We start from the raw sequence: 142052 nt of genomic DNA on the forward strand, positions 1-142052 counted from the left end.
TATGAAAGGGTGTAGCTTGCCAAAACCACTGCTACACTGATGTATCTCAGCAGAGAAGACTCCACTGCAGCACCTCCCTCCACACAGGACTGAAGCTCTCCCAGCCCCTTGAATGAAAGCACATGTGAGCATGTGACTGCCTCGTGCAGCATGCATGTGTCCCGTGAAGAGACCACAACTCCCTTTAAGTTACTTGCTCAGCCTTCCCTGTTCTGTGCCTTGGCACAAGTCTCCCTTTTCCTGCATGGCATCCTCAGTTGTCAGATTAAGAAACCTGATGCTATGAGTGGTAGTGTATTACTACCAGCCAGTCCCCACACCCAAGATAGTAAGACTAGAACCACACAGTGGATACTGCAGTTTTACATTTATAGTTGGACTTTTATAATATTCAAGATTAGCACAAGATTCATAACCATAAATTATACATTGTTATCTAAGTACATAAAACGTTAATGATACATGTATTTGAAGTGGCACAAAGTAGTAATACATCCCTGTTGGCATTCTCAAAGGAAGAGGTGGGTGATGGACACGCTGTTGATCCTACTGCAGCATAGCAGAACTGAGTCAGTGCACCCTGTTCACTCAGGTGGTGCTGACTCTGCCCACCAGACAGGGTCAGAACATGGTGTGGCAGGAAGCCCATGCCAGAATCAGTTAAAGGTGCAAATAAAAAGTCAGGATTATGGCCCTCCCTAATGCCTCCATATGGCAGCAGTGTGTCCCCCTTCCCAACCCTGATGCTGTGCTCTTGCTTCTCCAGTGCTTTGGCAGCCCATGCACACTCCTATGTTCGCTTGCCACACACAGCTGAGGTTTGTTTTAGTACCATTTAACGTCATAAGTCAATAAGTAACATGCTCTCTTCTTGTTAAACAAAAAGGATCTGGGAAGTGTTTGCTCTCTGGCATGAGAAGATTTATTTTCTTCAAGTCTCAGATATACTCCAGAAAACAGAGAACAGACTCCAACAGTATTGAACCCCAACAGTATTGAACTCCAACAGCATTATTGTCCAGAAAAGGAAACTTCCCAATACTCCTCTAAACATTCAGAGCACAAATATTAGAAAAGCCCATTTTCTTTTGCACATAAGAATGCAAATAAAATGGGGTGGTCAGATGATACAAGCTTTCAACAATTCATTATTAACAAGATGTTTCATTGAATTGTTAACAACCCTGCTACTTCAGTAGCTTCAGCTAAAGCTTTAACAACTTGGTGCCAGGTAATTTCCCAGCTGCCTTCAATGGGCTTTTCAAAAGAAAGAAAATTATGCTCTCTTCCCCCTGGCCTCAAGTAGTTATTGCTATATGAGTTAGTGAAATAGTGCCTTAACTTCAGACAAGAGTCTCACAATGTCATTAACAAAAGCTGCCTTTCAGAGGTTGAAATGTAACCAGACAATAATCAATAAATAACAGTAACAGGCATCCTGCTGAAGCCTCCTCACTGAGCCAGGCAGCAAGTGTGTTCAGCCAACAGAAGGCCATCTGTGCCTTGTACACTTCTTGGAGAAGTTAAAAAGGGATGGGAAGGAAGAGAACAGAGACAGTGAAGGTCTGTCAGAGAGCTAGTTACATATTGAAACCATAAACAGGTGGCTGGGTGAATCCTGGTGCTGTGTATCCATATGGGAAGTTTGCCTGGGGAGGTACTGCACTGGGGCCTGCTGTTAACATCAACTGCTGGCCTAGAAAAGCATGAGACAAAAAGAAAGTTAGTTTAAGATCCCAAGCTTCCCTAATGCTAGCTGTACTGTGTGACAGGATTATTAGGCTTTAGCTAAAATCAGCCCCTGTGCAAGCACACACCAGCAAGTCACACTATTCCCCAACACGTGCCATGGACTGGGCACCCATGCCATCTGCTCTTGCTGTCAGAAAGCTACAAAAGCAAGGCAGGACTCAGAAGGAAGATGAACATCAATTGATCTTGAGGTCACGATAAATGTGGCTTGTTTTGAAGAGACCATACTGAAAGCCAAACTGGTATTATTTAACCCATGCATGGTCAGATCTAAAGAATAAAGCAATTCAAGCAAATAGTTAGGTCTATTAGGTCTCACAGTCTGGAGGGTGCTGCAAAAGGTCTGAACACACCTTGACAAGTTTGTTTTCATCACCAGGACCACACATGCCTCATGCATCTGTTAAATTCAGGTTAACATTTACATCAGACAGTGAACCAGTCACATCCTTCCCTTACCAGCCACTTCTAGGTGCTTGTTAGCAGAATGCCTCTTCAGAAAGGCTTCTAAAATAGCATCACACTTGAGGACAGCCATGGTGTTTTGGCTGCACATGTCTTAAAATGCGTGAGCTAGAAAGCCAGTCTGCCTTTCTACTTGGAAGAGCAGAAAGCAGACATTCCTCAGACATGAATAATAAGAAGAGGAATTTTCATGCTCTTGTAAGTTATTCCTGGGGTTGGCAACACCCTGGTATCCCCTGTCCTATTACCATACTGAAACACGATTCCTAAGGCAGAGCTCTGAGCCATGTAAGAGGAGCAATACTTTAATCTGAAGAGCAGTACTGTAAGAGTGCGATGTCACTTCAACAACTTACGCAGTTCATCGAGCAGAGACAACCATTTCAATTACTATCTAGCTGAAACCAGTTTTCTTGGATACAATGTAATCATGTAAGCTGCCTCCACAAAGAGAGACCAGAGTGACAACAGGTAATCAATTAAAACCTACCAAATACTATTGGAGTGGGTTCAGTTACTTGTTCCTCTTCTTTTCTTAGGCTTTCAGAAGCATCAAGTTTATCCACCTACATTGAAGTGAACAGGAGATTTATGAAGGCCTCATTGAGCAATTGCACCATTGTGTGAAGTTTTTCATGCCTGGTACCTCAGCTATCAAGTGCTCCTTTTTAGTCCAAGTTGGAGACTACTGAAGTCTGCCTATTCCCAGCAAGCCTTGTTGTAAAACTGACTTCCCAATTCTTTTAGGTGTACTGCAATAAGCAGCAACTCTCAGATGAGGTACTCATTACCTTCAAAGGAAGCACTTTCTGGGGCCCTATTCTAGTCACTGCTAACTATGACCCAGAACTCAAACCCATCAGACCGACCATCATCTCACATGGGCCTAATCTACACTTACCTATTAACCTGCAATTCCTCTCCCTTTCAATGACAGCTCACAGATATTTGCTATTCCAGGCCTGTGACATTTGATCTCATCTAGGACTACAGCCTAACCTGGCTACAAGGTACCGGTTTAACCGTATTGTTATTCACAGAGACTTCCTCCAGGGGAAACTCTAGAACCATCATGTAACGTGGTCTAGTAGTATCAGCTTTATACAGATCTCAGTGCTGTGCCTGAAGCACATAAAGTTCTGTTCATGCTAAACAAATTTGTGGAAGCGCTACAGTAGTGCAGGAGCCCTGAACACAACTTTAGATTGTGGGTCTGGAGAGCAATCTGAAGAGCAACAGTACCATCCTTCTCAGGTTTAACAAGTTTTATCTTCCAGAAGAGAACTACTGAGACTGAAGGCTAGAAGGCATAAAAGTCACACGGCTTCACATCCTGGTACAGGCAGTACTACCGTCCTGGGCAAACCTACATTTAGCCTAATGCTGCATTTCAGCTGTTCCTCACCCTCCTTTCCCACTGCAAGCATCGTATCTGGCCTGAGAACTGCTTCAAGAGGGGTCTCTATCACACTTCAAAGATGTTATCCAGATATGTTGTTTAACAGTTTCCTCAATTTTTTGGAGATTGCAACTCAAATTGACAACTTGAGTGGCAGCAGGTCTTTTACTGGTTCATTTATAGCTGTCACCCTAACAGCTCTCCAGCATAACACTAAATATTGGTGATACAAATACTACCCAAATTACTATGGATCAAAGCAACTGACAGCTACCCATTTCCAGCTACTGGTCCTGCTCTATTTATCCCCGACTCGGCTCTCTCGGGTTTGCCTTTCCCTGGCGCCATCCTACACTGACTCTGGCCAGCAGCGCAGTCCTGCCCTCAGCTGGGCAAACAGCAGGAATGCCGAGAGCAGCCACCCCCAGCAAGGGATGAGCAGCTCCGGGAAAGCCGGAACACATCTGCTCTGCTGCCGAGAACTGGTTCAAAAGGTTTCCAGGTGAGTGTCATTATACTCCGTGTGCCTGTCCCCTTCTGGGACAGAGGATATTCAGTGCTTTAACATTTTTTTATGCAGAAAAGACAGGTAAGTTCGGGAAGATGTACACACCCCACTGAAACTAGTCTATTCTTTTGTGCTTTTGAAGTTAGTTACATGACAATTTTACACATACCACATTTATAAAGCCCATTCTCCAATTCCATGTTTTGCAGTTAATTCAACAGACTAAATTAGTTTCACTGTAAACCACTTTCACCATGCAGATTTTCCTTCTGGCAAGTTATCCCATATTTAGTACACATGATTACTTGTAAATCCAACCAGCAGTTTAAAATAAATTATTTTAGACCTAAACCTCACATGGAAGAGTTCAGGTAAACTTGTGTGGCACGTTTCTTCTGAGTGAAATATGAAGAGTAGGAGATTTTTAAGATCTGTGCAAATACTTTCATCATGCCAACAGGCAAGAAGTTCACAGAAGCTTCCTGGCACTAGTCAAACTCACCACCATGCCTGAATTATTGCACACTTTGGTAATTTACAGAGTAAAAAGCAATTTGCCCTTGGAACACATCCCATTACATGGCAAGTGCTTTTTTTTTGTTTAGGAACAGCATCCTCCCTGCCACAAGATATCTAAGACAGTGAAAAGGAGCCCAAACTAAAGCCCTCCTCAAGCACTTGTTTTTGTTTCCCATGAACAGGAGAAGAGTCTGGTTGGATTTTCAAGTTGCTTGTGAATAGTTATCCTTTTAGCATTAGAAAGTGAACAGGAAATGAGTTAGAGCTAAATTACACTGCTCTTCTGGCAGAAGCTACAGCTAGATTCCTGTAAAAGAAACCTAGGATATTGAGGGACACAAATGAACACAGAGAGTTTGAAATCAGAGTGTCACCTTATAGAATAGTCCATCAACCTGCAAGAAAATTCAGAGGGGAATACTTAACATGATTTATTAGAAGCAACCTGAAGCAGTCACTTTTATATTGCTCATTTTAATGAAATTCTTTACTGTGATGTCCTATGCAATCCTACAGCCTTCCAAGGCAGGATGTTAGCTTAGTATCCTAGAGCTGTTTGAGACAAGCATTTCAGGACCACACATGATCAGAATCTCTCTTCTCTGAGTTGAGGACCAGCTCTTGGTATCAGTACTGTAGAACCAGGCTATGCGTCTATGGTTACGTTTTCGATTTAAAAAAACCAAACACCTTCAGCAGTCTGCTCTTATGGCTGATATAGGAATAATGTGCACTATTAGTTACTCAAAAGCCCTATGCTCTTTTTACTCTAGGAAATAAGAGTGCTTTACTTTCGTAGTTACACAAAGACAAAAGTGACATATGTGTTGTCCTCACCAAGTTTTCAGTTCATCAGCTATGGAGCTGCTGTGAGAAGCACAGTTGCTTAAGTCTACTGCTAAAAGCAGAAGTCTAACTAGACCTCTTCAACTGCCAAGGCATCTATTTATAAATTTTGCTAGCTAGCCTGGAGTGATGAAACCCACAGAACTTGAAGAAAACTTAGTCTATGAGGAATGGTAATATTCCAAACATACGCAAAGAGCTCTGGTTTACACAAGGCTAATCATACAGCAGACTAAAGTGTTAGCTTCCTAGCCTATGCAATACTCACTTTGGTAAGGTACTCTCTCATCACTTGGATGAAATAAGGCATTGCAAAGTCCATGATGTTATGTCTCCATGCCAACTCAAGGACTACATCTGGGTGCAGCAAGTCATAGCAGGTGAAAAGGCAGGCTGCAAAGCACTCCTGCTTGCCTTCTTCCAAGAACCACTGGAGCAGCTTCTCAGCCAGCTCTGCATCTTTGGACTCTGCAGCATACTGCATAGCATCCTACAGAAAAGATCAACAGTTAAGCTCTGGGGCAAGCCAGATACTTTATTAACATTATTCAACAGGTTTCCTACAGACTATGCACAAACTGGCCTGTGTGAACTCACTACAGGCTTGAAGAGCATACCAGCATAATTGCATTTCATGTGTACCCTTACATGAGCCTATGACTTGAGCTCTATGGAGAATGTTCCATACTGATACAGGTAACTGTACAGATGCCACTGACCGACAGAGACAGATCCCCAGATACAGGACAACATTATGAAACTGGATTTAAGATGTGCATTTGAAACTACAACCACTTCTGCTTTAAGAGTCTTTCCTTCAAGTGAAGGACCACTAATTAGAACTCCAGATTTGAAACTAACAAACATTCAGTACCCAGGAGATTTATGCTTCATAGCCCAGACTTCTCAGCCAGTGTCATTAACTCACCTTATACAGACGGTCTTTCTTGCACAGCTCCACGCTCTGCTTCCAGCGGTTGTTACCCTTGTACAAGTATGCTGCAATACGCCTAAATTCAATTAGTTCATGCTTTTCCAGACGCTGAGCCAACGTTATGTTATCAAAGTTGTCATAGGCATCAATGGAAGCTCTCAAACCCTGTTTGAGAGAGAGTTGTTACACGTGCTTCCAGATGGCAGTAGGTGAGAACTACAGTAGAGAAGAATCTAATCATGGTGCACAAGTATTTCGCTTCTGCCAGCTGGATGTTGATACTATGGCTACAACTTCTTTACCTAAGTGTTTCACGCACCTCTCCAAAGGGTATTTTCTAACAAAGAAAGATGTTAACTTGGTCATACTGACTCCAGACAGAAGAGCTATTTATATTTAAAACATAAAGCATGTCTTCAAATAGTAGCCAATGGGGCCAAGAAGCAAATTTATTTACAGAAGTGCTGCTCACTGAGTACACACCTGATACTGACCTTTGTGAGGTCTGTTCTGAGAAAAACATCTGTGGCACCTGTTTTTTTGCAAATCATTGATGTCTCCTGCATGCAAAGGGCCTAACTGCACACCCTCTCCCTGTTGCATTGGAGAAGTGTTACCTCCCACTCAAGGACATTACTATGTCAGCAGCTTTTTTGTCAGAGGACCATCCCTCGGGCTTAACAATCTGGTTTTTTGGGCCTCACCTGGAAATCTTCCTCTTCTGTTAAAAGGTTGTTTAGAGCTTCGTTAACTCCTTTGTTGTTGTGGTTCTGGACTGAACGTAGATAAGGCTTTACTAGAAGTAGCTGATTAACCTGGAAAGATGATGTTTCCAATACAAGATTAATTATAGCAATCCTGACACTGCATTCTCCTGAAACAGGTTCCCATTTGTTATTACAAGAGTTTGTGTTTATTGTTCAAACCCTTCAGACACAGTATCTTGTACTGCCATAAGTAAAATAAAACAGTCTCCAAGACCAGTTATGCAAATCTTCCTGCATTTCCCATATCAAGCCAGGACTGGGGTGCTTCTCAGTCCTTTATACTGGAGGCAAAGCTACCCAACAGATGTCAACTCTGTTTTCCAGCCAGAGCCCGGAGTATCTTAACTTGAGCAAGAGGATTTTTTGTTGATCTACCATCTTCCAAACTCACCTTTGAGAAAAAATTGACTGTCCTGGTGTGATCCAGTCGTGGAGATAATACAAGCAGGAGGTCATTGATCAGCAGAGGTTTGTAGTCTAAGTAGAACTGCAAGGCTTTGTAGTACAGCTCCACATTGGCCACCTGCATGATTAGACATTAGTTAGTACTTCAAACAAAAGTAATCCTAAGGTGCTTAGTTCAGACCACTTAACTCAGCACAAAGTTTAAGTGTGTCCTACTAAACAACAGCTTAAGTTTTCTTCTAGAGGTCAGAAGTTTTACACTTATGCAGAATTCTTGTTCAATCTTATGACTGCTTCTTCTACCATCTGCTTCCAGACAGTGAAATCACAGGCTACCAGGAGCATTACAAAACAATTCTAATCCATCCACTGAAGAGCTCCGGGCACAGGCAGCCCACTACAGTTAATATGACCATTTGTCGACTCCTGAAGCCATTGAAGACTGTAGCCTTAAGGTCTTTAAATTGTTTCCTTGAAACCCCCAAGACCAGTAAGAATGTACTCCGTTTCAAATCTTGTTTAAACTATTCCTTGAGTCACTATTCTCTGCTGTACTCATGGGATTGCCCACCCCATTTCTCACACTGAAACAGCTGGAAACATATGCAGAAATCTTCCAAGAACAGTTACAGCCTCAGACTAAGACAGCAGTCAGCTCAAAGGTAGTAAGGAGGTTAGGCCTCTTGCTTGTGACCTGTGATCCTGAGCAGCCTCTGAGAACATTCTGTATAGCTGTTGCCACTCAACACAATGTGCTGCACAGCAGAAAAGAAACAGTGTAAGATCAGATTAATTTTTTGTGCTAAACTGATTGGAAATTGTTTTAAGTACAGCGGAAAAACTGAGTAGTAGCTTAAGCAAACTATTTTCTAAACAGCAGTTCTGTTGTGCATTTTTGCCTCATCCTGAAAGAAGCTTTCAGCACTTTGCTTCAGTTAACTAGTTACTTACCTTGGCAATTATGTCTTTAAACTGGCCTTCTTTCCAGGCATCAGTGGGATGATTCATCATAGTAATTATTGCATTGTCATACTCCTCGTACTTGTCATAGAGGAATACAAGTTCTGCCCAGAGATGAGCCTGTTCTGCAGCTCTGAGCACCTAATAAAACAAAAAAAATGCACCAGGTTTGATTCACTGGCAGCTTCCCACCTTCACTTGCAGCTACCTTACTGCATACCTTTGGAATATTAACTCTAGACCAGAAAAGCTCCAGATGTTCCCTCATTTTCTGAGGCTTGAATTTGGAGTATAAGATGGCAAGTTCAGTAAACATCCCCATGTGAGCACGCTCTAGGCCCAAGGCAGCTTCCAAAAGGGCAATCAGTTCTTCAAAGTAGCCACGATCCTGGATGTTAGGAAAATAAGGATTAATAAAGCTTGCTAAAATGCATATTTACTTAAATTCAACACGCTTTGATTTTTCTCTCCAATTGGAAGTGCTTAGATTTTAAGACATGATTTCAATGAGGCAAGAGAATTATAAAAGAAGGGCCAGCGAAAACTATTACCACTCCATTTACTACAGAAAAAAATGCATGTCGCCACTAGGAAATGAAGACAGAGGAAAAATTAATTTAAATATTAGCCCCCAGGGTATCATTTTTTTTTTCTGTGACCACTTTATTAGCAGATACAAGTATGCTGTATGAGTCTTTTAGAATATTAACAGTGACTGACCTGATAGTAACTGATCAGCTCCTCAAGTTCATCAGCATGGATGACTATGTGTAAACCACAGATCTGTGCCAAGCGGAATTCTTTTCCATCCACACAGGCAAAGCAGACCTGTAATGACAGTCAGCAAATAACAGGACAAAGCTTTACCAAATTTAAGGTTTACCAACAGTTCCAAATAGCTATTTCCGTAACACTTGTTCTAGAATTAAAAGCTACTACTAAAACCCACAAGTTTAAGTTACCTCCTTCCAAGTCCTCGTGCTGTTGGCTTTGCGGCCACTGTCCACTGCTGCCTGATATTCCCCAAGGTGCACCAAGGTAGAAGCCAGGCGAGCAAAGTTGGATACGTTGTTATAGAGAAGTTTTGCCGCTTCATACATCCCCTCTTCGTAACAGCGATCACCGACCTGAATTAGGAGTCCAAGGTAAACAAGGGTACCAGCAAGAATGAGGGGTCAGCTAAGCAGCAAGTCACACTTGGGAACTGTGGATCAAGACATACCTGCTGTATATGGGCATTATTGGGGCCACTAATAAACTCTTCCAGTTCTGACAGACGATTAGTTTTTGCCAAAGCAAAAATAAGTTCTGTCTCTACATAAGACTCTCTAGCCTTCTTCCTGGCCATCTGTAAGAACTTGACTAGGTCCTCCCAGTTATCTGGAAGAGAGCAGAGATAGTTAAGGTCCAGTGTTTAGTCATCCTGTATTGTTTACCTTGCCCACCTTAGGGACAGTTTTCACTAGCAGGCTCAAGGCTCTCCTCTACCATGACAGTAAGCCATCTGCACTTGAGTTATGGAATTCCCTGTCAACACCAAGTCACCTTCAGGTAAGGCTGGACTTCTTGCTACTGTTCTGCAATCCAACTGGCAAGCAATTCTGCCACACACAGCTAAATAAATACGTTATACTTAGTGATATTTTAGATAACAGTACAAATTATCTCCCACAGAGACATCTATGTTTGGTGTAGCAAGACAGACAACCTTGTTGACAGGAATCTCACTTAACATTGACTCATCAATTCCATGTACTGACTGTTCCCATTTCCTCTGAAACAGAATTCGTAAGTCTCAATAGTCCCTGCTGCTCAATATAAATGCAATAAACTAGCTCATATCCAAGCAATCTGAAGTTGAAGATGCTTTGCCTTACCATTTCTATTAGCTGCCTGAACAACTTCCATGTAGGCAGATGGATCATCTGCCTTTATATAGGAGTCAATGGCTTCCTTCACCAAATCCTTCTGGAGCTGTGCTCTAGCCAGCTGGCTCCACACTGCTGGTTCATTACATCTCTCTGCAAATTCATAAGCACGGTCTAAGTTGCCAATGTGCTCAATCAGCACCTGTTTGAAATTGAAGTTGCAAGTTAAAAATCAAAGTTCTATAACACTGTCCTTTCTAACAGAACTCTTTCTTCAAGTGCATACGCTGCTCTGTGTAAGCAATAATGAAGCTAACTGCTCTTAGAACAGCCATTTCTGTCCAGGGAAGCATTCTATATTATCATGCAGGAACCACACCTCACCTGAATTGCTGAAGTATTGACATCAAATTTTCTGAATATAGCAAAGGCTTCCTCATATAGCTCATTACTGATGGCAATGTTTGCAATATCTGGGGCATCATAGTTATCCAGCCGATTGATGTATTCCATCACTCGGGTGCGGTCAGCCTTAATGGCAGTCAGGATCAGCAGATTCTGGAGATTCCTTTGGTTAACAGAAGGCATAGGCTATAAGCAGTGCACAGCAACACCTGCTTAAGTGACATGGACTGTACATGTGAAAAAACAAACCCACTTATTGTCACTAGCAACAACCTTTCGTCCCCAGATTGAGAACCACTGACATTTGCCTTCAAAAAGAAATTGCTTACCAGTATTAGTGTTCTCTGTTCTCAACACATCACTGCAAATTGCATAGTGTGAACTAGCTCTGTTCTTCAAGCACAAAGCACTCTAAATTCTAGCTTTTCACCTGATCATAAACACTGAAGAGCGCTTAGGTCTTGCAACTGAGAGACCCATGACAACCTGGATCATTCACAACTTAAACAAAGGCACTGAATAGGCTAAACTTTAGGACAAAGCTCTCCTCTTACCTGTGTTCACTGAATACAGAATTATCCAAGACAATTTTTTCCAATAACTCAATCAGTTCATTTGGCAGATCAGCAGTCATGAAAGCTTTCACAGTTACGGAAACTTCCTCTGGATCCTGTGTTTCTGATAAAGCTGTTTGGACAACCTAGATTCAAAGGCAGGAAACTATTGTTTTCCCCAAATTAAATACTTGTCAATTTGTCAAGTTATTTGTCCAGTGAACTACAAATTAAAGCTTCAGAACTTTGAAAGTATTTTGATAAAAGACAGCAAGAAACAGCTATTAGCTGTATCTAATATAGAAGTAAAGTCACATCTTACGTCTGTATGGGAAATAAATTTACTGGAGGGAGGTCATTCTCCAGGACAGAAAAAATATTCTACTGGTAGCTAAATCTTCTGACCATGAAGGTCAGAATTAATACCTGCCACTCCAACTCTTATAAACTCTTATAAATGGTTGAGATGGGGCCTTAAGGGACTTTGTGGGGGAAGAGTGCTACTTTAACGCTCCATGTTTCTGAGACATCCTGAGGTCTCCACATAATGGAGTTTAGCCTTTTTGCTGTACCTGGTCAATAAGCTGCCGCCTGAATGGGTTGTTTTCTTCCAATACATTTGCCCAGAGCTCAGGGTCCTTCCTGCGCACCAGATAGCGAGCCTCACTCTTAAACAGGGAGTTCTCATTGCACACCTGAAAGAGAAGTTACAATTATTTGCATTATTGTTAAGGGTCAGTACCACAAAACAGGTTTAGCTAGCTATAAACCAGACAGTCTAGAAGACTGACCAGAACTAATTTCTGAGCAATGCTAAATGCCACAGACAAGTTCTTACCCAACCTCTGATCTGGAAGGCTTATGAAGAAGGTCTCCAGCAGAATTTCTATAGCTTCTCTTGGTTTTGCCCAACACACAAATATTGTGACAGTGGCTTCACAGTAACTATTTGCTTCTGTTTGAAGTGAAGACCTGCAGAAGCCTGAAGAACTTAAGTTTTAAATCTAGAAAGGGGAGCCACTTGCCTGGGCAGTGTTAAGTAGTGAACTGAGGAACAGTGCAGGTGTTTAAAGGTAGAAGTAGGTTATGTATTTGGTGTCTATTAGCTTTACACGTGTTTACAAGCGTTCAGAACAGCAAGTGGCTTGGATTCTCTTGTTAAGGTGCTAAGAGTACAGAATAAATGTGAAATTCCTTATAGAAGTGCAGCATGGAAGAGTTACAAGTCATGATCCTATTAGTACCACGAGCTTCAATTTCCAGCTAGAAGACAAGAAACCTGAAGGCCTAAGTCATCTTATACCAACAGCTCACATTGCTAGTATACAAATAAGCCTGTGGAATCTCAATTACTGTGCTGTAAACAAATCAGTACTGGCACAAATTTGCTTTATGCTTTACATTTATCATTTGCAGGAATTGACACTTCTTCTAGAAGACAACAATGTCTCAAAAATAATTCTTATAGGAAGATGATCTTTTCTCCATAACCAGAAACACCTTCTCAGAACATCAGTTCAGGGAAAAAACTGGTACAGACAGGCTTTTATGGTTAACCAGAATGGTACAGTTTATCCGCAGTCTCCTAGCAAACAACAACTCAAAGCCACCTTCATATCCTGAAATAAAGAAGACAAATGTAGCCAGCTCTTTTTTAACAGCTACAGTGGAACAGTTACTTCAGAATTAACAGCCTCAGGCTGGAAAGTCATCCACTTTCAGTAACAAGCCTGGATTATACTACCATTCTAATGCTCCCAGCTGACATTCTCTGCATATACCAGTACGGAAGTGCAGGTAGGAGGAGAATGTTTTTCTCAGCAGCCACACACACTACTGTCTTAATCTGGCATTAAGCTCTGGTGTTCTCATTGAGACTAGAAAGTGTCTGAGAACCCTGAGAATTTCACTTGCCCTTGAAATTCTGAGGGATGTTCTAAGAACAACAAGGTTAAAGATAGGAGAGGAATGCTGTAGGAGTTAAGTCCTTGTAGTTAGACTGTCAACATTTATTTTCCTCATTTCTCATTAAGTATTGGAGCAACTCTATGGGTCAATCACAAGAAAGGAAAATTACAAGCCCTGTTTTAGTTTCAGGGAAACTTTTCTTTTGCTGTAGAATCAGGCTAGATGACAGCCTGCTCCTTCTGTTGAGCCTTCAAGGCTCAAAAAAAAATCATATTAATGAAGTTTTAATGCTAGGCATATTCATTACCTGGGCCAAATAAATTAATTTGAAGCAGAATCAGTGGATGAAAGACATGGATGGTACTTCAAAGTTGCAGTTATACAATTTCAGTTTGGAAATACAGTGTAAGTTCTTCTCATCAGCATAAAAATTATTGCCTCTATATAGAAGAATCCCACCTGCCTCAAACTCTTGAGTGAGACTGCAAGACAGGATTCTGCAAGTGTTAGACTAATAGCCAGACAGGCTTCCACTTCAGGCAGCAAGTAGCTCTTTTAAGCATGTTTATAAATGCATTTTGCTAACCTTTATGAGTTCCAGATCACACTGCCCCCTCTCATAAGCAACGCAGGCCAGATGAGGGTCCCTCTTTTCACAATATTTGCCAACTACACGGCTGTCATAGTAAGGATTCTCACGAAGGAAGCGCTCTGGATTATTATTACTGTCAATGTAGATTTTGGCCAAAGCATTATGAGTCGCGGGTTCTTCACAGCCTTCATGAATCCTTGATTCAAGCCATGGCAACAGCAACTTAAGCCTTTGAAGAAGCAAACATTTTAGGTTTATAAGTCAGACTAAGGTACATTTGACAGCTACCACTCAGTACCTGGCCTTCCCTTCAAGCAAGTCTGCTGGTCAAACTTAAAAGGAAACACAGACCAGCCAATTATTTTTTAATGAGTCTTAAATGAGTGGAGGCCAGATCTGCAGTTTAACATCAGGGAAGGTTACAGATACCCCTAGTTTTACAGTTTCTCAACTCCTGTTGTATTAGCTGGCAGTTCACACTCAAAGCCATTTGTTCATTTCACAGGTAGCTAGAAACTGATTACAGAAGCTGCTGTGTGCCTACAGCTAGACTGTCAAGACAGTTTGATCCAAATTTACTCCAAAGGCACATCCCATGGCTGGCTGTACAGGAGTGTTCAAAAGCCATGTTATACATCATGCAGTGCTGTCAGGCATTCTTACGTGACCCAAACAATCAAAAGACTGACTAGCAAATTTGAACTGCTTTTCTATAAAGGAAGACAAAACAATATTAGTACTGTATCATTTAACAAAATTGCATCCAATTCAATTTGTGTATAGCAGGATCAGGGAACCCAAACACTGGTGCCGACAGATGCATTTTCATTACCGATTTCTTTTTTCCACTTCAGCCACCAGCTCATCTGTGGAGAACTGCCCTCTCACCACCATGATCAAGTTTTTGATGACATCTTCAGAACAATCTACATCAAGAAGCCCTCCAACCACTGCTGGTATACGGCTAGGATTCACCTAGAATAAGCCACCATCATTAGTTATTAGCATTTCTAATAATGCACCCCTAGTCTTCCACACGGGGAAGTTCAAGATAACAATTTCAATTATGCTTCAGAGCAGAGAACTTTGAGTAACTGACATTTGTATATACATTCCAGGAATAATGTTTTTGTGATAGACAAAAGGCTTATTGAAGAGCCTTTGCACTGGGAGAGAGAGCAAATAAAGACAGCAGATTATGCTGTAGTCTACTAACTAAGTTCCTTAAAATGAAGTAAAGAGCAAGTCCTTACCTTCTGTACATAGATCTCGATGTACTTCTGCAGGTTATTGCGATATAAATAGAGCACCAGGTCATGAACAAAGTCAAACCGATCACAGACAATGATCAGAGGAAGCTGATCTGTAAGCTTTGCCTCCTGTATTTTGTGTGAAAGAGAAAAAAGTGACAAAAGATTATTCACAGCCATGCCAACTAAACCCTCTTGGTATTTCCCTCCATTAGAAAGCTGTAGTTCTGCTGCTAAGCAAACTATACAGAAGACCCTTCAATCACCTATGGCAGAGTATTTACCTTCAGAAAATTCTTCACTCGTTCTGGGTTATAGCAGTTACTTTCACGGCAGATTCTTTCCACTTCCTTTATCTGACCAGTCTTGCAAGCTGCCTGGATGTACTTGAAGTGAACATCTGGATCCTGGCTAAAGTTTACAATGGAACCCAAGAAATAGAACAGTCCTGGAAAGAGTCACATGTGTTTTAACAATGTTAGAAGTGAAGCAAGTGAAGGCTGTATGGGCTTCAGTTTGTGACTTAGTTCAGCCTTGCTGAGAGAGTAGCTTCCAGTCAACTGCAGGGAATATCAAAAGGATTCTTTTCCCTTCTTTCAGGTTTCATTTTTCTTTCTGATCTTTGCTTAAGAGAGTTAAGAAACTATCTACTACAAAACTACCCCTAGAACTCACTGTGATGAGCTCACTTTGATAAATGTACCCTAAGATCCAGCCATGTGACAAGTACCTCTCCCATAAAACCCACAATCCTAACTATTAGCTTCAATCAGTCAGTGCTTCCAAGTAAGCTGCTTCCCCCTAATACTGTACCTTCATAGCTTTTGAAAGATTCAAAAAGCTCCACAAGAGACTGGGTGCCAAGCTGTTCATGGTATTTAGAAGCAACTTGCACACAGAGCTGTAGGTTTTGCCTAATGTTGGCTGATAGCATGGCACGCAAACACTCCACAGAGTCTTCAACTGAGAGAGAGCCAAAGAAGTTCACAAGCCACTGCAAAGACACAGAAATTTTACTCAGTAACTCATACAGGATTTGACTAATTTCTAAGATGTGCCACCTAGACAGTTTCCACCCCAGCTACTAGAGATAAGTCTTCCATGCACTAAGACCGAAGACATAAAAAGACATACTCACTGTATTTACAACTACAAAAGTGCAGTTTGGAAATAATATTTGAAATGCCCACCTGGGAAACTGAGGTCAGATTTAAGCCACTGAAAGTACAAATTACAGTTTAATTGTTAACTGGACAAATGTTCTTGAATCACAGCTACCTGTGCTAATTCGGTACTTACAACCCATCTTACAGCAGCTGCAGAAGTGCTAAAGACTGTTCACATAACTTTCTTACTCTGTATAACACTTACCTCAGGATTCAAGAGGTGAGTATGAACAACTGCACGTTTAATATCATAGAGATCTGTGTAGTGTTCCAAAGCTCGCTGGAGCAAGCCTGCCTTTTCACACAGCTGGGCAACATGAGCACGATCATAGTGTGTAAACATTTGGTTTCCGAGAATGGCATCTGCAACCTAGGAGATTACATTTCATATTCAGACTGTCAAAAGAATCACAGCAGCTTAGCCTACAAGTTGTTGAGAAGTTACAGCAGTGACTTAGTAGTCTTTCATGTTACTAAACGACTTAAATATAACAGTATCAGACATCCTATTCTTGTGCAAGTCTAGTACTGTCTCTCCCTTTTCAGAGGAACTGGGTCGTACCTGCGGGGCATGAATCAAATTCATTTCCAAGAGACGGGTCTGAAGGTGGCCCTCTGCAGGGCGGTTGTTTTTCAGGGCATCCAACAAAAAGGATGTGCACTGCTGCAGAAGACTGTGCTCCATGAATACATCCACAATCTGTTGAGATTGGTCAAGTTAGAGAAGAGGGCGTCTATACGGACACATGTATATTTTTCTGTGTATACAAAAGGCCTGGCTAGACAGACTATCACAGCACCCAGCATGCTGCATTCTCTGTTTTCATACTATTACTACCATGGTAATAGAGAGACAAGTTTCACATGTTTCCTTTTTCGCTAGAATGGAGGAAATGCATTACTCTGAGCTATTATGCCAGACTTAGCCACCCACTCCTACTTAGTTCTACGCAAAGTTCATCCCTTCTCTCTTCTTGGGATAGTTGCTGGAAGAAGTCTTGGCTTTTCTTCTAAGTAGCTTCAGTTATTCAAAAATGCAAAATGTTCCCTTATTTCTCTGTCCATTTAACAAGAAATGGCCAGTGGCAGCCAGAACTGAACTTAGGTTTATTTGTTCATATTCCTGTAAATTCTCTGCATGGGGACATGTATGCTCCATTAAAGCCAACAGTAGGACAGCAACACTATCGCTTAGAGTAAGATCGTGGCAGGTTTACTATCAATAAACCAGAAAGCTTCCACAAGAATTTGAAAACACACTTGCCTCTAAAGGCTCGATGATAACCAAACTTGACTATTTAGTCACTTCTCTAATCGAAATGACGAGAGATCTGAACCAGCCTTACCAGTCCCCAGAATGGTACTACGCTATTACCTCTGTCTAGAAAGAGACCAGCACTCTTGTTGTAGGCATCACCTGGTTAATGTTAGCCAATGGCTCCTCATCCTGTACCAGCATCTGAGAGAACTGCAGGCCTTGTTCTGGACTGACTCTCATCACACTTCTCAGTAGAAAGATCCAGTCTGGGGTATAGCCAACCTAGAGATTTCAGAAACAGTCATGCTTATCTAGGAAGCTTCACACTTCTGTTAAGCCTTCAGATTCTTTAGCATAGGGACTACCAACTGCTGTGAGCTTGCTGTGCCCACCCTCCATCTGCCAGGAATTCTCAGACAAAAGCATTTCTTGTCTGTTGACACAGAAATTCAGTATTCACCTACTTAGTAACTGATCTTGTGCCAGGGCAATTCTCTGGCTAGGTAAGAAAACTGCCTGGAACAAATTTTTCAACAGTCCTAAAGCACTACTTATCAAATCCTAAACTTAAAAGTGGATGTTAGGCAATTTTTCTTTTTTTATGGATTACAAAACATCTGAGGAATTCAGGAAGAATCTTATCTTTATTCTGTAAAATAAGATTAAACCAGTCCATTAATTTGATACTTCATAAAATTCTGGGTATTTTGAAGTTTATTTTTTGCGGTCTCTTTAGCCCGTAGTAATACACTATGATTTGCACAATGTACATGTTAAATGTATGTCAGAGCCTGCAGTTCGTGATAAACTATTTACCTTCTTAGCATACAGCACTATTTTCTGGAATTGACCAGTTTCAGCAAAGCACTGAATCACTTTGTTTGGCACATTAGCTCGAAGGTAGACGCTGAGTGCAAGGGTTGGGTCAGCCGTCTTCACCAAGTCTCCCAGCTCCTCTGAGCACTCCAGCTGAAGTCAGAAGCGGTAGTTTGTCAAGCAGAAGAATTCAGAGAGGTAGCATCAACAAAAGTATTGTACACACTCAACTGTTACAAGGTAACAGAAGTTATGATGTAGCCTACCTTGTCTTCCTTCAGCCACTTCTCCAGAAGCTGTTTGCGGCCCTGCTGCAAGACGGGGCGACAGAGCTCCAGAGATTCAAACTTGTTCAGCTGTCCCTGATCAAGCAATATTCCAAAGTACTGGAGCAGGGGAGAGGCCTGCCCAGGCTGAGCTGGTACACTCTGGAATTTCCTAATTGTATCACTGGTACGTAGAATTCCCTGAACAGGCACAAGATAGAGAGAAGCAGTGTTTAATTAGTGAAGACCGAATAGCATTAGCTAAAAAAGCAGGTTTTAAGCTATAAACTGAAGTATCTATTGTTAAACCTTCAGGATAAAGACCATCAAACCAATGACTTTCTAGCAAGAAGTAAGTGGCCACAGAAAGTCCAGTCTGGTTAGAAATAAATAGCAGATGCTCCTTTATGGGATACACAGGAATGTATTAGTCAGAACCACTACCAGACTGCATAAAACTAACACTGCATTTATGTTTTGAATATCAAGTTATAAAATGCAAGTGAGCTAAGAAATCCACTAAGCTGACGTAAATTTCCATGATTTCTTAGCTTTACCTTTGGAGTTATTTACCTTTGGTGCAGATGCAGCTACTTTAGCAGCATCTGCATAGTTTCCTTGAGCAAACAGTGTGTTAAACTTCCGGGCAAATAATTCCTCTGCCCCAGCTAGGTTGCTACGTATAGCCATTCGCAGTCCCAAGTCAGGATTCTGGAGAACATTTGTAGCATAGTTCACTATGTTGTCTTCCTCAACACATACAGAAAGCACCTGGAAAGGACAAGAGGCATATTGAGGAGTACTGTCCTTTCCACAACTACTGTGAAATACAACAACAAAATGGCTATGCAGCCCATCAGTGAAGGAGTAGATTATTAAAAAAACAAGTTCCTCTCCAAGTAGTTCTGTACTAGGAGTGATTAAAAACTGATTAATCGAATAGTCACTCGCTCTCTTCCATGACATTTGTTGCATCAAGTCACTCATTACATTTGTTACATTTCATCTGAACTTTAGAAGGCTCAGAAACAGAATGGTGGATTTGTTACCTGTCCTTTTTTGTTCACGCCAATGATGCCTGAGGTAGGTTCATGGGGAGCTGTGACAAAGATAGTATCAGCACTAATACGGTTCATGTAGATGCACACTCCAGACTCTAAGTCATACATGTGGATATATCCATACTTCGTGATCAGGTAAATAACACCATGCTTAATTCCAATCTGCCAAAAGACAGGTTTTTATTAGTCAAAACTAGTAAGACTGTAACACTTACGACAGCTGCCTTTAGCCTAGTCACAAGAAAGTACTGCAGTGAAATGCCTTTGTACTGACACTAAGAACAAATACAGCTTCGGGCTTCTTCCTTTCAGACTCAAAAGCAATGAACAGCTTTGCTGGCCATTTGCAGGCATAGCTGCAGTGAACAGAGAGGTTGAAGGGAAATTAAAATTCAGCTGCAGCAAAGGACATACTCCTCATCCTAATAAGCTAAGCTGAGGAAAAAAGTTTGGGCATAATTAGCATTCTAGTCTAGATATGTCAGTACCAGTTTCTGTTCAGAAATACTAATGAGATAATCCCATTCTCTTCCAACAAAGCCTACCCAAAATACCAGCAGAATCTAAGCTCATCTTACTGAGTACTCCAGTTTATCTGTCAAGTCACTGAAACTGGGGAGGTTTTTGAGCCAAAATGGTCTTCAGACAAGGAAAGTACTCTCTCCTTGGAATAAGTCTTTGGATGTTTTGTTAATTAAGCCTTAAGCTGTAGTATGGAGCCACATGAATCCTGTCATGCACACACCTTAGTTTAAGGCATCTCTTGATCTATTTATGAAGCTGGTCTACTAGACTTGTCAGCAGTTTTATGCTCTGAGATAGTCTGCTTTTATGACACAATTTCTAGTCCTGCAGACATGCTAAGTGAAATTTCATCTGTGATAGCAACCAGCTATGTTCCTTCCCAAAGGACCTCCCACTAATGTCCCAAATTGCCTTTTCTGGGCTGCTATTACAGGAGGTATGCTAATATTCTTATCTGGAACTTGGAACATTAGTAGGAAGCTGAATAGCCAAAGTGATGTTGGATACGTTCTCCCTGAAGACACTGTCAAGGTTTTTTTTTTGGGATCTGTTTCATTGGTTTGGGGTTGGGGTTTTTTTCATAGGAGTTTTATTGGGGCTTTTTGTTTGCTTTATTATTTTTAAAAATACAACCTCAAGTTGATAGCTAGACAAATACAGGAACAGTCTATACATTTAAGTTACTGTTTTAATGTCCACACTACGTCCCACAAACCTATTAACACCCCTCCCAGAACTAGGAAGAATGACAGCAAAGCACTAGAGAAAGCATTCTTTACAACAGATGTCAGCTCCTTGCCAGGTTACAATGCTCATTCTTTGGAGGGGTCAAACATTTACCTGCATTGCCACAGGGAAGTCTGTTTGTGCCTCAGGTGGGAAAAACACATCAACAGCTTTCTTAACAAATGGCTGATTTCCAGTAGCTGGCTGACCTACTTCGATTATGTGCAGCTAGGAAGAAAAGAGTTCATGTCACAAGATTGCCTGCAAGTACAGCCACATGGAAGAAGTTCCTTTTCTCAGATATGCTACTGAAGTCATCTGCCACATTTGGCCAACACAGTCTGGGGAGCTGTGCTCCACATATTCAGAATGTTAAGTTTTCTGGAACCTGATAAATTTAAAGCTGGAAGAAGAATAAAAACCCCAAAACAACCATGCTTTCCATGAAAGCGGACTATTCCTATTTAAGACAACCCGTTCAAGACGTTTTGAGCTAGACTTGTCAATTCATCAATTTTGCAGCACAAGACTAGAAAGGCCAAGACATTTACCATGGTGTTACCTCAGCCCTGCACAGATTGCTCAGCAGTTGCAGCATATTCAGTGCTACTCAATTCCACATTCAGTTTGATGCGAACAACCTACCTAAGGCACTATAGGAACACAGTTGCAAACTTTACCTTGCCTCCTGCAGGACTCCTCACAGCAAAACAGAAGAGGGTAGAAGGTTTGGCATTTCCCTCTACTTTGAATTCTGCAAAAGCTGCTGCATGGCCTTCTATAGGTTGAGAGACTTTTCTATCAACCGAGTACAGCTGCATTGCACCAACCACACGATTTTGCTAAAGAAAAGAAAGGCCAGCTTTTAGAGATAAGATTTCAAATGTTTTTAGCAAGACCCTTGGGAAAATAAACTAAAAAGCAGCAAATGCCTCTCATCCCCTCCTCCAACACTCGAACTGAACTAAAAGTCAGGCTGTTCCTACACAAAAGACAGTTTTGAATTTTTTATTTACAGAAACCAAAGTTAAACTACAGCAGCTATTAAGTGAAGTGGGGCCAAGACTCTCCCAATTATCTTCATAACATGCTGCTTCCAGGGAACTTACCTGTGCTGAAATTCCTATCAGCAGCAGCCACTTCTGGTGTTCATCTGTTCTGTAATTGATGATTTGGCAGCCTGCAAGACTAGCATGTCTATCAAACATCTTTTGGGGTTGTGATTCTCCCTCCATGCTCCAGTGGTACACTGCTGTCTCTGTCACCAAGGCAACTGTATTCACAGATATCCATTTCCAGAAGATCACTTCCTCTGCCATTGTGTGGGCTTTCATTTTACTTTTCATCTCAATGTTAAAGATCTGAAGTGTTTTCCCAGCTAGTATGACAAAATCCAATAAACATCACAGATCAATTACCACAATGGCCATCCTGCAGTTTTCCTATTTACAAGCACCCAGTTTAACCCACTATTCCAGTGGTGTCACAGACAGGGTTAGTGTCCTGTCACATCTGAGTTTCCTTCAATACTTGACTCTTAACAGAATCCCCTTTCCACCCCCAACACCTGTACCATCCCAAAACCAAAAAAATTCTCTTCTTATGGACACTCACACAGACATTCCAACAACTGACAAGCACGGACACTTTAATTAACTATAAGCTGTAGAAAAAAGACAGTCTAAGCTACAGAGCTTGTGTAAACTCTTGTTTGGTTGGCAGCACTGGTATGCCAAGTTACAGATGTCTAGTAGATGTCATTCAGCATAATTAATAGAAAGAATGGCTCCAGTTCGTGTCAGTTTAATAGCTGCTGTAGATGACCTGGACTAAGTCAAACAGCACAAGACTTAAAACAGCTTGAGACAGCCAAAGATCACAGCTCCCATTTTATTTTTCTGTAGGATGAACTGCATACTGAACTAGATGGGCTCTGCACAACAAGGAAAAAGAGTAATACCTCTTCTGTACTGAAGAGGACAGTCAAAAGTTCAGAAAGACTATAGGAAGGTTTGGAGCTTTAGTTCCAGTTAAGACTACTTCTTCATGATTTAGGAAGCTAGACTGCAAGTTTAGTCTTGATTTTAGTAGTCCTTCTAATTACCAGAAGCCCTACCCTACTAAGTAGGCTTAAAACCAACATTAACTGAAGAAAACTATAAAGAATAAGGGAATTTATTCCTTTCACAAAGTCAAACTGATGTTTTAATTTACTGCAGATCAGACAACTCAGCTCCAGGAATATTCTTTTCTGTTCACAAGCCACCCACTCAGACTGCTGGAGTATTGGCTTGTAATGCCATTATTTCTAACCCCATTTCAGAAGCGTTTCCTGTTAGTAACACTTGTGACTGTCAAACTGGGAGATGTTCGCTGATAGATAAAGGCTGCTGGCCCCTGAGAAATCGTATTCAAGAGTTACTAATCCCAAGATACTATGTATCTCAAACTGCTCTACAGCATAATTTATACATAAATTGATCATGTTAGTTTAATGCAGTGCCAAGAGATAACGCAAGACTTCAGAGCTATCACATGCAGCATTTGCTGCCTGGCTTAACTGCATTGAGAGCTGTCAACCTGATCAACTACATCCTTGGAGAGCTTGTTACCTTTCCTGGGACCAAAAGCAGCCTGCTAATGAACACTTTGCTCTGCACATGCACTTACTGTATTAGACAGATGCAGTAAGCCCAGGCCTGTAAGCTAATAGCTGGAAAGAGCATATTTACTGTACTGGATAACAATTTATCTAGCAATGGCCTGGTGCTATCAAGGGACGGATTTTGAACTCCCAAACTGTGCAGCCTCACATGCAGCCAGGAGACAAGTAGTTCTGGAAGGGCTCTGGTCACCATTTAAACAACAATCCCAGTATGTGCATACAGAAATTGCTCTTAAGGACAGTCTCCCCAAAGAGGAAGCAGGATGTCTTCCCTAGTTTTAAGAATACAGGAGAAGCCGACAAACAGCTAAAAGCTCATGGTTGTCCCTTTTCTAGACTAAATTTGACTGCTGTGTCACAGTGGAAATGGCTCTACAAGATTCACTAGGCAGTTTAGCCCTAGATGCTGGGAGCTGCAGAAACCACAGCTTTAAAATTTCTAAGTGTGGCAACATAAATTTAAACTTCACAACCCTAAACTGTAATTAAACTGCAAAAAAATTCTGTTATTTGGATTAAGCAGGACCTGCTATATAGTCATAGTGAGGGCATGTGTGTATTTGAGTCATGTCTACTTGAACACTTTATTAGGCCAAGATTCGAGATAAAAAGACTTGAGGTTTTTCTGATCAAACTACCAAACTGGTGAGTCTAAACAGACTATACAGGCATAATCAAGTAAGCAGACTACTCGTTTTTTGAACATCAGCACAAGAATTTACATTTCAGTTCACGGGAGCATGAAGTTTCTCCATTCCACAAAGAACGGAAGCACCCTCAAATGCTGCATTCTCCACTTACACCCACTGCTGAGTACTCCCAGTACAGAGCAGTGCAAGAGGACCAAGAACACAAGGACAATGCATAAATCTTGGTACACCAGGAGAATGCCACATGCAATCCAGAAATGAAATTGTGCATACTGTACTTCAGTTTAAATCAAGAACCATTTCATTTCTTTTTCTGAGGGTAGGTTTCTCCATGTATTGCTCAATAATCCTGGGATTACGAGCAACTCCCCATCATGGCACGCTGAGTCACAATATGTAACCACTTTGACTATTGAAGCCTCATCGAATCAGCAGGGAAAAGTCTGGAGTGACAGACTGACTTAAACCATGCCTTCAGGTTATCATGGATAACATATTGGTTAGGTAGGTCTATTAACTCTCTTTTCTACCCAACCCTCTGATCACTAGATTATTTAGAGAAGAGATCATCAAGTTTGCAACACTTGACAATGCAACTGTGCATGTCAACATGACATCATTAACTCAACCTTGTCAGTTCAGAGGACAGATTTATTCACTCTGAATGGACAGAACAATACTCCTTTTGAGCAAGTCTTAACTGGCAAGAATAAAGCTATATTCTTGGAAGCTGATGGTAATCCATTTAGTTAGTATATTAGTTTTAAAACCAGATTACATAGTTTCCTTTTAAGAGGCAGACGAAGCTCTGCTAGTGTAGAGAAGGCACTTTCCTTGCCAATACAGTTTATTTAAAGGGGTCCAAGACAAAGGACAGTAAACTCTTAACAGATATGATTTTTTTTTTCATTGTTACCTTTACCCATACCCAGGGTAAGGCAGTCCTTTGCAAGACTATCTCAGCTGAATCACAGATTCAGCTGAAGTCAAACATCCACTTTAGTTCTCACCTGATGTCAGTATAAGCCTGAGATCAAAGAAAAGAAGTTAGAGGTTTTGTGCCAATTCTGAGGACAGTTATTTCTTGGACCCCTAAGTAATTTCACCATGATTTTTCACAATAAAAAACACACTTAGGCAGAAATGAATAGCACACAGGCCATGCTAGCGGAGGTCTCTCATAAAAATATTGCAACTTCATTTTGTCTATCAACTGTACTTCCATCACATATACATACACACAAACATTAAAAGCACACCCTCCTCCTTCACTTGGTACAGTCAATAGTCAAAACAGCCAAATGGTTAGAAACGAGCCAATGGAGAACATGATCACTGTAATGCCAGTTGAGGATTAAGATTCCCCCACCTGGCCATGAAGTGAACTGTCAAATGGCTACCTTAAAGTTCAAGACTTTTTATGAGATTGGACCATTCTGTACTACCAAACATACAATGGCAGGACAAAGTTCACTCACCATCTGTTTAGATAAGATGCAGGAAGAAAAGTACATAGTCAGTAACAGTTATTGAGATTAAATACCAGATGTTGGTCATTTGAGAAAAGAGCCAGAGATGTATTAAAATTACTTCTTTGAGCTCTGAGTGCTATTTAAAGACAGTAACAACATCACAGGTAGCAGTAAACAGAGGTCTTCTAGCTGCAAGACCGTGTGATTGTCAAACTTAACATGCTTGCTATGTTCAGACTTTTACACTTGCTGGCCATCCTTATGACATTTTTGTCACTATCTAGTGAAACCTTCAGCTACAAGAAAGGGCCAGGATATGGCAGAAAACATGGCTTTACACCCCTATTCATCTACACAAGTGTCCATTATGTTTACAATACCTGTTCAAAGGGAAAGTATACCAGATGCTGACCTGGTCCTCAGTAAGGATAGGAGGCTGCAGTGCCAGGTCCAAGCATCTCACACCCACTTGGAGGAAAATCATCCAAAGATTACTGAAAGATCTACTGCCAAAAATACAGCATGCAAGTTCAGGCAAGAATTCTTATCCTCATATACATTCTTCTTAGAAAGTTTACATAAAGTTTAAAAGCATTAATAAGCAGTAATACAGCTAAACAGTTTTCATACTGCAATCATAAAGGGTTACTCACCTTTTAGTGCTATTACTTTAGAAGCTGGATTCATGATGGCACTTTCTGCAGAAATTGGACGTCTGATGGGTGTTGTTGGATCGCTCATGTCAATTATTACTACTTGCGCCTGCTCTCCTACTTTCTCCCTTATGCAGATGAACTTGTCAGATTCCATTGTTAGGGTGCTGAAACCAATGTTTGCTGGATTAATGCCCAAATTTTGGAGCTAGAAAGACAAAAAAGGCGTGCTTAATTATCCTTCCCTTGCTGAAGATCTAACTCAAGCCTCTACATCTAAAATTTCCTCCAGAAGGAAATGTAAGCCTGACAAGTTTCTCTGACTAGAGTGCACACCATTGAACTATGATTTATCTTCTGATTCTCTTTGTTCCATAGGCAAAGAACTATACAGTTGTCAGTACTCAGGTCCTAAAGACATTCCAAAGTTGTATTACTGATGCAAACTAAAAGGAGTTTTAACTTACGCATTTATTGCTTAACCCAGTTCTAGTAACATGGTAAGACTACACCAGCAGTAGCATCACTATTCTAGTTTTAGAAAGGCTGGTAAATTTTATGTTCAAAACTTAAGTGGCAGAACTGCAATGTTCAGCATCAGTGGGTAGTACAGAAAGAGTCAATTACTCTTATGCAACCCACTCCTAGCAACAGTGTGGAATGAAGTCTACACAGCAGGTCTCAATTAGCCTACAAGTGGACTTGTTCATCTTACTTCACCTAATTCTTACCAGTGAAAAGTAAGAAAGATATGTTAAAATAAATAGTCATTTCACCTCTCCTTGCCCAAGACGTCATGCCATTAGGCTCAACAACAAAGGTAGGGATTGTAATGCAGGCCCCTTCCAGCCATATGCCCACCTCTAAAAACATAACTTATGCTCAACCATACAACAGTAAAAACAAAGTAGTTACTCTAAATGTAACCTGGAGTCATTTTGTGCTGCCAAATAGACTACCCTATAAGATGGCAATATCTCATTTTCATCCTTTTGTATTAACTTTGTTTCCATTCACTCTCCATTTCAGTTAACAGGAGGAGGTGGCAGTGAACAAACATCACTGTTTCACTGGTCCACAGTAAATCGCATTTACCTATGCAGCACACCCCGGCTTGGTATGTCTGCAAGCTGCATTTTATATAACAGTAACTGTGACAAGCCTGAGCACCTGCTTTATGCCCCAAAGCGATGCTTTTCAAGCACAGGAACTGTATCAGCTTCACTGAAGCTTCTCAAAGGATTAACCTATACTGCTTTTCAGTGCATTGCAAGTGAAAAATTACTGCCCTCAAGGAGACAGGAATCTACCACCAGCATCACTGAGTCATTACACTCCTTTGACACATACCACCAGGACCTTCACACAATAGACTAAATCCCTTGGGCAAGAAGTACCATGATGGTGCCACAAACACTGTTTTAGTGTGTTTGAGCCAGCTGATCATGGTTTGTTACAGCTTCAGTAATGCTACTCTCTAAATCGTAAATTGGGTATGTAACAGAGATACCTTTAAGCGTGGTGTGTCAGGACTGTGCCCAAGAATGCCTCAGGAATTGTTTTCTGTTGAGCTAACTAATGAAGAGCTATTCAGCTCAGTAACTGCCAATCTCAACAGACTCAAGTCTCAGTAACATAATGTAAGCCAAATGTACGCACGTGTAAAAAGACATTTATTCATTCCCGTAAGTGTCTCTCAGCAGAATTGAGAGCCATTCAACTAAAACCTCACTTCAGGGGTAAATACTTAATACACAGTGGTAAACTTCAGCAGGTGCCATTCATTCCAAAAGAGAATCAAAGTTTAGGTACAAGGTCATCAGAACATGCTTGCACCTAGAGTTTTGAAAACAAATCTACCAGGCAGGTGGCTATTACAGCCTTCTGTGTCAGTAAGGAAAAGTTTTCATACCAATACAACTTGTGCACCTTTCACATGTAACACAGAACGTTTTAGTACCCAATAAACATGCAAGTTGTAGCTCCATCAACTTCTGTGACCTTGAACCATACAGGAATAAACGATAGGCTCTTAATTCCACTGCTCTTGCTCACTTGCTCTACACCAGACAATATCCACATATTGTCACAAATGACACGTTCACGCAGCAGACACTTAAGCACTTTGATATTGAGCACATTCTGAGTCCGTCTGCCAACAGAGTACAGTCCATTGTAAGAGACTGATTAAGTATCACAAGAGTAGTCAAGAGATTTAATTGCAGCACAGCTAAGTTCCTAACTTGATTTAATTAATCTAAATCCAGATGTGTTTCCAAAGTATTGAAGCAGAAACACAGCTTTTTCAAGGTCTCTTCTCAATTAGTGTGCTTCAGTTTGACCTACTCTTCAAGAGATAGACCCTGGCCACTCATTTTGCAGAGTGAGAACCTTGAAGCATTTCCTACTTGAAGTTCAGCTTTAAACCCACCACTATTCACTCCAAAGTCTGGTCCCTGTTGAAGAAAACATTTTGGGTATCTTCACTAAAACAAGTATGATTTTGCATCACGCTCTGGTATTAAAATTTCGTGCTTTAAACTATACAAAATTTAGCAAAGGCTTCAGAAAATGTAATGCTAAATTCTGCTTTAGTATCACTGCCACCCTTATTATTAGGGAAACCCATCATATCTTTTAAAGGCTAAATGCCAGTACTGCCTAAAGGATGGTCATGTAAATACTGCAAGCCTCAGTCAATGATGACAACACTTCACAGTTTAGCAGTCTGAAAACACTGAAGACTGTTCCTACCATTAGGGGAGTGGTACATACCCTCTTGAGATATGTAAGGCAGTGTAAGAGGCATAATCCTTACTGACAGAAGAATAGGAGCAGAATCCCTCTACCATCAAATAAAGGAGCATCAGCCAGCACCACTTTTACCCTGGATGGGACAAATCTTCTACGATGATTTGAACAATGTTGTTCTAAAGCACCTTCCTACCCTTCCTCAAGCAGAAAATTAGTAGAACTTTATTACAGGAGGTAGCAAGCACTCAGCTATGTATCTTAAAAGGCCTCAGGAAAAGATGCTACAGGTCATTACCAAGGTTTGTATATATTAACTGTGATTTTCCAGTTTATTTTCACAAAGGAGTGAACAACAGGCCTCTCAACTACTACTAAATTTTCATTTTTTATTATGCTCCTTAGGCAAGCAGTACCCTCTCTCAAACTAAGGTTGTTTTCTTCTGAAAAGGAAGATTCAACACTACACAGTCATTCCAGAGGTATTTACTATGATTTCCATGATTCCATTTACCATTGTTTCCATGATTTCATCCACACTTTACTTTTGGGTAATCCAGTTAAACCCTACCAAGCACCCCCATGTAGGTTACAGCAAGCCTTGCTGTAGGGGAAAGGGTAACATTCTGTTCTACAAGTAACAGCCTAATGCCCCTCCTGCCATAACACCCATTAGCTACACACACACCATAGAACCATTTTCACCATCAGGCTGAATGAACCAGGTAACAAAGATTTTTGCTTCATAGATATCTAGTACTACTACAGGCTGCATTAGATACCATAAGACTTTAAAGCATCTTACAGATACTGAGAACTTACTGACATGGTTTGATTCTCAACATGAATGAAGACACAAAGACATTCAGGATGAAAGACCATTATTAATCTGACATTTAGTCTTTCCCCATTCTTTACCAGCATTGTACCATTTGCTAAGAAATGAAGCCAAGATGCCTTTTACACAAGAGCTCTACTAAATAGTGAGCTTTCTAATGATTTTCCCTTACTATGGAGTGCAGTGATCCAGACTGAGCCAGCATAGACCAACTCAGATACTGATACCTCTGGTCTTCAAACTAAGTCCGTTTCTCTAACGGGAAATAATTAAGCCTAACTTACAGTCTAATACTGACACTCCAGTAATTGGGACCTACCATCAGTTAAACACTGGAGTCAGAACTCTGTGAATTTAGTATCTCTCCAGAGTTCAGTAAGTATCCCGTTTCAGCTTTATGCCACGTAATTCTAGTATAAATGCTTGTTAGAGGTGATCAACTACTGTTTTTAAGGCCATTAGAAAAGACTAAGGCTCGGACAGAGGCTGCACATACCCAAATAAAAACTGCCTGCTAAAAGCATGTGTCTTTTTAAACACAACACAAACCAAGAATGCAGTAATAGTTTCCTGTAAGTATTACTCGTGACTACATAAAGTTCTAATCATCCCCCATAAGGATGGGCATGTAACTGTTGGATATCCCTGCTCAACTGCTCACCCTCACCTCATCTCCTGCTATAGTTCCCATTTTGACAGCTGAGGGACACCAAACAACTATGTAAGACCCAAAACATGCAAGACCACTGCTCTTCGCTGCAGTTGCGATTAGACTTTCATCTTAAGTGACAGTTACTCCCTACACAAAAATCTATTTCTGTATGTCTGTGATGAGGACTGGATCATCTATTGAATAAGTATCACTACCATGTGCAGGGCACTTTTGAATCCAACAAGCAAATGTGGGCTCTTCATCACTGAATAACAGAATCACGTCATAATATTTAGCCCTACCTTTTGAATACAAATCTGAAAAGTCACTTAGAGCTTGCAAATATCCTGAGTGCTTCTTAAAGTCCATATGTCCCAGCAAAGCAAACTTACGAACACCATCCAGCTCAGTCATGCCTATTGCACAACAGATAGTTATTCTGTTATTCTTAGTAAGACAAGCCAGACTATCCAAAGTGGGTTTGTCTTGAAAATGATGGAAGTCAATCTACATCCTTTATGCTTAAAACCAGGATACTTTAGCTTGTCAGCGCTGTACCAAGATGTGCAGAACCTATGTATCGAGAGTATGTCACGCACACAAGTTTTCTCACAGTAGTTGGCTGTGCTCAAGAGCCTGTATCAGTTACTGAACAGAAAGGAGGACAGTCTGTCTGTGCATTGAAGGGACGACGGCCCCAATCCTGGAACCTGAGACATTGCTTAAACGACAGTTTTCCCCATAGACAAGCAAAGATTTTTGCTAATGAAAAGCTAAAGAAAAGCTCAAAGAGGCACAAAGAGATGCTTTTAACACAAAAGCAATGACTAAGTGAAGGAAAAGTTTAATTTTAGATCAGGAACACTTTGTACACTGGATTCCAGTAGTATCGCTTCCAGTCTATGTACCAGTATATTTGGTCTTTTACTTCACTTCCATTGTAAACTACAATCCCCTTGGAAGAGGAGTTCAATTCGGTAAATAATTTATAATTCACTACTCCAACAGAAGCAGTGGAGTTAAGAACCTGATTAAATCACATTAGCTTAAGTAGCATGCACAAGTAATTCACTGCAGCAGGACTTGGCATAGTTTGCACTGCTGCAGCTGGGCAGTCACCAGACAGATAAAAACTAAGTCCTTGTTTTATTCCCCTCCCTTGCTATGAGACTTAAACGATAATATCCTCTGGGGGAAAAACGAGCAAGACGCAAGTTCTTCATGAATTTGTGAAGACTCTTAGTGACAAGAGTTCAAAACTAAAAATAACTGTTCAACTGCATTAAATAACAAACAGACTGAGTTCCTTCTACCATACCAAGCCATAGGTATCTTTTTTTCACTGCAGCTATTCTCCATCCTTCAGCTCACACAGGACTTGACCATACGAGCTGTAGCAACTCAAATTTAACATGCCCTGCGACTGGCAGTCACTCCTCCTGCACTGCTCAGTCAGAAGGATGATCAACATAAGGCAAAATGAGCTGCACAAAGAATGTAAAGTAAACAGTCTGCTGATCCCTAGCTCTACATGGACCAAGATCACTGTTTCACTTCACACTACCATTTATCCACTTCCAGCGAGAGAGAGTGGGAGAGGAGTTCAGTATTTAGCACTGCAACTTATGTTTAGCTTCTCTGGAGAGCACCTTCTGCATGGTTTAGTTCTTCTTTTAGTAAAGTACATACAACTACCTCAGGAAGACTCTGAACTTAAGGGAAATGTTTCACCAGCAACAGGCTGAACTTGGAATTAATTACAGCACTAACTGATATTCTAATCACTTAAAGCTGTATTAATTAAAAAGGCTATAGGTAGAAACAGCACACAGATTGAACGAAGGCACAGAAAGATTTAACTTAGAATCACTGAAACACAACAATTACATGGAATTGTAACTTTTTTGGCTTTATCATAAAGCAGCATAGTAGATTTGCTATACTAATTTTAAATATGATAATTTAACCATAGTAAAGACAATTTCTTGGAAGTAATGTGGGGGGGAAAAAGAGAGATTAATCTGATAGGGCTAAATACGTGTGACAGTGTAGCATTATGAATAGAAGGCCTAACGTTTTCACAAATTCTCTACCAGTCAACAACAAGCACCACGTAACATTACTTTATGACTCTAGATTCTAGTTTACAACATACAATAAGTTAGAGCTGATACAATTGTACTGCAGATATCCAGCCAGAGCAAACACTATGAGTTCCTACATTCCTTCCATTTTCCCTCCCCATTTATCCCACCATGTAGGGACAACTGCAGAAGCAGCATGAGGAGGCTACTGCATGCCTACTCCCAGCTACTACTGATCTCAATCTCTCTTTAGCAGAGTACTGCTTTAGAGCTTCTGCACTCAGCCTGGGGGAGAAGCAGGAGTGAATGCTGAAGAAGTTTGTTCCCACATGTTAGCAACGGATATCCCAGGGTTTTCTCTGCTCCTCCATGTAGCTTTCTTGCTGAGGAGAAGTGACTCAAGCACAGGATTAGCCTTTTCAATAAGATCAAACTGTTTAAGAGCAAAAGCAGGTGGTAGCAAAAAATAGAGTATGACTTCAGTACAAATCCCTCGAAAAGCAGGTGGGCAGCCCCCCACCCAAACCTGAGGTACCATAATGCTGATATTGGCAGTGTTGCAAGATGCTCAACACTGGTAATCAAAGAAACAGTCATTTAACATGCAAAGCAGCACAGGACACCTCTTGCATATTAAGTGTGATGTCCTCGCATCGCTATTGTATCGATCAAATGCAATTAGCAGGACTGGTTATACTTGCTAGTTTTAAATGGTAAGAACTATATGCTCTCTAAGGAGAGTCTGACATCAAAACCACTTTGATCCCAAGTTTCTTACTGAGACAGCTGTTCTGCAGCTCTTATGAACCTATTTGAGATTACTATAATCACTGCTATAGTGGACACTGGCAAGGAGGATGTGGAGTAGAATTCTTCACCATGTTAAACTTTCCTAACCCATGAAAACTCAGAGAACACAGGTGTGTCTCCTCCCCTGGACAGAGAGATTAGATATTTCTGGAATTCACTCCAATTACTGTTTTTTTCAAGATAGAGCTCCTTCTAGGGTCACCGGGACAGTTCTTCCAGTTAAGCAAAAACATACTTCCCAAAGGGAGCTGGAAGCGGCTGTAACCATTTCCCAAGCTGAAATGCCCAAAGTGGCATGAAGTACACACTGGGAGATGATACCCAGTTCGTATTTTGAAATGGATGCCTGATTTGACAGAAAGGGGCGGTACAGCGACAGAAGGATGACTTGCCAAGTCCACTTCCTGTTCTCTCATTCATTTAGTAAATTCCTTTAATTCCTGCTGCAAACTGCACGTTCAGAGACTGCTGTTCTCTCACTCCATTTACAACCCTCCCTCACCACCAGGTCACAAGGAAACAGATCAACCGGTTTGTCTGTGCTGCATTCCATTAGCCATGGATCTTTTCCAATGCTGGCATTACGGTTTTCACAGGATATTAAGAACAGAACCATGTCATTTTGGGGGAGGATTTTTTTAATATTGTTATGTTTGGAAGGAGAGACAGAGGCTGTGCAGCTTCCAAGTCCAAATGGTTTCTTACACCTCATCTCACCAATTCCCTCACAGCTGCACAAAAAGAGGTTCCCAGGAACCTTCGCGATCCAGGGGCTGATAGTTGTGTAGGTAAAAGGAAAAAACCAAGATCCGCCTGGAAGACTGCGGCGTCCACCCAAGCTGAGGCGGGGGAGCGCCCGCGGTGCCCGGGGCGAGCAGCACGGCTCCGGCGCGGCGCCTCCCCCTCCACGGAGCGGGAGGTCCCTCAGGCGACGAGTGACTCTGCACAAATCGCGGCCGCTCCGCACGCCGCGGGGACGCAGCTCCAGGGATAGAAGGATGGACGGACGGATGGACGAAGAGAAGCGGCAGCCCAGAGTCCGCACCGGGGGCGGGCTCGGTCCCGCGCGCCTTCCCGCGGCGCCCAGCGGGACGGCGGCGGCACTCCGGAGGGGAGGAAGGAGGGGACGGAGCGGGTCCCCTCGCGGCCTGGCCCCCTCTCCCCGCCCTCAGCGTGCCCTCGACACCCCCTCTCTGAGAGACGGTGCAAGGCAGAAGAGGGGGACCCCGACCCCACGCCTTCTCCGCTGCCCCCCCCTGCGCTCACCTGGAAGTGCTCCTGGAAGCGAATAGGCAGTATCTGGGCCATGGCTGGGGGCGAGCTCCCCAGGGCAGGGGCGCGGGGCAGGGACAGGCGGTGAAGCGGGGCGGCCGCCGGTACTCCCCTCACGGCGGCGGGAGCGGCGCAGGCGCGGAGCCCTCGCTGGGATGGCGCCCGGCACGCCCGCCACCCTCCTCGGCCTCGGCGCGGGGCCGCTCACTCGCTGGGATCACTCCGCACCTCACCAGCCTGCCAGGGTCTCCTCAAATAGTCCCTCCCCGCCGCCCTTCTTCCCCCGCCCATCGCCGCCGCCTCTCGCCCGCCATCACCCTCCCGCTTTCCTCTGCCCCTCTATCCCTCACTCCCGCTGAGGGCACGGGCTGGGAACGGGGTTCTGAGGAGCGGGTGGTCCCTGCCGCAGCTACGGCCAGCGGAGAGGGGCGGGAGGGCTTGTCAGAGTGCAGATATCCTTCCGCTGCTGCCACACACGCTCACGTGACCCGGCCCCCTCCCCGGCTCCCTCCGGCGCTGCCCCCGGCCCACCCTCACCGCGACCCCCGGGCCTGCCCCAGACCCACCCTCACACCGACCCTCGGGACTCCTCCTGACCCACCCTCATACCGACCCCGGGGTCCCTCCCGGCCCAGCCTCACACGGACCCCTGGCGCTGCCCCCCGGCCAGTCCTCACACGGACCCCCAGCGCTGTCCCCGGCCCACCCTCACACCGACCCTCGGGGCTTCTCCCTCCCCTTCCCCACAGCCGCGCGACCGCGCCGGGGCGATGCTCCCCTCAGCGCCCCGTGACTCCCGCTAGAGGTGAGGAGTAAGACAAGGAACACCCAGGAGCTGCCTGGTGGGCTCTGGAAGCCAGGAGCCGCCTGCCTGGCACCTGCCGTCGTGGCTGACTGTGCCAAAGTGCGACCCTTCTTCTCCTCCTTCTCGTCCTTCTCCTCCTTCTCCTTGGCAGCCCCAGAACGCCCAAAGGCACTGGGGTCTGGCTGGGTCAGACGGTTGCTCTTGGCTCACCACCCACCGACTTAGCCCTAGCACCATGTGGGCTTTGCTACCTGCAGTCATGGCTGAAGGTAGGCGATGGGGTTTATGACATGTTACCAGCTATGAAAACCATCCAACTGTTCTGCCCTGTTCAATTTTGAAATAGAAATAGGGCTCCTTCCCCAAGAGTTGACATTGTGAGTCGGAAGCTATTGAATAACCAAGAAGCAAAGGGTCCAACATACAAGAGATACATCAACACCTTTTTTTTTTACCCTCACTCCTAGGCATCCCATTAGCATTAGATGAGGGAGGTGAAGGTAACGTTAGTGCTATTTCTCCTAAATTACAGTAATCCTTTGAGGTGGAAATGGCTGCAGTAGTGCTAGCTCCAGCAGTTTTATCCAGAGTATTGTGTTGTTCACATTTTCCCAGAGAGCTCAGCTCTGGGAAACACAAGATTATAGGAGAATCTCTAATACAAAGCTGAACAAGGGACCCCTGAAGACTCAAAACCAGAAGGCAGATTAAAACAAGTTCAAATACATTACAATTTAAAACCTCATTATTTTCGTTTAACCTCATTCATTTTTAGTACATGGAGTTGGGAATTACCAAAACTGGGTTAAGTTTCCAAAGGAATCATAGGTGTGGCTCGCTGAGACACCTGGGTTCCTACTGGCACACACGGTTCCAGACTGCAGCCATGGGGATCCCTTGGTCACGAATGGGAGACTGAAGGTCTACAGCTGGACTGAGGAAACCCTGAACAGCCCATTGAACAGGTGGCTGAGAATGAGATGCTGCTAAAGCCCCATCCCTGCAGAGCTCTGGGATCTGTAGCTCTCCCCAGAGGACTCAGGATTGGGGTTACACACCAAGGTCTGGTCCCTCAAAAAAACAAAGCAAAAACTGGAGCTAAGGTGGAGACAACTTTTCTTTATGTGGTCCAAAGGGGTTTGAGTAGCATCTGCTCTGTAGGTTTGTTAGTTGCAGTTTAATTATGGTGGGTTATGAGTTTCTAAATGCGGGCAAGTCAGCAGTGCTGCAGAGAGAGACCACCAGTGGGACATCAGGACATATCTGTCACCAGCCCATTTTGGTGTAGTGAGCTTGTTCTGTCAACTTCCCTCCCACACATTCACTTTATGGATGCTAATTAATTATATCCAGAGCTCCTATTTTTGCTAATTTATTTCTATTTCTTAAAAAAACCAAGCCACATACTTTCATCACTTATTGTACAAATTAAGTAGTACCTCTTGTGTAGTGTACACAGTTATATATATTTTTATATCATTAATATTTTAAAGAAAATTGTGACAAAGGAGCAACAGATTTTCCTCTGAGATATTTTTATTATTAAGAATTACAAATGCACAGAAGTCACTGTGTACTGTGTGCAATCTTAATAGTCTGGCACTAAGCTGCTGCCATGAACTAGCGAGATCACTGGCTAAGGAAACCAAGGCTCTTTTAAAGTATAATTAAAATTAAAGGTCTGTTATATTTCTTCACTCCAATTTTAATAATATAATCCTTCATGCCCACTCCCAGCTGGCCAAATCCTAATTACAACATCCCATAATTTCTGTAGTAAAAAAAGTATCTCACTTTATGTAAAAGTGCTTTGCCACACTTCTGTCTGCTGATGTCTTTCTCATTTGTATCTTCTTTGCGCTGCTCTGTGTTTAAATATCTGTCCTTTCTAAGACCTGGCTTTGCTGATCCCAAGGGTTGGATTCTTTGCAAGTGTGATCAGCTCTGAAGAGTGAGCTGAGAATGTTGGACATTTTTGCACAAATCAAAAAAATGGGAAAAGTATTTTGCCATCTTTTCTCCACTTTGCGGCCTGCTGAGCTTCCACAGCTAAAGAAACTGACCTCTGTACTGTCAGCTGTGTGCATGGATGTTTTAAATATATTTGTTTTCTATATTTAGTTTGGGGTCTCTCAATGAAAAGGCACTACTGGCCTTATTTGAGGTATTTTTCCTACAGTCTGTAGTCTGTTAAAAGGGAATGTAAAAGGTCCCTAATGGTTTGCTGTGTTAATGTCCCTGTGATTAGCTGACTGCTCTCCTGCTCCTTTATACAAGGCAGAGCCACCACACTCAGTAGCTGAGAAGGGTGTAATCCCTAGCAATCCTTTAACAATGCAAATGAAAAAGCTCCTGGTAAATGTTTCTCTGTTTTTTTCAGAGGTTGCTCTCATCCAAATATTTGGGTTTCTGGCTCATCCTATGGATGGCAGCCTGATGCTCTTTTTCCAGTGTTTGAGAGGAGCCCTGAGAACAGCTGCATTTTTGTCTTGGAGGGGCTGTTATTTACACGGAAAAATGTTGTATGTATGGAAAAATGTTGTATGTATGTTCCCAGTCTTCTTCCCACAGAATCAGCCAAGGAAGTCTCACTGAAAAAATAATGTGCGCTTCTCTTAAATGTTTCTCTCAGGTTCTTGCTCAACAACATCCGTTCAAATCACTGGTTAACTACACAAGTGTTCAATTTCCAAATGTTTGGCCACTTTACTGTTTTGATACAAGAAGGTAAAAAAAGTCACTGGCACGTCTTCTGGCCTGTATGAGAAAGCATCCACTACAGGAGACCTGCCTGAGTGGGAACACTCAAACACTTGGGAGTGTTCATCAAAGTGCAGATCCAAGGAACAAGGAGTCTGTGAGTTGGACTTGCACATCCTTGTGCATGATCACTGCAAACTGCTGGGGAGCTGCTGCATGTGGCAAAGCACTAAATGCAGGATGTTGATCCACATCTGTTCCCAGCTGAATGCTGCCTGGCACTGTCACTGTTTTGCCTAACAGATAAATGCAAACCGTAGGAACGCTGGATCAGCAGTCACAGCACAAAGATGTTTTGGTGCAGCAACGACAGAGTGTCACAACAACTCCCAAAGTTCTGATTCCATCTCTCGTGGAGAAAATTTGCATTTCATGCATCTCAAGGCCCTCGCTGACTGCCCTGTTTGCTTCAGAATCCAGTTTGAAATTGTACTCCTTGTTTTTCAAACCACACCCTTGCTCCTTGGACTTCTTTCCAGCTTGTCTCTTGGAGACAGTGGCGTCGGCCCCTTTCCTCCTCTCTGTCTCTTCTCTCTCCTTCCAACAAACTCCTTGCTGCTGAGTCAAGAACTGTCTTCTGTCACTGTCTCCCATCCAGAACTGATTCTTTGTACGTGTCCTGCAATCCTTCACTTCACTGCAAAGTTCCATTCAAATAATGCTCTCTTTGCCTGGAATTCAATTATCCTTTTCCATCTGTTCTTACTGAATGCATAACTCTGGGTCATACAAAGCGCTCTGAGGCTCTGGATGAGTTTCTTCTGTTTTTTTTAAGTTATTGCGCAAGCTCCTGAGAGCAGGCTGGTAAAAATTGTAATGTGTCTGAAGAAGTTATTTGAAATGTAAAGATTATGTTGCGGAGTTGTTTAATACGTAATTGTTTAATGTCTAATTCATTCTTTGACAGGAGAATGGTGTTGTACACACTTAGCACTTAAAGAGAGTCCTGTTATGGTGGATTTTACTCTTGACATATTCTTGATAAAGGTCACTTTAGGAATTTAGTTCAGTATGTGAAGCCCCATTCTGTATTCCCTGCACATGAAAGCTCTGCTGGAGATTATCATCTCCATCTCTTCATCATCTCCATCAGCAGATTCTGATAGCATTTAATGTCAAAATGAACAGGAGTGTCTAGAGGCAGTAGCAGTGCAGGCTGGAGGTCTTAGGGTTCCCCACAGAGAATGCCACAGTGACACACAATTTACCTGTAACATGCAAACAATATGCCTGTTTTGCCTCCCAAGAGCATTTCCATCTGAAGGAGCCATTTCTGTCCATGAGCAGGACGCCGATATCAATGCTCTCTGTGCATTTGTAGAGTTGTTTACTCCTTCCCTGGACACTGGTGCTCTTCAGGCTTTGCAGCAGGTGCTGAATTCCTTGCATGGCAGTTTCTTAGCTGAAATTGCAACTCCTCCAGCCCAGCCTTGTAAAAACAGGGGTGTAGTGGTCAGTGACGCCAAGCCAGATAAAGGGCAGGGGAGTCAACGTCTGTCTTCAAAATCCTGACAGATGCATCAGGGCTGCATCCTACATCAACCCTTTTAGAAGCTGAATTCCTCCAGAGTGTTTTCTCTGGCAGCTCATTCATCAAGCAGGTAGAGAGTGAATGTGTTCTTTGAAAATCCGAGCAATGGCAAGAGATGAGGTAGCTCATATAAATCCAGTGTGCATCTCTTGCTAATTTCACTAGGTTTAGAATGACAGAAACCAAGCTATGTTTATATATAAACCAAGTAAAATTTTAGCCGAAATGGTCTGATCCTTAATTACCATTTAGGAGCATAACTAGTCAGTGTGCAGAAATAGGGAATGAGAAAGGGCTGGAAAGGACCTGGAGGGGTCTGCTGGTTATCACGGGTGTCCTATAGCAAGGCCAATGTTGTCCAGTTGCAGATTAATAGGGTGATTCGAGAAATGCTGAATTAGGGCCTTTTAGCTATTTCCTCAAGAGGGAAATCCTCAGTGTTCATTTTTTTAACATTATTATATTGTCAGGAAAGAGAATGAAGCCAAGAAAAGCAGAAACCAAGTTACATTTTAGAATGTAGTGGTAAACCACAGAGATGGTAAACAGACTTTTTATTTTCTAAAGGATATTTAGAATATATTTCCCCTTCCCCTACTCCTGGAAAGAAGTACTCAAAATTCATAAGCTATGAATTCCCCCATCCTCAGAAGGAAACAAGTCTTTATGACTGTGCTTTCCCTATGTTTGCCTGCTTCCTTTTCCCCACCACAGACTGTTTTGAGACCATTGGCCAACTTCAACCATATGTGATGGAGAGGAATAAGCCCAAAGATACTGGATTCCGGCAAGTTTCATGAAGACAGGCGGCCAGAGAATAGAGAGACTTTTATTTAGAAGGAATGGCTGAAGTGGGAGTTCAGCTTTTATTGGCAAATCTATGAAGCAGTCAGTGCAAATCATGAAAAAAAAAAAAAAAATCTTTGACCAAGGTCCGTACCTTCTTGAATTAGTTTTATTGTTCATGAAATACTTTTGTTCCCTTTCCTTATGCCCAAATTCCTGCTTTAATATGAATCTGTACCTTTGTCTGCATTAACTTTAAATATAGGTTCAGAAATCCTCTCCTGACAACACCATTATTTTCTGAACTGTGTTCTCCCCTTCAAAAACAGGTTTTTGTTAGACTCTGTAATGCTGTTTTATGTATCACAAAGGCCCTAGGTTTTTTTCTATCAGCTTATAGGACTTCAGGAAGCTGAAGATAAAAGTCACTCTCATTTTCTTACTCACTCCTGGCTTTCTGTCTGGAGTTGTTTGTGGAACAGGTTTTAATGGACATTCTCTGCATTTCTTGTTTCTTAATGACATATACAACCTGAATGCGACAGACTGGCTTTTCTGGATTTTTTTTTTTTTTTTTTTTTTTTTTTTTTTTTTTTTTTTTTTTTTTTTAGAATTTTCAAGATACAAACACAAGACAGAGATGTTTCCCAGAGAGGTTCAACATTCATACATTTACTACCTTTTAGATTATTGACAACAAGCAAGATGGCTGAGCTGGAATAAAATGTAGGCAAGCACAGGCTTACAAGCTGAAAGTCCTCATAATAAAATGTCTACCTAAAAAAAAATTCCTGTTAGTGCTCAGTGCCTACTAGGCAGAAGCAATATGTAAGCACTTTGCAACCCTGTCACTAGAATGAATTTAGATGACACAAGATGAAAACAGCCATGCCCCTTTATGCCAGAGCTTTCAGTGTAACTGATGCTACTTGTATGAGGGATGTTGAAAAAAGGGAGAAAAACTGTGCAGAGGCCTTAACAAGCACCAGAGGGAATTTACAGTGCTGTCTTTTTAGAGTATAATTAATCTTTTTAGAAAGCTCTTCCTGAATTTAAAGAGTATTTGGTACTTTCTACTTTTCTAAAGGCCTGAGGGATGCCCTGAAACATAAAAAATTACATCACACTTTTGGCAAACTGCTGTTCCAGATATGTAGTGTATCTTTAGCAAACACAAAAAAATGAAAGGGGAAGCATACAAAGGGCTAGTTAAACCATTTATTTAGCATTTTATTGCCATGTTTCTTTGCAGATTTTTGGTCCTTATCATGGAAAAAATGTGATCTAATAAAGTACTAATTTCAAAAAGAGTATATGGAGGTTGTTATGGAGTAGCTTTTAGTTGCCTCCTTCTTTCTTCACCTAGCCATACTGCATCCAGGAATAAAAGGGATGATTTCTAACCCCAGTGTCAGAATTTTCCCTCTTTCATCTTAGCTCTCCACAAGTCATTTGTTCCAACTCAGCCAGAGTCTAGTGTTTAAAATTCTGGATGGAGTAAGGCTCTAGCTACAGCACACCAAAAGTGAGTCATCTTTATGTGTTTCTACCCATTTTGTGAAGACTGAAACATGTTAATAATAAGCAGCTCTTCTTTTGTTTCTTTTGTTTCTTTGGTTATGCTGGAAGAGGCAAACTAAAGAATTAAAAGAAACAAGTTTAGTGTTAAGAAATAAGCACTTTCATGGACCCCCTCAAGATCTTTAAATATCTACATATTTCTCTTCTAGCTCAGAATGTGAGTGAGACAGCACATGATGTGTTGCCTGATGCAAGAACTATGTTCAGTTAATGCATATTGCCAAGCTCGTGTCTGCAAACAGGAGCTTGATTTGCTATATCTGGGCTGTGACTGGTCATAGTCTTTCACAAAGGCAGCAAAATAGCAGAATAAATGGTAGAATACAGGGAACTCTTGAGCATTTTGATCAATTATTCCAAAACAAGGGTAGTGAAATCTAGGCCATAGGATTAAAATGTGGTCTGAATCCACTCTAATTTGTAATATAAAGTTAAACATTTTGGAATGGTCTGTCCTTTCCCAGTCCACCCACTCATGTCGAAAAATGATGCAGTTGGATTTGCTGGTGATGCCAAGGTCGTGGCAAGCTGTGAGCATGGTCTCTGGTTAGGCAGGGCTTCCTGATGCATTCACTGGTGTGTTATCTCCTCAGCTGCTGGGTTACGAAACAACAAGGCAGCATCTATTACACTGCTGATCTCAGATATCACTTCCTCTGTCATCTCCATTCATAGTTACATATGACATGCAAAATTATTTTCAGCTCTATTTGGCTTGCATGTAGCCCAACTTTGCAGCTCCCCCCTGGACTCTGTAAATATAACAGCAGGAAGAAGCCACCTTTTGTCCCTTTGGGCCAGGAGGATATGCCAAACATCAACATGGATGTGTTCCTGAAGACGAAACTGCTTTCTGTAAATCTGCTCACAGATTTCACAATCCATCTGTTTTCTGTAAAATGCAGTTATTTACAGCAAAGTTCACTTCACAGTACAGTAGCTGCTGTTTATGTTGCTATTTCTGTTGAGGCTCAATATTGTCTATTTTTCATTATATCTCAATGCTGCCTTTAATTGCCTCTTTCCAGCAGATTTACGCATTATCCCTCCTGGCTGTTCACACACAGACTTCCCTTTACTTGGCAATCTTCCAGTCACTCCATACTACAGAGAGAGGTACTAAAACAGCAGAGCAATTGATGAGAGTTAAAATAAAACATGATCTACATGACCTACAGATGACTGAGCAATTGGACAACAGAGCATCTGAGACTCAGCAGAAGTTCTATTCCTTCTCTTGACTGTTCATTTTATACTTTTGGGCAGGTACAAAAAAAAGATGATAGAGGCTTAACAAATGTATTTTGAAATGTTATCTAATGCCTTTATTTATCACTGCTCCAGGGAAGAGTATGTTGGAATTAATGATTCTCTCAAATAACAAAAATTGTTCTCACAGGAATCAGCTTCATAAAACCCTGACACTTGAGACACGTGGGGAAGCAGAGACATTCCCTAGAGATCTGCTGGGGTCATTAACACAGCTAGGCTGACTCAGCAGTACATCTACTTGTGCCTAACTGCAAAGATATAAGGACGCTTAATGGTTCTAATGTGGTGCTCAACATAAATACACACCTATTTCCTAAATAAGTACATTCTTAATTTAAGGCTCCAGCATCTTGCTGTTTAATGCCCCAGACCTCACTGCTCTGTCATTGGCAGTAGCTGCTGGTGTCCAGTAATACACAGAAACCAGCAATGTGGGGCTGTGTCCCACAGAAGAGCTACTTTGGTTGTGCTCTTCATCCTACCTCACTTGGGCACAGGTGAAACCCTCAGGCTCCTGGCAGGCTGCCACTGTAAACCCAGCACAGCTGGCTTGAGTGGAAAGCAAGGCCTCAATATTGCATTTCAAACACTGATTAGTAAAGCAGGTGATTGAAAAAAAGGTGTTTGTTTAGCTTATGGAGATTGTGGAAAAGAAAACAGCTCCAGAAATCCAAAGCTAGAAATACTACAGCAATCAGGTACGTCAGATTCCTGTGAATGAGGTTCCCTCCCTCCACTTTCAGCTGCAAGGATGAAGGTCTTTCTCAGACAAGCACTGGACAAGCAGTTGAAATCCAGCTCGACAGAAAGCCATTCAAAAGGGTCAAGAGCAAGGATTCAGGCAGTAAAATAAATACCTGGAGATGGAAAAATCCTTATCCATTTTTCCTCCCTGGCACAATAATTCCATTTTGGAATTATTGTGCCAGGAAATTATTAAATCACACAAGTTTCAGTAATGAATGTATTACTTGGATGGCATGGGAAATTGCTGGGGGTTATAGCTAAGGAAAATAACTTTCCAAAGTCAGCAATGAAAGATCAGATAGATGAGCAGGATGACAACTTATATGGACGTCTAAAAATAGTGCTGGTATGGGAGGGTATTCTTCAAAGTAATACAAGTAAGCATTAAGAGGAGACGTGTGCATAAAAAGCAGAGGGGTCTTTGTTCAGCATTTTCTGCTGTCATTCAGCAGAAAGGTTCCCAGTGATATTTTGGTTTATCTGGGAAGACTCTGACACCTAATTAGGAGAGGGACAAATCAGATCTGCACTTCTGTATCTAAAAGGCCGTGTTTAAGCCTTGAGAACAAGGCTACATTACAAATGCCAGTTCAGGGCATGCCAGAGTTGTTCTGTGGCTCGATAAGGTTGGTGCCTTCATAAGAGGCCCCTCAGGAGCTTGTTTTCTCACCTGCTTAATGTTGCAATTCAGTTTCAGGTCATTCAACAAAAATTAACCCGTGACTGAACTATTGCAACTATGTCATTTAGGAAAGAACACCCTTCTCTCCATGTGCTGATGAATATTTTCTACCTGGCTCAGTCACACCTGCACAGGGAGCATGTGGAGAAGAGGTGGGAGGTGGCAGTGGCAGTTTGGGTATAGCAAAGTGGGCTCTGCATTGTCGCTAACTGCGCCTGCCTTGCATTCTGAGCACATGTGGGGAGGATCCCAAAAGCACCCACAAACCCTCCTAGCTCCTATCCATGCTGTATGAATGTGTGGAGCTTTAGGAACAAGATAAATGCCAGAAATGTCAACAGCTTTAACAACAATGTGCAATGAAGCAGATAAAATGACTCAGGTCTCCTCTGCAGTGCTGTTAGCAGCCTATACATTATTTTCAGGGCAGAAGGCTGCAGAACTTTGAATCTGGAATTGTCTGAGTCTCCATCAAAATCCTGCCTTTTAAGAGTTCTTGGCTTTCCACAAAAGTCAAATTACAAGTAGTAAGTCCTTGGGCATTCAGTCCTGGTCATCCTGCTTGCATTATTCCAGGAAGAAAAATACAAGCTGATGTCCTTCCTCACAAACCTTTCTCCATGGGTAGATGCAATCAGGTTTCAACCTTTGCTTTGTTACATGACCTATTTATATTGAACTGCTGGATTTCTTGGCTGCCTCTCTACCCAGTCTTCACTCAAAGAGGAAAGGAACATCCTGTCATCATCATCCAAGAGGATCAGTGGGCAGAGATGTAAACAGGTTGGCCAATCCAGGCACAAGGAAATGATGAAAATAGGGCCATAAAGTTAAGACTTTCAAGACCTGAGGTTGGGAGCAGTGGTATGCAGTAACCCAGCACCGACATTACTGTGGATCTTACTGGGAGCCAAGAGCCGACTGCACCACCACCCTTTGCAGTTGCTTCACACAAGGCAATTCCTGCAGGAATTTTTCTTCAAAGGCACCCAGTTGACAAACATTACATGCAAAGAAAGAGCACAGAAATTCTAAGAGAAATCTGGGGCTCAAATTTTAGGGCAAGCAGGTCAGGTTTTACAACCTACATAATTCGAACTCAATTAGAGCTGGCAAAAACCAGTCAACCGATGAGGGCATACTGAAGGAAAACTCTTCTCTTAGCTATTTCTTTCCCATAGGAGGAGACTGGGTGAATTTTGTGAAGTAAAATCAATGAAGAAATTTTTTGGAGTAAAATCAAAGGAAGATTAACTGTGTAATTCTTCCCAACTGCCCTAACATGGTAGATCTGAAATTATAAACTCCTTTGGGCAGTGGCTCCTACTCTAGGGCTGTCAGCACCTGACATACCCTTTCCTAACTATCATCTTTCTGCACTGGAGGGTTAACGCCCAAAGCGTGGCCTTGGTGGCACACTCCATACTCTTGCTGCCCTCGCTGGCGCTGTGAGGCTGTGAGACACCCCAGGGCTGGCCAAAGGTTTGTTCTTTCAAGTGACAGAAATTCAGCAGCTCTTCAGAGTGCTGGCCTGGGGTAGAGCTCAGCGCTGGCCAGTGACTGCTGTCCATTAACAGAGAGAGCAGATTTACAGTTAATGTGGAGGGAAAAGGAGAGTCATCTTGAATTGAGAGGCCCACTGTTCTCCACAAAATACCCACAGCTAGAGCTGGAAGTCCATTTTGTAGAAGGTTCTGCCTCACCAACAGCAAAGTCACAGTCCATCTAGACTTTTTATAGTGGAGGCAGGGCTGCACAGTCACTGTATTTAGTAAACCCTGCCTGGCATTCAGGGATCCTCCCAATTTGGCAGCCTGCTTATTCTGGAGGCACCACCCTGCTTGCTTTCAACTGAGCTCTACCAACCCCTCGGTTCTAGCCCCAGTGGGGTTGTGCTTCATATTTTCCCAGTCTGGGAATTTGTAATAAATTTATTTGGAAGCAAACCAACCAACCAAAAAGAAATTAAAATCGTAGAACTCCCTCTTAAAGCCAAATCTCTTTTCAGAAGCAGGGAGAGGGGCAGGCAGAACCATGGAGTCCTTCATTCCAACAGCCCCTGCTCTGCCTGGTGTTAAGTACTTGGATGAGCATCCTTTACCTCCCCTTCCCCTCACTCATTCCCCAGGAAGGCAGGGACTGCACTGTAAGCAAGGAAGTCCTTGAGAATACACAAAGGGTTGAAATGCCTGACCAGCCATAAAAAACCAGCTGTCTGAGAAATACCCTGAAGAGTCTGAAACTGATTCTCATGCCAGCAGAGCAAGCAAACTATTAATATTCCTAGCAGAGATCCAGAATCGACTGCACTGCTCCGTTCTCTATCATCTCCCACTGTGCTCTTTGTACTATTTTGATTTTTCTATATGCAACAATCACGTGCAGAGACAGAAGGGCTCTCAATTCCCATTTGTTGAAGAACTCTCAGCAAAAAGGCAGCAAACCAAAGTTATCTGAATTTTTTAAAAATCTGTCAGTCTCTCTATTAACTTTCCCTTTTCAGAGCTTTTGTAATAAATAGCACTTCTGAATCTCTGCTTTACAGGATCAAACAAAATTAAACTCTACTGCAAAAAAAAAAATTCAGAAGCCAAGTTCCTCCCTTCATTTTCTTACAGTAAGAACCTACCTGAAGGTCAAGACATTCAAAGATTTTTCTACCATCACCCAATTTGGGACCACACAAATATCACAAGAAGGTTTTCAAGATGGTTTGTATCTTTTTTTGCCTTACACCTGTTTCACCTGCCTTGTTCATGCATACATCCAGTTATTGATATTCCTGATAATACCAAGCACTATGGCAAGGTTACTTTTTAAGCAACATCTGGAATTATTTTATCATCAAAAATAATTTTTTTGCAAAAATAAATGCTGGTTTACATTCCTCTCTCAGGATCTAAGAGGATCTGCTCAAGAATAACATAGAAATGTCATACCCTCTTTTTATTCTTAGAAAACAAAACCCACCAGCTGCAAACTTACGTCCATGCTAGCACAAACCTGATAGAGTAGGTCCTGCATTTTAACAGATATTATGAAGGAAAAATATCAACGAAGTTGTAATAAAAAAATAAATGCAACAACTCTTTATTAACAACAAACACCTTTTATTTACTGTCTTACCATTCAACACTCATTCCATTCAATCTCTTAAATTGCTGAACTACAGTTCAGTTTAGCATTTAAATAAAAGAGAATGCAATTTGACTTGTACAAAAAGTGTTATACCTGGGTGGCACAGAATTAAAAGTTCTATTTTAAAAAGCCATAGACACAAATAATTTTAAATCACACCTGTGATTTAAAAATTAAGTCCTATGTATTTCAAAGTAAAAATTAACACATATCCTCCATATGTTGTTATGCTTGTAAAAATGCCTACAAAAATCTGTTTGTTCAGAAGGCAGAGTGGTTGGAAAGTATCTTCTATTTCACCATTTAACAAAAGACATCACAAAAACTACTAGGCAGCAAAATACTTCAGGTGAATTTCACACATTAAAAGAACCCCTGACACCATTGTGTCCCAACAATTTCAGTAGGGCCAATACAGCCAGCACAGCAACAGAATCTGTGTAGTATGGACTAACATTCAGCACATATCATTTGTTACAAGATTTAATTCAATGCTCAGGAAATTTAAAATTCAAATACACCTAGGAGTCTAGTCATCAGATACTGGTTATTCCCATTTTTTTCCCTTGCTGCTTTTAGAATTTTTTGTCTGTGTTATGAAGGGTATATACTACTTCCCCAGTGTTTAAAATCTCTTCAAAATTGATTAGCAAACTTTTTGAGAAACTGACAAATTGCCTTTTATAAAGAATACTTAAAATATTTTTTTGCCATCTTCTTCTGACCTTATTAAACTTCTACCCAAGCCAATAAAATTAACCAGAGCTGTTTTGCTGCAAGAACACCAGCTTATATGCCAACATGAATATGTAGGCAAAATAATTTATTTTACTACATAAGTGCAAATTAAACTTCTTCTGAAAGTCCTGGACTCTACACAGTTTAAGTTTTTCAACAGTATCCAAGAAGAAATAAAATGCCATCTCAGGAAACACTAAGTAAAGCTACTGAAGTAAATCCTTCATTACACATGCAAACTGGCATTTCCTGGAAAAGCAAAAATCATGTGGTTATTTTTCTTTAAATTTCGTTTTCCTGTAGGATGGAAAATTATTCCAAGAGAAAAAAAAATCATCACTATTACAAAATAGTGGTGTCTCCTCATGTCAGTTATGTTTGTTATCAGCAAAAATCAGTGTGAAAGCAGACACAAGCAATTCAGTTTGTAGCAGAAATTCTTTTATATCCATGCACCATCTTTTTCCCCCTGCAAAAGAAATCCAGTGTGGGAAATGATCCTTTAAAACAAGGCCATTAAAACAAAACAAAAGTAATAAAGAGAGCAGGAAAACCTAAGCAAAGGCAGGCATACATTACTGAGGCAGTGAATGGGATTGTTAGAAGACATGAGAAGTTAGACCTCTGTATAAATTCCACATGGCTGAAATCCTGGGTTTCTACTCTGCTTGGATCAGGGCATTCTCAAAGCACAAACAGGGATTTATTTTTTATTCCCAAAGCAGAAATAGGGATTTATTTTTTTATTCCCCTTCCCTGCCCATGTTTTTAAAGGCACCAAAGATATCCAGGATGCAGTGAACATTTCATAAAACCAATACAACTACACATTTGCTCAAAAACTTGAAGTTATTTTGTGAAATAATTTAGACTAAAAAGGGAATAGCTTACATCAGAAAGGCAGTACGCTTCACCCTTAAGTCAACGATTTTTGCTTGGATTCAAGCTCCAGACTTCTTGCTACACATAACACAACTGGGTCCTCCAGTGACATTTTTCCTCCATTTGCCACACCTTACTCAAGAAAATCTCAGTGTCCATCCTTGTTATCAGAGTCTTACCTTAGCAGTAAAACACTGAGTTGTGACAGTTGCTTACAGGTGAAGGCAGACTTCACACTAAAAGGAGTGTTATTAAAACAAGTAAGAAACAAAACCAGGTATAATAAAAATTTCAATCTTCCTTCACTGAGGTACTTAACATATGAATACTAACAATTGCATAATTTACTAAGTAAATGTATCAACTGTCTTGAGACATCAAATCATATAATTAACAAATATTCTAACAGAGTAAGAGAATTAATCAGGGTATAAACTCAGACAGTAAAATGATACATTAATATTAATAGGCTATTTATAGTTCTAAATGAGCATAAATGATACACACTGAAAAATTAAAAAGCAATTAAAGGTACTTAATAGCTCTTAAAGTTTTATGTCCCTGCAAAACAGATTTTTTGGGGAGGGATTGAAATCAATGCCATCAGTAACAAAGGAAACAAAGGCTCACCTAAAATCTAATTCACAACTCAACCCTGCTAGCAATGCCAGGAATAGTATTTTTTCCACAATACTATGTCCATTAAGTGTAGTGGTTTTAGTGATTTCTTTTTCTACAAGTGAACTTTCAGGAGACAAAGTAAAAGAAGAAAGTCTCAAGTTCTCTTATCTCCTTAACAATTGGATGCACCTTGTGGCAAGTGAGCTCAAGGTAACAAATCCCTTGAAAAAGGAACAAGGGGGGTGTGAATGGGACATCTGTGAAGGGGACAAGTTTGATAGCACAGAACACCAAGGTCTTTAATTCATAAGGCAATGTGGCATTTTCAAAAGTAACAATCTCTTCCTAGCCACACACTGTCACTTGTGATGTTCCAACACTGACACAGGTCCCCTGGCCTCTCCAAACAGGAGCAACTTGCTTGTTTTCAAGACAGACAGCAAGTTCTCACTTGTCTCACTGTCATGTCTTCAGGCTGGAGCAGAATTTTGATTATTTTGTTCTACAGTGACCCTTACAAAAGAACAAAACAAAGTGAAAGGCCCAAATTCTAGCTGGAAGACTCAAAAATGGTTTTGGGCTTTTCCTCATTTGCAGGAATTTTTCATACCTGCTAAGCCAGTGCAGATGTATGTGAACCACAATGGGGTTTCTTAACAGTCACATTACTTAGCAAAACACAGCATCTGCTCCATCCCTAATCAGATCTGAAATAAATGCTAAAGAACAATCTTCTACAATCTGTTTGTGCACTATCAGATCAACTCTCCATTTCTAAAATGGAAGCTATTTTTTCAAATAACCACCTAAATGAATAAGCTGAGAAACAGCAGAAAATTAAAAACAGATGGTGACCATTTCTGCAGAAGAATCTTCAAGAGCACATACATTTAAGTCCTGATTTTGTTACCCAAACTTTTTGGGTCACTGTCAATGAACATTTCTTGCAGACCATAAGATACCCTTAGAGATCTTTACTGACAAGACTGTTAAGGCAATAGTATTTAGTTACCCAAACATAAAAACCACAATTTGTGGATGCACCATTTGGGCAAAGTCATCTTAGGAAAGGGAACGCACACAGGATATTACCATAACTGCATGACACCCTTGATATTTTACAACGTCCACAGAACAGCTTTCCTTAAGCTCCAGAAATGCCACAGAACAGTCACTTAAAAATATTTTTACAGCTGGAAATCAGCCTTTTTTCAGAATTTAACATATCTGTAGGTAAACAGAATTAGCAACATTTGCTCCGAACAAAGCAGCACATTCTGTTCCCCCTGCCCGTTCCCCAAAACAGAGGCAAAAATGCAGTTCTTTTTCTCATCCCAGGCCAAGGACACCGCAGCTCTGTGGAGTGCGAATTCCTCTGCGCACATGACGCAGTTACACAACTGAGCAGGGCATCCTGACCCAATGCTGAGATTTTACTCCACATGCCCTTTTCCTGTGTAGACTAAGAGGAAATGTAAATTATTGTGCTGACTTAAAACTACGTAATTTTAATGACAACAAAACCAGTAACACAGCAGAAAAAAAAGAGAAACAGACACCACCCAAGATTTTTTAAGAGATCGGTTGAGATGAGGCGTTCAGGATGAACCAACACTGGACAAAAGAAATTCTAAAAATCCTTTAAAGTTGTCGGACTTTCCTATCAGTGTTTTTGATGTTGACATCCAGTGTCTCTACTTTCTTTGTAAGCCGATCCAACATATCATCCTGCTCTTCTATTTCAGTCTGCAGGCCAAGAGCAAGGCTCTTCAGGCGACTCAGCCCAGAAGACATCTCATCTGTCAGGGTAGAGAGGGACCATAAGGAATCAAAGTACTATAACACATACTGTTTAAATGGACACTATCAGGATTCCTTCTTCTCCAAACCCCTGGGTTAGAAAACATTAAGATACAATTCCTCAAGTCTTGAGCGTTCCTCTGAAATAGAGGAAGGATGGATATATTCATACTTGTACTGTTACTACCAGAAATGGTAACTTCCTTCTTTCTTACATTATAACGGCAAATGCTTAACACCAAATTGGATCTTTATCAAATGACATACCCTGTAATGTAGTTTTTACCTTTTTTTTTAATGTATCTCATAGAAAATTTGGTACATATTTTCCCTGCTCAGCATACACACAGTATGCTCACTAGCTCAATTGTTTTTCTTTAAACTTCATGCAGAGATGATATCAATGTGCTGGAAATCTAAGCAGTTATTTATCATAGATGAAAAACTCCCATTTCCAGATTTCCTAATTGACCAAAAGGTGATTATTTCATTGCATGATTGAATGGTATAAATGCTTCTCGAGGTTAGTAAGTTTTCCACAGCTTGTGAATAGAACAAATGGGCTTCCACTAGATCTTATGACTGACTATTTCTCTTTGATTTATTCCTTTCTGATTTTTTTTCAATCTCTTCTTTCTAGGTCAGCTACACAGTGACACATGTAAGCAAACAGGCACTTTGTCTATATGCTACAGAACAAAGGAAGGCAAACTCAGCTGAATGGTTTTGAGAAGTAATAAAAGAAGTGCAGCAAATCCACAAATTAAATATTCAGTGCCTTTCAATTCTTCTATTTTTGGCAAAACATGTTTATTTCAAAAGCTGTGCATAGCTTTAAATTATTTTGGTTCAAACTGATGTACCATGTGGATAGTTTTGAAATGCAAATACAAGCAAATTTTTTTTAAATTATCATCAAATTTTGCATGTTAACTAAACAAAAAAGTGTTGGCAATATATCACTTAGTAATTTTATCTGGTTTAGGAGTCAAAAATTCACAATTGTATGACATTAGCTTCACTTTCTTCACTCACCTAAGTTGTTATCAATCTTCTGGTGGTAAGCTCGCAATTGTTGGTTCTTTGGGTAGGCATCCCTTTGCACTGAAGAAACTAAATCTACTTTGTTGAAATCATTGTCTGTTAAGAGTACAGAATATTATATAATGAAAAAGCTTGTGAGAAGAGGCTTTGAACTTTTAGAACGACTGTTAAAAATTAGTTTGAACACAGCTGCCAGGTAAACACATAACCAGAGTACCAGGAGTAGTCCAGCACCACTGTCTATAGGCCAGCTTTCAAGATGAACACTTAAGCTACAATTATTCTCTTTTGGGCTGCCACTTGTAGTTCTAGTAGGGAGTTGAGAGAGAAAAGCAAACCCAGCCCGCCCGCGAACGTCCAGGGGGGACAAAGGGGAGGGACGGTCACCGGGACCCGCAGGGAGCCGCCCCAGCTGAGGCCGCCGGAGCCGCTCTGGCCTCTGCTGGACAGACCTCGGCACTACATGGAGTGGGATGGGGATCGAAGTCCCCGAAGCCTTCCTTACTCACACAACATCATCGATATCCTGCTGCTTTCCCACTCTTACTGTGTTAAATAACCGAGGCTCACTTCATAAAGAAACAGTTATTTGGTATGAAAAAGCCCTCACAGAAGTTAACGGATTGAGAGAAGGAGGAACAAGGCCAAACTCCATACACCACCTTCTGAGAATCAAGAAATGACTTCAGTATGAAGGGTTAGAATCCATGTTTGAAATAACAAGGAAAATGTATCTGAAAACTACGACAAATGATGGTTAAAAGGAGGACCTCTGAACTTGTAACATTATGGCAAACCTGGGGAAACCCTGTCTGCACACTGTGTACACTCTCAATGCAAATATAAGCACTGGATGTGTTTAGACTTTAGTAGTATAACATCTTCACTATGGATATAAAGAGTTTAATAGAAACAATTCCCTAGAATTCAAAGCATGAAGGCTGGGATACAAATCTCAAGATATTAGGCAGCAATGTAAGTCAGCAGCTGGGCAGGCTGAAGAGTCTCTGCCTTCTGCAAGTTTGCCCCACATGAATGACAGGCGTTGAGTGTAAAATAAAGTTAACAAACCTGAATTATCTAGCTTCCTTAAATTTGGATGGCTTTCCTGGTATTTTGACTCTTGTTCTTTACTAGACGTCATTGCTTCTTTTAACCTAGTAAAAAAAAAAAAAAAGAAAGCATTGCTATTGACCTTGGCATTGAAGAAATACGGTAGATAGACCATCTCAGGAGTTCACAGGAATTTGAAAGAATCAATAGATGTTTTATATTCTGATTTTCTGGTGACATTTCAGAGATGCTGTGGGAGACAAGTCCCAGATAAAAAGTTTATGTTACTTGCCTGCTGTTAGCATAATATTCAGGGGCTCCATTCTGCTCTGGCTTGCTCTCTGGAGGTTTGGCTTTGAAGTAGTTTACCAAGCCCCCCCAAACACTCTTGATGCTGTTTATGTGCCTTTGACTCGTCTTCAAGTCCTGGTCCATTTTATCCACCATCTGCTCCGTGCGCTTCAGTGCCTCTCCCTGACGGATGAGCTCCTAAGAGGCATTGACAGAGAAAAGCAGATCATAAAGCCAGGATAAACTGAGACATCAAAGAATTAACAGATACCCTAAAGAAAAAATAACAATGTTCCTTCATCTGTGCAGACTGTTTCTGAGGGCAAACAGCTTCTTCTTTCAGTCCTCTTCCTCCAGGACATTTCAGTCAAGAATTGCTTGTCAGCCACAGCATTAACCAGCTGTAAAATCCTCATCTCTGCGACGTGCCAGCTTCCTGGCACCTACCACAAACAGCATCCAGGAGTTTTCTGCACTGGCCTTTTGTCAGGCTGACATTTGCATCTATGGCTGATCACCACATGGGTGATGAGGAAATGCACAGGTTTATGGCAGGGGAATGAGCAAGCAGGACAATTTCTAGTTACGAACAGCACCTTCATTGGGAAGGGATTCTATTTTCACCTTACTGGGATGTCTCTGATAATTTACAAACAGAATAACCAAACGAAATAAACACAAACGTAATTTCTTCAGGCTTCAGGAATATTTCAGTTAATTCTAACACTGCAGGATTTAGGAATTTTTATAAGTACAAGTACATTATTTTCTAATTCAGCAGCACAAACACTATTCCAAAGTAATCCAAAGATTAATGCTGGAAGGAAAGTTGCCTGCAGCTACCACCAGTGCAAAACAAAGAACTTGTGTTCATATTCTTGCTAAACTCTGCGAAGTTTTAGCTGAATTTTCTTCTTTTCTCCCTCTCTCAATAAAGCAGCAAACACACAGACTTCAAGTTTTACCATAGGCCCTGTGTCAAGCCTGAATTCTTGATTCCTCACTTGTGATTTCCTGGACAAACAAATCACGAGTCTGAAAATTCACAGAAGTCCCACCAAGAACCCTCTGAGCCTAAGGACTGGCTGCATCTTGGGGATGCTCTGGGGTTAATTTAGGCAACCACATCACCCAAGGACCATCCCATGAGCAGGTGACACAATAGACAAATGCTGAAACAGGGCCTGAGGAATGAAGGAAATGATTAATCACGGTGAACCGAAGCACATCACAAACAACTAACAAGGCAGGCCCTTCATCTAACCAAGAGGACTGCTGAAAACTTTCTAGTCAGATAAAAATTAGTAAGAATGGTTGAAAGGAGCTGAAGACACGGCCGAGTCCCAGCCTCAGACAGACAGGCTGTAACTGGGATTTTTCCCTCAAAACCTAAACGCCACCACCCAGAAAACACAGGGACAGGCTGCCTGGAGAACACCGAGTAACCCTAAGGAGGAACTTTTCAGGAGACTGTCTGGAGGAAGGGAGAACAAGACTCCGGTCCCAGAGGTCTGAGCGAAGGGGGAGCGCTCGGGCCCTGCGGCGGCTCTTCCCCAGCGGCCCGGGGGTGAAGGCTCCGCTCCCGGCCCCGACCCACCTCGGAGGCGGCCACGCCGATGCGCTCAGACTCGTAGAGGAGCGACAGCGAGCGGGTGGTGCTGTCGGCAGTGGCGGCGGAGCGGCGCAGCACCTCCTGCTGCAGGAACCGCTGCCGGTCCGCGCCGCCCGCCCCGCCGGGACCCGCCGGCGCCACATCCTCGTCGTCGTCCTCCGCGAACGGGTTGTAGCTCCTCGGGAGCGCCGACATAGCAGCGCCGACCGCAGGAACGTCCGCGAGGAGCCCCAGCCCCTCACGGACAGCCCCCAAGCCCCTGCCTCGGGCCGCGGCCGCTCCGCTGCTTCCGCCCACGGCACCGAGCGCCGGGCGGAAGCGCCGGGCGGAGCCACCGAGCGCACTCCCCTCCGCGGGGCGGGGCGAGCGGCCGCAGCGGCGCTGGGGAACGGGCGGCTGCTAGGCGAGACCACTGAGACGGGGGGCGCGGGGGGGATGGTGGCGCTGGGCGCGCCTGCTTGAAGGGAGGGCGGAGCAGCGGGCGGAAGTGAAGCCGCGCTAGGCGCTGCCATCTTTGTGGCGTGATTGGTGCGCCGTGCTCCCGCGGGAGGCGCAGATCTCGCGGGCGGGGGCGGGGCGGGGCGAGCTGGCCGGCGGCGTTCCCGCACAACATGGCGGCCGCGGCGGTGGCGGCGGCAGCGGCGGCTGCGGCCACGGCGGCCACGGCGGCGGCGGCCGGGACGGCGGCCGCCACGGCCGGGACCGCCGCGGCTCCCTCCGCGGGCTCCGCGGGGCGCGGGAGTAGCGCGGCCACCGCTCGCGGCTTCTACTTCAACACGGTGCTGTCGCTGGCGCGGTCGCTGGCGGTGCAGAATCCTGCGCCTCTGGAGAAGGTGAGGGGCGTCTGTGGGGAGCGGCCGTCACGGGTGGGGGCTGCGTGTGGGGCGCTGCGTGTGTGCGGACTGCGGGGTTGTCACGCGTGGAAGCCGCGTGTGGCGGGGGGGCCGTGCCGCGGGAGGGGTGGCCCCTGTGTGCACAGGACACACGAGAAACCCGGTCGGCGCCGTGTGTGGCCCCTTCTGTCACTGTTTTTTGTGCTATGTGTGGGGTGTCTGGTCGCCCCCTTGGCACTGTCACGCGTAGGGACCCGTGTCGCCCGCGGGAAGCAGGTCAGGGGCCGCGGGCGTGCCCGCGGGCCGGGAGATGTCTCGAGGGACGCGGCTCTGCCCGGGTGGGGCTGTCTGTGGGCTCTGAGCGGGTTCTGCCCCCCCAGCTTCGTCCTTCTCTGCGTTCGGGGCAGTTAGGCCTCAGGGATGCTCGTGTGGGCCGGCTTGACCCAAAAAGTCGGGTCAGCAGCGCACTCTCGGAGCAAGGAACTGGATCTTACTGCGTGTTCCCCAAGTCTGTGAAATATGGTTTTGTGGGAGTAGTTAGTCTCAACCTGATTAGGGCTGGTTGCTTTCCTCCACGTATCTGGTTAAATCTAGGCGACGTAATCAGTGACGGGTAAAATGTGGGTGAGATAAAGCTCTGCTGAAGGGAGAACTCCCGGGAATCCGTGCCTGGGCAGTGCCCCCGAGGGCTGCCCCGCTGCCCGGGGCAGGGAGGACAGCCTGGTGTGCTGGGACTGGGCACGAAGTGATAGCGTGTCCGAATTGCATCAGGCAATAATAGTGACTGAATAGCTGAAAAGCACCGCTCTGTGTTGGTGAAAGCTATAGGGCTTGTTCTGGGCCAGCTGTTGTAGTGTTCTTTCCTTACTTCTTGTTCTGAAATGTACCACTGGTGTGGCAATCAACGGTGAATAATTTTTCTAAGCCCTGCTGTTGGTTCACAAATATCCGGGATTTTTTTTTTTTTCAGTTTGATAGAATACAGCAGGAGTTCAATGATAGTTCATATCTAGCTAAAGTTGCTCACTCATGTTATTGCAAATGTACCCTGATGTGGAATACAGATATCGTCAGTCATTTTCCAAAGTTCATATTTCCTCTACTGTATTTTATGTGGCGCAAGAGGATTATCTGTGTTGTGTTACAGGTCTTGTAATTAGGAGGTCTGGCAGTTGAAGGACCAGAATCTTGAATTCCACTGAGCATCCAGTCAATTCTTCTAATCTTCTAGGGAAGTTGCTTCTTGCTTTAGAAATTTCAAGGTGGGGTGTTCAGAGAGTTCTCTAAATAGGAAGTGACTTGGCATTCAAACATAGGTGAGTCAAACATTTATTATGAAGGCCCTTTTTAGATAGTGTTTATTAACTTCAAGGAAATGTATAAGAAGACAACATGCTTGTTACATTTTCCATTTAGTAACAGTTTTCTAGAAGAATGAAGTATTTGGGAGGTCTGATGTATTCTTTAAACGTGTGTTTGTTAAGTATGGAGTGAAGTAATAGGTACATAGTCAGAAAATAATAGTCCTGAAAACTTAATCTGTTATGTTGAAAGGGTTTGAGCGAAAGTCATACACAGGTTGATAGCAGATAATTGTTCAGTGCTGTATATGTAGAAGGCATTGGTGCAGCTGTAACTGAAGCTCCATCTGCCTATTTTTTGTTTACAGGAATTGAGTAAATTTAATAAAAGTGCCTGCTGCAGGTTTCCTGCACAGTGAAGTAGTGGAATGAAGGCTTTATCGTACTTTAACATTTTGATCAAGTGTTGAAGAGAACCTTTAAATCGACCCCTGTTATAGTAAAAATGTTTGACATCTACCTGAGATTTTTCTTTTTCTGGTTTCTGTGATTCTTCACTCTTTCCTTGCCCTTGGATGTTCTCAATAAGATTGAGGACTAAAGGAGGGTAATGTGGCCAAATGTCTTCCAGAAGATGGAGAGACCACTGTGCACTTCAAACAAGCTTCAATTTGGTTTTCAATCTTGTTCCACTGTTCTTTCCCTCTGCTGTTTTTCAGGTACAAAAGCTGCTCTGTATGTGTCCAGTGGATTTCCACGGGATTTTCCAGTTGGATGAGCGTCGCAGGGATGCAGTTATTGCTTTAGGAATCTTCCTAATTGAATCTGACCTTCAGGTATTTTTCGCACTTAGGCTACCTATTTGCCTTCAAAGATCTTGGATTAATTCAAGTTTAGTTGTTCAATGAATGAAAAGTTGGTATTTGCTCTTTATGAAATTAGATGAAAAGATCAGAGATAAAGGATGGATGCAGTCAGGAGAGCAAGGAAATACTGATAAGTGTGATAGGCTGTAGCCATGGCACTGCCACAGCCAAACTGCTGCTGTGTTTTCTGGTCATCATGGCTTAAGCAGAGAAAGGAAAGAATATTCAGGAGGATTTGCTTAAGCCAGATGTGTCTTTGCATGTTCTTCCCCACATGCTCCTGACTGACAGGGATGCTCCGGTGCACTCCTGAAGGCCAGGTCTGCAATAGGCCCTTTCATGCCAGGATAAACAGACAGGGCACACAGGCTGCATTGTACACAAGCATCCCTTCTGTGTCTGCCAGCAGGGCCAGGACAAGCTGGTTCTCTTCCCTTTGACTGCTGGGCCTGGTATTGTTCTGTGCAGGGGAGAGGAAGCATGGACACAGTCCCAGGTCCAATGCTATTAGACCTCACTTTAAATTCTTTCACATTGTTAAGGTTTGCATCAGGCCTGAATTGCCTCCTGTTTAGTATCCATGTGCTATGGTACAGCTTGCATGGATATTAGGTACCTTGTTCTTTTTTCTTTTTGTGTTTGAGGTTTGTTATAAGGCAGCTGTGTTGGGCTTTGATTTGCAGGTGAGGGAGCTGAAGTGTTACACGGATGTGCTAAGTGACTTGCATAAGGCTGTGGGATGCATCACATGTACTGAATTGGCACTGGCACTCTGAATTTCTAGCTGTCTTAAAATTATTTTGGGAGCTTGCTGTCAATTAATAAATTGTCTGGGGTTAGGTACTGTTCTGGAACTCTTTTCTCCAGCTTTTACAGAGAATGAACTGTTGTCTAGAATGAAGGGCTTGGATTTAAGGGACTGAATTGGGTTACTTTCATTTGCTTGTTTTGAAATCAGTTTTGCAGTAGTCAAGAAGCCTGCGGAGTAATCATTAGAAACAAGTTCTGTGTGTGCTAATGTAACTTTACCATATCTCTAAAATATCTTGAGATTATATGGTTCAGCTTTTCTTCTCCATTTTGAATAGAATCTTTTCTCCTTTAGCACAAGGATAATGTGGTTCCTTACCTTCTCCGGCTCCTGAAGGGTCTTCCCAAAGTTCAGTGGATAGAAGAAAGCAATGCACGGAAAGGCAGAGGTGATGTTTGGGTTTTTTGATCTTTCTCATGGAACGCCAGCCAGGAAATAGAAATAGCGAAGGTTGTTTGGGACATGGTTCAAGGGGAGCGGAGAGGTCCTGTTAGGTTCTTACTTAGCTCCTGGCTTGACAGCCTTTAGTATTGATTTTCTTTAGAAGCCAAAGGTAGTTGAATAGATCCCTGTTTTCCTGCTTGGCTGCTTTTTGATGAATTGCACTTTACAAATAGTTCCGTGTTCAATATATTTTGTTACTAAACTGGAGAAGATTGTGTAGTAGTTAGAGAAGTGGAACATGAGATTTATATGCTCTACTTTTAGCTCTGATGCTTAGTTGCTGTTTAAACCACTTCATTTTTTGCTCCCTTAATGCCTCTTAAAATTAATATAAGAATACTTTTATATAGTATTATATAATTAAAGTTTATTTGCAATTAGTTGAAAGCCTGGGAAAGTTTTTAATTATTCTTATTTTTCTTTAAACATTTATGCTGAAATGATGATGTTTAGAGTGCTTCTAAATTTTTTATGTAATACTATTTTTGTTTACAGTCAGTCTCAGAACTTTAAGACATGGGAGTCACTTATGTCTTCTTGCTTTATTATAATTTGCTCTTTCTATGTTGGTTCTCTCTAACAAGGCTTAAGTGGCTGATTTTCTCTCCATTACTTTGCAGGTTTGCTTCCAGTGGCAGAAAACTTCAGCTTCTGCTTGGTGACGTTGTTGTCTGACGTGGCTTACAGGGATGCATCTCTCAGAGAGCAGGTGGAGTTTGAGTTTGTGCTGTTGTATTACCCAGTCCTCCAATACTGCAATCCTGACTAATATCTGGAGAGGAGCTTAGCTGCTCCCTGTCAGCAAGGGGCTGATTGCTTTAGCATGTGCACTGATGCATTAATTTGCTTGTGTTAATAGTCAAGTATCTAGAGGAAATTCATAGGTCTGCAGTTACTTTTGGGTGTCATTTGCTGAGCCCAGAGTTTTAGAATTCCAGTTTTGATACTGAGGTTGGGAGTGCTGCAGTTTCACTGTATAGTACTTGCAGCTCATTGCAGACTTTACAAGAGAAGCTCTGTAACCTGAGTGAGGGCAATGTAATTTAGTCACACAGCATCAAGAAACCTTCACAGAGGTGCTTACATTAATGTTGACAAGTTTCATTTGTTCTAATGATCTGGTGTAAGATAATGATATCCCTTTACCAAAAGATATTTTTGTATGTCTGTCTTGATGACTTTAGATTTTGGATGCTGTTCTACAAGTAATGCAGTTCCTGTTGGGAATGTGCCAGACGCCGCAAATGCATGATAAAGGTAGTGATAAAATACTTACTGTATTTGTATCTCCTGTCCTCTGAACTTCTCTTGTGTTTGTTTGCTGGTTACCAGGATCAGTCCTGAAAAATGAGTTTTGTCTTTCAGCTCCCCTTAGCACTTCTCTATTCTATTTGTTGCTGACTGGTAAATAGAGAAGCAGAAGTATAGTAATTTGTGATACTTTCATGGTTTTTCCTCTGCTTGTACAAATCAGTTGTTGTAAAGCAGTTTAGGCCGAAACAGTTCAGTGAAGTGGTAGCAAAACCATGAAGAGGAAGTTCTAAGTTACTGTTAATGTGCTGTTACATGTGGTTTTCTTTTCCAGAATATTTATGCAAGTATGCTGTGCCCTGCCTGCTAGGAATTTCTCGAGCCTTTGGTCGCTATAGCAATTCAGAGGAGGCTCTCCTTTCAAAGCTTTTTCCTAAAATTCCCCCACATTCCCTGAGAGTTCCAGAAGAGCTTGAAGGAATTCGCCGGCGATCCTTTAATGATTTCAGATCAATTCTTCCCAGTTCTCTGCTCACTGTTTGCCAGGAAGGAACACTAAAGAGAAAGGCTAGCAGTGTGTCCAGCATCACACAGGTTTGTATGACTTGCTCTGTGTTGGAGTCAGTGCTGAGATGATTTGTTGGTCTCAGTGGAGTTAACACTTAAGCCTGGATATGCAGAGAGTTTCTTAATACATTGTTTGACCAAATACAAGTATCTTTATTTTGGTTCCACAGCTGAGCTTCAAAATAGTTTTGTGTTTTCTGAATTACAGAACAATCAGTGACAGTTAAAGTAGCAACTGTACTAGAAGTCTTCATATGGAGCATTTGGCAAATCCCATTCCGTGTGTTATTATCATTAAAACCATTGTAATGTGTATCTGTAGAATTGGGAAGCTGGCACCTAGTGGCTGAAGTTTTAATAAGAGGATACAGGAGCTCTTCCTGGTTTCATCAGGAGCTGTGGATGTTCATTGTCTTGGGGGAAGACTGGATTCAGATGCTGGGTTTGAAGCTGCAGATTGTTATTGGCATAGTTTCATACAGCAGAGGAGTCATCATTCTGACCTCTTCCCTTTAGTCAAAAGCACTGAACTGGCATTTTTTAACTTCCCATTTTTGGCTGGAATTGAGCTGTTAGACCCAGCAATATGTAGTTCCTGTTAGTTTTGCTTGAAGCTGTGTTTCATTTTAAAGTGTACAAACTATTCCCTGACAGGTTTTAAAATGTTTTATAAATATTTTCTAAAATACGGCTTTTGTGCAATGTTTCAGGTTAGTCCTGAACGTGGGATTCCCCCTCCCAGCTCTCCTGGAGGATCTGCAATTCATTACTTTGAAGGTAGATTACCTTGCAAGGAACAGTCTGTGATTTAGGGGTTTTGTTGCTATTTATAGAAAATTGAAAACAAAAAACCTTTTGACCCCTTTCTCTGCCCTTTAGAATTCTTATAGGAATTCAGTGGCACATGCCGGGTAGGGTTTTTTAAAAAATTGTGGTTTAAAGACAGTAGGAAGTAATTATTAACACCACTAATTTTTCACTTGTTTCTTGATTCCCTTCCTGCTAGGCAGTGCCTGGTACTGGAGAGCTTAATTCAGCTAGGCCAAAAATATTTCAGGAGATTAGGCTGAGTAACTTTGAGGAACAAGTGTTAATATTGTGCTTCAGTGGACAACTACGTTGTAGGTCTAGGGTCTGGAATTTTGAGGCTTGTGGCACATTGTATAAGTCCAAAACAACTGCTCCATTTGGAGTAAGTGTGATGTGGGTCATTGTGTAAGACCCAGTAATTTGCTGACACAAGAAATACTAAAGGAGACACTGGGGTTTTTCACTAATGTGCATTAATTTCTGTATCATAAAAGGCCAAAACGTGAGAAAGTTTCATGAATTAACATACAAACTCTTAACCACTGAGTTGTGGTAGAGCTCCAGCTGTGAGTTCTAAGTCAAAGCAGGGCTTAGAAATAAGCTCTCCTTCATGAATCATGTGGAGGACTAGCTCTGCATCTGAGCTGTTTTGGTGTCTCTGGTTTTGTCTGGCCCTTTGAGGTTTTTAACAGTTTGAACTTGCTCTGTTCCTGGGCCATTCTCCTCTTTCAAACCCTGGCTTAAATTAATTTCTTCCACATTGCTTTTCTTTTTCCTTCACATTGTTATTTCTGGAGGCATCTCTTTCTCAGTCATATAATGGGATTGCAGGGTAATTCTTAAATTGCCAAGTAGGAACACACCTGTTTATCTTCTGTTTACCGTGTGGAACCAATGTTGTGGTTCTTCAATGGTTTGAATTAAAAAAATAAACAAAAGCCAAGGCTGCAGGTTAGAGAGATGCTGTAGTAGAACAGAAATAATCTTAAATCTGTAGGTGAATAGTGGAGAACTTTGTAAAATTTTTGGAATTATATTTTGGAATTATTTTAGTTGTCTTTCTGTTGGTAGAGTTATGATTTTTCCAGTCAGGATTTTATTTTCAGTACTAACTTCTACCAAATATTTTGGCTACAGTCAGTCCTTGTATTACTTCTGTTGATATAGGTTGTGATAGTCTTGCCTTCTGAAGATGAGTAGTGACCTTGGTTTTATTCTGGCCAAGGCTAACAGCTTAAAAAAAAGAACCAAGGACTTTCTTTTTTGTTGTCAATAAATAGTCTTGCTTGAAAGCCTGTTAATCACAAGAACATTACTCTAGCACAGCCAGCTGAGCACTTCAGAAAGGCATGAGATGTAATTTCTCAAGAGGAAACAGAGCCAAGAGCAGTTTGCTGAGCAAGTTGTTTGCTTAATAGAGTATTTCAATCTGAAAAATAATTTGATTCTCTTTGCTTTCAAATTGCAGTGGTGAATTGGTGCCTATTCTAAGATGAACACTGTGCCATGTGTTCATTTCATCTAATAGAGGGGAAAACCTTGCAAGATAGTTTTGGCTTAACCTGTTCTTTGCATTTCTGTGCTTCTGATCTAAAGGGCATTTGCAAATGTTTTCAGGTAGATGCACATCAGTAGTGTGGAAAGATTTGTCAGAAGTATCTCTGACCTGCACACGCATTATTGTAATGAATTCTCTGTTGTGATAGTAAACTTCTAATGACAATTGTATCATAGTTTTCTCTCTTGATTTACCAGCAGCTGAGCTCAAATGCACCTCTGTCAAGTTAGACTGTGTTGGAAAGAACTCTTTTGTAGTGGCTAAATGTTTCCATTAAAGAAAATTAATATCCTTTCTCTCCTCAAACTTGTATTTCCATTATTTTTTTCTGATCAGGTTCATATCTTCCTGATGGGAGTGCACTGGATCCTGATTATTACTTCTCCACAATCAGCTCCAGCTTTTCAGTTTCTCCTCTCTTCAATGGTATTAACAATAAAGAGTTTAACATCCCACTGGAGATGCTCCGACAGCTGTTGAACATGGTACGTGATGGCTCCTTATGTAGACTGCAGTGACACTGTGTTCTAGAAATAGATGCAGTTTAAATTTAAGCTTTTAGAATTGCAAGTAAAACGACAGCCTTTGTCTCTCAAGCTTTGTGTAATGTTATTTTTATGGCATTTAATGTCACGCTTCAATAGCGTTCCTGAAAAGCTCTCATATAAACCGGGCAGAATTTGGAAAATTAAGTAAGCTTATGTCAACTGCTTCCTGCTTGAGTCTTGCAGACCACTTGTTCTGGTGTAACCTGCATAATGCTAGTTGCTGAAATAGAAGATTGGGTTTTGCTGTTAGAGTGAGACTCGTCCTGAAGGGTTTGTTTGCTGGGAATTCACACAAGTGACAGAAGCTGCAGGCTCTGTCCGCTTCTGGCATCAGCTATTCTGGAACAGCAGAGAGGCTCAAATGTTCCTATTGCAGCCTTAATTTCATCTGATGCATTGTAGTGAAGTGACTTGTGTTTTCTGTGCATATGCAAAATTGTATTAAATGATACTCTCCTCCTATCTAGAGTCACTAACTCTAGGAAGCACTACAGGAAACTAACAGGAAACATGCTGTTTTAGTTTGATTTTTTTTCCTCCATAGGTAAAACAGATCGTTGAGGATTCTCTTCTGAAGACCTTAGATGCAGTTATAGCTGAAGTTACAGAGGTATGTTTTTACCTTCCTCCTTTAATTACTTTAATGCTTCATTTTTTGCTTTATTACTTGCAAAATTAGTATTTTACCTATGTAAGGTATGCCTTTGCTTTGCAAAATGATACTAATTTCCTTTTTTGACCAGTTCTTTCAGTGGTTTAAATCTAGCCTTGGACTGTGTAAAAATGGTGAAGGGAGGTGACACTTTTCACTAACGTTGGAGGAAATAGTTCTTTTCCTGCATTAGCTCTGTTGTCCTAATAAATTACAGCATTGGTTGCCCCAAACTGGTTTACTGTAGACTAAGGTTGTTCTTGCATATTGCAGTAACTTTTTTTCACATATATGAAATGCATTGGTTGTTTTCACTTTGTGGCTTGGAAATCAGTGCTGCTCTTCAAGGTGCCATTACTGAGTTTGTCAGTGTTGCAGTTCATGAACTTTTACTTGCAGAGGTGGCAGACTTGGTTCTTTAGGTCTGTGAGTCTTCGTTTCAGAACAAGGACTTGTTTCTTGTTCTCCCCTCCCCTGGGTGCAGTTCTGTCACAGCCTCCACCACATTTTATGGAGTTTGCCTCATTTCCTCAGGGCATAAAGCTCTGGTGAAAGGGGTGTGTGCTGAAATGTGTGCAGAAATGACTCTGCTCTGCTCTCAGCCTCCCATCGAGCACTGCCGCATTCGAAATGTAGGTCTGAGTGGAGAGCTTCAGCCTCTCTTTCTGCTATCTCAGTAAAATGAGAGCTTGGAATCCCCCCCTTTTTTCCCCTTTTTTGTTTTTAGCCCCATTGTTAGAGAAACAGACGTGCTCTTCAAATCAAACAGACTGAATCTTGTTTAATGCACTGAATAGCTGTACTTTTTCTTTTGTTAAAAGTAAAGGGGGAAAAGCTGAGGTTTCTTCTTGTACCTGTTTTAAAGGCTTGTTTACATTGTAGAGGTGGAGTGAGATTTATTTATTGATATAATGGAGAATACTTTGTTTTGAATCTAGCAGATTGCTTCTTTTCTCTTTCAGACTGGTACTAGTACAGATCTCTATTACAAGGCTTTCAGTGACCCTCTTTACCTTGCTCAGTTTAAAATGCTGAGAGACACACTATACTATATGAAAGGTATAGTACTTGTCATTTTTTAAAATTTATCCTTCATTATGTTTAGGATTACAAACCATCATCTGCTTTGTATTGAGTGCTTGAACACTGGGTTTGCACTTCCTGGGAACTCTACTTACGGTATTAAATTTGTATTCTGAAATGTTTCCATATTAAAAGGTGCTATGAAAGTAAGAAAAAAATATTATGAGCGCCATTAAAAGGATTAATAGATGGCATTTGAATTGTCTGTTCGCTGGTGGACTTTGTTATGAAGTTTATCTTTTAGACAGGACATAAACTTGATTAAATAATATCATCTATAATGTAGCAATGAATTTTATATATGCTGTTATTCTGATACACTGACTTCCATCTTTCCAGGATAATGTTGTTTCCTTTTCTTTCTTTAGACCTTCCCAACTCATTTGTGAAGGAAGTCCATGATTTTGTGCTGGAGCAATTCAACAGCAGCCAGTCAGAACTTCAGAAAATCCTCCACGATGTGGATCGACTGCACAATGAACTGAGCCCTTTAAAACTGCGCTGTCAGGCCAATGCTGCCTGCGTGGATCTCATGGTGTGGGCTGTGAAAGATGAGCAAAGTAAAAATGCTCTTTGGTCTCTGCAGTGTCTGTCTGTTGTGTTCTAAGTTGTAGAAATACTTACAGAGTAGATGGTGCTCAGAGAAATATTAAATTTCAGTGGAATACTTTCTGCTTTTAGAATACTAGAGTAAAATTTCCATCAAAAGGTTGTCAGATTAGTTGGCTGGGTAGTTAGACATTTCTTTATAGAAATGGAGACAGAAACTTCCTATTACTTCTCTCAAGGGGATGCTATAAATGCTGAATTGCATACAGCTATTTATTTTCTAGTTTCTGTTTTATATATTGCTCTTAATGTCTTAAATATTTCTCAGTGGTTCTTTTAAAGAAAACACTTTTTCTCCATTGCTAGCAAGATTGGGAAGCTCTTTCTCACTTTTCCTCTATTTTCTTTCTGTTATAAATCTTACATCCAGTGAATATGTGAAGGATTTTTTTCCTTTGGACATTACAATATTTGATTTCTGTTCAGTGTGAAGTATGCTCAAAATCAGCTTTAAGTACTGTCATTCTTTCAGTCAGTGTTTGACTGAGCTGTTTGGTGCAGCTACTAAGTTTCTAAAACTGTTTTTGCAGAAACAGCACTAAGTCTTATACTACAAGATTGATGCTTATAAATTCTCTCCGTTTTTTTAGAAATTCCAGTAAGCACTGAGTTGTGTGTGGCCTAATAACAAATCTAAGATAAATTTTTCTGTTGGATTTTTTAATTTAAGGTGCAGAAAACCTGTGCATCAAGTTATCAGAGAAGCTGCAGTCAAAAACCTCAAGCAAAGTCATAATTGCTCACTTGCCACTGCTAATTTGCTGCTTGCAGGTCTGTCTTCACAGTATTTGTCATTAATTACTGTAATTACTCACCGTATCAGTGAGTGAGAGTTTGGGGAGTTCTATGGGCTGCTAGAACACTTTACCTGCTATTTTTATTATTTTCATCACTGTCTTCTACATTTGCATTTCAGAGATGTGGTGTGAAAACAACTGCTTTTAGAATTTTCTTAACTCAACTACTTCTTGAAGAATAATATCTATGAGGGCTTTTTAACCAGTATTTAATTTCTGAACTATTTAGCTCCTTAGTCCATTACACAAATAGTTAAAATATTGGGACTGGCAGGTCACTGAGGTTTTAGACTAAGAAAGCCTTGGTTATTCTAATTTTTGTGTCTTCTTATTGGGCACTTACCCATAGTTGTACAAATTTGTTTTTTTACACCACATAAGTAGTAAGTTGTCAGGTTCCTTCAAATGTTGGAACTTGTACAGTAATTTTGTTTTTGGAGAGTACAGTTCCTTTCATGTAACTCCTGTGAAAACACCGAGGAAGAGAGCAGCCAGGCTTGACTGGTATATGACACACTCTAGAATAACCTAGAACAGTTAGAGGCTTAAAATGTCTAAATCTTCTGCTAAAAATTGAATCTCTCAAAACTATGTAGGATTTGGGTTTTTTTCTGTTTTTTTGTATTGAGCTCAAGTTGCAAGCTTGCAGCTGAAATAAAAATAGTGCTGTTTTATTCTAAAGCTATGTTTTGTTGGGTTTGTCTTGTTTTGGTTTTTTTTTCCTTTTTAGGGTCTAGGTCGTTTGTGTGAGAGGTTCCCTGTTGTGGTTCACTCTGTCAATCCATCATTGAGAGACTTTCTTGTGATACCTTCCCCAGTGCTTGTGAAACTTTACAAATACCACAGCCAGTATCACACAGGTAAAGGAAAAAAGCCTCTGCTCCAGAGTGATTGTTTTTCAACTTGTGTGGCTTTTTCATACTTTTTGGTATTTTGTGGTGATACAGCTGCAGGTGGAAATGGAGATGGAATTGAGTAATTCTTTTTTTGGAGAGGAGGAAAGCAAATGAAATTCTGGTAGAGGTGTATCTAAGGGTAAGCAGTAGAACTGCTGGGTCTCTTGTGCTTGCACTGAGTGCTTCTGTCTTGAATGAGGCTCTGCAGCCAGAACCAGCACATAATTATCCTCACAGGGAGGGAAAAGAAATCACATACCCAGTTGGAACTGCCCTTGTTTCAAGCTGAGGCTGTTGTGTCTAATTCTCCTACAAAGGCTGCTTCTGTCTGCCCTGTAGCCTGCTTTGTACTTTGGGAGGCAGCCACTGGGTCTGTCCAAAGCTGCCTCTTCTCCACAGTGAACTAGATCACGTACTTCCAACTCCCCATACACATCTTGTGCTCCAGCCAGTGGCTGTCTTGACATTTGGCAGATTTTTGTTGTTGTTTTTAAACCTTAATATCAAGTTATGATTTCCAGAAGAAAAATGTTTAATTCTAATCACTTGCTGATGCAAAAGCAGTATTGTAATGCTAAAGCAGTACAGTAAAGTAGTAACTGACTAAATTTAGGAATAATTTAGGAATAGTCAAAGGCAGTAATGGCTTGTATAGCTCATCACGTGGTGTTGATTTCTGTTCTCCCATGTTCTTAGTAGGTGGGAATGACATCAAGATTAGTGTCACCAATGAGCATTCAGAGTCCACTCTAAATGTAATGCCTGGCAAGAAAGGTCAGCCATCCATGTATGAGCAACTGCGTGACATTGCCATAGACAACATCTGCAGGTAAGAGGGGGACTGGCACCATGCTGAACATGTGCTGTTTCCCTGGCAGAAAAGTGCTGTGCCCATTTAGAAGGTGCTGCTCTGTGCTGCCATGAAGTCTTTGTGCCTTGTTTGGTCATGACTTCATTTTCCTTCAGGCATCTCTTGGTTCTGTTTATGTCCTAATTGTAAAATAGTAATTCAGTCTTATTGTTTTGCTTCCCACATCTGCTAGTCACCATTTTCAGTAGGTAAATGTTTTTGTAGATACTCAGTAGGTTTTTTTTTTTTGTTTTGAGCTTAGATTATCACCTTGAGTGAGCCTCCTGTAACAGAAGGATTGTCACACACTTGTGTGCACAGTGGTTATTCTTCCCTTTTAGACAACTACAGAGAGCTAGAGGGAAGACAAATAGTTGGTGACTAGAGACAAGGAATTAAAGTTTCAAAGTAGTGGACTCCGAATTTACCTTATTGCATATTCCCATCTTTATTGTTTCTGGAGAAAGCAGAAGTAGAAACTCGGCTCAGTTTTTAAAATGTATCTGCAGTGTTCCTTGACAATCAGTTCTTACTCTTCAGTATAAACCTGCTTCCCTTATATATAGATGCATTTACAGTAATTAAAAGTGGTATGTTTTATTGATGCATTGTGTTTTTTCTGTCCATTGTTACTCCAGGTGCTTGAAAGCTGGCTTGACTATAGATTCAGTGATTGTTGAGGCCTTTCTTGCCAGTTTATCCAACCGTCTGTACATCTCTCAGGAGAGTGATAAGTAAGTTGTCAGTCATCAAACCAATTTTTCTTTCACTCAGTGAATCTGAGACTTACTCTAAGATATAAGTACTGGCATTATTTTAGAATTGAATGTCTCTGAGATTAATGGGCTTGTGTGTTGGGTCAAGATCTTCCCATGCCAAGTCTTTGCAGAGCTGAGCCCCTGTTTTCATACTGAGAGGTATGGATTCAGTTTTAGCTGATTGAGTCAACAGATCTTTGGTGAATATTAGCCAATTTTGAGTCCTCAACTGAGTGATGGTTTCTCTTTCGGCTTCAGCTGTCTTTTTTTTGTCTAGACATACCATGTCACTTGTGGCATTTGACTTGCTCTGCTCTTAAGAGACTCACCAACCAAGAAGTCTCATGGAGGGGCTTCTGTAGTAGCTGGTCTGACTGTCTTAGTATTTTGCCCATCATTTTTGCCTCTTTTTGTTGTTATTTTTAGAACAGTTTGTTCATGGATTAGTGTGGATTTCTTCAATAATGAGTTTGGGAGAGGTAATTTTTTATTTTGAAAATCAACTTGTGCAAATATATCATCTAATGTGGCAGTATTAAAGCTGTTAGTGATGTATAGGAGCTGTTACTTCCTTATATGAAATGTGACCGAGGTCTTGACAACTGTTGAACAGTTACATTTGTCACATTGGGGTTCTTTGTTTTCCTAACAGGGAAGCTCATTTGATTCCTGACCACACAATTCGTGCTCTAGGGCACATTGCAGTGGCACTGAGGGACACCCCAAAAATGATGGAACCCATCCTGCAGATCTTACAGCAGAAGTTTTGCCAGCCACCTTCTCATCTTGACGTACTCATCATTGATCAGCTCGGCTGCTTGGTCATCACTGGAAATGTAAGGAAAGAATTGGCCAAGAGAATGTCAGTTCATGATCCCTTTCCTTTAGTTAAATGGAGTTGTATTTTAGGAACTGCATTTGCAGAAGGCTTTTAAAGCTTTCCTTTTCTTCACCACAGGTAGACACTTGTACAGTCTTTGTGATACCAGAAAACAAAAGCTGTGATAACATGTAAAGTGCTGTCCCTATAAAGAAGATGACTCCCCATAGAAAATAAAAGTCTTTTTAAAAAGAAGACTATAAAGCCCACCAAACTCAATGTCTTCAAAAGTTATTAGGTTTTTAAACTTGCTCTATCCCAAATAAGTGGGGAGTATTTTCTTTTTGTATCAGTAATTAACTTTCAAAGTCTTGTAGGTTCATACATTTGAAAGTGTGGAAGATTGTCGTCTTCAGTTATACAAAGATTAACTGACCTTTTCCAAATGTCATTTGTGCCTCTGAACAAGTAATTAATTGCCAGAACTCAGAAGTCTGAAAAAACGGTTTCCATCAGGAAGGCAGAGTTAAAGAGCATAATAAATTTTGTAACATTTGTTCAATTAAAAACATTCACAAAAGCACTTTTGCTGTTTGTTTCTTGGAAGCTGAAACCATTACTCAGGCTGTGGCTGCACACCTATTGGAAGAACGTGGTAAAACTTAGAATTTACAGGGCTGTTCTTTAGAGAGATTGTATTGAATTTACTTAGGGATTTGGTTTTGGTTTTTTGCAGCAATACATTTACGGTGAGGTGTGGAATCTATTTCAGCAAATCAGTGTTAAAGCAAGCTCAGTTGTTTACTCTGCCACAAAAGACTGTAAGGACCATGGATACAGGTAACACTTAGCTGTGTCCCTTAAATGTATGAAAACTATATCAAATACCCTTTGTGATGCTTTGGGGTTTTTCCCACTATGAAATTTGCATTTTTTACAACTTTGAAGGTTGTAAATTGTACTGTTCTTTGTTCTTTCATGTTAAAAAGAAATAGATTAATTAAAAAATAATAGCACTTCAATATGCAGAGGTTCCTGAAAATGCTCCTCACTACAGGTAGCATTGATAACTTTTACTTCTGTAAGGAGTCAGTGTTTGTAAAAGATAATTGACATTGATAACTTATGTTATCTGTAATTACAGTAATTAATCTCTTAGCCCAGAAAATCTGAGAGTGTAGTTTGTTTCGTTTTTTGTGGTCCTGGTACTTGTTAGGGATTAAATGCAAACCATTAAGAATATAATTCTTTGTACGTAAGTTATGCATTGTTGTCCCCGCTAGATGATTATTACTGACTCTGTTGGTAGTTGGGGTAGGCTGGATACCTTTCAGTGCAGTGTGGGAGTAGCTGAGAGGACTGTTCCTGTCAGTATCTTTTAACAAGGCAATCTCAAGCTTCAACAACTGATATGAGTTCTGATTCTTCTGCTCAAGAGCTTTCCCAAAACAGAAACACTGCCCTTGGCTGCTTTTTGTCTGCCACAGGAAAGTACTTTCCTTGTGGCTATGACAGCATCATAAATGGAACATCCTCAAAGGCACAACTTAAAAATAGTTTTTCACTTAAATACCAATTGCATTTCAATTGTCAGTAAAGTGATGTGCTGCTCATAAAAACAGCAAGAAGAAAACCTGGGTGAAAATATGTCAGCAGCCTTATTATAAGAGTTACTATCAATATTATGAAGAAAGCACTGAAAATATAAAACCTGAGGAATTGCTTGTTCATAAGTGTTTTTTCTCCTCAGGCACTGTTCCTTAGCAGTCATTAACGCCCTGGCCAACATTGCTGCCAACATCCAGGAAGAGCACCTTGTGGATGAACTGCTGATGAACTTGCTGGAGCTGTTTGTTCAGCTTGGGCTGGAAGGAAAGAGAGCTAGTGAGAGAGCAAGTGAGAAAGGACCAGCGCTGAAGGTCAGATACGTGCTGGTTTTTAATTGTGTGCAGCTGTGCTTTACGTGGGTTGCACTGCTAAACACACCCTTAGACACGTAGGGAAAACCCACGCCATGCTAAGCCTGAGAGTGAGTTCTGCTCCTGGAGTGTGAATGCAGGTCTAGAATGCCTTCAGACACCTGACTGATCGGTGTGGAGTGTCCCAGATAAAGCAGGGGCTAGCTGCAGTTCAGCTGAGACTGCCTGAACTGGAGTGTCAGAGGCAGAGCTGCAAAGGGAAACACGGGATGCTTTGGAATCAGTATGGGAGACAAACTGCTGCACTGACTTAAAGCTGTGCAATTCTGCAAGTGGAGAAATGACAGATTTCAGATGGATTGAGGTAGGAGGCAGTGTTTCTTTAGTGTGAAGATACTGAGAGCAGTTCTCACTAGAGCATCTACTCAGTGCAGAGTAAAAGTTATGAAAGGTGTTCTGAAGATGGGGTTACTTCATTTTCAAGAGATAAAGAGGGTAGAACACTGCATGTGCTGCACTCCTCAAACAAAAGCAGTTTTTTCTTTCCTAGTTTGCCTGTGTCTCTTCTTCTCAGCACACTAAAATTTGCTTGATAACCATTAAAATGTTCAGTGAGATAACCATTGAAATGTTCAGTGATTTATTTGTTCTATTTTCAGCCATTCAGAAGTGATTTCTGTGAGGAGAAATAAAAGCATGGTGGTTTTTTTTTTTTCTTTTGCTATTCCTAGTAGTTGACATGAATATCTCCTGAGTGTGCCCAGGAATGGAAGTCATTCCATATTCTTCACTCTCAGTGCCATGTATTATTATGAAGAGGCTGGTATTTAATTTTTTGTAACAAAGCAGAACAGAAAAGTTTTCTGTAGTTCTGTTGGTGCCTAGTTCTGGCTATTGCAGTTAGTTTGCATCTCTGCTCTGACTCTGAAGCAGTGAGTCACATGCGGTGGATTGTCCTGAATTTAACAAAAATACCATGCTGACTTTCTCCAGTTGTCCCTACCCCTTAGAGTGTCTTGTGTGCTGTTGTTTTATTCCCTTCAAAAATATTTTAAGACCCATCTTTTGTTTTGTTTTATCTTGACTCTCCAGGAAAGATAACTGGAGTTTGTTTGAGTTGGGTTGTGCCATTATTGTTTCATCTGAAGACTATTTGGCTTTGTGTCTCTATGGCTCTCTTCTTTCCTTCTTCGTTTTTGCTTTTTTTAATTGCTTCCTTTTGGTTTATTCCACTTCATGCAAAGCTGTATCCTGTTAGCACATCTTCCCTGCCTCTTCCCTGTGGGGCCAGCAGTCTCTCTCTTGTAAGGAGGGAGCTGGAGCATTCCCTCTTTCCCAAATCCAGTGTGGAGGAATATGGGAGGTTGGGAAAGACTTTAGAGAGGAGATGTCTCAGTGTGGTGTCTGTGCCATCACTGTTTGCCTGATCAGAAAAGGTGAGAAATGATGTGCTGTGCTCAGTGAATGTTTTTAGTTCTTAAATACTCTACTTGGCCAGAGCAAACACACTTGTATAGCATGCAATTTAAAAAGTCCTAAAAAGTCCAAGGAAATATGTATTTTCCTTATGCTTCTTATATTTCAATGGAAAAGGCTGCTCCTTCTGCTTAAATAAATTCTTGAAAATCCTGTCTTTTTACTGGCTTGTTATTTTTGGCTTCATTTTGATAGTAAAATGAAACTTCTGGTAAACATTTGACACTTGTTTGTGGCCACCCATTTAAAGTTACCATTTTTCTAGCAGTTATTGAATATCTGCAGACTGTGTGCTGACAGCGGAAAAAATCCCTTCAATAGTCCATGCGGAAAACCTGAAAAGCTTTGTTAAAGGATTCCAGGGTGTGTTCAGTCCTGTGGATTTTGTGGGTGCTCTCTTGACCATCTTGTGCACATCTCTTTGCAAGACACAGAGTTGTAATTGTTTGATGCTTGAAATATGTCTTATAGCAAGTACTTTAGAAATGCTTTTGTACATGTTTTGATCATTTCCTTTTTCTTCTCCAGGCCTCCAGTAGTGCAGGGAACCTGGGTGTGCTTATTCCTGTCATTGCTGTGGTGAGTATCCAGTGGTTGGGTTGTTGCAAACGATAATTTTTCTTGTATTAATCAAACATTGGTGCTATTTCAAGTAAAATGGTTTGATTGACAGCTAGTGCAGGGTTACCATCCAGGAGAACTGTAGTAATACTGTAAAATAATACACCTTGCTCTAAGGGGGGGAAACATTTGTTTAATAATGATAAATCTCTGAAAATAAAGAATCTTTTGTGATTTGGGGTTAGATTGTTTCAAGCCATGAATTCAGGTGATCCTTGAGCTAAATAATACTGCAGGGAGTATTACTTTGAATAGTGTTTGGCATGCATTGTAATAAACAGCACATATCTGTGGCCTGAGGAGAAGTAAGAAACAAAAGTTAATAGAAGCAGTGAAAAATAAGTCTTAGTTTGGTGGCACAGTGAATTCTGCTTCATAAAAGGAAAAAAAAAAAGAAAAATGTTGATAAAGAAGGGGGTAAGTGTCCTGTGTCTTCTGAAATGAGAACTGACTGTCAGGCTGAAAGCATTTTAGGAAATGTGCAAGGACACTGATGTCCATGCCAGACTCATTTATTCTGAAGCATATTTGTGTTCAGTCTTGGATGTCATTTTTTTCTGGAGAAAAAACATTTAACAAAGTAGAAGTGCTAATTCAGGAAAAAATTGTAGATGTAGATCTCCAACGGAAAATTTGATACGTCCAAGGTGTGTTACCAGGTCGGTAGGACTATTTGCCTAACTGCTGTAGCTTTTACAAAAAAAAAGTCATGTCTAAAAGATCCATAGAGAAACTTCCTGAAGGACAAAAGATTCCATGCTACTTTTTTTCCTCTTGAAGCTGAATTGTTCTGTGGAACTTTTCCTGCGCAGCTGGTGGGACAAAAGGGGAAAATGTATCCCATGCTTGCAGTAGGGATGCCTGCTTGTAACTTGTTCATACTGCACATCCATTAACAAGCAGGAAAAAAGCATTCATTTCATACTCTGCCCCCACAGACCTCTTCACTGAAGCTTGTCAAAGAGAAGAGTCTAAAATTAGCACTAGATCAAAGGACTGTTCCTTTCCTTCCTGTCTATTCCAGTGGTCTCCTACATAAGCCCTCCCCAAATTCAGCAGTGATCACAAGGACCAGTTCCTAACTTTACAGAAATGTGTTTATAAAAGTCTTGGATCACTGTTATTCAATAGTTGCTCAGTTTTTGCATGAGCCAGCTAGTCCTGCATTGTGAGAGATGTTCTAGTGGGTGGCATTTTTCACCTCTCAGTGATGCTGATTTGAGTGAAAGCAGGACCATTGCTTGCATAGTGAGAGAAGATTGGTGCTTGTTAGAGACTTAATGTAAAAGTTGTGGAAGTACTTTTCTGTTTCAAGTTTTTATTGATGATATATTTGTTCTGAATAGCTGGGGATAACTGCATTTTTCTTAACCAATGTGACCTTTAAATGCAGTCAGATAGTGCCAGAATCTGAAGCAAGAGTTAATGGTTACATTATGGTTGTTGAAGCAAATATTTGACTTTCTTGCACAATGTATGAAGATCATGAGTTTCCAGCAGTAGCTGATTTGCTTTTCTGCTTGACCTCTTTGCCTTGAATAATTGTCTTTACTTAAGTCCCAAAACCCCGTATTGCAGATGCTCCAGCTCATTCAATCATTGATAAACTACTTAAACCTAGGGCATGAATATTTAATCTTTTGCATATGTTTTTCTCTTTTGTATGTGCTTTCCTTTTTGAATACAGATAAAACAATAAAGTGTGTATATGAATGTTAATAATTTCTGTTGTGCACTTCAGTACTGAAAATTGTCCATCCCACAGTGGACTTAAAAGACAGGAATTGGGGGAAACATCTGCATTTCCTATTCAGTATCAGCTCTTCATCATTTCATCATCTAATACCAGTATTTCACTGGCTGACAGGTTAAAAAGCTGTGTGTATGCAGCATATAATTGGAGTAGATGCAAAATTACAAACAGCAGTATATAAAAGCAAAATTAAATCAACAAGTTAATATTGGAAAAACACCTTCTTAAGAAAAATAGTTCTTAAAATAACTGTTGGTTTATAGGTTATATGTGCATTTTTGCTTAGATAAGACAAATTTATAATGTATATAGATTGATACAGTATTTGGTGCTGCAAAAAGTGATAAAAATACTCTCACTGGATTATGAGGCATATTTCTTAAAAGGTATGAGGTAAATGAAGGTATGCAGAGGTGGGTATGTTCATTCACATTTGAATGTGTGGTACAGCTCTGTTCCTTGTACCAGGTAGACAGCAATATTCTACAGAGTGTGGGTAAGTAACATAATTTGAAATGGTGACACATTTGAACACCATTTTTGTTGTTACTAGAATGATTCAGAAAGTTTGCAGTGACTTGAAAGGTTTTGTCCATTAAATCAGGTGTGGAGAGTGCATTGGAATATTAACAGAGTCATTGCTATAAATGGCTTTTTTTGTGGAGAGGATTAGGTGATACTGAGCCAGTGAAAAGAGCATTTTGCTGACTGCTTTCCCTCTAAAGGGTATTCTGAGGATATTTATATCACTTACTAGGCTGGTGTAATTCTGATACCTCTTGTTCCAGTGAAGATCAGAGAAAGTATTGAAGCAATACAAGTTAGATTGGGGAAGAGTAGTGGGTCCCATAGTATTTCCTTCCTCCAAGACATTTCTGTCTCCTCTTACTTGGTACACTAGTCCATGATGCTTATTGTGTCTATCAGTCTGAATGTTTATACACATTGTGTGTATTCACTGAATATTAAATGATACAAGCAAAAGAAAGAATGGAGACATCAGATCTTTTTCAAGTTAGATTGTATAAAATGACCAGGAGAGACTTAGGCATCTCTGCCTGGTCAGGTATTCAGGTTTTCCTTAGTCCTATTTATCATAAACAGACATCCTAGCACAAATTTAGAGCTAAATTTCAAGAATCCAGATAGTCTAAATACTTTATTGATTACATTTTATACACTGATGCAAAACACAAAGTGTAAGTTACTTTGTGATTTTTTTTTTTTTTTTTCTAGTAATACACTTATATCAATGCATGGCACTAACCATTTTAAATTGCAGTCAAATTATCTACTGCTGTGAGTCCATTCATGAGAAACTACCTGTAGATAATATGTTTTCTTTTGATACCAGCGGCTTTTGTATTGGCTAATATGACAATAAATTTTCCTTTATGATACTGGTATTTTAACTTGTAATTATACAGCCCATGTGTAACAGAGTGTTGGAGGGTCTTCTCTGCTTTTAAGATGTGGCTGGGTTGGCAACTCTGCCCATGAACAGAAGGCAGCTGGTGCGGTGTTCGTAGATCAGGAACAAAAAGGGGTGGTCGATGACAAAGCGGGTCTGAGTGGAGAGAGGCATGAACCCCACGGTGGTGATTGCTGCAGCCTCTGTGCCCTCCTCATTCACTGTGATTGTGCCTTGGTGATTGAACTGTTCAAACAAACAAAACAGGAAAACAAAAGTGAAATTGAGGCTCTCCTAAGTACACTTGAATGATGTGCTCACGGCCTTCCCTGCTCCACATCCCACACCCTTGCTGGCAACACCTACGCAGCACCAATCCTTGGGGTTTTGTTTTGTGGAGAAGCCTGTTCCTGACTGACCACAACACTCTTAGTGCCTTTGACATCTGATTAAACACTCTCTTCATTATGTGAGTAGACAAGGACAAACCCACAACCCTCCCTCCTATGTCCTCCAGAAAAGATGAGGAAAAAATATTTTTTTAGCTTACTGTGCAATATTGTTACTGTGCTGCCATGTTACAAGGTGATAGAGTTTAGTCAGAGAGGAGGTGAAATGAGGAGTAAGTACCCTGTCAATGGTGACCTTCTCATCTGATATACCAGAGTAGTCGCCTTTTCCATTGAACAGTTCTTCTATTCCCATGGATCTCAGATAGTCAATCAAATTATAAGTCTTCTCCAGCTTAAATTTAGGAAGAACCACTTCTCTTGTTCTAATAAAAATAAACACAAAAAGGAAAAATCATTGAGCAGATATGCATGTGCATGACTCCTTTGCTTTACAGACCTGTTGTGGTTTGGTTTTTTTGCTGTCTTCAGCAAGCAGGACACAGAGATACACAGGACTGTACTTTTGCTTTCAAAACTTGAGCATCGTGACTTTTAAAACTGTGCTTTAAAAAATTAATTCCCCTGCAAAAACTGTTAGTTTGTCAATTTGATATTTCATTTATAATGGTTCACATTATTTATGTGTATAAGATATGTGACTTTGAGCAGTTCATTGCATGCTTGTAATAAGTGTCGAGCTGTCAGATTCTCTGAAATACTAAACTGGAGATTTGTCACTTCTTGTGTACAATGGAAATAGGTTGAATTCCTGGATAGCACATCAAATCATCTCTTTTTATCAAGTCTGAAGACAGATACACACCTACTCTGCCACCTTCCTCAAGGGAGGCTTTATGACTTTATTGTTTTTCCTCTCCCATAATTCTGATGTTCTTTGTTGATTATGGAATGTGTTCCTTTACACGCAGCTCTGTTGTAATGCTCAGTGCTGAACTGAACGTAGGCTGATGTGACCAAGATTATTCTGCACCAATAATCTGTTATTTTCACAGTTCTGTTTTTCCTTCTTACTGAAAGCTTTTATCAGTAAGAACTTTTTCTTTAAATCTGCATCATTAAATAATCAATAGAAAGAATTTTGGAACTTCATTCCAATTTTCTGTCTCAATCATCCTCGATTTCTTGACGGAATTTAAATTTTGAGAGCTCACCGGTCCTGATTTTTAATGCAATAAATCCAATTTTGGAGGTTTTGTTTAGGTTTAGTATTTTTTTATCAGAATATAATATATTATCCCCTGCATGCTTTACTTACCCTTGTCAATCTTATCAAGAAAATACATTAAGACTTTAACAAGATGTGCTTTTCAGCAGATACCTGTTTGTCATGCTCTTCTGCCACTTTTCTACCACTTGAGGTGTGATTTGCTTTTCAAGGGCTTTCACTCCAGACAGTTTGTGTGGGAGCACCACGAGCATGCTGATGTTGCCTACGAAGGGCAGCTGGATGATGCTGCAGTCCAGCTCAGTGTCGGCGGCAGCCAGGAAGGTGCCCTTGGTCTGCATCATCGGCACCTTCACTGTCTGCTTCTCGTTCAGCCGGAAACTTCTCTTTGTGGTCATTTCCACTGGAAACTTATTCTCCCAAGTTCCTGTTAATACAATGCAGAAGACAGATAAAACTCTGCATCAGGTCCCTGTTTAATCAAATGTTCCCAGAATAGGTTTACACTAAGCTTTAAGTCACATGAATTGGGAATTACTGTAGGAGATTGTTGATTTCAGTGAAGCCTGAGTTAGAAGACAGGTTTTAAAGTGACTTCAAAATTCTTGGCTTTATAACTTAACATTTGTCTGATTTGAGTGTTCCAAATTGCAGAAACAGGTGAACACAAACCAGAAATATGAATGTGGTTGGTGTGTATTGTTTTTCCCTGTGAGGAACCTAGAAATTTAAACAGATGCAGAGTATTTTTTAGGGTTTGCCTCTAGCAGAGCACCTGACCCAGCTGTATTTTCTGAGAGATGGGATGCTTGAATCCAGTTCTGAAGGCACCTTCGGAGAATGTTAGTGGTGTATCAAGCTAAGCAAGGGCTGGTTTCATTTTGCATTAGGTTGTAGAAGATGGTCTGCTGAAGGCATTACCTTACCTTAGTCCATTCAGACTGGTTCATTTTCTGTCTTAACCTGAAGACCTGGGGTGTTGACTGCTTAATTCTGTCATCCAGTTTGATGTGGTAACAGGCTCCTGTAGATTTGCTGAAATCTGACAGGTTTATGCCCAAATAATGCAGTCCAACACATTTTGCAGCCCAGAAAGCTTTGCCATCAGGGTTTGAAGCTTTTTATATGGAGATACTCTGGATGCCAGAAATATTTATTAACTATTTGAAAGAAGGTTTTTTTAAATACAGTGTTCTGTTGGTCTTTTTCTAGAACTGTGGCTCTGGAATAAACATAATTTCTTAAGGGGCAGACAAAGCTAGACAATTATAGTGGAAATAAGGTTACCAGTATTTCCTGTAAAAACTCAGGAATTTAGGTCATTATTGGCAAGCAAGTATGTGAGGAATGTGACTGTGTGGAGAGCCTACAATATAACCTTAATTGGTTCCTTAGTCTGACTTTGCCAGATTGACTGTGAATAAGCCTTTTTCTTTCTTAAGTCCAACTTTCATTCTAATAGTTCCTTCACATGTCAGGCTGATGTGGACCAGTTTGAGAAGCAGTCAGACTGTGGTTAATAGTCTGAAAGGTATGGGGTATAAAATGGATGATGCTATTCCCAAACAAATTGTCTCACTTCTAAGGAAAACCCGGTATCTGGCTGTTCTTCAGGGAGCAGAATTCACAGGCGTAGGACTCCAGCTGGCCGATGACATGGGGCTGCTGTGGGCCAGGGCAGCTTCAGCAGCACTGCCATCCACTGAGGGATGGGAGACATAATCAGCTCTTCCTAGTGAAAGATAGGAGCTGGGGAACATTTTTCTTGGATTTGGTTTTGCAAATGCATTTGTCTTGGGGTAGAATACTGATCCCCAGCAGGAGCTACGTGGCCAGCTGAAACTAGCTGGGGCTTAATGACTTCTGTGACTTTCTGTTTTGAATCTTCCCCCAAGATGTCTTTTGGATCCATCCGTGGTGGCAGATGTTGTCTCCATTGAGTGACTCCTCTTTTGCATTTGTGACCAGAATCTCAGAAAAAATCAGGACATTTTGGACCTGTCAACATTTGTCAGTTACCAAAACTGCCATGGCTAAAATAACCAGCTCCTACTTGATAGGAAGCTCATAAATGATTGCTGTGCAAAATGGGGGGTAGACTGGACATCTGTACAAGATAAAATGTACTTCTTACCAGCATAAATAGTTTCCAATAGTTTCTTGGTGGTCTTTAATATAAAAGGAGCTTGAAGCCTCATAGTGTTTGTCAAGTGTCCCACTACTCAGTATCACTTAAACTGAATATCTCTATATCTGAAAATGCTTATAGGTTTCTTAGTTCTGAGGGCTTAATAGAGCTTCTCTGCAGTGGTGCAAACAGTGCAAATGGAAAGATGTGGACAAAATTTGACATGTTAGGAGGAGTAGCGGGGAAACTAAGAAACTCAGGAGCAGAACTTGCTTTTAAAAAGTTCAGTTCCACTCAAAATAGAATTCCCAGGAGACTGTCACTGTAAGACAAAAGAATGAGAGATAGCAATAGAGAATTGATCTTCTTTGTTTTGAGGGTTGTAAATTACAGCCTTCAGCAGATGGCACCAAGGCAGTTTGGACTAACAGGACTTCATGGGCAGAAGAAAAAGCCAAGTCTTTTTGATCTTGATAACTGGAGAGTTTCAATACCACAGCTATCTGTTTTTGTGGTGTTTTTGTTATTTTGAGGTAGCACAAGTATTTAATAATTTTGGAGTGAAACAAAAGGCTATTTCAAATTTGACCAAATTATGAAAAAAGCCCCTTCACTTTGTATAGTTTCACTTTGTATAGTCCTTTTCTTAGGGTGGTCTGACAGACAGTAAAGCCTTGTATTTAGTATGATGTGATCATCAGAGATGCAGTCAAGGATACAGGTAAGTGCCTGTTGGATGGTACCTGAGAATAGGAGATTATTTGGATTTTGCTAATGATTGCTTCAGATTCTCGTAGAGATAAGTGGCATTATTCAGGGAAGTAATTCCTTGCAAGTGAGTGGGAAAAGGTACGTTTATAGGAATGTTGCTTCTGTAACCTGCTGAGATGGCAGGTGTAAGAGAGGCCTTTGTTTCTTGGAAGTAGGGACATAACTGGGGAAAAATAAACTCCTTCATGAATTAGGGAAAGGAGTGTGTTGTACTTGCAAACACTTACCTTTTTGGGCTAATCTGTCTTTCCTTACCCGTGTTTTAAGTCACCTTTGTCTGATTTTCATCTTAAACGGTCAGTAACAGATTTCCTTTCATCCTCAGTTCTTCTTTCATTGGCACCTCCCACCTCTTGCTCATTTAATATAATTTTAAAAATTTGTTGAAAAGCTAAGAAACTTTCAACCTGAGGCAGATAACTTATGTTGAAAATCTCACCACAGGCTCTTAGTTTGAATGTAAAGATATTGAAAATAAGGGTTTATAATAATAATATATTGCACAGGCTACTTCAAGCCTCTTTAACTGTTCAGCCTATACTAATACATGAAGAAGCCTATATCAGCAGACAGTTCATGCTGAATTAACTGAAATATTCCATGCAGTGAATGTGTGTGGTTTTAGTTGTAGAAGAACAGTGTTTGTTTTGGTTATTCTCTTAGGGCCCCTGCATGGGCTTGTTGACAAGGATCATGCTCTGATCGTATGAAAAAATTGCATCCTTCAAGCTGAAATTCTTTGTGGTCGTTCACATGTATCCTAAATACTTAAGAAATGTTTAAGTGCTTTAACTGAAATCAGTCTGTACCATTTCAGTGATGCCAGGTCTGAATGTGACTAATAACTTGCAAATGCATTTATACCTCCCCATCTGAGACTTCTACACAGCTCATGATCTCTGGGGCTATTCTGCATTCATACGTTGTTTTTCTGTCTCGCTGTGAAGTAGTAAGCATTTGCTCTCTGTATACAATACCTACTAACTTCAGACCATGACTAGAACATTGTTGTACTACAGAAGCAGGCAAAAATGGGCTAATAATAGAGATTCTTTGTGAGGGAGTCAGTGGGTTTTTTATAGTGTAGATTAGACTTAAATTCCATTTTGGCTTTCTTATGACATACAGTATGGCATTGCGAACTGAGAAAATCCTTCACTAAGATTGAAATAACAGATTCTTACCTTTAAAGTAAAGACAATTAAGAATCATCATCAGTGTTGTAGGGTTTATATTCACGAGAGCTTCCTTTATTAATCCCTTGGTCAGCTTCAGGATGCGTTCGTTGGTTTTGGCTATGAAGCTGGGATCTGAGAAATCAGCTGGTTGGGCATCAGCAAAGTAGTATGTTTTCATATTGTTTTTGAAATCATTCAGAATAGAAAAGTCCTTATGAATATAAAGGTCATTGACAGACCTCAGTGTGTAGCCAAAGTTGCGCCTGAAGAGCCGATGGGTGAGTTTGCGGAAGAGGTTGTGAACGGTCATGAGCTCATATTTGCTGCTGGCATTAATGAAGTCTTGAAAGCCCAGAACGGATAACACTTCCTGCTGGGTTTGATCCTTCAGACCCAGGGAAATCATAGCCATTGCAGTGGAAATACCAACAGGAGCCATGATAATATTGTCTGAGGAGCTGGCCTTGTCTGCCACACTGCGGTAAAGGTTGAAGGCAAAGTTTGCATTGAGGATATTGAGGCGCTGGATTCTAGTTTTGCCCTGAAATAGTTCAAGAATATTTCCTTGCTGAACTTCAGAAACCATGTGTGGGGCAGCATCAATAACATCACTGTAGTCATCTTCACTCAGTATCTTGTCGAGGTCTAGATAATCCTCTTCCTCCTCCTCTTCAGGAATCAAGTCATTAGTGATGGTGTTTTCTCTGTGGAACTCGAGTGGCAGGTTTGGCACGTAAGTCCCGTTTTCGTGTGACTGTGCACCTTTAAGGCTTTCAAAATGCTCGGTGACATCCTTGACTCCACAAAATGTGGAGGTTATGATGAGAGCAAGGGCAAGCAATTGAAATAGGAACTTCATACTGACAGGTGAAAGCCTGGAAGACAACACAGTTGAGAGGACCGAGGGTAATTGAATTTAGTTATCTATTCCCTGATTTTAGGTCCATGCTGATTTCTGTCACAGCAGAAGGTCTATAGTCACCTTATTCAACAGCATTGTTTTTTAGTGGAACACATCAATTAGAAGGATAAGTCTGTTTTATTGGTAATTGGTTTTGCTTACACAATGCCTCCAGCTTGCCAAAGAATTGGTTGACCTTCTTCCATACAAATAGTCATTACTGGCATATTTAAACAGTAACAAACTCATTATGCAAAATATATGGGACTCTTTATTTATAAACTGTTAAACTGTGCACTAGCTGTGCTAGTAGTGTGTGCTGAAAATACAATGTCAAGTTAAGTTTGAAGATTTGAGCTTGGTAAGCAGAAGAGGGACTCCTGATCCAGTCCCTGGCAGGAGCATGCCAGAAGGCTGAGATGTACTGAAAAATTTGAAAAACAAACATCCTGTAGCTACAACAAAAATGGAAGTTTTGTGGGAGTATTTTGGAAAAGCAAGGCAGCAATCTGGTGAATAAAGGAGATCTAGGCATGTAGAAAGATGTATATTTGCACTGAGTACCATTAGTGGGACTGCAGTGGGGGAAGTGTTGGGCATAAACATCTGTCCTGCTCTGCTCATGGCCTTACTCAGGCATGTTACTCAATGTCTGTGCACCCTTTCTGCAGCTCTCTGTCCTCATCTGCCACTCTTGTGATTGATTGGCTTGATTCTGCTTTTGGCTTAGTTACGTTTTGTTTCACTTTACTTTGTGAGCACTGCAGAACTCGTAGTGCTCTCTGTTTTCTTCATGATGTGAAGTCTTTGTGAGCTCCCTTCAGAACTTTGTTTCTCTAGGCTTACTGTGATCCCAGTTCTAGATTCGTAACCTCACCTGTTTTGTTTGAAAATACATTTAAGTAGAACCTGCATTTTTCTAATGGAAACTTAATCTCTTAATGTACTGAGTATTGGACTGTTGCATTTTTAAATTATTTTTAAAATCAAAAATTTTCTTCGGTATGTATTTGAAGAGAATACATCAGACTTACTCAGCTGTAAAACCCTTTACCAAGAAGTGGGTCTGAGAGACTTTTCACCATAATATTGGGTGCAGTAATTACAGTGATATTAAAAAGATATGAAAAAGTGTAATTCCCTCCTGTGACAGTCAGAGATCAAAATGTAAGTGTTCAATGGCTCTGTCAGCTGAAACTGAATGGGTGTCTGAATGCCAGGCCTTGGGTTTTTCTCACACTTAATTATAAAGTTACTTCATGAATTTATAAGGTTAATTTCAATTGACACACTTTTTTGAGTAAAAAGGCAGTTATTTACAATATAAGGACAAAATACTGAATACAGTTAAAACAAAAATCTTACTAAGGTGTTGATTAAAATGCTTTTTAAATTAGGAAAGAGAGCTGTTCTATAAAGTATGAAGGTTCACATACTTGTACCTGTTCACTGACCTGTATTTCAGTGAATAAAACCTTAAAGGAAAATATTTTCAAACATGTTGTAACAGGATTGAAGTAACTGAGCTGATAGTTTAATTTTTGAAACTCTCCCCCAGACTAATCTGCTTTAAATCCTGAAACCATTTAAGGTGATCCTCCCATGTAAAAGAATACATCGTTCTGCAAAAATGAAGGATCCAAAGAAGATGCTTATGAAGTTGTTTTAGACTGTGACTGAACATCTCGAGTCCATCTTTTTCTTACTGTTCCTTCATAAATTCATTAGATTTTTCCCCGCCCCCAGAAGTCAGGCCCTTAGGGCTGAGATACTTTGTCCAGTAACCACTGATAAACATTTTCTGCTCTTGGCACAGCAGAATTTGCTGTCCGTATTCCCAGCTTTACATTCTCATCTTCATCAAAGTTCAGTTATTGTTTAGCTGCACTTACACAGGCAAAATGTCCCCCTTCTCTGCAGTATGCATGCCTTTGGTGAGATCTACCTAAAGTAACAGGAGAGGTAAATGAAGCTTACCTTTAAGCCACTGTACGGGAAGGATGTGTTGAAAAGCTCAAGTAAAGGGAACGGCAGGGTTTAAATCTGAACTTTGACGCTGGTTTTTTGTGTATCTCCCAAAGTAAACATTCTCTAAACCAAACACTGCTAAACTTACTTCGTCAGCCAAAATCCCTCCCTTGCCTAGTGATCTTTGCTGAATTCTCTGTTGTTTGTTGAACTACTTTTATGGCTTTGCAGGTACTTGTTCCCTTTTGAGGAAGATCTTTGAGCAAAAATCAGTGTGTATGTGAAGTTTCAAAGTCAAGCACACACATAAACTTGACTGTTAATTTCAAGAAAAGCCATGTAGCTGCTATTTTGTGCTGAAATGGGGGATGGGGGGAGCATCTTAGTGCAAATGTGTTTGAGGCCTCTGTGGTTGTGATGGGGCTTCTTCAGCTGGTGTTATATTGGTGCAAAGATTTCCATTGCACAAACAACTTTCTACCGTAGTGCTGTTCACCAGCTTAAACTCAGACTGATTTTATTAAAATAGAGGGATTTTTTCATGCTTTTCTTTTTTGAATGACTAATCTCCCTCATGATTTACAAATGCATCCAAAGTTGGCTTTATGTAAGGTTTCACTGAAGTACTGCTGGCTCTGATACCTAGAGAGAATTATTGTGGTTAGAGAAAACTTCTTCAAGCTAGATTAGAATGTAACATTTTGTTAACAAAATTTACAGTAGTAATATACAGTCATATTGAATAAAGCTTGCAGTTTAATGGACGATTTCTTTCACTTTTCATACACTGCCTGTGCTTTAGCTCTTTTTAGGATAATACACTATGATCTCTGTTATATAAATATATCTAAAATTGTATATTATGTTGGCTGGGAGGATATAGTGCTCTTCCGGTGGTAGCAGCTGTTTGTGCAAAAAGTATCAGAGAATTTTAATAAATGTGTTGAAAATAATGCTCTTTTACTTGCTTGTTTAGATAGTAAATTCTTCAGAACTGATGTCATTCTGTGCGTGGGTGCAAACAATGAAAGATCCCCAATTGGTGCCTCAGTGTATTTCCACAAAGCTAATAAACAATAGCAACCAGAAGCATTTTTGACTAATATTTATTTAGTTTGGAGTTCCTTTACACTGAAGCAAAGCTGCATGGCATTGTCTTCAGCACAATTTAAAGGATCACGTGGTTTCTTCCTCCCTGCAGTGGATAGTATACTAATATTATGTATTCTCCTTAGAGGTTACTGTATCAGCATGGCGTTATTCCTGTGTAAAACAAAGGAAATTCTTACTTCAGGCATCTCAAAAAGTTAGCCTTTCAGCTTTCAAAAACGAACTTAATTCCTTCAATGTAACAATAGCAGTATAATACTAGTTTTCATAGGTGACAAAGAATATTACCTTTGTAAATCATAGTAAAGAAGGTGCATGAATTGATTCCTTAGTGTGGAATTAAGTTATTCTAACTCCCACCATTTTCAAATGTTAATTTTTATTTCTTTGGTAGCTCACTAGACGCTTGCCACCCATCAAGGAGGCCAAACCCAGGCTGCAGAAGCTGTTCCGCGATTTCTGGCTGTATTCGGTGCTGATGGGATTTGCTGTGGAAGGATCAGGTACTGGACATTCTAAGAGGACAGCGTTGCCTTTTGATGAATGTAAATACAACTATATGGAAGTTATTCACAGTAGCTGGAAGAAAAATTACAGGCATAAAGACACTTCAAAGCAAACAGCTTACATGACAGTTCTCTGGTAGGATTTCTTTAAATCTTTGCAGGTTTGTTATCAGATGCAGCATAGTACAACTTGTACTTAGTTTTATTCCTAAGTTAATAGTCTTAGTTATAAGTTTTGATAGCCAGGTTCCTGAAATGGAAGATCAGACACATGGAGTACAATGGTAATTAAGTAGAAACTTCTTATCCAATGAGAAACTTCACCTAAACATACTAAATTTGGAACATGGATCATGTGTTTTGAGTGTCTGTGCTTAAGAGCATGAAAAATCTGCTCTAGGAAGTAGTGCAAAGCTTGGTAATGCGAGTAACTCTGTGAAACTTATTTTTTTATAATGCCTCATTCCACCTTCCTCTTTCTACTTCTGTTCCAGGTCTTTGGCCAGAAGAATGGTATGAAGGTGTGTGTGAAATTGCCACCAAGTCTCCATTACTCACATTTCCCAGCAAAGAGCCGCTTCGATCTGTTCTGCAGTACAATTCTGCCATGAAGAATGACACCGTGACTTCTGTAGGAATTCATTTCTTCTATTAGCTCCTTCCATAATGTCTGCCAGTGTTAAATGACATGATATCTGTGATATATTGAAATAGCACGACACCCCTTTAACCTGCCTCCTATTAGTGGAAAGCAGCTGTTTTACACTATTCTTCTGACAGCAGGATGCATAAGTGACTTGAAGTCAGTTTTATGTAGCGTTAATATAAGTGTTATGGGGGGAAGCTACACCACCTTAATTAGGTGTAGAAACCAAGTCTTTGTGGAGATGGAAGCCTCTTAGTACTTTTTCATCCATTTTGTAGCCGACAAAACTTCCATTGTTTAAAAAAAGAAAATCAACAAAGTTTGAAAGGAAACAATACATTCAGTCTTTCAAAGAAGTGTTAAATTTACTCTGGCTTGATACTGGTATTCTCTCTCCTTCGTGTTTGTAGGATAGATTTAGCAGGACAGATTTTGCCCAAGGGCTCTTTTTGGCTTATGAAATCTCTTTGGCTCCCAAATAATACAGAAATCTGCATTGTGCCTTGATACATAGTTCTGTGGCACCAAAGACTGGCACAACAAGTTGTCCATGAAATTTCAGGAGCTGGGTAGTGCTGATGTTGGTTGAACTTTTATGCATTTAGTGTAGGAATTGTATTTCTTCATTGGTATAACTGCATGGAAATTAGCAGTTATTTCTGCCAGGAGCTTGATTCCAGATGTAATTCTGTTCTGTATTTGAAGCATTGTGACTTGCTGATTCAGGGGAGGTTGGTTTGAGTCTGCAGGCAGAAGCATCCTCTGACATATCTGTGAAGGTTGAAACGTTAACAGAGTAATAGCTGAATGCATGTTTGAGGACACAAGCAAATACAGGACTCCCACTTAAGATAACTTCATGTATTCATCTCTAGGCTGAATTAAATGAATTACGGAGTACCATAATCAATCTCTTGGATCCTCCTCCAGAAGTGTCAGCATTGATCAATAAGTTGGACTTTGCCATGTCTACCTATCTCCTTTCTGTTTACCGCCTAGAGTATATGAGGTATATGTATAGATATTTACTTCTTTTCACTGATGAAACAGCAAAAAAACCCCTGAAACAAAACAGTCAATAAATCCCTGAAAGAAACGTAATCTAAACCAAACAAAACCTGAAATAAAAAACCCCAAAACACCCCAGCTTACAAAACTCTCCTTCCCTAGGGTGCTGCGTTCAACTGATCAAGATCGCTTCCAAGTTATGTTTTGCTATTTCGAAGATAAAGCAATTCAAAAAGACAAATCTGGTAAGATTTACCTGCCAAGGTTTTCTTTCAACTTGAGATTTGAGGAAATTATCGTCAGGCCTGCAAAGCAGAAACAAATCAAGCAGCTATATAACAAAATGAATCATGTTCACCAGATTGCTCCTGCTTTATTCTTGCCAAGAACACTGGTTTTGTTTTGAAACAGGTTCAGTATTGGCTGAGTAAACATAAACACTTTTTAACTGTTAAGCATGGTTTATAAAACAAATGTGGTTTTGACAATCAAACCTGTCACTTCTCTCCATTCCTCAGGCATGATGCAGTGTGTGATAGCTGTTGCTGATAAGGTGTTTGAAGCTTTCCTGTCAATGATGGCTGATAAAGTAGGTAACCTGGAAACTAAAACTTGGAATTTGTATTAAAGTTCTCATTTCAGTTTATGAAAGTGAGTTTGTCTTTTCCTTTAAGAGCCTCATACTTTGGCATGTTTTTTAGCCTAAAACTAAGGAGAATGAAGAAGAGCTGGAGAGACATGCTCAGTTCTTGCTGGTGAATTTCAACCACATTCACAAGAGAATCAGGAGAGTTGCGGACAAATACTTATCTGGACTGGTAGACAAGTGAGTACAGATTTCATGTTTCTCTTTTCACAGTGACTATTTAGTGGTTCCTTAGGCACTTGGTGACACTGGTCAAGTGGATCTTGGCTGCTACTTCTGCTGAAACATCTCCTTGAAAAATAACAGTCAGTAGTATTTTTAGCCTGAGCTCTGAAACTTAAAATGGGTTAAAATGTATGTTGGCTTAGTATTCCCATGGGTGGAGCAAAGCAAAGTGCCCATGATAGAAATGCAATCTCAGCTCCTATGAAATAGCTCTCCTCATCTTTTGGCTCTGGATTAAGCCATGAGCCATGGCAGGCTTTGTGGCTTCTGTTGAGTGTGAGCTTACCTAGGGGCGTATAAAACGGGCTGTTTGATTAGCTCCCTTGATAAAATAATGTCCTTCCTCAGCTCTCCCTGGTTATTGTGTTTCTGAATTCTGTCTTGCTCTAGATTTCCTCACTTGCTGTGGAGTGGAACTGTGCTGAAGACTATGCTAGATATTCTGCAGACATTGTCTCTGTCTCTTAGTGCAGTAAGTACTTTTTCTTTCCTGGAACTTTTTTTTTCCTTTTTGCTTTGTTCTGCATTTATTTGATACTTAATTGAGTTTGTAATTTGGTTTTCCTAAGATTGATAAAATCTTAATTTTAAATTCAGTGAAGCAAGAACTATCTTCACAACCCTATTTCATAAGTAGCAAAACTAGTGCTAAAAAGTTGTTGTCAGATGTGGTTTATAATTGTTGAAATGTCTCATTTGAAATAAAAATTCGGTGGTGTTTTTCTGGTTTGTGGTTTGTTTGGTCTTCTATAACTGATGGTTTTTAGATTGTATTCTCTCCAGTCTGTGTATGTGTATCCATATTTCTTGAATCTATTACATGCTAGAATTTTTGAAGAAGAAAATGCTTTATAGAGTTTTATTTTTGTACTAAATGTTGAGGAGAGTGCTTTGAATTTTTGAAATTATTTATTCTAAAAACTGGAATACAAACAGTTTCTTCTAGAGCTGTTCAAATTGACTTGGGGAGCAAAGGCTAACAAATAGGTTTGGTACTTGTAGTGTTAATGTCAAGTGATGATGAATTTTGCCTGAGAGCTGATAATTGTTTCTGTTTAGGACATTCACAAGGACCAACCATACTATGACATTCCTGATGCTCCATACAGAATAACAGTCCCTGACACGCATGAAGCCAGAGAGGTGGGTGGCCTTCCGTGATTTATCAAAGAATGAAATAATACCTCATTTCATAGCTTGGAGATAAATTAGTGAGCTGCTCTGAATGGTCATTTTTTAAAAATACTTCCCTAGGTGAGATTTTTCTAATAGGATATGACACTCGGTATTTATGTTTTTCTGAATTTTACTATTTTACTTGACTTAAAGTGTGACAGTTCTTTTCTAATCAAGGTCACATTTAACTGTTACAGAAGATTTTAACTGTGTCATGTTGCTGCAATTGTCTTGCTCCCTATGTTACTTACTACACCATTAAAACTAGTGCCTCATGCTAAATGTCCTGTATTTTACTGATTGTGTTGATGCTTTTTGTTCTAGAGTATAGTCAAGGACTTCGCTGCACGTTGTGGGATGATTCTGCAAGAGGCAATGAAATGGGCTCCCTCTGTTACAAAATCTCATCTACAGGTAATGGGCCTGCTTCTGTGAGAATTGGATTTTTGCAGATACTGGACACTGCAAATCTACCTGAAGTTTGTATTTCCTTTCCTAAAAAAAGAGTCTCAAGGGTTTCTATCCTTGTGCGAAAGGACAACTAATTATATTCCTTTCTTCCATATAGTCCAAAACAGTTCATCTCATAAGGTTTTTTTGTCAGAAGTGATTCTTTTAAGAAAGATCTCAGCCTTCAAGCATTTATGTTGATAACTTCATTCATTTTCAATACAGAAGGAGTCTTTGTGTATTTAGGAGGACATTCAGAAAATCTTATTGCCAGGGGAGCAATGCCTGAAAGAGATGAGTAGGGACAGTCTTTTGTCATGTATGTGTATAGTTTAAGTTTCCCATAGTTTGCAGTGATGAGCTTTTGCATTGCTTATGTTTTTGTAAGCATAGTTTGCTTATGAGCTGCCTTGTTCTGAAGATAATCAAGTATTTTGGGGTTTGGGGTTTTTTTTTTCAGGAGTACCTAAACAAACATCAGAACTGGGTATCGGGGTTGTCCCAGCACACTGGACTGGCCATGGCTACGGAGAGCGTTTTGCACTTTGCAGGCTACAACAGGCAGAACACCACTCTGGGCGTGAGTATTGTTTGTTCCTTTGTGCACCTGCAGAGAGACCTTGACAAATTAGAGGGCTGAGGAGAGGCTTCATTGCTGCCTGCAACTTGCTCACAAGGGGCAGCAGAGTGCCGGCACTGATCTCCTCTGGTGACCAGAGATAGGACTCGAGGCAATGGCATGAAGCTGAATCGGTGGAGGTTTAAGGTTGGGTATTAGGAAAAGGTTCTTCATTCAGAGGGTAGCTGGGCACGGGGACAGGTTCCCCTGGGAAGTGGTTACTGCACCAAGCCTGACAGAGCTCAAGAAGTGCTTGGACAATGCTCTCAATGGTGTGGTGTGATTGTTGGGTTTGTCCTGTGCAGGAGTTAGACTCAATGATTCCTGTAGGTCCCTTCTAACTCAGTATATTCTATGATCCTGTATCCATGGAAAAGATACACATACTCCTTATTTGATTTTTATCAGTCCTGGTGCTGTTGTACATAACAGTCCTGATACTACTCTGATTATAAGCATAAGGAAATTTAAAACATATGTGAAGGAATACAAAGATAGAGGGACAAGTGGTTTGATATGAAGAGTATAAACACCTTGTGGTCTGGTCACAGGCAACCCAGCTAACTGAAAGACCAACTTGTGTGAAGAAGGACTACTCCAACTTCATGGCTTCTCTTAACTTGCGCAACCGTTATGCAGGAGAGGTAAGTACAGGATTTCTCATGAATGTGGGGTGTCCACAAGCTCTGGCATCACTTCTCAGGGGATGATGTCCTTCCAGCCTATACTGGTATATGGGTCTATGTTACATGAAGCATAGTCTCTAAATCCCTTCAGGATAAAGAGTATAATTTTCCTAGGTTATTAAACAGATCATTTTACTGTTGGTCTTGCAGATAAAGCTAAAGATTAGATAAAGCTACAGATTAGATTGCAGATAAAGCTAAAGATTTGGTAAAGTAGTAACAAAAGATGCCTCTGTTTGTGGAGCTCCCTACTCAGCACATGACCAATACTAAACTGGATTCCTGAAAATACTGTTCTCTGTTGAAAACCCCCTTAAATTTTACAGGTTTCTGGAATGATTCAGTTCTCAAATGCCACAGGACGAACATCTGACCTGAATAAACTGATGGTCAAAGAGCTGAATGCTGCTCTTGAATCAAGCAATACTGAATTCTACACCCAGGCCATGTTTAAGTTGACTGCACTGCTAATAAGCAGCAAAGGTAATGAAAACCAAATGGGAGTTCTGCTTTCTGACAGTGAATGCCAAGAAAAACAAACTACAAAAACTATCCATATACCAACCCAGTATGCATCAACTTGAAGCAAAACTGTGTTTTGAATTTTTTCAATTAGGCCTATATTGGGGAAAAGCCTCCTTAAACTAGAAGCTATTTATTATTAGGAGCTGATTATTACCTACGGTGCACACCAATGTCATGCTGATGTGGAAAGCAGTTGTTCTGTTGGAGAAATCTGTGTGAATGTTTATTTTCAGACTGTGATCCCCAGCTCCTTCATCATCTGTGTTGGGGACCCCTGCGAATGTTCAACGAACATGGCATGGAAACAGCAATTGCTTGCTGGGAGTGGCTGCTTGCTGCCAAGAATGGAATCGAAGTGCCGGTAGGAAGCGATTTAACTACTCGTTCTCTGCCCCTGCGAGGGGGAAGAGAGAAGATTTTGAGAGATTCACAGATAATGCGAATCTGTCTCAAGGGTGTTTAAATGCACTGTCAATCACTTCAGCCTGCCAGGAAGTCTCTGTTCCTGTATTGTTGGAAGTCTGAGCACCCTCACGAGGTGGACTATGGGAAGCAGATCTTTCTCAAGAGCATGAGCATTACAGCAAAAGAAACCTGTTAGAATCTCAGCTATAGAATTTACTTTGATGATGAGAGGCCTGAGCTGTTAATGAATGACTCTATACTATCAAAAACTACAGAATGGTGTTTTAAAACAAAGAGAAATCAGTGTCCCTGCTCATTAATCAGGCTCTGGTATCTGGTATTGCACTATTACATAAAAACATAGGCTCGCAAGTGTCCTAATCCTGTAGCAGGCTAAACCAGTTGTATTTTGTGAGATTAGGATCAATGTAATAGTAATAAAGCAACTCAGCATGGTGTAGTGACAGTTCACATAGCTGAGAAAGCGGCCTCTGGTAATTGCTTTGCTTAGGGAGCACCAAGTGTTTCACTTGCTGGAGATAATCACCCATCTGAATTTACTTAGTTGAGTTTATGTGCAGGTTTCAGTGGTTAATTTCTTGAGCATCAAGGTCATTTTTTTCCATTGGGCATTTGGGCAAATGTCTTTGTATCTTGTTGAGGAGAACAGAGAAACACCCATGGTTGCTTGGCCCCCTTGGTACAGAGGATGCTGCTCCTAAGAGCAGGATCAGCAAAACTGAATTATGTACCATCTTTATGTTGTGCTTGATCAGCTAGGGTGTGCTCAGTGTTCTCAGGGGCCAAACGTGTCCTGCAGGTCATGGGTACCTGGCATGTGCTTGTCTCTGCTGGGCTTGTGTGAGAGGTAGCAACCTTTAGTAGAGCAGGAGGATGGATGGCATGGGCTAATCTGACAATTCAGTCAACAAAGTCTCCTCAACAAAATGCAGTGCCTGGCTACTGCTGCCTTTAGTCTTTCTGTTACTAGCTAAGATTCTGGGGGAGTCTCTCTTCTTTTTGTAATTTAGGAAGTGAAAGAAGCATTTTCTTTCAGGTGGGATGTATAGACTTGTCTGCCTCTCCGTCAGCACTGCAGTGAATTTTAATTGTTGTAGTAGGTTCTTGTGTGTGCTGTGGGGAAAGATTGTGTTTTCCATATAAGAAGATGCTCTTGAAACAAGAAGCACTGTCACCTTCCTTTCTGCAGTTCATGCGGGAAATGGCAGGAGCCTGGCAAATGACAGTGGAGCAGAAAGTTGGGCTATTTTCTGCAGAGCAGAAAGAAGCAGATCCATTAGCAGCCTCGGAGGAGAGCCAGCCAAGGCCCTGTCCACCAGAGGTGACCCCACATTACATCTGGATAGAGGTGTGTATTTCTTCTGGAATGTCTCACCTGTGGCAGTCTGCACTTCCTGTGATTTGGGAAAGGACTGGAGTCATGTGCTCACAGCCACGAGACACACTCTGTTTAGATGAGCATAATCATTGAGGGGGAGAAAGGTGTTTGAAACAGAGAAGTCTGGTGGTGAGGTTTGGAATTCAAAAAGGTCAAAGGAGGCATGGTATGTCTGTCTCTTTTTCTCAGTTTTTGGTGCAGAGGTTTGAAATAGCCAAATACTGCAGTTCTGACCAAATCGAGATCTTCTCCAGCCTGCTCCAGCGGTCCCTGTCCCTGAACATCGGCGGAGCGAAAGGCAGCTTGAATCGGCACGTGGCAGCCATTGGGCCCAGATTTAAGTGAGTGCTTTTGGGTTTTTCCTTGGTGGAATCACAGAAATAAGAAATAAGATTATAGGGAGAAGAAATAAGGTTATAGGGAGATGGAAGAAAACAACTAAACACTTCATGTTTAACTTGTCCTTGGCTTCAAGTAATGAAGATTGCTTTAAAAGCCTGCAATGATGTGGTCTAAGCTCTGTTTTCAAAGCAGAAGTTGATCGCTTCAGCTTGAAAATAATCTTTTGGTGTTTCAGGAAATTTCGTGGGATGATTTCATATAGTGAATTGCCCACATCATGGATCTAGTCTTTGCTTCATCAGTTATTTCCACCTGTTGTGACTTGAAGGCTTTCACTTTCTGTGGTTCAGCAGTCACAGCTTTGGGAATAGACTGATAATGTGAGCAGATTGCCAGGAGCTCTGAAACAGACACTTCTCAGGCTACAGTTACAGCTGTAGCTGTGGTTTGCATGGTGGTGTATTGGTCACCATTTTGGGAGAGCCAACATTTCCATTCTCTATTTTGCTTATTAGGTTGCTGACCCTGGGTTTGTCTTTGCTGCATGCTGATGTGGTTCCAAATGCAACTATCCGAAATGTTTTGAGAGAAAAGATTTATTCAACTGCCTTTGATTATTTCAGGTACTCCTTTATTTGAAACGACTCGCTGAAAATGTGGTTGTGTTTTTCCTGAACCTTCAGTGATACTTCAAAGTAGCAGCTGTCTTTCTCTTCTAGTGATTTTTCTTCCTTTCCTTTTTTTACCCACTTTAACCGAAACTTGTCTTGTGCTTTAGTATCGTTCATACACTGTCTCAAAGAGGCTTAGATATTAGTTTCAGATTTTATGTGTGGTTTAAAAAGCAGGAATGTTTCTGTTCTTTTCCATTTTTCCTTATTTTGAAGTTTATTCAGTGCTCAAAATTGTATCTAGATTTATAAGGTTTAAAGAACTGCTCTTAGAGTGTATGTGGCTGAAATACAGTTTCATTGTTTTGAAAATACGGCCACACTGAATCTGATTATTTCAACATTTGATACAGGCGCAAAAGAAAATTTAATTGATAGGAATGTCTGAATGTGAGGAGGTCAGTCAGTCCTAATATTAACTTTCAAATGAATCCAGTATGCTGACAGAGTGCTGCCTTAATTTTCAGTTGTAATTGGAAGTTTGTACTCTTCAGTCAGACATAATAAAGCCATGAGGATAAAATGCAGTGATGTGTGGTCTCATCCTTGTAGATTTCAGTCAGAATAAAAAATATTACTTGATTAGGTTGGTGAGGGTTTTTGACTGCTGGGAGTTTTTTCCCCCTAAGGCACTCAACATCGCATTATTTGTGTGATTTCTTCAAGTTGTCCTTCAAAGTTCCCTACACAAGGGGAAAAGAGGCTCCGTGAGGATATTACTGTATTGATCAAGTTTTGGACAGCAATGTTCTCAGACAAGAAGTATCTGACTGCCAGCCAACTTGTGCCACCTGGTGAGTTCCTTTAAGAGCTGTTTTAAAAGCTTCTGGTTTCTTTGATTGGATTCTACATCAGATTTGTGCTCTATTCTTAGATAATCAAGACACCAGGAGCAACCTGGATATCAATGTTGGATCTCGGCAACAGGCTACACAAGGATGGATAAATACTTACCCTTTGTCCAGTGGCATGTCAACTATATCTAAAAAGTCAGGTATATTTTTGATTGTAACCAGCTCATTACTGCCAATTTTATGGCATAGTTTATGTTCAGATATTTAAAGAAAATATTTACCTTTAACATTAGGCTCGTATTCTGGCAGGGTATTTAATTACCAGTGCCAAACTCTGAAAAAAGAAGGCAGAAAAAAATCTCACTGGTAACAAGCAGGAAAGTTCTGAAATCACCTTAGCTTTTTGATAGAATGTTCAATTCTGTAGTGCAGGAGAAATAAGACTGGAGGAGGTCAAGATGCATTGAACTCCTGTAAAGAAATTTCTTGCTTTGTGTAAACATGCCTCTAGTGCTTTTTGGGGACAGCAGAGTGACATTAGATCGTGGACTGTGTTTTTGTACAGTTTTAAAACTACATGCTCTTCCTTTTTAGTTGACTGTCGTGTTCCTAAAGTCAGTGCACTGCTGGCTGCAATGATATATCCCTGTAGCCTGTTGTACTCACAATGAGTGGCTGCGGTGCTGACTTCTGCTGCCACTCTGATCTAAGTTAGAGGTGTCCTGTGGTTACTCAGTTCTTCTGTGTTAATGTTTCCAGGTGTGGACAGTTTGAAAATACAGTTTAACTTAACTGAACAAAAGCCACTGAAAACTTTTTTTATCCTTTTCTCCAGGAATGTCCAAGAAGACAAACAGGGGGACACAGCTGCACAAGTACTACATGAAGCGCAGGACATTACTGCTCTCACTGCTGGTGAGTCATCAGAAGGATGGGAAAACTGCATAAATTTCTAAGACCCTGGATATATCAACTAAAGAATGAGATTGGGAGTGTTTTGCTTCTTCCAGAAAACCCTTGTATTTCCTGTTTCCCTCAGGCTACTGAGATTGAACGCTTGATCACATGGTACAATCCACTGTCTTCCCCTGAGCTAGAGTTGGATCAAACTGGAGAGAGCAGTGTAGCAAACTGGAGGTCTAAATACATCAGTCTTAGTGAGAAGCAGTGGAAGGATAATGTAAATCTGGCTTGGAGCATTTCTCCTCATCTTGCTGTGCAGCTGCCTACCAGGTGAGATATTTCAAAAGAAACAACTGATACAATTACTGCTGCCTTAGAAGTTGAGTGAGTATTTACAGTAAGTACTGATAGCACTTGCTGCTGGTTGCAGCCTCTTGCATACTGTCACAGCTGTTTGAGACCCTGAAAAGAACTAGATTACTTAATAGACTCATTTGGCTCAGTCACTAATGAAGTCCAACTGCCTTTCCTACCACCTGCTCTTTGCCAGTGTTGCACTTAGCATTTGATTCAGAAGAAATCAGGTTTGTTTTTTAATAGCATTCAGCCCATTAGCAAGCATAGCATTTAAGCAGTGCAGTGTTTTAGCTAGATATTGGCTTGCACTTTAATAAGTATTACAGGAGAATTAGCATAGTTGGCTATGGAAGGGAAAGGAAATTCTTTCCCCCTTACGACAGTGATGGTTTTTGCCAAGTAGAGTTTTGTGCTCTGGTTGCTGTAGAATCCCAGATGGAATATTTCAGCCAAGAATCCACTAGTGGAAGTGGGCTGGGATACAACTGGTTTATACAAAAGCACTGGATGAGGACCAGTTGTTTCAGAATCCTCTTCCACACCATGTTGGTGTACATTATTTCATAGTTGGAGTATTTGTTTATTGAGCATACGGTTTTTTGCCTTTTGCTGCCCTCATCTTCACATAAATAGAAGAAGCCATCAAAATTTTCTAATTATGTTATTGTATTCCTGGTTATACTTAGGTTTAAGAACACTGAAGCTATTGGAACAGAAGTGACCCGTCTGGTCCGGTTGGACCCGGGAGCTGTTAGTGATGTTCCTGAGGCAATAAAGGTACCTGTGAACATTTTTATGGTTACAGGGCCCCAGTAGGCCCATTTCATTCAGATATATTGGAAAATACAGTCTTGACTTACCAGTGTTTGTTCTAGTGCTACCCATATTTCTGGTAGGACAGAATGACAGAACAGCTGTGGAAATGGGGTGCTGAGGGGAGAATCACAGCAGTAAGAGGAGGTAGCCAGTTAGCTAAAGGTGCCTTTTGCTTCTGGGTATTCTCACTGTACACAAAATGGCTCAAAACCCGTCACTTGCAGTACAGCCACCATTTCTATTTCTTTGGCATAATTAGTGAAAAGATCACTGGACCAAGCCATGGTGAGTGCTGCTGCTGAAGTTATTTCAAGCATAACCTTTTCCGTGTATCAAAAGGCCAAGGTCTGGAAGTGAGGGAGGCTCATCATGCTGATCTGCAGTGAAGCACTTTAGTCCTGTGAGGGACAGTCTTGTCAGAGCTGTGTTCTATACATCACCTGTGAAAAAGATGGCAGGAAAACTGAACCTTTTTTGACCCTTTCAAAATGACTCATCCTTTCTCCCTGTGCTAGAGCTCCTGGATTATGCTTTTAGTAACTTCATTTGGTGTTCTGAGAGGTGATTCCAACAGCTAGGTTTCCATGGAAAAAATGCATTAGATAAAACAGCCATGGTTTTGTAAAAGAAAATGTCCCATATTTCACTTGCCCTGCTGGAGGAAGCTAGATGACAGCATTATTGTCTGATGTGTAGTACCCACACATCAGTGAGTGCTACAAGCCCTAATGTGTCTGGCCTGCTTTTTCAGTACCTGGTTACCTGGCACACGATTGATGCTGATGCACCTGAGCTCAGCCATGTTCTGTGCTGGGCACCCACAGATCCACCAACTGGCCTGTCCTACTTCTCAAGCATGTATCCACCTCATCCTCTGACAGCCCAGTATGGAGTTAAAGTCCTGCGATCTTTCCCTCCGGTAAGAAGAGTTCCAAGAAATCCTTAACACTCCAGGGGAAGTTATGGCCTTGGTCATTGTGGCCACAGGCTTCATTTCAGTGCCCTGGAGAGAGGTGTGCTAAATGGGTGCAGCACATGGCAGAATGTGCACAGAGTGGGATGGAAACTTGAAGTTGATTGTTCCATGTAAAACTGGCTCATATATTTGCAGCTTTGTTGTTGTAAGTGACACTAAGCTGAATTCTTCAGTTTGCCCTTCTCAAATCATCTCTTTTGCATCTTTTGTCAGTGACAAAGTTGTTTCTTTTAAGGCAGCAGAAAGCTGGTTTTTAGCACTTGTGAGACTTCTGTTAGGACTGTGAAATACATGATTATTAATTATATTTTTTAAGGGAGTAACTAAACAGAATAGTACTTTGATTTGAGGGAGTTGTATACGTAGTTTAAAATAAAAAGGCAGTGGGATTTTGTTTATCGCCTAACTGAAAGGAGCTTTTCTCTGTGTATGTGACTCATCTTCCCTTCTGACTGCCAAAACAAAGCAGTAAAACCCTGCCATCCCTTCTCTTTCAGGATGCCATTTTATTCTACATTCCACAGATTGTTCAGGCACTGCGGTATGACAAGGTGAGATTATGAATCAGCTGCATGTGAACAAAACAGATTTTTAATGGAGCTTTAAGATTTAAAGCAGTAAATAAAACAAAAATAAGCATAATCTAATCCTGCTTCTTATTATCCTATATCTAATACATAGAAGAAAAATTATTGTCTCTAGAGGCTAGCTTGCTTTGGATACACCTCTTTTATGAATAGGTAAACTAGCTCATCTGTCAGGAAACAGATTTTGTTATGGGAAGCCCCAGGTGAGGACTCTGTTTGAATAAAGCTTTTGGAGGTCTGCATGAGACAACCAGTAATGAAATTAAATCATTACCCTTAACCATTTTGCTGTGGAGTTAACCAAAGAAGACATACAGAGGTGTCTTGTGCTCCATCACGTGTATGAAATGAGATCTCAGCCTCATCTTGCAGAAGCCAAAGTAAAGCTTGACAACCAAGTTCAGAGTTCATTAATGTGAGATCATTTTACCTGCCAGCGAGGCAGTGAACTCTGGTCAGTGCTTTATTTTCAGGTGAACATATTCCCATCCCATAGTGTAGGTGACTGTGTATAGTTATTCTTTGAGAGCTCTGCAGTGCAGAGCAAAAACATCAGACACCTGTCTGTTAATATCAGTCAAACACAGGAGCACCTATAGACTACAAAAGTAGTTGTGAGTAAAGGAAAGGGAAATGCAGCTGCTGGAAGGAGTGTGATTTTCTTGGACACTTCAACTTTATAAGTGTCTTCTTACTTTCCAGAATTTCAGTGGAACTGTGCCAGCACATGCAGTTCTTGCCACCGAACTGTACAGTCCATATGACACTGTGTAGATTTCTGGTAGTACAGGAGCACGTAGTGATGCCAGGCAAGACCAACGCCCCTGTTATGTATTGTGCTTTTTACCCATACTAGAAGATGCTCTGAGCTCAAAGAGATTTGAAATCCAAATAGAACAGATGGAAAATTACATAGAGGTGAGGAAAGGCTGATTAGAGTAACAGAATAGGTCAGTAACAAAGCTGAAAACAGTCTAGATCAGTTCATTATCTATTAAAATACACTGTCATTCATGTCTTTTTAGCAGAGTGAGTGAGAGTGCAGAGGTCTTCTTTCCATCCCTTTAACACTTTCTGGGTTTGAAGAACATCTGTTAGAAGCAGTAATATTGAGTCTGAGAGTTGTAATGAACTTTGATCCTTACTAGTCTGCATATGGTTGCAGATGGGTTACGTTAGGGAATACATCCTGTGGGCAGCTTCCAAATCCCAGCTCTTGGCTCACCAGTTCATCTGGAACATGAAAACTAATATCTACCTGGATGAAGAAGGACATCAGAAAGATCGTGAGTACTTTAAAATATAATCTTGACTTGACTACTTTCCTTTTCTCAGTCCAGACTAAATCTCCTTCCTGCTTCTTTCTTGTAAGGAAGAATCTTTTTAGCTGGGATTTTCTCTTTTATTTGTAGAGGTAGGGCCCATTCTGCATCAGTGCTTGATAGAGTGTTATCAGGAGAAACACGGTGCTGGTTCCCTCAGTACCTTTTTGTGAATACTATCCAAAGGTGCTTATTTCCATCACCCATATCATTTCACTTTCTGAAATAAGCTGCTGACACAGGTGCTTCCTTTTTTCACATGCAGCTGACATTGGAGAACTTCTGGAGCAGTTAGTGGAGGAGATAACTGGCTCATTGTCTGGCCCAGCCAAAGAGTTCTACCAACGGGAGTTTGATTTCTTCAATAAAATCACCAATGTTTCAGCCATTATCAAGTAAGTATTATACTTCAGGAATTGTGCTCTGTTTGTATGTTTGAAACAAATTTGAGGCTAGTGTATAGAGTAATACATAATATGCAGATAAATTAAAGATCATTTGTCTTTCTAGGCCATTCCCTAAAGGAGATGAAAGAAAAAAAGCTTGTTTGAGTGCTCTGTCTGAGGTGAAAGTGCAGCCTGGTAAGAAGTGATTTAGTAGTATAAAACTGTGGACTTTTGCATTCAACATGACTATTTATTTTCTGCAAGCAAATCTTGAAATCCCTGTGAGTGGCAGCTTGTAGAGATTTCAGTTTTGGTGCTGGTGGCTGTTCTTCTGTTGTAGTTTAGTTGTTTCTCTCTTGAAAAAAAAATCAAATATTTTTGCCCATCCAATGATTCCTATATGGTGCATCAAAACTTACCCAAAAGCAATTTAGATAATGCATATCATGGATAAAAGTGAGAGTGTATGTCTGAAGAGGAAGGATTTGCTTTCTACCACCTTCTTTTTAAAAAAGACGTGGCGTTTTTGAGAAATTTTGTTATCTCAAGAATGAAGCATGTCCAGTTCCTTTCATTCTGTCTCCCATCAGGCATTCCCTTGAAATGTCATTATCTGAGGATCCTTTCAAATCTTGAACATAAGTTTTCCCAGCCTGAATCTTCTCTTTGAAATGGAGTTTGATGAAAGCTTTTCCTGATCTCTAACAGGACCTTCTACCATGTATTGGTGGCTGAGGGCACTCCCCAGTGCACTGGGACTGCTGCCACATCTAATCTGGGACTGTTGTAAGAGATGTCCTCTCTGTACCTTTCTGTGGTACAGGTTCTGCAGTATTAGCTCAAAACTGTATTTTACTAGTTTCTGGCAATCTCTCACTAGTGCAAAGGATACCACATCCTTCATGGCTCACAGACTGTAATCTCCAGTTTCTCTCTAACATTAATTCAGAACTACATACTGAAGTTGTAGACACTGACATCAGTTATTGTCCAGCTTGCATTGTCTCACTAGCCAGTGGATTTGTTCTCAGCTGTCTGCTCTGTTTTGCAGGCTGTTACTTGCCCAGCAATCCTGAAGCAATTGTTCTGGATATTGATTACAAATCAGGAACTCCTATGCAGAGGTACCATGTTCTTCTTATATTCATTTTTTAATATGTGTGTGTATTTATATGTGTGTGTGTGTGTATTTTTATTTATTTATGTTTGTTAAGTTAATGATATTCAGGTATTTTTCTATACATTTTTGTTTGACTAATTGCACTCATCATCTTTGTTTTTATTGTAATTTAGTGCAGCAAAAGCACCCTATCTGGCCAAATTTAAAGTGAAACGATGTGGAGTCAGTGAGCTTGAAAAAGAAGGTTAGTAACTGCAACTTAATCATTGATACTACTAATTAAGAGTCAGCAATTCCTTTAAAATTTCTTGCTTTTAGTGACCTGTACCACTGCAGAAAATTATTTCCATGTTGAACTTTATCTGCCGTGGTTCAGATGAGAAAAGAAACTGTATCAAAGGAAGAGTGAAGAAAACTTAAATCCTTTTTTAATTCCCAAGAAGCAAGCCACATAGGGCTCTTGAAGAAATTATAACAGTTACTTTAGACTAAAGTAGAAATTGATGGCCTTTTCTGGGTTTCTAGAGAGTGGCAAACTCCAGGTTTTGGCAGTTTTTCTCTCAGAATAAGACATTTTGTGACAGTCTCTGGCTGACTAACTCAGTGCAATGCAGGCATTTATCTGGTAAATCACGAACACTGGTTTGAGGTGTTTTATTTCCAGTAGACAAAGGGAACTATCTTATGATAATTACCTTGTAAGGCAGAAATATCTGTAGTGCACCTGCAGTGAAATGCTGTGGGTTTGAGTGCAGAGGGCTTGTCATGATAAAAAGTTACTAATTAAAGTCCATGCCTGGGTTTTGCTTTGTTCACTTGTTGCAGGTCTGCGTTGTCGCTCTGACTCCATCGATGAAAGCGCAGAAGAGGATGAGGACAGTAAGAAAATCTGCTGGCAGGCAGCAATCTTTAAAGTGGGCGATGACTGCAGACAGGTAAAAGCGGTCGGGCTTTGCACTTAGAGGAGACAGATTTGTAGGTGATAATGCATAAGAAGAAAATAATTTTAGTATAGAAATATTTTTCTTTGGAACTTTGTTATGGAACTGAGTTATGGACTGAGGGGGAGAACTGAGTCGTACCCCTAGAATTCTGGTTCGGAAATAAAGGCCATTCTGTCAAGACAGGTTTACCAAGCCTTAAAAATTTTTTTGCAGAGTTCATTTTTCAGTTGAACTATTGGTAACATAGCAGTAGCTCCTGAGGTGGGATCGTGTACATTGAAGTTTGATTGATTAAGAGGGAATGCTGGTTATTATCCCTGGAGTTATTAAGTAGCCCTTTATCAAAGGGGGATAGGAAATTTGTTCTTAGGTCAGCAATTAAATCATCAGCGTTGCTTGCTGCCCACTCACACAGCATTTATCAGTTCCCTTTTTGATTTCCCCCATAGTGCATGCACAAGCACACATCTGCAGACCTGCTTTACTGAATATGCACTTCAGAGTTCTTCAGAGCATTTTTATAATCCAGTTTATGACCTGTAACCCCTGTAATATTTGTGCAATTTTTTTCTTGTCTGACAGGACATGTTAGCCTTACAAATCATTGATCTCTTCAAGAACATATTTCAGCTGGTAGGCCTGGATCTTTTTGTGTTTCCATACAGAGTAGTGGCCACAGCTCCTGGGGTAAGTGGACAATTAACTGTAGTGCTGTAGAAAATCATTCCTAATGCAAAAATTCTTTCAGCACACATGAAATTCCATGCTACAAGGAAGTACTGTCCACGTCACTTCTGCCAAATATTTGGAGTACCAGCAATAGAAAGAGTCTTTCCTCTCCTGCTTCCTGCTTTTCTAAAGCCTTTGGCTCTGAAATTTTGCTGCTTGCAAATGTTTGTTGTTTGATTTTTGGGACTACATTGTGCAAAGCAGTGGAAAGTCACAGAGCTTGTCCTACATTGCGTGGAAATCCTAAAAGAGGATATACCTTTTTTTATGAATAACTAGAAATTCTGTATTTGGTGATCTATAAAGCGGCTTCCCCGCATTTCCCAGAGGACCTGTATGACTGCCAAGAGCCATGAACAAAATATATTTTGGGAGCATGCTTTACAGACCTGCTTCTCTTCTTTCCCTCCAGTGTGGTGTTATTGAGTGCATTCCTGACTGCACATCCCGTGACCAGCTGGGCAGGCAGACAGACTTTGGGATGTATGATTATTTTACAAGGCAATATGGAGATGAGTCTACCCTTGCATTCCAGAAGGTAAAATATCAGTGGGCAAGCACAGCAAAATATCAACTGCAAAACATTCTAGTTATAAGAAATAATGACAAATAATTGCATAATGAATACTATAATGCTGTACTCTGGTTCCTGATGCTGATAATCCATTTTTAGCAATTAGTGCGTTAGCTAAAGAAGTAATTGCAGCTATAGATGTATGGAGAATATCACTGAACATCACTTCAAACCAATCATGAATGGAAAAAAGAAAAAAAACTTTGTTCATCTGTCTCATCTCCTGATGGAGAGTTATGAAAGTCTGTAAGTTGTTCTGATTTGTTTTAACTTGTTGTTTGTACAGGCTCGCTATAACTTTATCCGCAGTATGGCTGCCTATAGTCTGCTCCTGTTCCTGCTCCAGATTAAAGACAGGCACAATGGCAACATCATGCTGGACAAAAAGGGACACATCATTCATATTGGTCAGTTGTATGCATCTCTGAATATCAGTTATTACCGTTACTTTCTGCTGTTAAGTATTGCTGATAATAGACAATAAGCCATTTCCCCTTTGATATCCATCTGTATACTGATTTCACAGTTTGTAAACATACATGGAAGTTTTTCATGCTTGTTAAGTGTTGTGTATTTGCGTTGGGTGCTTCTGTGTAAGTTCAGCTCTGCAAAGTTTTGTCAGGTTCCATACACATATGTATGGATGACACGTGTATATGTACTCATGCCTGGGTACATGCGTGTATGTGTGTAATTATAGAAATGTGTCTTTCGATTCCTTTCATCACTGCAAGGATTAAATTATGAATTAAATTATTATTTATTATTAAATTATGAATTAAACTTGATAAGTAAATTTATATCATTGTGTGAGGCTGTAACCTCTACTTTAGCTTTGCTTTTCTGGAACTGCACAAATATTTCAGCAGTTTATTTGATATCACCATTCTTACATCTATTCTCATGTCATGGTGATGATGCTTTTGTTGGTATTCTTACACTTCACCAAAGCTTTTTTCCAGTTGGAGTTAAAATGTCTGTGTTAATACATGTAATCCACCTCTCTTGCTTCTTTCAGCTTTAACAGCACACAATTAACCCAAAGTTTATGAGGCAGTTTATCTTTTGTGCACAGATTTTGGATTCATGTTTGAAAGCTCGCCTGGTGGAAACTTGGGCTGGGAGCCTGACATTAAACTGACTGATGAGATGGTGATGATAATGGGAGGGAAAATGGAGGCAACGCCATTCAAATGGTTTATGGAGATGTGTGTCAGAGGCTATCTGGCAGTCAGGTAAGATATTCTTAGCTGCTCAAACTGGAAGCTCTTGCATGCCCAAAACCAGATGAGAAGATAAATAATAACAAAGTTGATTTTTAGGGAGTCTGAGCCTGTTGACTGTCCTGGTATTTCTTGCAAACTTTGAAACAATGTAATAATCCTGCTATTTTACATCTTATCTTTGTGGTATTTTTTCTGTTCTTATGTTATATTTTAAAATTTTATATTTTCAATTTATAATTGTGATGTTTCACACATTTCCTCACACGATTTAGTGCACTGTTAATACAGTAAGAAACTACTGTCTTGGAGTCAAGGCCATTTTGGTTCCTTGGGGGGAAATAGTCTGGACAAAATTTTTGTGGCAAGGCAAATGTGTCACTCAAGTAGCAGAATAATAGCTTGGTAGATAATAAATGTTCTGAGCAAGAGGACAGGAAGGAGAAGGGAAGCTGGGCTGATGTAGCAAAGAACTACACAGGGTAATTAAGATTAAAAGATAATATGTTCCTGTGGTGTTGCTGGTTTCAGCCTTTTATACTGTTTTGGTGCACTGCTTCACCTTTCTGATGCCAAAGAAATGTTGTTTGCTAAAGCATTACTTTGCATAATCCTTCTCGAGACTTCATCTTGCAGCATTCTGAGTATCTGACAGTCCAACATAAAGGAGTGACATTTAATTAAAGTGACAGATTGCAAGCAATGGTGTAGCTTCACCAGCAAATGTAAGAGGATTTTCTGTGTTGATTTAATTACAGAAAAAGGTGTGATCCAGCTCGTTGAACTCCTCAGCTTGCCTGCTTTACCTGCTAAGGCTGCAGGAGTGCTCTGATGTTTTTGTCCTCTTTTTCTCTAGGCCTTACATGGATGCTGTGGTCTCACTGGTTACACTGATGTTGGATACAGGGCTGCCCTGTTTCCGAGGGCAGACAATCAAGCTGTTGAAGTAAGTCAGCAATATGTGTGAACTGGAAAATGCTTTTATTGAAATGGTACGTAATTTGTACGAAGTGGTCTCACAAGAACCAGGTACTTGCAGCAAGTGAAATCACACCTGGCTGAGCTTGTGCAAAGACACATTTGTACCATGTTCAAAGGAAAACTCACTAATTTTCTCTTATTTTATTGTGATTTTCTGCATATAGACATAGGTTCAGCCCCAACATGACTGAACGGGAGGCTGCAACTTTCATCATCAAGATCATCCAGAATTGTTTCCTCAGCAACAGGTTTGGCATCTATGCATGTCTTCTCCGTATGGCTGAAGGAAGGTCATCAGGCTTTGAGCAGAGCTGAAAAGTAGTGTTTTATCAGTCAGATACCAAAAATTTTTGAATTGTTGATATTCAGATAGTGCAGGATAGCAACTTTTTTTCTGAATGTGCTGCATCTCCTCTGTTTTGTGCTGGGAAGGAAGACTTAGGTCCAGGCTGGTCAAATAGCAAGGCTGGTTAGTCTAAATAAATGTAATAGTTAAACATCTTAAGTGCATGTTTTATTATGCTAGATAATACAGACTTTGGGGGACATATAGGAGAGCCTAATACAAACTCTTGTGTAGTTCCATATGGGGTCAGCTTGAGACCAGTACCACTCACTGGCTCAGATACAGCCCCACTAAAATGGATGTTCCAGTGCTTGCTGGTGCACCTGCTCAGAATGAGAGATTAATATTGGGGGGGCTGAAGGCAGTGACACTGCTATGTGAATGCTCAGAGCCATCTTAGTTTTGACAAGCTTGAGCTTTTCTACCTGTGGCATGGTTAATCTGTGACCTGAATAAGCTCTGCCCATGGATAATTGAGTTATCTGTAACAAGCTGAGATTCGTTTGCTCAGTCACTCATTTGAGATGCTGCTATTAATGCTGTTATTTCCCCTGCACTTTTATTTTCATTATTAGCATTTTCCTTAATTAAGGTGACTTTTATTTCCACATAATTCTGTCTCCATGCAGCCTTGATGATCTTGATTCATTCATTATGCATTTCCTTCTCCTAAAACAAACTGCAAGTGCCGTGTGATGTGCCTTGTGGCTTATCCAAACACAGGATCCAAGCTGCTGATGCTGTTGCCACACTGAGAAGTGTGGAAATACTTGTTTACACTAGTTTAAACAAGAGCAGGATGTTTTGTGCTGTCCATAATAGTAGCTGGGCCTTCACAATGCCTTCAAAGAGTGGAGGGCTAGTTTTGATTAGCAGCTGATTTCCTTCACTCATGTTTTGTCTCTGTGGGATCCTGGTGAATGTTTCTTGACAATGGGTGCAGTGTTTTTTTAAACTTTTACTTACCTCTGGCTTTGCTTTTCTTCTGTAGGAGTAGGACATACGACATGATCCAGTACTACCAGAATGACATCCCCTACTAGACACTAGAGATCCACTGCCGAAGTGAAATGTGCAACCCCGTGCCCTCACTCCAAACTTGTGACAAACAGGAGATGCTCTGTCACACCTCGCTATCTTCCACCCTCTGTGTATGTGTGTGTACATGTTGGGTACATGTTTCCTGGACATTGCAACAATCAGTTCTGATTCATTCCTTTCTCTATACCAGGTTATGTATGTTACTGTTTTTCCCTGGATTTTTGGAGTTGGGTTGCAATCACAATAAAAATTGTATTATGATTATGAATGTGTGAAAGTGGTAAAGCTTGAGGAGTTTGATATTTTTTCATGCAATGCAAGGATTTTGTAATATCTTTAAGAAGTAAATTAAACCCTTTCCTGCACAATCCCACAAAATGCCATGGAAGGGAAGGGTATGGGTTTCTCTTTGGAAACAGAAATGTTAACTTGTTCCAGTTTTACTGTAGAAAAAAGCTTGATAATCATCCAAGGTGGTGATGTCTGTGTAGCTGTGTTCATACTTTGCACTGTACATGGTCCCTGCTATGTGGTCAGTATTTCATATGTACATGAAGAATGTATTTTTTCCTTTTGTGTGTTTTAAAAAGAGACTCTACTGAAGATATATTTAATCTATAAAATGTAATAAAAGACCTTAGACTTCGTGTCTGTTGCAAATGTTTTGCCCTGAGCTGTTTTTAGTTTATATACATCACCCTGCACATTTGTGTACTGTTCATTATATTATGCCCTTTATTAGAGAAATCTAATTTCTTATTCAGTTGCTTGTCCATCTCAAATGACATTTTTTATTCGTAAAATAAATGTTTAGTGCAAGAGCTGGAATGTAGGACTCAGGTAAAGCTCCCCACTGTTGCTGACTAAGGACCTCTATCCTGGGCTGGGACACAGGTCTTTTGGGAGGTTTTTCCCTTTCTACATGCTTGTCTTTCTACATCGGCTCTTCAACACAGGGGCTGTCCTCTCTTTAGGGGATTTTCCCCCTTTTTAGGAGTTTTTCCTAAGTGTCCGGGTCGCGCCCCTCAGGGAAGGAAGGGGGTGCCAGGCCTAGGCGGGGCCCCGGGGCGCCCCCTGGCGGCCCCCCCCGAGGCTGCGGCGAGCGCGAGCGTCGGCGGGAGGGGCTCGACGGCAGCCCTGAGGGAGAGCCAGCCCCCAGGGGGGAAGGGTGGAGGGGTCCCGGGGGAGCGCCAGCCCCGAGGGGGGAAGGGTGGAGGGGTCCCGGGGGAGCGCCAGCCCCCAGGGGGGAAGGGTGGAGGGGTCCCGGGGGAGAGCCAGCCCCGAGGGGGGAAGGGTGGAGGGGTCCCGGGGGAGCGCCAGCCCCCAGGGGGGAAGGGTGGAGGGGTCCCGGGGGAGCGCCAGCCCCCAGGGGGGAAGGGTGGAGGGGTCCCGGGGGAGAGCCAGCCCCGAGGGGGGAAGGGTGGAGGGGTCCCGGGGGAGCGCCAGCCCCGAGGGGGGAAGGGTGGAGGGGTCCCGGGGGAGAGCCAGCCCCGAGGGGGGAAGGGTGGAGGGGTCCCGGGGGAGAGCCAGCCCCCAGGGGGGAAGGGTGGAGGGGTCCCGGGGGAGCGCCAGCCCTTAGGGGGGAAGGGTGGAGGGCTCCTGCGGGAGCGCCAGCCCCTAGGGGTGAAGGGTGGAGGGGTCCCGGGGGAGAGCCAGCCCCCAGGGGGGAAGGGTGGAGGGGTCCCGGGGGAGAGCCGGCCCCGAGGGGGGAAGGGTGGAGGGGTCCTGCGGGAGAGCCGGCCCCCAGGGGGGAAGGGTGGAGGGGTCCTGCGGGAGAGCCAGCCCCGACGGGGGAAGGGTGGAGAGGTCCTGGGGGAGAGCCAGCCCTGGGGCGGGGCCTTGCCGTGAGGTGGGCCCAGCCCTGAAGTGGGGTTCCGTCGCGTGAGGAGCGCCCAGCCTCAGGAGCGAAGTGGCGCCACTCTGACGAGGGTCACGCGTTCGGAAAGGCTGCCACGGGCCCGAGGGGCATGGCTTGGGGGGCTGTAGCTGCCCAGGCCGGGGGGTTCCTCAGGAGATGGGCTGTTGCGGCAGGTCCAGCCGTGCAGGGTGGTCTCTGTCTGAGGGGATGGTAGATCGATGATACGGCTGTGCCCACGTCTTCCCCGTGATAGTGTACATTTTGGAGCATCTCCGAGACAGCTTTTGTGTCTCCTAGCGAGTTTCTGCTTTGCCGAGGGCGCTCCCACCGTGTCCCTGGGGCCGGGGACCTTCTTAGTCCGAAGCCAGAGTGACTGAGCAGGTCCCTGCAGAGAAGTGAGCTGCGCTGAGGTCACAGCTCAGGGAGCTGGAGAGGGGCAGCCAGGGCAGCGTGTTTTGGCTCTGCCTTCGGGGTGGGTCTTGTGCGTGGTGGAGCAGTGGACAGCCTGGCCCTTTTCCAGTGTGGGCTGCATTCAAAATATATCCGTGCTTTTGCCATGGGTGTTAAAGTGGGTCTTGTCTCTTGCCTGTGCAGTGGGTGGCTCACAGCGAAGTGGGCTCTGAGCCCCTTTTCTCATTATGGGGAGGTGCTACTGTCTTTCTAAAAAGGTTTGGACGCTCATCAGGGAGAAGTAGTATGCAAGAACTGCTTTAATTATTGATTTAATTCACATTTATTATATAACCAACTGGGACATGCAGTAATTTTGGTGCTCTGTGCCTGCAGCTAGTTGAACCTATTTAGGCTCCATAGGAGAGGAGCTGCTTGACACTACAAATGTAAACTTCCTCACACCTTTCCTTTAACGAGGAGCAGGTGGAGTGAGGAGATGTGAAGGCTTCTTCTCAGGTGAGGTGGTGAGGAGTTCTAATATTTTGTTAATTCAGGTCAATGCTTAAGTGGTTGTACTTTCCTGAACCTCAAAATAAATGTACCATGTTAAAAATATCTAGGGCTAGAAGTGAGTAATTAGTTGGTGAATAATAATATTAGGAATAATAAATGGAGCTCTGGTGATCAGAAAGTCGCTCCTAGCCACAAATCTCAAACCACATAGCAATTTGTATGTATTCTAGCATAGGATGCATAGAATTTGCTAGAATGCAATTAAGGCCATCCACAGTTCTGTATTGGGGAGTGTTCTTCACAGTGCTTGCTTCAATCAGGTTGTCTAGAGAGCTGATGTGGTCTTAGTTTCTTCTCTCAAGTTTGTTCAGCGGAATGAAAGCAGCTGAAGTCAATTGAGTGTAGTTACCGTAAGAACAAGCTCGTTTGCAGTATGGTCCTAAAAACTCAAATGGCTGCATTTGAGATATCATGGATGCATCATTTTGTTCTGCTATGAATCTTGCGTATGTTGTGAATGTGTTAAATCTCCGTGTTAGCAGAAATTATAGGCTCCTGTGTCTTCTTTTCTCACTGCAGTGTCAGGTGAGCTCTGGTGTGTGCCAGAGCTCACCTGATATCCACAGATGTCATTTGCTCAAGTTGACTGCGCCTTCTTCCCTTCCCCTCCCTTCAGCGTTCCTTCCCACAGCAGAGAGGCGGGAGAAAACTCCCCTGTAATTGAGTGTCCACTGAGATACGGAGGGGATTACACAGTTTACATTTAATCATGCAAGGCAGTACCCTAAAGATTCTTCCTAAATGGGTTGTGTCCTGTATCTTCCTCCAGGGAGACTGAGGAGGTGAGAATACTAAGACACCCCACAATACTGCAAGTTCTTCTGAAATACTGAATCAGGGCAGCTGGAGACACCACAGACTTACCTCACCTTCATCCTCCCACCAGGGAAGGATATGTCCTTGACACAAGGAGGCTGGCAGGACTTTCAGAAGTTATTCAGGTAATTAAAGTAGATATAATTAAGACTTACATGAAGGTATTGTGAAGGGTTTTGTCTCTGAACCTTATGCCAAAATATGTCCTGATGCCTGCGCAGCCCTGGGAGAAAAGACACATCAAAAAAAGGGGAAAAAACTGCTCTTAATAAAAACAAAAAAAAACCCCAAACCCCAAAAAAACTAAGGAAAGATGCTCCTATGGTTTCTCCACTCTCAGAAATTCCCCGTCATGGTGAGAGACAGACTTCCCAGGGCAATATCCACTGCAGTTCTTTCTGCATTGGCCGTGCATATAAAGAGCTCTTAAGAAAAGGGCAAAATTTATAGTGATTCATTTGCATTGGATGGACCCGGGGTTCAGAGCTACTGGTAACTTGATCAGCACTATTCAAATGCTAATCTCATTATGTGTGTTAGAGACTGAAGCTCAGCAATCCACCTCCGTAAGCACAACGTGCCTGTGTGATGTTCTGGCTGCTGCAGGGTCACGGTACCCCCTGCAGACAGCCAGCACATGCTGCATAGCATCAGGGCTGATGTGGGCAGGGAATGGGAGCTCGGTGGAGGAGCCAATGAAATGAACCAGCATGGGAAGAGGAGCTAGAGCTCTTTTTGGAAGAATGCTGGTGAGGGGGGAAGGGACTGTGGCCAATGGAATGGTTTGGATCCGACTTTTTTTTTCCTTTTCATCATAAATATGTCCATCCTTTCCCTTTCCTTCCACATGAATGCTATTAAAAAAAAAAAAAAAAAGGCAGTAAACAAAAGAATTTGTCCTGAATGTACATACAGCTTCAAACTTGACTAATTCTTTGACCATATGAAAAATATTGTGCCTGTGTTGTTTGGTGTTAACACCTGGCAGTTTTGCTTGTTCCATGTAACAAGGACTAAAATCTGCTGGGCACCATGTGGCATGCTCAAAGACAGCATGCATAATGGATCCTTTCTAGATAAAAGCTCTCTGGTAGAACCTCGTTACTGACATGTGCAAAGGATCCCTGCCTCACACTGTTACCTGCAGTATGTGGGTTGTTTTGTTTGTGGTTTTTTGGTGCCTCATCTGTTTCAGTAAGGATTCTGCAGTTGGGAGGGCACAGGGGTTATACTCCTGAAGACGCTAGATTTGTAAGGTGACATAGTGTAATTATTAGATAAGCTACTTAGCTGGCAGGAGCAGATGAACTCTGATAGCGTGCAGCCCTGGCACCGGCTGGTTTGGTAACTAGCACAGCCTCCCCAGAAGGAGTGGGTTTCTGCTGGGCCCTTGCCACGGCAGCAGCCCTATGACTAGAGCTTTGTAGTTATAGGTGACGCCTTTGTGTTTATTTTTGGTACAATATCAGTGGCCTAATAGCAGTGATAGTGTTGCTGTGAGTCATGTTACTCTAACATGGCCCTCTCCAGAGTCAGCACAGCCATGGGGAGCCTCAGTGCTTACTGTGGCAGTGAAAAACTGTGACCAGGCTTGTGTTAAGTTTAATGAATGTTACACATGGCTCTGCTGCCTGACAGGGGTGACACAGTGACACAGATAAGTAATCACGGTTACCACACAGGCAAACAACAGTGGCTGGCAGTTCACTGAAGGGAGAGGTTACCTGGCTGCATTCAGGTATCTCTTCCCAAGGAAAACATGGCAGCCAAATGGGCAAGGGAACCGGAAGCTATTATTATAAGTGCCCACATAAAGACTGCTACATACCTTGATACTCCACATACACCTTTTGGAATCAAAAACCCTTCATGGGCAACAGACAGAGCTAGGACTGTGTCTTGGTTTGTTCTTAAGCAAGCAGTCCCAGTTTGCAGTGACAAGCCTGATAAAGTAACTTGTGCTTTGCTGTCAGAGAGGAAAAAATGTCTGAATTGTAGAAAATCTAGGATTTCAGCTGCATGTATTGATTAGGAGTGAACATGTGGGGTGGTAACTTCGATCCAGATATAAGAAGGGAAGAGTCGTGGAATTCCATCCTTGTAGTGGTATAGGAGCAATACCTCACAGAGGAATACAACTCTGGATAACAAAAATAAAAGAGATAAAATCATGTATTACTCTCATGTAGTTCTCTTCCTCAGTGCAAGTTACATTTTGACTGCCATCTCAACTTTTTTAAGATGCTTGCTGTTAGCACGCAGGTGAAGGCTGTATGTGTGCATCTTGGCATGCACGCCTATGAACCATTCCCTTGCTGAGAATTTCACAGGACTCGAGCACAGACCAAACAGCTTTGCAGTACCCGACCTCACTGCACAGAGAATTCTGCACATACTGCAAAGTTATTTCTTGTGCAGGACAATGCTGTGCCTGTGTAGCTGATTGGACATGAGTGAGTGATCTAATAAAGATACTTGTGGGTGTTGTGCTTAAAAGAACTTTATTGAAAGAACTGTATTAATCTAGGTAAGTAAAAATCACATTATATTCTGGCATTGGGAGTCAGAAACTTCAGTCTTGGTGTCAGGCCTGGCTGCCTGCACCAGCTTGAACAGAAAAGGGTAAGGGTAGTGTAAGGATTTTTGGAGCTGTGAGGATAATGGAGTGACTAAAGAATTTAGCCTGGTATTATTGGTTATAAGTTAATAGAACCTTCTAGAATATCTGATCTCTTGCCACCTAGATAGAAGCTGTTTCTGTGCAGTTTTCAGAGGCCTGCTGGCACCCAAAGGGATTCCGGGCTCCACATCTTGGACTAGTCAGCTTTCCTATTTTCCTTTGGAGACAGGAGTTACCCATCACTTAGATGAGGTGGGCTGGGTGGAAGTGAAGAGTAAAGCTGCCTCCCATGGCTGCAAAGGAAGAATCCCAGCAGTGCCAGTGCAAGAGGCATGTGCTGCTTTTTCTGCCTCAGATCCCAGATTAGAAGAACTGGGCAAGAGCTTTGTGGGAGGTGAGCTGAGATAGAGTTGGCCCAGAAAACAGACCTGAAAATCAATTGTCTCTGCAGCCCTGGTGGGTGGCAGTGCTTTGCAAACCTTTAGAGCTCAGGTAGTCAGACCCAGATGCTGAGCTCAGGGCTCGGCTCTAGCGAGGGCCTCTGGACCGGCACGTGAAGCTGAATGACGCTGACCGCTGCCCGTCCTTAGCTGAGATCCCACTCATGTTCCCGGCCTCGTTCCCCGCAGGCTCGCAGGTCTGGGCGGCAGAGGGCACTCCAAAACAAGCCACCGTGCCTGGGACACAGGACAGAGCAACTGAGCGGGCACAAATCTGCCTTTCCTGTAAGGCGGGCAAGTCTGGCAGGGAAAACCTTGCTGTGACCTTTAGTTGTGACATATCTGTCACGGCACGCACTGAGTGGTAGAGCTAGCGAGTACCTGAATATCAGATATGAAATTGCTCAAGAGCCTGGCTGTTTGTATTCTAGCATATTCTACTGGGGAGGTTTTTGACCTTCCAGAGGGACAAAAAGGAAATACATTTTGCTGGCTCTGCATTGTTGTCTCAGTGAAACCTCTAAATATATGGGTGTCCTCTGGTATAGCAAGCGTGCAGAAATCCATAGTGCATTCACCAAAACCCCTGAGGTTTATTGAGGTAGCTCTGCTTGTTATCACACTGTATTGGATGAGCAGCAGCTGTAATCAGCTCCAGAGGTGGCTACATTTCTGTGGTTCTGTGTATGTAAGTTTTTTGAAAGCTTCTTTGGGGTGGAAGGTACTCTATATGCAGGCTCTGATGTAAATTATCTGTTATTTTTAGGTTTGTGTACTTACTAAAAATTAAAACCTGCTCCACATAACAGTAGTTGAGCATTCTCTCTTACCTTTGAGCAACTTGCCTTGGGCTTCACCTTTGTGTTAGACCTCGTGGGTAGATGGCACAATGACATCTGTAAGCTTCGTAGAATAAGTGGACCACAGGTGATAGGATGGGGGAAGAAAACAGATCCAAGGGAAGAAAACACTTTGGTGCAGCTATGAAGAGTTCATTGATTTTGGATAATTCCTGTGGTCATTTTGAGTCCAGGCAAGTCGTAGTTAAAAGTCTTCCCTATGCTGTCTGTGACCAAGGTGGAATGGGTGTGTGGAATTCTCTGCTATGAAGCTAGCCCTGGCCTGTGCTGTTACCAGGCTTAAAATGCAGTGTCTCAGGATAGATCCCAAAAGAAACCAGGGTTCTGAAAAGTGCTTTCTCCCTCTTACTCCACATGTAAACTGGGATTTGAATTTCATTGTTTTTAGCATCAAGCCTGGCCTTCAGGCTGCAGCTCTAGACAATAAAGAAAGAAACAGCAAGTCCAGCTGTAGCTGTGGTTGTGTCACAGATCAGAGCTCAAAGGGACACATAAATATACAGTAATTTCAAGCTCATTAGTTTGCAGGCAGAAGGACTAGATCAGAGGGAAGGATTAAGCTCTAAGTTAGAAGACAAACCTGCCAAGGAAACACCTGAGCTGGATCCACGATGAAACCTCAGAGAGACCTCAGGAACCTGAAAACCCACTTCATTTCCAGGACAGTGCTGAAATCGGCAATTTTTTCTTGCCTCTCTGCTGACACTGTGATCCTTCTTCCAATTTGAACAGTTTTCTTTCCTTTGAGATGCAGCTCTTATCAGTGTGTGGGACAAGTGACTCAGTGCAGTGCCTGAGGTTATGGGAACCGGGCTGATGGTGTTCTGTTCCTACCCATCAGCTGAGCCTGGAAAACCAATCGTGTTTGTGTTCCTGCTTTGTCTTAGCTGAAAGGTAAAACTCTTAAGCTTAAATTTCATTGAATTAAAACGAGAGTAGGTTTACGAGCAGGTACATCAGTTCCCAGCTTCACCGAGGAGAAGGAATTCATGTTGCCAGAACTCTGTCACACAGAATATATGGTGGGTCAAATCCCTTTAGAAATGCTTGAAGTGAGACCTAAGGCACTTGATCTCTTACAAAAGATGTGCTGTGACTTCAGGAGCTGCTTTGGCTGCTTGAACTTGCCCCCAGCTGGACATAAATTGGGAATCCAAAAACCAGCTGCCCTTTCTTGAGAATTAGGCATGTGTGCCTGTGCAAGAGAGCTCTCAAAGTACAAATTGAAACTGGAGTCCTTTTTCCTCTTGTATCTATTACTATGATTTTTGAGCATTATTACAGTATAGGTAAAAGGGACATTTCAAAAGATGCAACTTCTATACTGAGAATGACTTTTAAATATAAAACATATTCACAACTGAGCCTTGCTGCTGACTGCTATCCCTCAAAATTAGTGTGGCTTGCCCTTTCCCCAGGAGATTGTCTACTACTTGTGTAGAAGTGATAGAGGATACAAAGCTTGCCCTTCACTTTATTTGGAAGCCTTTGCGAAAAGCTGTCCTCCAAGTACAAATGGCTTTTACTGAAATGGTGGAGCTGTTCTGCCTTTGAAAAAGGTGGTGTACTTTGGAAGACGTTTACCGGACCTGCAACTGCACTATGCCCTGTGGGGATGTTTGCGAAGTGGAGGTGGATACCGCGTGTGTGCCCACACAAGCTGTCACCACTAGATGACACCATGACTCTGGCAACAAGGTCCAGATGAACCCTAAAGCCAAGGCCATTTTGCCTGTCTTGGAGGGCTTGTTACAAACCCAGAACATGGGCTGGGCTTGTGAACCTTTCAGTGAACTGGAGTCAAGCTTCCCCCAAATGCAAGCTGAGATTTGAGCAGAATGGGCTCAGTTCCAGGTGACAGGGTGGGATTTAGGATTTGGGGTGGAAACCATCTGAACATTTGACTTGCAACCAGGCTGATCTTGGCCACGGTTATGCTTGGAGGACCTGTGTGTATTTGAAGCAAAATCTCAGAGCAAGGTTCGGGCAATAGGAGTCTCCTTGAGCCAAAAGCGGAAGGGGTTTGCATGACCCTGCTGAGAGCTGCTAAAAGAAGCTTTCACATGACTTCATTGCTTACCCCAAGTGGATCTGGGCATGAACTCAAGAGCAGTATCCAGACCTGGTCAGCAGCAGCCCCACTTCTCTTTTAACCCGTTTTCTCTGTGGCTGGCAGGCAACTAAAGAGCTGCCAAGGAGTCAGCCAGCACACATTGCCATGGGGCTGCCACACCTGGCTTAACAGTCACCACAGTGTAATGGTGTCTCAGCCACTACTTGGGCAACCTTCTCTCCAAGAGCACGTGGCTTTCTGATTGTTGGGGAAGATGAAACAGGAAAGCCTTATAAATATGATTGCCTGACAAAAGATTTTGGGAATATGAAAACTACAGGCGACATCGAAATGAAAGCCACTTTTGAAATACCAAATCTTAGTTACTGAACAACTGGAAAACAATGGTATGGCCGACTGAAGGTAATCCCCTCTTGATTGAACAATACCCTCTGCTTGTAGGCAGGTCCAAGGGTCAGAGCAGACCCTACTAGCTCAGCAGAAGGGGTCCAAAGAGTAGTTTTTAGAAGTTAAGATGTAACACTCTATGGTAATATAAGAACTCTTACAGGCTGTATGTAAATGCTATAGGATTTGTATCTTGTATTAGATTGGTTAGTGACAATTAGAATATTCAGTACAGAAGATGATTTATTGTATTGTAACCAGGACTTCCCTCATTCTCATTCTCATTCCTCTCTCACTCTTATTCCACTCTTACTCCTCTCTTAATCCACTCTACCTACTTGCTCTTACTTTTACACTCTTGCTCTCTTGGGCCTGCTCCGAGCTGCGGCTGGCAGCTCTAAGCAGTGCCCCTATACCCACGCCCTTTGCAATAAACCGCATGTTCCAAGATCTGACTTCAGAGATCTCTCGTCTACACCCGGTCCAAACTGAGCCACCCAAGCCCCCGCACTGATCATCTGACTGACTTGTTACCCACTGGCAGAAGGCACCTGTTTCTCCCTGGGGTGTCTTTCTGGGCTCTCACCCTAAATTGTCCAGCATGTAAACCTCTGCAACTGGTCATTGAGCTATGGCTCTTGCTTGCTACTTCATTCTCTATTTTGGCAGAGGAAATGCTTCGTTATTTCACAGCCTGAAAAACTTCATTCTGCTGTAATTACTTTCTATGCACACCTACTCAAGTTATCCTTCTGTTGCTCTTTATATCCCTTTCAATGAGACTCAGAGGATGTTCACATGAAGCATGTTAATGAACCAACCTGCTTGTCTTCTGCTCTTGCAAAGGATATTTCTGCATAATGAAATTTGGCAACTATCATGTAATTATGTGGCTCCAATGATAGATTGAGGGAATTGATAATCTAAGAGATGTTTGTACAATGCTTTGTCACCTCCTTTGAAATTCATGTCTTTCCACTGCCACTTCAGGACAATCCTCACATGCAAACTTGTTAAATATCTTGTAGCAAGGAGTCAGCACAGAGTCAGGGCATTTACCTAACGAGAACATTGTGTGCAAGCTACCCCTAAATGCTGGTTGTCATTGTGTCCCTCACTAGTCCTGGCCTAGAGGGGTCCCAGCAGTTTGAGAGATGGGTGGTCTTGTTATCACTGTGGCTCCCAGTAGTGCTTGCTGATTTGGATTCTGTTTTAGTAAACTTATGGTGCATAGAAGTTTCCTTATTAGCTTCATACAATGGTTTTCTCATAGGATGCTCACATAACTAGCTCAAACTAGCTGTATTAATAAGGTTGTCTTATGCTAATTTATTATGCGTATAGAAAACATTTTCAAAATATCATTCATTAAGGCTTTGTTACTATTTTAAGGTTAAGCATCACAGAAAATTCTACTCGAAATGTTTTGGGTTACTGTTCGTTTTTATAGACAGAATAGTGGAGTGTTTACCTTGAATCATCCAAACCTTTGCTTTGATAGGGATATATTTTTTATGTTTATCAGTTTTTATGGAAGGCTGGAATTAATATTTTTGGTGCTTGATGATACCATCTTTTGCTATATTCACTGATGTAGACAGAGAATTCTAAAGGTTCTGCCAAGCCTTGGCATTTCATCTGAAGGACTCTCGAGCCCCCAGCATTGCTTCTGTTTGTTGGGCCTGCTGGGATGCCAGTGGGGAACGATTTTCATCTTCTCTTCTATAGCTGGGAAAACAGGCTTAAAAAGACTTGAGTCAATGCAGACTCCTACAGTCCAGCTGTAGCCCAAGAGCTTCTGGTCCCCATCTTGAAGGGTTTCAAAGCTGAAGAGCATAAGCAAGGCACTGGAGCTCTTCCTAAACTTTATTCAAAAGGCTATGTGGTCACTCAGTGAGGCCCCAACCAGTGAGCTGTCAGCAGGTCATGGCAGTGTCAGCTGGACAAATTTCCCTGCTTCTTTATGGGATGAGAGTGTAACCACAGGGAATGAAGAAGTAGGCACAGCTTGAAGTCCTGCCTGTAGAAAAGGAGCTCCAGCAAAAGCTGTCACTCTCCCATTTGGTTTTTCTTTCAGTCTCTCATTCTTCCCTCTCCATGTCTGGCCATTTGTGCTGCCTGCCTGTTTGTTTGTTGGCTGAGTGCTTGCTGAATTATTTACCAGCCTGACTGAATTAAGCAGCAGCAAAAGCAGATGAGTGAATCCCACCTGAGACTCTTCCAGCAAGAGGGGGGGTTGAAGAAATGGGGTGTGCATATGGGGGTGTTGATACATAGTACCTAATTAAATGTACCAGGAAAAACCTTGTGGGAGGAGAAACTCCTCTATTGCCCTGAGACAGGGCTGAAGAGAACTGAGCACATGGCTGATGCACCAGCTCAGGTGGCAGCATGCCCCATCTCTGAGCTGGGTGGGGGTCGTGCCTCTGGGAGTTGCCTTCAGCCCTTGCCAGTGTCAGCTCATCGTGCTGGGATGTGGCAGGGCTGTCAAGCATCCATTCCCCATCACTGCATCAGTTGCATTGTTTGTGATGGTTGTTGTGCTGTGTGGGGTTAATTGGGTTAATGAGCGCATTGTACATTATTAGAGGCTGAATTGACAATTATGCTAATTATTGTGTCTTCGAAAGTGCCACATTACTGAGGATGCTTAAAAGGACAGGGGTTCTTATACCATACACACTAAATCAGACCCAAGTACCTGGACTCCAAAGGACCTCACTTTACCAAATGGAGGTGTACTGGGTGTTTGATGTCAGGAAATTCCTCCTGGTTGGAATATCCCTTCCAGCAAGAATGTGCAAGCTTAAACACACAATCCTTAGCTCATGCAGTTTCTCGCCTGTGTGTCTCAGCTGTTTAGTCTTACAGATGGGGAAAATGAGACATAGATCTTTCTGTGACATATCAGGTCTGGGTATTCTCTCACTAAAGCATGCATGCTCCAGTGTGGTTGCTTGCTCCAAGTCAGTGCTCCTTACCCCATGGTGGACACAGCCTTTTGACTCTGAAACATGCTCTCATGACAGTTCTTCAGACCACAGCAGTTGGTTCAGATGCCAGAGATCTTTCTACGATTCTGTTCTTCCTATCAAGTTCTGTCTGTGCTGAAAAGCAGCAATCTTCCCACAGCTCACTATTTGCCAAGGTGCAGAAGCAGATTGTGACTTGTAGATATGCTGGTTTGGGCTGCATCACATTGTCATGCAACTGTTACTGTCATGCCACTGTAGTGATGCCATCCTGACTATTCCTACTCTGTAGTCCCAACAAAAATAACCCAAGGATGCCTTTGTGCTCTAAAACTAGCTATGGAACATCATTTCTGGATACTGAGCAATTGCAAACTATAAAGCAGTATGGGGCTTGAGTAGAGTTATCTTCCCTGCTTGCATGGGCTCTCATGCAATGTTCACCAGGATTATTGCTGGCTTCAGTGGCTGTTGGGGTCCCTCCCCTGCCATGGAGCCCTGGGAGAGGGGCCCTGAGGGCACAGGCACGGGGTTTCCCTGCCCCTGCTCAGCCTCGTTCCCACTGGTTGGTTTGTGTTCCCTGCGCGGGCAGAAGGACCCTTGGTCCCGTGACTGGAACAGTTCCTCAGCAGAGCCCCAGCCGTGTGGCTGGAGAAATAAACATCTCTGAAACAGCTAGCAAGAATCTGTCTGTCCGTATATATTTCCTTTCCATGGGACTCCTGGTTTGGTATATGCATGTTGCAGGATCCCCACTGCAACATAATGGTGGAGAATGCGGGCAGAACGATCCCCGATCCCTAAGCGACTGATTTGTGTGAGTAAACCCTGGAAACTTTGGATTCCTCTTCTTGGTTTTGCTTTGCTATTCCATATCTAAACTATGGAGGAACCGTGGGAAGACTCTTGGCTCTCAGAGCCGCATATGGACATTTATCTTAAACTTAAAATGATTCTTGAACAACGATTTGTAAATTTTAGCTTGATTCAAGCTCAAAAAGAACTGAAACACTTCCTGGCATGGTTGTTTAAGAACTTTTTCTATGTTTCTTGGGATTTAATTCTTACGAAGGGCTTTTGGAAAACCGTTTGGACACAGTTAATACTGGAGTCAAAATATATGCCGATGGAAGAATATTTTCGTGAATATTATTTAGTTACCGAGACTGTTGAGCAATGTCAGCTGTGTCCTGGCGAAGGGAAGCCTGGCGCAGGGACCGTGCGGCCCAGGCCACGTGCACCGAGCGCTCTGCGAGCAGCAGCGAGGCAGTTCCCGCACGCGGGCGGAGCCACGCGAGCCGCAGTGTCGGTGGCGGAGCGAGGCGCGGCGGGAGCGGCGGGACCCGGTGGTGCCCGCACGGCCCCGCGCAGCGCGTGGTGGAGCGAGCCCCGTGAATGCCCGACCGAGAGGGGCGGCGCGCGGGTGGCGGCTGGCGGTGGTGGCGGTAGAACGGAGCCGTGCCCAGCCGAGACGCACGCTGGAGCAGGGCGCGGGGGAGTCGTCGCTCGGGGGCCCAGCCGAGACGTGGGTGCAGCGCCCGGCATTGGCAGCGAAGCTGCGACCAGAGGAGGCGACGCACGGAGAACTGAGCGGCGCGGCCCGGCCCGGCCCGCGCGGCCCCGAACGCGACCCTGGGAAGAGCGCGCAGGCACCAGCAGCCCCGACAATTCCAACACGGGAGCGACCGAAGGAGAGAGCAAAGACGCAGCGAGACAGAAAACAGCAGCCACTCGGAAAAAGGAAAAGATCATAGTACCTAAGATCTTAGGGATAGTAAAATGGTATAATGTTAAGCAAAATTATGGTTTTATAACAAGGTGTGACAACCGGCAAGACATATTCGTGCATAGAACTGCTATTAAAAAGAATAACCCTGAAAAATGCATCCCAAGCTTGGGAGATGGAGAAGTCGTGGAATTCAAAATTATACGAGGTAGAAAAGGGTTACAAGCATCGCAGGTCACTGGGCCTGATGGTGTTTCTGTGAAAGGCAGTATATATGCAAAAAATTGTAGTCATGTTAGGCAGTATCTCCCTTGTAAACCCCCCCTACAGTCTCCCTTTCCTAATCCCACCTTTCCCTTTTACCATATGTCCTATTACCCCCAGTGTATTCCCAATCCGTTTTTTCACCCATGGTTTCCCTCACAAAACCATGCTTTTGCCAATTGTTTCCCCAAAAATCCCTTTCCAATGCCGAGTGGGGGATGAAAAGGGGGAGGGAAGAAGTTAAACCCTCTCCTGCCTCAGTTTCCCCACAAAGCATGCTCAGAGTTCTGTCTCCCTTCTGTCAGCCCTAAGATGTTCCACAGAATCTGATTGGACATTTAAAGACTCAGGAGGGTGGCTTGTTTTGTTTTGAAACTGTTCTTGTTATGTTTATCCAGTTGTTTTCATTCTCCTTTTATTAAAATAAAACGGGTGAGGTGTTGGGGTCCCTCCCCTGCCATGGAGCCCTGGGAGAGGGGCCCTGAGGGCACAGACACGGGGCTTCCCTGCCCCTGCTCAGCCTCGTTCCCGTTGGTTGGTTTGTGTTCCCTGCGCGGGCAGAAGGACCCTTGGTCCCGTGACTGGAACAGTTCCTCGGCAGAGCTCCGGCCATGCGGCTGGAGAAATAAACATCTCTGAAACAGCTAGCAAGGATCTGTCTGTCCATATATATTTCCTTTCCACGGGACTCCTGGTTTGGTATATGCATGTTGCAGGATCCCCACTGCAACAAGTGGCAGCAGATCTAAGGCTGAGAATGGGGGAATGCCCCAGTGTGCTCCAAGTCAGATTTAATGCTGATCCAAAAGGTGCCTACTGAAAGCAGTACAGTACCAGTATGTGGGCTGCACAACCTTTCCAAAAGTCTGGTTGGTATCTGATGGCTAACCTGTGCAGGGCTCCATGGCTGCAATGCCTCTGGTTACTCCTTAGGTGTAGCCATGCTTATGCAGGGTAATTTTAAACTGGGAGTGACTGTAGACTGAAGACTTTATGACATCTGAGGCTTAAACAAGAGCTGATACACCTTTTAAATCTACAGACTGCTTCTCTCGAAAGAGTTCATCTCACCCAGTTTAGCAGGGAAAGTCATCTGTCCACTAAGTGCCTTGTGAAGCTGGGAGTGCTTTTGTGCATGTACAGTACAGAGTACCTTAAACTAAAGCCAGCTGATTGAAAACTGGTCCCTATCAGCTCTTTATTCTTCATATGGATGTACATGCTTGAGTATGTTAAGAGAGACTTAACGCCTCCAAGCAGCCTGCTTGCACTCCTATCTCCTGGACTTCTGACTTCTTAAAGTATCTCTTCCCAGGATGTGGCATGTCAGCAGAGGCAACCAATGCAGACTAGTCCTTATTGTCTATAGCACCAATCTACCACATGAGGTAGAATAATGTCTTCAGAAGGTGGATAAAGAGGGAGCTGAAAACGGCAAGACATGAGAAGAGCACTGCACGATCAAAAGCACACGCCTCATGAATTTATCATGAACTAACTCTGTGGGACTTGCTACATAAATCAACTGATAGCTCACCATGTAAAAGATCATATACAACAATTCAGCACTTCCCTCCCATTTCTGCTATAACTCTCTTTCCGAAATTCACTGTATGATTGGTGTGAGCGTGCTCACACATTCTGCTCTGTTACAGAGATGTGTATGTGGCACATCAAGGTAATGGATTTTTCTTGAATACCTTAGCAAGTACTGTCATGTTTTGCATCAACAAAAAGTGATTTCATATAGCATAAAGCAAGGCATTTAAAAGAGCTGATGACCCTTTTTGGCCTAGTTCCAGATGGGAGTCGTGTCTGGGTTACTGCTCAACCTTTTCCAGTAAGTTAATTCCCACTCTTAGAATTGTAATGGCTGCATTGAGTTGTGCTCCTCTCCATAATGATTACTTACAGAAAAGAAAAAGTGCTTTTTCATTGAACTCCAGCATTCCTCCTCATGCCTTGCCAGAATTTTGTGTGGGTGCCTACACTTTGCACTTGCTGTGAAAACTGAGGCATCACATCCAAAACTACTGCTGGCATGAGCATACATGTTGTGCTCTAAGGCTCTGCAGCAACATTTGAGTCCACCAGTTCTGTATTGTTCTCATGTCTGCAATTAATTTAATGTATTTCTTTAATAAGAAAACTTAACTATCTTGATTCATCAGCAGACATCATCTAGCTAGATTTCAGCAAAGCACTTTGTAAGGTATCTCATAGGAATATTGTACTCAGAGAAAACAGGCTTGGACAATAGAAGAGAGGCTAATGACAGGAGGCTGCACAGGAAGGAAAGTCATAAGAGTGGAATTCTTCCAGTACAAGATTGATGTATTTACAAATGTTAATTCTACTACTTAACTACAGATTCACTGGACAGTATTAGGATTCTGCAGAAGCATCTGTACATACAAGTGTATCAGAGGAGCTGGGGGCCCCTTTGCCTTTATACCCACTGAACAGCACTTGCCTGCTCTAGTCTCTGCAAGAGGAAATGACCCTTTCTGGTGCTGCCATCCCCTGCTGTGTTTCACAGAGATTTACTGCTCTTTGCTCACTGACTGTACTCGGGAGCTGGTATAAAAGCAAATACTTAAGGGATGCATACGTCAGCAAAACTTGTTCTTCCTGATTACTCTGGTTAGGCCATGGATGGCCTTTCTGTTAAAGGAAGGTTTATAAGTCTGGATCTGCTTACTCAGATGAGGTCAGAATTGTCCCCTAAGTCTGTTCCTGTCCACATGTCTGAGCGTGGAAGGGGAAGGGGATAGTCCTACCCAACATGTCAAAGGAGGGACAAAGTTCCTGACTGATGCCAATATGGAATGGAAAGCTTCTTTCTGTGACATGTATGATTGCTGTATGAGAGCATCAGAGTCAGCCTGCCTCAGACTCACAATAATCAGTGCAGCTGCCACTGCTATACAATGGCAAAGTGAGCCATTTCCCTGTTTGGCAGACTTGGCAGGGAGGTGATGAAAGAGATGCACCTGGGGAAGCAGGTACTTGGGCAGAATGACTGATGGAGTCCTAGATAATACAAAAGGGAAAGATTCAGAGATGACAAGGAAGAAAATACCATGTGGGACTGGAAGACAGGAAGGAATGTACCCAGAATAAAATGAAAACAAAGGGTGGAGTATTGTTGGAGGATAGAGAAAGGGACTTACCTTGGCAGCAATCTGGGGAGGATTTTTTTTCTCTTTGTCTTTCTCAACCTCTGCCCCTTCTCATCTTTCCCACACATATCTTAACCAGCTTTCACCATGGCAAGTCAGTCCAGCACACATTCTGTACTGCTCAGCTCTCAGTGACCAGTTGATCTGTGCTGGCTGTTTTTGTTGAGATGCTCTTCTCCCTTTTCCTATTTTCCTGTGTGGGAACTTGAAACCAAGAATGAACCTTTCAGATCTGTCTTGCTGACAGGAGGTGATGTGTTAACAGGGAGAAGTGAAGGGAGCCATCCATGCCTAGCATTTTGGAGCGTTTCCTGTCTCACTTACAGATGTTTGCTAAAGAGGTGTTTTGGTTTAACTGTATCTTATTGGATTATGTGATTATGGCATTTGAATTCTTTATTAGATCTTTTCTGTCTTGGTCCCTGAGGTTGAGAGGGACTTGTTTTCTGGCCTTTGATGTATTTGAAAAAGTCAGGCTATTTGTATCACTGCTTCTTTGCTTTGATTCTTTGACTCCTTCTCTGGGGAGCATTCTGATGTGCAGAGCTCAGCTTTGTGTGTCTGCTGCATGGGATGTCTTTGTGGTTTATTTTTATACTGGGCACAAATCACCCCTCCTGCTCCCTTCTTTGCAAGCTGTCATGAAAGCAGGTTATTGCTGACCAGTTCATTTGGAAAACTTGTGCTTGCTGACAGCTGTACAGAAAATTCAGTATTTTAATGAGAGACACGCTACCTTTGCTTGGAGGGATGGATGGCATTGCAGCAATTGTCCATTTTTCCCTCAGACCCTTTCTCCTGGAAAAAAAAATCTTATCATTATAATTCATTTATCAGAAGAATATTCTTCACATTCTTCTGTATCTGCTTTCTTGCTGATTTTAACTGAGGTGCTAGGAGAGGACTGCTCTGAACCCCATGGTGGGAAGCGAGTGGCTTCAGCTTTGGTTCTTTGCCACGAAGCAGCACCCTGTGAGCATAATTTCAGAGAAGGGACATTTGCTTAGCCTGCAGGAAAAGGTCAGGCCCAGCTGGGTAAACTCTGCCAAGAAGGGTCAGTGTGGCGAGCCAACTTACACTTCATTTGTCACCTGTCAGTGACTGAGCATGATACACTTAATAGCACGGTAGTGGAAAGGACAAAGGGGATTTCTGAGGGGAGAAGTGAGGTAAGCCATAATTAACTAGAATACTGAAGGAAAAACTCCATCTTGGAGCTGCTGAGTTTCTGTTGTAAGCTTAGGTGTTTTCACACACACTCCTAACACACAGCACAGCCCCTCCTGGATGCCCTAACACCTGTCCATGGTTGTGTTCTCCACAGTGTGTCATGTCAGGAAATGGGACAAAATGAAAGACTGAGTCTTTGTGGACACAGGCAATGAATGCAGTACTAAGATCTGCAGTACGGTGCAGAGCTCAGGCTCAGTCTGACATGTTGACCAAGGGAGCAGAGAGGACTCTCCCACACCTCTGTTAATTCTGGGATTAATGTCCCCACCCAGCATGGGTAAAAATGGAGCTTATTGACCCCGAGGAGAACAGTGTTGTTAACGGTCACTCCAGCAACAAGAAACAAGGGCTTCTCCCACACTCTTTCTTTCCCTATAGGATGAGCTATTGCCTGTACCTATAGTACCTGGTTTATGTATCACCTCTCCTGCGTGAAAAGTTACTACCTCATTCTTGCACTTCCCAACAGAAAGCAGGCATATTTTCTTCTTTTGTTGCAGAGTAGTTTCCAGACAGTGTTATGTCCCTGTAGAATGTGCCCTCATGTACCCCACAGCACAGGCTGCTTCAATGTTGAAGCATAAGCTGGTTGGAAACAAGTGATTTGGTGGCCTCTTTTTCTCCCCAAGCTGTAGCTTGGAAATATCTTTGCAAGGGCTGCCAGTGCCCAAGCAGTGATTTGGTTCCCACATGCTGCTCATCCTATGTGAGAGCTGCACTTGTTTTGCATGGCAACGACTGGCAGAGCAGGCTGGGAACACTGAGCCTGCCTTCTGCCTCACCCCCACAGCTGGAGCATAAGTGGGCCTGAACTATTTTTAAAGGAAACCATTCAAGTGTCATTAACAACAAAGTCATAATGGTAGCCTCTGACACAGCTGGAAAACATCTGCAAACACTTGGAACAGGTAACAGTTTGATGAGGGCAAAGTTGTATCAGACTACACAAGCTCGTGAGGATTAAAAGCCTTAGCTAGTGGGGTCAGCATGACCTCTGGTTTGGCTTGGAAGCCCCTTTTGTTCAGGAAGTATTGATAAAACATGGCAGCTCCTTGCTTCTGGAGAGTGTCAGGATGTATGAAACCAAACAAAAAGATAATTTACCTGACAAATGCAGATCTACTCCATGTAAATTTCTTGAATTTGCTCGTTTCTCAAAAGTTGGATTTCTGTACCATTTTGAAGGGTAGGGAATGAGGTTTTTGTTTTGTCATAAGTTGACTTTTAAACAGCTGCCTGCACTTGGTAACTGCGGTCACTGTGGTTAAATGACTAATGTTTTACATTCCCCAACAATGAAAATAGTTGTGGTGCAGATTTTGCTGGGATTAGTTTTGTTGTTCTGTTTCTGTAAAAACCTTAGGAAAGTGGCTTTTTGCTGATGCAGACAATCATGGAAAGCATGAAGCTTCATTATTCACAGAAATTATGGCAAGAGCACAGCAATGACAAAAAGAGCCAAATAAATATTCGTGATGTTTCTTTTGCTTCATTTGCTCAGAGCAGTGTGTGTATGGCCAGGATGTCATGATTTTTATGTTTCTGCTGTTTTGGCTTGAGGTCTGTGTGGTAATAAACTCTGAGGACCACACTGTGTTGTGAATATAGCAAAAACCAGGGTTGTATTTTGTATCCTCTCCACCTGCCACCTTAGGATTACCTTTGTCTCAACAACTTCTATTTTTAAATCATTTTATTTGAGATGCCAGGTGAAGTAGATTTGGAAATCTAGATATTTTTCTGATTGTTATGGAGCCAGTAAACACAACTGCAATTGCCCCGTACATGATGCTGCTATTTTTGATGTCAAGAACGCCACAATCAATCTTTTTTTCTTGGCTTCTCGCTTTTCTCTCCTGCTTCTCCCCTGAAGCAGGCACAGTCAGAGCATGGAGCACTGCCTAAATACAGGAAAAAAAAAAAAAAAAAAGACAGCAGTGCTTCAGTACCCCAGCTGCTGCTCACAATGTCCTTTTGCCTGTGTGGAGCTGTTTGGTAGAGCACTCCAAACTGCTAATAGATAAGATGTCCTTTAGAAAGACTCATTTTGTGGGCCTCACATTTTAATTTTTCTCAAACACACTTTACGCAGAGTAAATAATGTCAAAAGACCTTGTTGGAAAGACCATGGTAAAAGTTCTACAACTGCTCAGTAACCTCTGTGCTGGAGACACTATTACTGAGTCAGGACTTTGCAGGGAGTCAGTCAGATGTTAATTCATTAACATTATTCTCTTCCCCTAAAGAAAATACATCACAGTTAGATTGGAGGAAAACACTGTCTTCCAAACTTAGCTGTGCTAGTAAAAGATGTTGCCTCACCAACTGATGTTACTCTCTACACTGGTCACCAGAAGAGCCCCAGGCTAAGCTGAGTGTCTGTTTGAACTGTTTCAGTTGTTGGCCACAGCAAAATTTTTTGCTTTGGAGACAATTAGGGAGTGCTCACAAGAAGTGTTCCTTTTGCCAACTGGTGGAAACACAGCCTCAGTAAGGACAGAAGAGATGGGAGGAGTAAGTGAGCAGTTGTGGGAGGTAAGTGCTGGTTCTGGGTGATGATGGCTGGCTGTGTCCTTGAAAATGTTTGTACCACTGCAGGATAGCAGAAAATTGTCTGCATGTAGACACCTCTTTTGTTATTGCTAATAAAGGAAAGTTTCAGCAAATCTTAGATTACTTCTTTACCTCTCATAAAGAAGCAAGGTTGGGTAGATACCACTTTTATATAACTTTTAAAGCACCTGCCCAAGGTTATGGGAAGTCAGTGACAGTGACAGACCTAGAAACAAAACATAGGAGTCCTGGCTCTTTAGCTGTCTTCACTAACCATTAGATGCTACTTCCTCCAGATGTTTCAATAAGGGGTGCTATAAAAAGTTCTTTGCGTTGCTGTTGCAATTCCTTATTTCCAAAGGGCTGTCTGCCTTTATGTTTTTAATATCATTGCTTTGAAGCACCATAGCTAGAAGTGACAGCGCCAGAAATAATAATAATAATAATCTGCATAGCACAACGGGCATTTTACCAGCATGCAGGAAGACAAAGGTCTCTGTGTGTTTTATATTAGCACAGTGAAAAAGTCTTATTGAGTCTATCTGGAATGCATAGGTGGGAACCTTAACCCCTCATATGCTGAGAAGAAAATTGTATGCAGACCTGAGAGCTGAAGTAAATTAATAAAAGGGCACGAGCTTCATTCCTTTGGCAGTGGGAGGTCTTTCTGGACCATATGCCTTGACAGCTTTGTTCAACCTTATGTATTTAATATCCATGTGACACCAGTGCAGTTAATTTGCAAGTATTTTTTCCATTTTATTTGGTTGTATATAATTGTTCTTTACCATAGACCAGAAAAGACAGAGAAAAGGCAGAAACCCAATTTTTTTTTTTTCTTTGCAGATTCCATTCTTATTTCTGCCATGGCCCATGTTCAAAACCCAAACAATAAAACTTACAGCTGTAGCATAGGGGAATTGTCCAAAAAGGACGATATCTGAAGGTTTATGATTAGGTTTTATATTCCCTCTGTCTACAGAGCAGCACTTCCTGAATGTTTCTGTGGTGGGAAAAGCATCCCAGCCATTTCCCCTTGTGGATGATGGTGTAATTAGAGCTGTAAAGAAAGAACCCATGACACTAAAAGGCTATAAGTGCTGCAGATTTAGGACAACAGGTTTCTATGGAAACTGAAGTGAAAGTAGGACCTTAAATGGGTGAATAACAATAATACAGGGTTCTCAGTTTGGATCAGTCTGTAAGTTGCAGCAAAATACAGCCTGCCTTTCTGGCAGTTATTTGCATAATCTTTTCCATGGTCCTTTCAATGAGACATTGCCCCTCCAACTCTTAATTTCTATGCAGAAACATTCTTTCCTTAAAAAAGAAAGATGAGAATTTCTCAATGGATGGTATGCATCCATTTATAGATGTTAGCAAAATAATTTGAGCTTAATATAGGCAAATAAGCAATATAAGTTATGGCATCCGTTCTCATCACTAGTACTACTCATTGGAGTCCTTGGTAATAGCTGAAAATTTTCCTGCACCAGATGGAATACAAAATCTTCTTACATTTTGGTTTAGTGATGATGCACTGGAAAGATGAGGCGATGCCAATGGTACCTTGGCACGTGATACCTCTGTGTCATTCACTGTGTGCTGTAGTAGCCAGTTCTTGATAACCAATTGTCTCCTGACATTCTACCAGAGTGTTTTTCAGCCTAAGACTAGGTTTCATGTTTGCAGTGGGAGATCATTCCCTCAGCTCTTCAGTTTCTGAGGAAATTCGGAACAGTCTCTTACTGGCAGGAAGTCTTTCCAGGATTTTCAGTAGAATATGGTGTCTTGCATTGGCTGTGCCATGCTTCAAGCAACATCTGAAAATGCCACAGCTAGAAATGCTCCAGGAAAGAACAAAAGGGGACTTGGCATTCTTTGCACTGTTATTTTTTTCTTCTTGAGCATTTAACCACAGTGGAAGAAATGAAACTGCAGTGAGGGAAAGATTGAATTGCTGGTGACAGAAATACCCATCTTTGTTTCTGTAGAAACAGCCATGGAAACTTTGTATAATAAATATACAAACTTGGGAATATTTGGGTTGTAGATTACAGCTTTCTCTGCAACAAATCTATATAGGCTAAATATATAGAAATATATATGTAGCATTATTACTAAAATGAGAGGCAGCCAAACTGGGGCACATCTATGCAATAGTTGACCTAAGAGCTTATCATCCCCATGGCACTCTGAGTGGTTCATGGTTCTCTACAGCCTGAAACATGAATTAATTTTGCAATCAGTGGCTAAAAGTCACATAAGCTGCAGTTTAACTCTTTGCAAACTGTCCCAGAAGAAAAGTCAGCCTCATAACATGCTGGGTCTCTTTTCCTGCCTGCATTGGTGCAAAACTATTTCAAATGGGAACCACTTCAAGCAGCCTGTTGCCAGTCATTGAACTTGAGCCAAGATCCTGGTTTGTGGGAGTGTCATCTACAGCAATACCAATGATTTCTGGTCTGAAACTCATGTTCTACTGTTTGAGTTTTAATTAAATAATACATGCTTCCCTGACTCTCCAGCTTTATGTTGCCATAAATGAGAGAGAAACTGTTTCTCTGTGCAAGTGTCCAGAATCTCTCACTGCATGGCAAGCCAGGCAGATCCATGATTCTGGCTGCTCTGCTTGTGCAGGCTCAGGGCATCATCCAGATGCTGACACACTGGCTCCAGACAGGCTCCCCACAGAATAAATGGTGTTAAGTTCTTGATCTGATTGGCAGCCTTGGGAATTCAATTCAAGTCCCTGAGGAGAGGCAAGAGAGCATTTCTTTTCTCTGTGGCTATTGTCATGAAAATGAATAAATCCTTCTCCCTCCCCCCCCCTCCATCCTCAGGTTGCCACTGGCCTGGATTAATTTTGTGTACGTTTTTCATATTCTTTGCCTAATTCTCTGTTCAAGTTTAAAGCAAAGCTGAGCAGCCTGGTAGGTGTTAATCCAGGAAGGGAAGATGAAGCCTGACTGAAGCCTGTGCAGCCTGATGGCTCTGTGGCTGCCTGGTGCCCCAGTTGTGGTGCCCCAATAAAGACAGAGGCTCATCTGGTCATACTGGTCACACTCTCCACTTCCTTTAGCACATCTATCTCATCATCGTTCTCTTCTTGTTAAGGTATTACTTGATTATTTGCCCATGGATTTACCCATCCTTTTAGGCAAATATAAGTTATCTGCAGCTGGGCTGGGTCCTGGTGTGCCCCCCGTGTCTGCCCCCGTTATCCGTGTGATACCAAGCACAGGGCAGTGGCTCTCGGCACGCCCCGGTGAAGGGAGCGAGCCCCGCTCCGCAGCGCGGCTTAGGTCAGGCACAAATGAATTGGAGGGGAACAGCAGCTGGGACCCCGCGCAGGGGCTGGGCTGCGGCTCTCGGCAATTCCCGAGTGCCTTGGGGATGCTGTGCTGCAGACCGAGAGCCAGCCCGCAGTGTCAGAGCTGAGACCGCGGGGACCAGCCCGAACACGCCGATCTGAGGAAACCCATCCAGCCTTTGTTTCAGCAGAGCATTTAAGCATAGTTAAGCTTCACGTTTACTGCAGAGCTTGCAGGGGGGAAATTGAAAAAATAGAATTTTGTGCTGAATTTTTATTCGCTGAAACTTTCTGATCTGTCTCTTCCCTTCTGAAGGCAAAAATGAAAAAAAAATTATTTTGGGGGGAAAGAAATTGTATCGTTTTGAAAATGCTTTGTTTAAACATCTGATTTATAATTAGTGAAATAAAGATTTTAGTGGAAATTATAAACTTCCCCAAATTTTTCTTTAGAAAAGGAACCAGTATTTCTCAAACAGTTTTATTTATATGTTTAAAATTACTTACATGCTTAAGTGTCATGCTGAATCAGAACTTTAGAAGATAAATCTTTTCTTATCTTAGCTACAATACCCATTTTAACTTATGTAGGACATTCAAGTATAATAGCTATATGCTCTTTCATCTCATAATTATAGGTCTTTAAAAACCTTTTTTAAAAGTGTATGTAATTATTATATGGAGCAGAGTTTTTACCTTTAAATGTCATGTATTTGCATAAAAATTTACATATATTAATGCTAATCAGGGACATAGGAAGAGAAACAGAATTTCACTAAACTTCTTGCTTCGAATCAGGACACCAGTGTTAGAGGTCGGGCTGGAAAATACTGATGTTGATACCAGCTGTTTTGTCCAAATCCTTGCACAATGGCAGAATTATCTAATGTCTCTGTTGGTCATCATTCTGTCAGGCTGCTTGGGAGTGCTGACACCTGCGTTGCTGTTGCTGCACTGTACTGTTAACACCTTGATGAGCTGAATGAGAAATTTGCACCTCTTTTTATGGCAATTGATTTAATGATTTATAATCTGCGGTCTGGAGGCTCCCAGAGGTTCTTCTGAAAGCGCCAAAAGGAAAGTGAGCCTGTTGACAGTGTGCTTAGATTTGCTACAAAAAGCCTAGGACAGCCAATGGGAAATTTTTTGCATCTGCAGCCTGGGAAAGGTTGATAACTGTTGATTTAGACTGTCAGCAGTCTCAGCAGTCTCAGCAGCCAGAGCTGCTCCCGGTTAAGATCTGGACCTTTCTTCTCCAGCTTTTGCATAGGGTTCTGGGTCTGTTCTTAGGCATTCTGTGTTCACAAAAGCATTATAAAAACAAAAAGTGTTCAGGGAGAAGTGATTGTTCTTAGAAACATGAGGCATCTTCCACAGAAAAAGATTATTTAAGTTGGAGAGGGGAGCAATAATGGAGAATTATTTCAGTTCCAGAGAATTAAAAAAAAATTCCAGAAGCATGTGAAATGAGGACTAGTATGATGATGGTAAGGAACTCTCCTCTCTGCATTTTACAGAAAAAGAGGGAGGAGATAGTGGATTATAAATGTTGTCTTTGATACGTAACATTTTTAAAACAGCTAAAGAAAATGTTCTAGAGTCACATGCTGCAGAACATCTTGACAAAATGTAGCACTTGGCAAGGAGTTCAACAGGATCCAGACAAGTAAAGAGAATTTTCTACGGCAGAAAAAACAAGGTGGACATCAAATCACTGTGGAAATCAATTGAATGTTGAAGCTGCATTCATGATCTTGAGACCTGTTCATTGTCTTTAAATCAACAGCTGGAAAATAAAGATGAAGTGAAATAGAATTATAAAGCTACAAGAACCCTGTATGTCAAGGCATAAACTTCTGACTTGTGCCCACTAGAAAGGAGCTTTCCCTCTGAGCAGATTGGTCTGTGATTTGCCCACTGTGAAGTTCCACATGTTTACATCTTTGCAAGGGATCGTTTAACAAAAGGGAAAACAGGCAAAAGTAAGAAATCCAGGTTATGAAGTACTGAAATCCCAGAGTGAATGAAATCCTGAGCTGCTGAACAGAATTTCAGTCATTCAGAAGCGTGGCAAAGCACCGCTGTGCATGCGAGTGGAGCTGTGCTGCCCTGTCTGTGGCCCTCCCACCTGGCACCCCCACTTGGATTTGGAATGGGAAGAAAAGCTGAGCATGCTTGAAAGAGAAATTGTTTTTCTGAACTTGTCTGAATGTTGATGTTAATTTTTCATGTTTTGTGATAAATACTTGATTATCAGGAAGCTTTTTTTCTCCAATACTTAGTGAAACAGATCTGCACTGACTCAGAGCAGCCTTTCCCAGTACCTAAATCTCTTAGAGAAGGATTTCTTTCAAAGCACAAGCCTTTTGCATACAAGCTAAATGAAGATATTTTCATTTAGGAAGTAATTTATGATGAGTAAGGGCTGAAAAGGCAACAGTTACAATGGAGGCACTGCAGCCAAGTAGTAACAGTATTTAGGTACAGCATTTGTATCTGTAGATAAATGACAAGGCATAAGAGTGTTGTTTGGTCCATCTGTGTAACATGAGAATGGCATATACACCGCTGAGTGCAGGAAAGGAAATGGTGCCATTTTCTTTGAGATCTGCCTTTGTGCTATTTTAAGATGGCATCATTTTTGAATAGTGGTAGTGGCAAGCTTGCTGTGGTTTATAAACCTTTAACTCAGCAGAGGTCCAGGATGGAAAAAGAGCCCACCTATCTGCATAAAAGTCATCCCCCTGCATCTTGCCTGCAATTTGAGTACTAGAAAAGCAAGGCTTTTTTAGCCAAATTAATATGTAAAAGCTGAGCTATATCCAGTTGTGAGACATCTGAGGCAATTTAGCATCAGTCTTTGGGATTATGATTTACACCATGTATTCCTTTTTACTGTGGCACAGAATAGCTTTAAAGTATGTTCTGACTGAACACGTGCTGCTGCCATCTTTGTACTGGTATGGGCACAGTCAGAAGCCATGGGCATCTAGAGTAGAGCTTAGTGTCTTTATTAGAATGTACTTTTTTTCTTTATGGCTTTGATTTACAATTTTTTCTCTCTTGCGTCACAGTGAAAAGACTGGAATTTTTGATTTTTTTTTTTTTTTTTTAGAAAAAGGCAAGAAAGTGTTATCTTTCAAAATCTATAGTCATTGTAAAAAAGAAGTTTTGGTACAGATGAAGCCTATGTACATTCAAGGAACACTTCAGAAAGTTTAGTAAATGACATTACTAGAAAGGGGCACAAAAGGTAGATGAATGCATTTCACAATTTCCATTTGTGTGCATGATTCTGCAGCCGTGAGTACCAGTGTGTTCCAGGACAACAGTCAGGACCCTGACTGTCCAGCTAGAGAGAAGTGAGCATATCATCATGCCCATACCTTAGATGAGACAGGCAGAATCAGGCCCAGTGAAAGCTGAGAGGCAGAATAAAGCCGGTGGTATTGCAGGGACAGGACCTTGCTTCTGATGCTTCTGTTGATATGTACAGCTGGTTTGTGTAATATACTGAAGGGGTTCTGTGCATATTATATTGCTATAGAGGACAGTGCATGCCTTGGCTGTAAGCATTAATTGTTGTTACTGCTCAGTGTTAGATCATTATACTAATTTGCTAGTTGCAGAGCAGTTGCTACAGATTACATTGATGGCATCTGAACAAATTACTAGGACCTGCAGTTTGCTGCAGGGCAGCAACCCATGTGAGAGAGATTAAGGGTCAAATTCTGCTCCCCAGTATACCACTGTAAACATCAATAATCCAATTGATTTTATCAATGTAACTCTGTATTTAAACTGGTGTAATTAAGGGCATCTGACCTCGTTGTTTTGTTATGTTTGTTAATACACACGATACTTTACAGCAGCAGTCTTTGTAGTGGGCAGGACAGGAATCTATAAAAGAGATTCCAATACATTGCTCAGATTTTTGAAGGAGTCCAAATAATTGAGGTGAGTCTTTCATTCACTTCAGTTATCCCATGTTTAGGTGTCTGAACATCTCAGCCATACACTGTAAAGTGGAAATGGTGTTATAATGAAGTTGTATCCAACAGCTGAAAGAGAATGCCCCCATTTCTATCTGAGCTGTGAGCATGCTGCAAGATTGCAGAGACAGAATGACACACAAGATATATAATGCTGATTATACAAGATGAATAGGCTGTAGTGAATGCAAGTAACATTAGCGTTTACTCATGGATTTAGTACTTGATCTTACTACCACCGATGCCTATGACATATCTTCCCCCAGCTCTAGGGGGAGGAGAATCAGACCTGCTGTTGTACTGGGAGAGCACAGCCGGCTTGAGTGTGCTGCAGAGAGAATAGTGCATCGTAATGCAGATTACATTGGTTTGCTGCAGCGTCAGGGAATCTCCCAGTGGTGTGTGCTCTGTAATAGAAATGTCACTCAGCCTGCCTGCTTTTATAAATAAGAGAGGTTATTTTAATACCACTCTTGTTAAATTTGCAGCTGCTAAAGCAGCTCTGAGTGGCAGGGGTAAACCAGCTTCATCTGCAGCCACCCTGGATGGCTGCAGGATTTTTATGCTTGTTCATTCAAGGAGGAATGGCAATTTTCTTCTCACACCTTCCACCTGACCTTGCAGTTCTCTTGCATGGGAGGCTCATGGTGAGGGTGTGGAACAGACTGATTTATCCTTGCAAGGGGAATCAACCTTTGCCCTCTTTTCGTGCAGCTCTGCTAAGTGCTTTGCCTCCCTGAGTGGAAGGAGCCAGGAATGAGTGCCTTTCTTGGCACCCACTGGCAATGTGGGTGGCTCTGTGGGAGGCTGGGGCTCACAGAGGAACAAGCAAAGGCCCCGTTAAACCTGTGTCCAGGGTCTTGTCACCTGCCCAGAAGCACTTCTGCACATGGGTTTTGTGCCTCTGGCTGCATCCTGCTTTGGGGCTGTTTGCTCCGTGGCAGGCCAGGGTGGCCAACAGCCACTGACTTACTAATGATTCCATAAATAATGAATGTGCCAGAATTTAATTGGATGGCTACCAAGTCCTGTATCTGACCACTTCAGGAGAGGGTCTTTCTTTGAGCCTTGTGATCTTTTGGTCTTTAAATTTCAGGATTGTATAAGCTGCTGATTCTTCCTGGGAACTTGGTCCTCCCATAGGTGACCAGCTATCGAAACAACAGTCTCAAACCTGGTAATTGATACTTAATGTTCCCTGGTGCTTCGTACAGGTGAGGACTTGCCTCCTTTTCCATTTGCTAGAGGCACTCAATGCCAAAACACAGGCTGGACTGGTTGGAGAAAACAGTGCAGGCAAGCACAGTATGATCTCACCCTTGTGTGGTGTCTTGGCAAAACCCTGAGCTAGAACACAAGAGGCTTGAGCTCTTTCCCAGATGAATTTCATCTGTTCTATTGCCTTAACTCCTCAACTGTGTGCCCTATTCCCTGCCTGTCTGGTGAAATTTTAAGATTTCAGAGCCAAAGACAGTAACAGGATAGTGTGACGTCCGATGGGGTTGGTAGGGCTTTAGTCTTTGGAGTTTTTAGGTCAGGTGCAAATGGGATCAGTGTTTGATACCCTATCTGGTTTGTTTTAAAACACCATATCCTGTGTGGGTGTGAGTCCATATCTCTTGCAGTGCCAAGTGTTGCAGCAAGCAGTTATCTAACGTGTCTGCAGGTGTTGTCATACAAATGATGAACAGGTCCCACGGAGGAGCACTGCAGAAAGGGTGCCTTAACTCTTGAGATTTAGAGAAATGTCCTTAGAATGCAAAATGTTCTTATCTTATTCATTGCTCGTCTCCTGTTCCACCCACCTGTTGTGCCTGTCATTAACTGAGAGTATGACCACTTCAGAGCAGTTGTTGTTTAAAAAGCAGACATAGATGTTCATAGAATTTCTGGCATGACAGACAGCATATTACTACTTTTATTGACAATACTAGCTAAAAGAAGCAACAAAGGTTTTTACTCTCTCTTCTCATCTCTGCATTATC

The 142052-nt window shown here is 41.8% G+C and overlaps 4 protein-coding genes and 1 long non-coding RNA gene across 11 annotated transcripts; 2 read left to right on the plus strand and 3 right to left on the minus strand.

The window, feature by feature from the left end:
* Positions 1–352: 352 nt before the first annotated feature.
* Positions 353–34936, minus strand: CLTCL1 (clathrin heavy chain like 1). Of its 5 annotated transcripts, none has more exons than XM_032128017.1 (34): positions 34792–34936; positions 26391–26598; positions 22060–22328; positions 21631–21792; positions 21065–21178; positions 19688–19861; positions 19212–19409; positions 18639–18839; positions 18373–18525; positions 17716–17838; positions 16861–16998; positions 16504–16668; positions 15946–16126; positions 15417–15580; positions 15136–15261; positions 14715–14857; positions 13877–14111; positions 11955–12077; positions 11383–11528; positions 10808–10991; positions 10433–10625; positions 9778–9935; positions 9518–9682; positions 9276–9383; positions 8776–8943; positions 8547–8696; positions 7582–7713; positions 7128–7238; positions 6418–6588; positions 5758–5979; positions 5018–5038; positions 2704–2783; positions 2212–2300; positions 353–1696 (listed from the first exon to the last, which is right to left on the minus strand). In XM_032128017.1, the coding sequence occupies exons 1-34, from the start codon at positions 34831–34833 to the stop codon at positions 1581–1583; spliced, it is 5133 nt and encodes a 1710-aa protein (XP_031983908.1). In that variant the 5' UTR covers positions 34834–34936; the 3' UTR covers positions 353–1580. The 5 variants fall into 5 exon arrangements, with proteins under 5 accessions (XP_031983908.1, XP_031983904.1, XP_031983905.1 ...); XM_032128013.1 differs by lacking the exon at positions 2212–2300 and adding an exon at positions 25744–25746 and having other exon boundaries at positions 2708–2783; XM_032128014.1 differs by lacking the exon at positions 2212–2300 and having other exon boundaries at positions 2708–2783.
* A 152-nt stretch (positions 34937–35088) lies between these two features.
* LOC116453025 lies at positions 35089–41992 on the plus strand. The gene is made up of 2 exons (XR_004243655.1): positions 35089–35871; positions 38235–41992. It is a non-coding gene; the product is annotated as an uncharacterized LOC116453025 (long non-coding RNA).
* Positions 41993–48050: 6058 nt separating this feature from the next.
* Positions 48051–56560, minus strand: SNAP29 (synaptosome associated protein 29). Its single transcript, XM_032128300.1, has 5 exons — positions 56126–56560; positions 54530–54726; positions 54256–54341; positions 53176–53280; positions 48051–52139 (listed from the first exon to the last, which is right to left on the minus strand). The coding sequence occupies exons 1-5, from the start codon at positions 56333–56335 to the stop codon at positions 51982–51984; spliced, it is 756 nt and encodes a 251-aa protein (XP_031984191.1). The 5' UTR covers positions 56336–56560; the 3' UTR covers positions 48051–51981.
* A 176-nt stretch (positions 56561–56736) lies between these two features.
* On the plus strand, positions 56737–111075 carry PI4KA (phosphatidylinositol 4-kinase alpha). 3 transcript variants are annotated; one of them, XM_032128297.1, is made up of 56 exons: positions 56886–56973; positions 58121–58289; positions 58994–59110; positions 60246–60339; positions 61016–61104; positions 61580–61652; positions 61981–62240; positions 62924–62990; positions 64918–65066; positions 65674–65739; positions 66744–66840; positions 67233–67424; positions 68144–68244; positions 69001–69130; positions 69863–69995; positions 70655–70750; positions 71427–71610; positions 72331–72434; positions 73345–73513; positions 75518–75568; positions 88803–88911; positions 89409–89545; positions 90436–90569; positions 90731–90813; positions 91087–91157; positions 91270–91394; positions 91830–91911; positions 92499–92582; positions 92940–93029; positions 93526–93645; positions 94236–94328; positions 94697–94853; positions 95129–95256; positions 96511–96669; positions 96889–97040; positions 97557–97664; positions 98379–98506; positions 98587–98706; positions 99342–99421; positions 99546–99739; positions 100453–100543; positions 101334–101501; positions 102056–102109; positions 103311–103431; positions 103733–103862; positions 103978–104048; positions 104905–104977; positions 105147–105217; positions 105799–105908; positions 106500–106604; positions 107059–107184; positions 107507–107627; positions 108296–108455; positions 109300–109389; positions 109589–109672; positions 110762–111075. In XM_032128297.1, exons 3-56 carry the CDS (start codon positions 59012–59014, stop codon positions 110811–110813), a joined length of 6135 nt encoding a protein of 2044 aa, XP_031984188.1. In that variant the 5' UTR covers positions 56886–56973; positions 58121–58289; positions 58994–59011; the 3' UTR covers positions 110814–111075. The 3 variants fall into 3 exon arrangements, with proteins under 3 accessions (XP_031984187.1, XP_031984189.1, XP_031984188.1); XM_032128296.1 differs by lacking the exon at positions 58121–58289 and having other exon boundaries at positions 56737–56973; XM_032128298.1 differs by lacking the exon at positions 58121–58289 and having other exon boundaries at positions 56840–56973; positions 69866–69995.
* On the minus strand, positions 78495–87413 carry SERPIND1 (serpin family D member 1). The gene is made up of 5 exons (XM_032128299.1): positions 87308–87413; positions 84436–85304; positions 80506–80779; positions 79405–79549; positions 78495–79020 (listed from the first exon to the last, which is right to left on the minus strand). Exons 2-5 carry the CDS (start codon positions 85286–85288, stop codon positions 78829–78831), a joined length of 1464 nt encoding a protein of 487 aa, XP_031984190.1. The 5' UTR covers positions 85289–85304; positions 87308–87413; the 3' UTR covers positions 78495–78828.
* Positions 111076–142052: the final 30977 nt, after the last annotated feature.

The sequence above is a fragment of the Corvus moneduloides genome, chromosome 18, assembly GCF_009650955.1.
Source record: "Corvus moneduloides isolate bCorMon1 chromosome 18, bCorMon1.pri, whole genome shotgun sequence".
NCBI classification, from domain to species: Eukaryota; Metazoa; Chordata; class Aves; order Passeriformes; family Corvidae; genus Corvus; species Corvus moneduloides.

What these genes read in the sequence shown, in the direction of transcription:
- SNAP29 (XM_032128300.1), bottom strand. Translation starts at nt 56,335, where the DNA reads ATGTCGGCGCTCCCGAGGAGCTACAACCCGTTCGCGGAGGACGACGAC. An exon ending in GAATATTATGCTAACAGCAG is followed by an intron (nt 54,342 to 54,529) that starts GCAAGTAACATA and finishes TTTTTTTACTAG; the next exon opens with GTTAAAAGAAGCAATGACGT. An exon ending in GAAGATTGATAACAACTTAG is followed by an intron (nt 52,140 to 53,175) that starts GTGAGTGAAGAA and finishes CTACCCTGACAG; the next exon opens with ATGAGATGTCTTCTGGGCTG.
- PI4KA (XM_032128296.1), top strand. Translation starts at nt 56,752, where the DNA reads ATGGCGGCCGCGGCGGTGGCGGCGGCAGCGGCGGCTGCGGCCACGGCG. An exon ending in TTATTCCTGTCATTGCTGTG is followed by an intron (nt 75,569 to 88,802) that starts GTGAGTATCCAG and finishes TTTCTTTGGTAG; the next exon opens with CTCACTAGACGCTTGCCACC. An exon ending in TCCTGCGATCTTTCCCTCCG is followed by an intron (nt 101,502 to 102,055) that starts GTAAGAAGAGTT and finishes CTTCTCTTTCAG; the next exon opens with GATGCCATTTTATTCTACAT.
- CLTCL1 (XM_032128017.1), bottom strand. Translation starts at nt 34,833, where the DNA reads ATGGCCCAGATACTGCCTATTCGCTTCCAGGAGCACTTCCAG. An exon ending in GGAGTCCTGCAGGAGGCAAG is followed by an intron (nt 21,179 to 21,630) that starts GTAAAGTTTGCA and finishes TTTTCTTCCTAG; the next exon opens with CTGCACATAATCGAAGTAGG. An exon ending in TTGATGGACTATTCTATAAG is followed by an intron (nt 2,784 to 5,017) that starts GTGACACTCTGA and finishes ACTTCAATGTAG; the next exon opens with GTGGATAAACTTGATGCTTC.
- SERPIND1 (XM_032128299.1), bottom strand. Translation starts at nt 85,288, where the DNA reads ATGAAGTTCCTATTTCAATTGCTTGCCCTTGCTCTCATCATAACCTCC. An exon ending in TAATTGTCTTTACTTTAAAG is followed by an intron (nt 80,780 to 84,435) that starts GTAAGAATCTGT and finishes TTGTATTAACAG; the next exon opens with GAACTTGGGAGAATAAGTTT. An exon ending in AGAAGGTCACCATTGACAGG is followed by an intron (nt 79,021 to 79,404) that starts GTACTTACTCCT and finishes TTGTTTGAACAG; the next exon opens with TTCAATCACCAAGGCACAAT.